The sequence below is a fragment of the Catharus ustulatus genome, chromosome 4, assembly GCF_009819885.2.
Source record: "Catharus ustulatus isolate bCatUst1 chromosome 4, bCatUst1.pri.v2, whole genome shotgun sequence".
In the NCBI taxonomy this organism is placed as follows: Eukaryota; Metazoa; Chordata; class Aves; order Passeriformes; family Turdidae; genus Catharus; species Catharus ustulatus.
Window position 1 is genome coordinate 65,060,109 of NC_046224.1, and position 144,179 is coordinate 65,204,287.

Consider the following 144,179-nt stretch of genomic DNA (forward strand, 5'->3'; position numbering starts at 1 on the left):
AATAAAAATATGGAGAGGGAGAGGAGAATCCAAAAAAGGAAAGGAAGAGGGGGGAAAAACCCAATGAAATAGGATAAGGTGAAAGCAAAAAAAAAGGGAGCTCATTACAGAAGAGATAGCACATTCTTAGCCACAGAAGGAATAAAAGATCTTTCATCAAATAAAAGATTTTTCATCAGACCAATGTTTTGGAGACTTGGTGGGTGTACTTTATGTCTCTGTCTTGGAGCAGCAATTTCCAGGCAGCCTCACACCTCCCACTCTCACCACAGGCAGCAGGAACAAAGGCACTTGGAGAGCAGAAGTGATGTGGGAAGGACTCTGGCATTTCTTGCTGCATCAGAGCAGAGAGCCCTGCTCTGGAGAGACCAGAGGGGAGCTGGAGAAAAGGCATCCTCCTGATCCTCTGCAGGGAGCCTGGGAGCCCTGGCTGGCAGCACAGGAGCTGAGGGTGCAGAGGCAGATGGGGCGTGCTCTTTCTGCAGGCAGGTTGGAAACTTCAGCCAAACTCGGGACCCTGCAATGTAAATCACATTCTGGCCTTCTCCCTTTCCCCAGGGAAAACTGCATTCCTTATCCCATGGCTAGGCACGTGCTGGCCTATCTGGAGAGGCTCTGACTGCTCCATCCAAACCATGCTCACTCCAGCCTTGGCCGAGAGAGAACAATTAACTGCTGCTTTTGAAAGTGTCTGACTGCAAGCCCTCGGAGTGAGCATCCCTGGGAGACCTGATACCTTTTGAAGAGCCAGCAAAAATTCCAGCTTAGGGAATAGAAGGATTTTCTTTTGTTGTTTCTTTCAGAGGCAATGCCTTTTCTACAAATCAAAATAATTATGTTTAATTAGTTACCATAGAATCAGAGAATATCCTGAGCTGGAAGAGACCCACAGAGGGCCCCTGGCCCTGCACAGGACACTTCATGGGCCTGAGAGTGTTTCCAACACTCCTTAAGCTCTGTATGTTAAATGTTCTAAGAAATCAAAAGGGAAGAGGCAGCCAATGGACCAAACTCAAATCTTGCTATAGAAAACAGATGAGAAGACACAATATCAAGACAATAGATCTGCCCACAGTAGAAAAAATTGCAGAATGCTGTTATTTGCAGTTTGTTTTTTAAATTATATTAAGGAACACACTTACTTTGGTTCCACTGAATTTCAACAGCCTTGTCTCACATTGCTACTTAGAATCACCTCAGAATAATTTTGAAGCCTCCCAAAGGAAGTTACTCTGCTGTCCTTAGCATCATTTGCTTATTTTGAGATCACTGTGCAAAAAGTAGATGAGTGCAGGTTTTCCGCTGCGTTAATATTTTCCCTGTTCTTGTGAGTGCTATCATCACAATTCACAAGCACAAAAACCACGGCCAGCCACCACCAGCTCTGTTTGTGATTTAGCCAATGGCAAAAGCAACTGATGCTTTGCTTAACCTCTGGGAAAGCACATCCAAGATGATGAAAGCACCCCGGTGGTGGGTTCCTTGTCCAGCTGCATTAGTGACCTCACTTGTGTCCAGAGAAAGACTTGAGAGATGAGTTGTCAAGCTCAGATGGGTGAGAAAAAGGCAATGGGGGCATGGCATGAACACCTCCATCCCTGCCCAGCACGTGAATACAAACTGAAATACTATTTTCCTGTACAATGTGGCTTACCACCACCACAGAATATAGAAAAGTCATGTGTCAGCATCCCTGTGAAATAGTAAATGCAAACTGCTGAAAGTCCAAGAGGGTTGCTATGGGCTAGTGCTCACAGGAACATCCCTCAGAGCCCACACTCATTTTCTGCCACAGCTGGCACCTGCTATTTTTGGCATCAATAACATCCTCCTGAACAGACCCAGACCACAAACACTCATTTGAAAAGTAAAGGTAGCAGGATCACACTGACCTTAAAGCTCACTCAGTTCCAACCCCTGATACCTTCCACTATCCCAGGTTGCTCCAAGCCCCATCCAGCCTAGCCTTGGACACTTCCAGGGATGGGGCAGCCACAGATTCTCATGGCAGGCTCTTCTATGCTTGGTGCTAATAATGACCAAGGAAGTCTGGTTTGACTGTATGTATATGATGAATTTGTTTACAGAAGTTGTATCATATAATTCTCTTGGCAATCAGGCATCATGGCATATTTTGGAGTATTTCCTATCTGACCTTCTTTATTCCCTCATATCTTCACAAACAAACTGAAACATGATGTTATTTCTTTTCTGTTCTGTAATAAAAAATATACAGTATTTTGATGTCAAGAAAATACATTAAACATTCATTTATTTGTGAGATTTTCATTGTATTATTACATATGCCTTGGTTTGATGCATAGGAAATATACAGTTTAATATGCTAACAACAGACAGGAGATAAAGTCTGAGTTTCCCATCTATTGCTGAGTACTGGTGAGATTGGAATTTAAACAATATGCTGCGTTCCTGTAACAGAATAATTTCAATGAGAGGTACTTGTTTGATTAGAATCAAACAATCTTACAAATCAAATAATAAGTACCAAAGAAAAAAAAAGTATTTTTTAAATATGTGCAATAACTTGTTAGTCTCTAAGTATTTCTGATTCCTTTTGCACTTCCTCTGGCAGCTGCAGCTGAATGTCACTTAAATATCCAGGCTGAACTTTTCAGGAATGATTAGCAATTATGGGGGCCTATTCAGAGGGCCCAAACCTAACTATTTATCATTCTCTGACAATCCTCTTCTAGACAGTTAATTTGAGGTGAAATTATTAATCCTTATCTAACTTCTTCCATCCAAAGACACCATATACTCATGCCAATGAGCTCTGATGTCTATTTTGTTCTATGGCCTGTCGCTCAGGTTATCTGGCTAAGGAGTAATAGTTGAAATCTGTCCAAACATCCAGAAAAGTTTTAAATTTCACCAGGCAGCTGAGGAGTTTTACACACTATATTTATACAAACAACTACATCAGGCTCATTTAATTTGCTCCTCCCCTATGTCTAATCAACATAATAGTTTGTTATTTGTCTTCAACTATATACCAAATATTTTAAAAATTAAACAAAAAAACCCCAAAGAACCCTATTGGGTTTTAAAAACAAGTATATGACAAAAGCTTGTGGTAATGTTTCAGGCTGGAGCACTTGTTTTGGGTGTCCCTCAGAACCAGTACTCAGACACGAAGATGTGGACATTGACGATGTTGCGGTGGGACACCACTCCGCCCATGACGTAGTTCATCTCCAGTTTCAGGATGGCATGGAAAGGTCCAATTATGGGCCTCACCTGGCGAACTACACCTGTTGGGACAGAAACAGGTTGCTGAGATTAGCAGGGGAAGTCTGGGGGGAGCCAAACCACCCTTGGTATTTGGTACAGCCCAGGGAAAGGTATTTTATCTGTTGGGTCTATAAACAGTTTGCAAAAGAAGGATAAAATACAGCTTTTGAGTCAAAATACCATTAAGATCTATAATGAGCACTCAAGTGTTGCAAATGGCAAATCCCTCCTATATATTCTGAAATCACTAATTTTTTTTACCTTTTATTTGGAGAAAAATTCAATAAACATGCTGTGGCACCAATTTACATAGAGCAGGAGGAGATTTCCCTGGGTAACCCAGAATACACATTGCTTAGAAGAGCACATGAGCACACCTGGGAACACCATGTAATTCCTCATATTGTGTTGAAAGCCCCATTTCATTCAGAACAGTAAAAATTATCTGTATTGCATCAAACCTTCCCCCGTGAATATCAGATGATAGCAATCTGTAAATAATTAGTGTGCTGAGTCATGGGCGGACAATCCCACTGGACACAATGAGAATAAAGTCTAACAAGGAAAGGGAGCTATCTCTGCATCTGTACCTATATCATCCTCATGTGAATGGGATTCCTTCTCCAGCACTGGGGTTTGGGTAAGAAAGGAAGCAGTAAGGGAGAAGTTGTGTCTTCCAGGGCTCCAGGGCTGTGGCTGGACCACCACCAGGCACAGCAGTATAAGATTCAGAGGGTGGTGGGACAGGGCTTGTCCCACTCCCCAGCCAGGCAGCAGACCAGGGGCAGCCAGAGACCCACATCCTGGCCTGGCTCATGGATGATGCTAGGCCAAAGTCAAAATGAGGAGGTAACATGCAGGGCGGGGTCCAGAACAAGCAAATCCTCAGCTGTGCTACAGCCAGAGACCAGCTCTCTTCCAGCACTGCTTGGCAGGGACTGACGCTGACATTGGTGTTCAGGGCTCAGGCAGGGTGTGGGAGAGGACCCTGGGGAGGCACATCTGTGTCACAAGCAGTTGTCTGTGCCTTGACGCAGTGTGGCTACAGAGGACAGTGGTACAGTTCCAGACCTACAAAACAAAGTCAACTCAAGCTTTACCACTGACTCCAAAGGTTCCAGATCAGGTCCTAAACTCACTTCTTGTTTATTTTCTAGCCCCGGTGTTAAAGAGCAGGCAGCTAATACAACAGACCTCTCATTAGGGGTAGAAGTTAGCCAAGACACAGAATCTCATTCAACAACATGAAAAGAATTCCAGCTTATTCTTCTTTACAGCTTTGCCATCCTGACTCTAACTACAGCAAGCTCCTGTTACAGGATCCAACTGCTGGCTACAGGATCAGACTGCTGGCTATTTCCTGCTGGACTATGACTGCAAGTATTGGCTTGCAGACCACAGGCTTTCACCTAGCTTGACTCCAACAGCAGCTCTGTCTCCATCAGAGCCAGACTGACCTCACAGCAGATCCTTTATTGCAGCAACTCTCTTCCTTGTTTTGTTCTTCTTTGTGTCTCTCTGGATTGGGCCTCCTTCCTCCAAGCCAGCCTACCTCCTCCAGGTCCTCTTCCTCCAAGATTTCCCACTTCCACCCCCACCCCTTTTATCACACTTATCTTTATTAGTCACAGCTGCAACCCATTAAGGGCCAGGCTATTCCTCTTCTTTGGTAATTAGTACTGATTTATCAGGGGCCAGGTCACCTATACTCTCTTCTTCTACACCTGCAGGTGGCTACCTAACTGCTCTCATCTGAAAAGGATGTCCCCAAATGTCAAAATCACGTGAAGCCAAGGTCAGCTGGCAGGCACAGGGAGTCTGGCGGGGATGCCCCTCCCCAGACACCGCCTTCTGACAACAGATTGTTCTGCCTGGGTGTTTGATTCAGAAGGAAATGCACAGTTTAAGAAAGGATGGTTTGAGATGGGGATTATGTTTCACAAGCAGGCAGCACACCCGTACCATCATGGAGTCCCAGCCGAGCTGGAGCAGCCATTCCCTACAAACACAGTGGCCTGAGATCTGATGGGAGGCATAAACGTTCGCTTATTCAGGCTGTCAGCACCTCTTCCTAAGGCAGTGATGACATTATAGTTCTATCCTGTTCAAACACTAATATCTCCAGCATGCAGTGAAATTGCAAATTTCTCACCACATTCACTTTGCCTGCCGTATTTGATGAATACACTTTTAAAACATCCAGTCCCCTACAATTTATATGCATATACATATATATGCATTTAAATTGTAGGGGGCAGGATGCTTTAAAAGTGAATATATATATATATGTATACACAGAGTAATTTCACGACTATAAGGCGCACCAGATTATAAGGCGCACTTCTGGGTTTCAATCAAAATTTTAGTCAAAAGCATGCGCCTTATAGTCATGAAATTACTCTATATATATACACTTACATTTTTATTTTCTTTAGCTTTCTTGGCTATTCTCCTGTATCTTATAAAAATGGGCTTGGCAAATGATGTATTGAAACAGAAAAGCCCTGCTAAAATTGTCCACCCTTTAGGGTAGCATTTAAAGTGTTTTGCTAACAACACATCCCATTATTGCAGGCACCACTCTGAGAACCACGGAAATGCACAGCATTGAAATCACTCAGTGCTGGCAATCTTTAACCAACCCCGTGAGCAGCTCCTGCAGTCATCACCAAGCTCTAGAAAGCAGAGGCTGCTGGTTTCATTTAGCAAGCCTGTTATAGCATTCTACACTTCCTGGGCTACTCCAACATTCTACACTTCCTGGGCTATTCTACTAGTTTGCTCTACTCTAGACATGGGATTGCAAATGGTATTTTCTCTGTATGTTTTCACAGTATGGCAAACATTCACACATCACTGATGCAGCACTCAAAGCCATTAGAAATGTCACTCCTGTTGAGATGCACCCTGCTAACAGGCAGGAGAGAAATGGTGCAAAGGGCGAACACTGCAGTCCATGTAGCAGTGTCTTTTCATACGGTTCTCTTTCTGCAGTTTTAAAATCCAGCCTATAAAATTGAGAAGTGAATGCCATGCATGCTGACAGCGGTATTGAAGAAAGAAATTGAGGGAATGTAGAAAGAAACAATGCTCTGACAATAATTACTTCTACAGTTTGTTATGCCAATGTTCTAGATGGTCCGGAAATCACCACCACTGCAGGAACTACTTTTCTTCTCTCCCATTAAATGAATAAAGATAATACAGGATGATACAGGCAGGTGGCTTTGTGCTACAGCATATGTATAAGATGTATTCACTCTGAATGGGTAGAATGGGGAAAAAAAAAATAGAGAGAAAAAAAGAGTTAGGAGAAACCCTTAAAATGTTCTTCTGGAGAAAACTGTGTGAGAGATTTGCTGCTCTTGGCAGATTCACTCCTTGAGAGCCTTTTTTGAATTTTTGTTTTGTGACAAGTGCTAAAATGGAAAACCTGAGTATTTTTCTCCACCAAACTCAAGGACAAATGCAGGTGGAAACCATGAAAGATGCTTTCGGTATCTGATTCTCTCCTGTGTCTAACCTTTCACATCATCTACAAGGGAGGCATAGTTCTGCTAGACCCAAACAAGGCCAGCAGTGCCTTGGGCTGACTCACACAAAACACTAAAGAAAATTCTTGAGATCTAGGCCTGGCCCATATACTTCACATACGTGGCTCAACAAATCAGTCAGTATCTCAAAAGCATTTAGCCCAGGACATATTTGAAGAAGCCACATGTAAAATATTTCTGGGTGTTTTTAAGTTACAGGGATTTGTGAGGCACTGTAACATTTACATAAACATGGCAAACTAATGGGTCCAGATTTGTGGTCTGGCAGCTGTCAGCATTTATAGCTGAACACCAAGTACAAAAACATACCTTATAGTAACAAGGTTACGATTTTTAAATGTAACTTCCTGAGAAGTCAGGAAATGTAAAAAATTACAGCTGCTTTTTGATCTCTTTTTTTACCCATCTAAATCCAAAGTAGCTGGATGGAGCCACTCATATTTGCCGTGGGGATAATTGCAGACTGGGACTCAGTCCTGGAGCACTGTAGCAGTGCCCACTGTTCTGAGTCACTGCCTGCAGGATGCCATGAGCACCAGTGGGGCTGCTCAGGAAATGACTTGAAAACAGAGGGCTCTCAAATACCACCATTTGTTCTTCTCAGGGACCAAAGCTACAGGCTCTACAGTTGGCAAAGAAGATGAGTTCATTTAAACAAGTTCACCTCAATTTTTTTCCAACGATATTAGACATCAGCTAGGTTAGAAGGAGGAGAAGGAGAAGGAGAAGGAGAAGGAGAAGGAGAAGGAGAAGGAGAAGGAGAAGGAGAAGGAGAAGGAGAAGGAGAAGGAGAAGGAGAAGGAGAAGGAGAAGGAGAAGGAGAAGGAGAAGGAGAAGGAGAAGGAGAAGGAGAAGGAGAAGGAGGAGATTCCCCCTGCTGCTGAATCCAATGTGTGAGGCAACCTCAAGCATCTCTGTTGTCTTGTCTGCAGGCGCATCTACCAGTGTTGGTACCCTCCAGCATGATGAGCTGCTGGTGCTGTTCATTCTCTTTGGTCCATCATCTGTGACCTGAACACAGACTCAGCCTGGAGAAAATGCCATGTGTCATGGGCCAGGCAGAATGCCTTCCATGAGCTCACCAGTTCTTGGATTTGCTGTTTTGTTAACCAAGCATAGATGTCATTACATGTCCCAAATATGTTTGTGTATCTTTATGATTTGTTGTCCTCCTTTTAAAAAACAGCGATAAGATTTCTCTCTCTTGCACACTTTACCCTTCTTGTAAACAGAATCTATGGCAATTCTTTCCACCTGCTGATCTGTGAAAGCAAACAACCTCAGAGTGAGAGGCAGCAAGATTTTGGATGTCACAGTAAGTCTGACCATGGCCCAGCTCCTAAAGCACTATAATTAAGACACTGAGCTACTGTCCTCTCCTGTTTCTTATTTCATGTTTTGTATTTTAATCTTTTCTAAAGTAGAGCACGCCATCATGTGTAGTGAGGACAATAACCTAAATAATATATAATACATACTTTCAAGTGAGAGCAATGACAATACCAATAATCTCAGTAACTGTCACTGACCTACCGAAGCTTTGCTTATCGGAGAAGATGGGATAAATAAGACAGTAGGGATAGTATTGTTAATATTCCTAAGCCTTTCAGCAGCATTTCTAGTATTTTAATCAGAAAGAATCATAGAATTGTTTTGAATAGAAAAGGCCTCTAAGATCAAGTCCAGCCATTAATTCAGCACTGCCAAGGCCACCACTAAGCAATGTCTCCTAGTGCCACATCCACCCAGTGGTTAAATCCCTCCAGGGTTGGTGCCTCAACCACTTCCCTGAACAGCAGCCTGTTCAAATGCTTGACAATCCTTTTAGTGAAGGAATTTTCACTAATATCCAATCTAAACCTCCTCTGGCACTACTTGAGGCTGTTTGCCTTTGTCCTGTCTCTTGTTCCCTGGGAACAGAGCCTGACCCTCATCTGGCTACACCCTCCTGTCAGGGAGTTGTAGAGAGTGAGAAGTTTCCCCCTTGTCCTGGTTCAATTCAGCATCATAAAGTCACCCCTGAATCTCCTTTTCTTCAGGCTCAGCTCCCCCAGCTCCCTCAGCTGCTTATAAGACATGTTCTGTAGATGCCACAGGTATTCCTTGGCTCGTCTATACCTCTTTAAGGTATCATTACACTTCTCTGCTTTGAAATATGAGACCCTCAGGCAATTCACCTCTGTGTCTGGGTTCTGCATTAGGCAGCTGATTTGCTGCGAAGCACCATTTTCAGCTGAGGAGAAGAGCTGCTGTTTTGTTACCACATTAACCCCTTCTGTCATGCACTCACATCTTGCCTCCAGACTCCTAATTCTGATTTATAAGCTCCTTACAATACTCCTGTTTAAAAGAACCTTTCTTCCTCTTTTTTCACTGTTAGCCATGAAATCTGCTGTAATTACAATCCCAAGGGATCTGGGTTGTGGTGTTCTTCACACTGCATTTGCACTTCCTCTAAAGGAAGTTCCTCTAAGAGGGATCACCATAGTGTGCAAAAAGCAAAGCAGACCAAGCAGCTTATTTTCATACTGCCATAAGAAACGACTGGTTTGGGTTGGTAGAGAGGTTGCACTATGTTGCATTTTATGGTTCAGAGGTGAAGCTCATAGGATTTTCCACAGGGATTGATTCTTGAGTCTACATCCATATCATCATTAGGAGCACAGAACAGACATAAATTGCACTCATTCCTCAAAAAGAGAGCTTCAGAGAACCTAAATTTTTAAGGATCCCCAAAAACTCAAGCAGAGAAATGTTAGTGGAGCAGGCAAGAAATCAGAGGCTGTCAGTGGGGCTGTATCTGGTGACTGCTGGAAGAGGGGATGTGCTGCAGTAAACTCCTTTTGCCTTGCCTGTATATGCAGGCGCATGTATTTGTATATATATAAACAATCCCAGCTACTGCCAAATCAAAAGTTATTCTTCCAAATAACCTGTGGGCTATGCTGAGGGAAATACAACACAGTTATCAAAATTAGGATCAATTCCCTCAACCACATTTCAAGTTTTGTGTTAAGTAACAAGCATGAGAGCTCTTGCTCCTCTTGTCCCCTTCCCATTGCTTCTCCCATGGGGTTACAGCTATATTGTTTCTTTTCTTGTCACTGCATACCAAAGGACAGCTAGAAACCACCTTCTTTCCTTTTGTACTCACAGCAAGCACACAGTGTCCTTTCTGTATAACTCTTCTCGGGAGGCAAGTTAACAGAGAGATGTGTGGCTGGTTACTACTGGGTGGATCCAGCAGTATCACCCCATTTTTCACTAATGCAACACCTCAACCTTGACCTTATTACAGGCAAGTAATAATTTAGCAACTTTTTCTGGGAACTAACAAACTATTTAGGATAATTTGCTATTTTTTTAAAATCATTGTTTAGTTGTATGATCTGTGGTCAGCTGAAGACTGACCATGAACTGAATAAATGTGGGATGTGTGGGAAGGAATTACTGAGAAAACATGAAGTGATGAGAAGAAGAAAATCAATTTTTTCTGAATCATTAATCTATAGTTAACTTATTCATGAGATCCTAAATAGAACAAGATACATATTTTTGTTAATTCTAAGATCTATTTTAAATTAAACACTCTGTAAAAACTATGTAAAATAATATTAATGGGATATATACTTGAAATACCAGAGGCAGTCAAACAAATGCCATGGTTTCGTGGTGAATGTGGAGGTGGTGCTGGGTTGATGGTTGGACTTTATGAGTTTAAAGGTCTTTTCCAAATTTAAGTATTATGTGATGCTACAAAGTCTGACCATAGCTCATCATTTGCTTTTCCTTCAAAATAAGCACACACTGCTATTCAGGCTATTTTGGGGTTTGCAGTGGCCATTCACTATTAAAATTAACTTCCATGAATTGGAAACTAACATTGGTGGCAACATATGGATGCCTAGTCCTCATTAGATAAATAAAATTCTGTGTGAGATGCGGCATGTCTGGTTTTCCCCCTTAATTTCCTAACCTTGGGCTATGACAGGCCTGGCTGTAAGTGAAAGCTTAAGTCCTTCATGAAACAGAATCACAGAACCATAGAGTGGGCTGGATTGGAAAGGATCTTAAATCCTATTGAGTTCCTTCTCATTCCACTATCCCAGGCTGCTCCAATCCCCATCCAACCTGGCCTTGGACACTTCCAGGGATGGAGCAGCCACAGCTTCTCTGGGCAACCTGTGCCAGGGCCTCATCACCCTCACAGGGAAGAATTTCTTCTGTATATCCAGCCTAAATTTTCTCTCTTTCACTTTTATACCATTGTGAACCCATTGAAAATTTCCCCCATTGAAAAGCAGTGCTGTCTGTTTTCAGATTGAACTTTTGGGATGAGCTGCTTGTGACGCCTACATGAGAGATTTCAATGACACAAAAAAATCCACCCTTATAATTTTTCCTCCAGTTATTTTCCATGTGCTTTAAATGGATACTTGGAACATTAAATGATCAACTGGGAAAAATTCAAGTATAAGAAAATGTGACAAGAGCTGTGGAGATGGAACCTAAACTCGGCTGAAACTCAAATAATTTATTTGTGTTTATATGAAATTCCAAATAATCTCAGCCTATGTTCTGAAGTCCTACATTTGGCTGTTCCTGGGTCTCTGTTTCTCCACAAAAAACACTCTGGTCCTTTTTAAAGCCTTGTCAGAAATGAAAAGTCCTAACTATCACAACACAATAGTAACTACCCCCTTTTAAGTGATGGATCTTCGGGAATCACAAAGGAGGTCGTTCTTCCTGAAATCTACAGCCATTGTGTTGCTGTTAAAGATAAGCAGCCCAAAACTCTAGCACACTGGTGGTAATGTGTGGTGAACAACTTTTTGAAGGGGAAAAGCTTGTTTATGAGTTTCACTTGAGCAATACAAGACCAATCTACTGATGTTAATGTGAGATCCTGAGCTATAATTTCTAGTTTTCTTTTCTCCTGAAGGCTTTTTTGCTTTATACTGCAGGCCAAGATTTACAGAATTGAGAGTAAACATCTCTACTGCATCAGCGTTACTTAGGAGTATTGTCATAGTTTCAGAAGAGATGTTCAAGCAATTAGGAAATTTAGGACGAGGGAAATGATCTTGGCAGAGATTATTATAAAAGGTAAATTGATAGCATCATTCCAGAAATGGGCAAGAAGAAAACAAACCCAGTAATGAATTAATGCTTCTTTGGATCAAATCATAGGAGCTGCAGGTTAGGCTTGAATACCAAGCTCTCTCAGTCTACAACATGTAAATACATATCTATAGTGTGAAGCTAAAATTACATAGCGAATTTTTGGTTTTTCAGATCTTAGAAGAAGTCATGGTCAAGTTTGTAATTTCTTATTCAGTATTCATTACAAATATCAGTAGGGTTGGAAAATGATTATTCACAATCCTGGTCACAAACAGAAAATATATATTTTAGGGTATTTTAGCAATTTTTTTGTTCTGTAAAAAGCTTTGCATTAAAATTTAATTAATTTTTTTCCTGAAGGCTTTCATTTATTACACAAAAGGTCGTGCCAGAGTAATGATTTACAGTGCATAATTTGCTTTGCCAACATAATTACTGGAGTATTTACTGACCTATACTATGCCAAGAAAGTGAATTGACTTCTAACTGCCTAACGTGTCCTACCATTAAAAACGCAATGCTCAAACGTGGCACATCAGGAAATTTGTACTGCACCTAGAAGAGTGAGAGCTGCCTTTGCTGGGCTTCCCGAGGCTCCTGTCAGCCTGTTCCTTCAGCCTGTCAAGATCCCTCTGTCTGGCAGCACAACTCTGGTTCATCACCCCTGCCCAGGTGCCCTCTAGCCCATTGGCCAGGCCTCTGATGAAGAAAGTGGCCCCAAAATCGACCCCTTGCATGCACCACTGGTGACTGGCAGTGAGCTGTGCTGCTGATCTCTACCCTGTGAGCCTGGAGTTCAGCCTTTTTCCAGTCTACCTCACTGTCCACTTATCTAACCTACATTTCCTTGAGTGGCCTGTGAGAGTATTAAGGGAGATGGTGTTGAAAACATTACTAAAGTCAAGATCAGCAGCATCAACTCTTCTTCTCATTAATCCAGCCATCTTTTTGTAGAAGGATGAGGTCAGGCATAATTTCCCTTTCATAAAATCTTACTGACTGCTTCCAGTGACCTCTTTGTCCTTATGATGTTGGGAAATGGTTTCCAGGTAGATTTGCTCCATCACCTTCACAGGTGAGGCTGACTAGCCTGTACTTCCCTAGATCCTTTCTGGCCTTCCTGAAGATTACAGTGACATTTGCCTTTTTCCATGGGAACTCTTGATCACCACAATCTTTTAAAGATAGTTGAGAGTGCCTTACAATGACATTGGCCAGTTCCTCCAGCACTTGTGGCTCAGTACCCCACCAGCACCCATGGACTTTGCCATGCCCAGTTTGTTCAAATGTTCCCAAACCTGAACCTCCTCCACTGTGGGTGAGTATTCATGCTCCAGAGCTTCCTCTTGCTCTGAGAGCCCCAGGACTCCTGAAGGCCAGTTTCATCAGTAAAGAATGAGGAAAGAAAGCATCGAATACTTTGGCTTTCTCCATGTCTTTTGTCACCAGTTCTCCTGCCCTATTCCTGGCACCATAGCCAGCCTCACAGGCATTATTTTCCTTCACTCCTCTCCAGTTCATGACTGCCGAACAATCTAGCTGTCAAACTGCAGGCATTTCCCAAACCACCAGATATGTGTCTGCTGGCTTCAGAAAGTTAATGTATACTTGAGATTCCTCCATCTCTTGAAAGCTGAATAGTCTTTTTCATTTTTATTTTTTTCTGTGTGTGCAAAAGCTATCTATATTTCTCTCAATTATCTGTCACAATAACAATGTGGCTCCTGCTATGTGGTACTCTATAGTTTCTGATATAATCTGTTTTATTAATAAGTGGCTGCTCTTTGTAAAATGAAATATTTCTTGGTAATCATCACTTCAGGCATCAAATCATATACAGAAAAATAGCTCTGAAGATATCATTAATCCTGAAGATGCCACACCTGACAAACATAACTACAGTGAAAAGATTCAGAAAACTCATTAATCAAAATACAAGTACCAAAATAGATTTCCTCTTGCTTTGAAGTATATTGCCCTCATAACATTGTGAATTAGACCTTCATTCAAGTTTGATGGTGAACACTTCACAAAAGAAAAGTCTTGGCGAATAAAGTTAGAGTTTGATGTTAACAAGGTTTCCATGCCGATGGAGAACTGCTTCACAGGAATGTGGCTGGCTATACATTTCTTTGCTGAAGTACCTGGGGACAAGATTTTCAAAAACATACTTTTCAAACATGAACATCCCAGGTCTTTATTTAGGAAAAAGGCCTAAAAAAAGTTTTTCAGCTGTTGAGAAACCAAATGCTTTTAAAATACTTCAGAATAAAATTCACTTTTATAAGTTACATGACACTCAATGTAATTTCACTGTTGGTTTAAGGTGATCAAAAGTAATGGTCCTGTTATATCCTCCACCCCTTTCCTTGGATAAACACCTGAAAGAACCAAAACCATATCTTGCCACACAAGCACTCATCTGACCACAGAGTGTCAGAGGTGGATAGAAGGGGATTTCTCTTTGGAGCACCAACACAGCTCCATGACACTGAGCACCACCTCCTGTCCCTCCTGTTTGGAATAGAAAGGTAGCAGGGATTTGGGTACTGCCACAGTGAGTACTGCACAGTGGCATGAACAGGGCTCCTAATGACCCAGGCCCGCTGCTGCAGTGCTGACTGCCACAGTACATTACCCTGGGATATAAAAATAATGTGTGTGTGTGTGTGTGTCCCTGGAGCAGATCAAAAGCCATTATCCAACAGTGCAGCTTAAGGCAGTATTGGATGTTTCTCTGGGAAGTGTCCAAGAGGACAGGGGCATGTCAAGACACCCCTCAGAAAAAGAGTGTAACCAGGCAGGCCATGCCTAGAACCACAACCACCACCTCTGCTCACATCTCTGCCACACACAGAAGATCTGTGGCCACCAGAATAATTTATAAGCCATGTAAAGGCAAAGCTCTCTTTTAAAGACTGCTTGAACAATTGCCTAAAACTCTCCAGAAACTCACAGCCTTTGAAGTTTCCACCCAGGGTATGAGTGTTAGTTTAAGTTTAGCTAAAACTGAATATTCTTTTCTGTTCCCTTTTGAAATTACAGTACAGGAATTGCATTTCAGCATGGAAAAAGGATATTTCTGGATTAGTCAACAGAGCAGAAATTTGGGCATCAATTTATTATAAATTCAACGACTCCATGAAGTTTAATTTCATGAACACTTGGGCTTCTCTAGAAAGCTTTGATTGCTGAAATGCATCAGATAAAGAGGCCATAAAGAGGTGTCATCACATTAATGCATTTTTTGGCCAATAATAAATGCTGAATATTTTCAAAGCTATTATCTGTCATGTTGGATCATATGGAGACTCGGTATTATGAAAGGATTTTTATAATCTTTGATTTTACTGAGGTTTGGCTAGTTTACAAATACTATGGTCTTTATTAAGGATACTAAATAACTTCGGAGAGATGTGCTCTTATCTTGGTTTGGCAAACTTGAAGAGCTTTTAGATGTATGGTTTGCCTTCCAGCCAAACCTTGCAATGGGTTTCAGTGTTGACAATGCTGTGAAATTACTCATGCCTAAAATGCAGTAACTGTACTTGAAGTAGCCTCATTAAAAAATAGTTTCCATAATATATTTTTTAATCTTTCCTGTTCCACCTTTAAGAATGTGAGATGTTCTATGCATTGGAAGAGCCTTACATATGACAAAAACAGGTGGACAAACTTCAGCAATGGATGTCCAAAATGTGCAAAATCATGTATATCAGCCTCCTGCTACTTTATTCCCAATATCCTATTTACAGGGGGCTTCATGTAAGAGTGGCTATGTTTACCCTGCCTGTCTCACAATTGCATTATTCTGATTCAGCCACACTTAGGTCCACAACACCAGGGTAATTAATTATTGCAACCCTTGAGATAAAAGCATTTCTTGGCAAAGAGCCACAGTTATGGCACACAGCATGATATGGCTCTGTGATTAGATTTAGCATGGAAGAAAGAGTACCTGATCCTGAGGCTTTGACAGAAGCCCCTATAGAGTGCTCAGTCATCACCTTGAGGAAACAGCTCTACTGTATCTGTTTGCAGAGTTCTGACAAGGAGGCTTCCTGAGCTTTAATGTGTGTCAATTCGTGACCAGTTCTGAATATAAGGGTTCACTTCACCACATTTGGCCCCTTTAAAAACAAAAGTTAAGGCAGGGTTGCTTTTAAGTGAGCCAGGCATCTGCGTATCATACTGGCAAAGATTTACAATATGCCTTGGGTCTTCTCTTCCTTTTCCATTTTCATAGTTGTGTAGGTGTTGCTGCAAGAATAAGATGGTTGCTACCAACACACAAATTCAGATACAGCAGCAGAAGCACCTGAATCATAGAATTATCAGGACTGTAAAATATTTTCAAGACCATTGAATCCAACCTCTGACCAAACACCATCTCAACTAAACCAGAGCACTGAGTATCACGTCCAATCATTAATTAATTGCACATATATTTCACACTTGGAGATCATCAAAAAAGCAGGTCTTTGACTACTTTGAACTAGGGCAGAACACCTCAGAAAGCTGGATTCACACAGACATCTCTCAGAGGAATTGCTATAGTATGTTTCTTGGTGTACTGGATTTCAAATCTGGCTTTATTTGCTAATTTATGCAGTATCTTGGCCTGCTGTTTAACATGAATACCAGAAAATGCATGCTATGCAATCTGAATCAAGGACTTTGGTGCCCTTTGCTGTCCCTAACTCAATTTCTTTCCCAATTTGTCAGGTTTTATGCTTCATACCACAGTTCACAAAACGTCATCAGACCTGCAGTATAATTTGTCTGCCTGCTGAGCCTTATGGAAGCTGTAACCAAAGGTGGCCTGTATGAATGGTTTTATAATACCTTGTACTACCAGAGAGGTGATATGAGCACAGATCAAGGAGGAGAGTTGGATTAACCAGACACTTGTAATGTGCTAGAGTGAAATTTGGCATTAGGAAGGTTGTTCCACTTGAGATCATTCTCACCAGAAAAGCACCTTCAGCATTTCTCAGATATGAAATGAGAATTTGCCTCCTGATCAAGGTGCTCCTTTGCCCCCAGAAGAGCTCTCCATCCTCATTTTTTTCTGGAGGGGAGGGAGGGTGTTGAGCGATTTGACTGCTGAGCAGTGCAGTCAGCAGCATCCTGAAAGGGCAGGTTGAGGCAGTAAATCTAGGATCCCATTTACCAAATGGCTTCTGGGCACCCTCATCTCAAATACACAGCTACTAATTTCAACTGGGCAACCTGGCACAGAGAAAAACTCACAAAATATTCTTTTCTTGTGAGAGTGGAAAGCCTAGGTATGAAACCAGAACAAAGATACTGAAAGGGACCGTGTATTTTTAATTGTACAGCTGTAAAAAGACTTTGCCACACTGTGAATGGCCAAACTATTTATGAGATACAGAACTACTACCCCTGTGCTAAGGACAGGGCTCACAAAAGTCAAATGAGCCTCCAGTCTCCTTCTCTTGCCCCACCTAATATGGGATCTCACAAACACAATTGCTCAGGGTAGCTGGTTTTGTTTATCTTCTTGATGATTTTTGGCAAGTCTCTCCTCAGACTCTGGAACATACTAAACAATCATGATACCACAGTAGAAATTAGACTAGTGATAAACCCAGCATGGTGCTATCAGTAGTTGAGACACTTTAATGGTTCAAAGGTAACATGATGAACTTTTATGTGTCACCCACGTAAAAGAGGCTGGAAATTCGGGACAGAGACAGCAATGTAAGCCTTGCAAATAACAATGGAGAGCAGTAGTACATATCAGTGTAGATATAAGTGCATTCAAGCACAACCAGCACAATCCCCCACTGAAACTCTGTAGTGACTTTTTATAGTTGTATTGGCTCTGGATGTTTTCCAGAAGAATAGCACCATTCTGCTTTATAGGCAACAATATAGGCTTTGGTTATTACCAAATGCAAGATGGAAGATTTCAGCCTATCAAAACTACTTTTACCTGTATTATGAAATTTTAAAACCCTCCTGAAGTTTACCAGACTACAAGGTGGGATTACTGTTTTAAAAAATGAATGCATAGCTGAAGGGGAAAGTGTTTTATAGCAACTGATAATACCTTAGGCACTGATAGGACATTTTTGCACAGGTTGAAAATGCATTCTTCATTTTTCACTGACAGCTAGTTAAAGGAGGAATGCAGTGAAAAGTCTATAAAACTTAAAAAAACTCCCAAACCTGGATAGGTCTGTACTTCTGTTTTTCTCCCACCCATGCTAGTATGTGATGTTAGGTTGCTAACTATCATTTAGACTCATTGCCACCTTGGCCTGTAACCACACTGGGAAACAAGGAGTCTTCATCACTTCCTGAACTGGGGAAGATTGGAGATTTGCATCTCCTTTTAATATAACAGGGTAAAAATATTGGAAGCAACTTTTTATACAGTTTTTTTCATCATATTTCATTAAGTCTATACACTGCCTTTCCACAAGTCTACCTTTCATTCCTCCTCTTCCGCTGGAAGATACTTTCTGTGGGTCAGCAGACCTACTTTTGGAGTTTGTTCTTAGTTATTTTGGCTCCTCCCTGTCTGATAGTGCTGACCATTGATTCCTGTTCGATATGTTTTCTTTCCTTGATTTTGCAATACTGTCCTTGCCTCTTTCTTCCCCTGCTTTTGGGCCTGTTTCTTCTACATGTCTTTTGGGGGACTGTGTTCTTTCTTTTTGTAACATTCCCTGGGGCAGCGCTTTCTTCTGCTCCTATTTTCTTCTTTCTCCCTCACAGCCTACTCCTTCACACTCATCTCCTCCAACGACTTCAGCTGCAATATCTCCATCAACAAAGCACAAACCAGCCTGATCAGCCATTCTCCATCCCATCTCACACATAATTCAGCTTCCCTAACATCTCCCTGAAGTCTCAGTGTCAGCTTAGAGGGATAATGGCTGAAAGTGGTAACCTGAAACCTTTCAGCCCAAAATTCTGTGTTTAAACCCCCACTTCTCTTCTGTAACTTCATCTTTAAGACCTCCTCTCACTCTTTAAACCTTTCCCCAAAGAACTGTGCCTTTTCGCTTTTTTTTCCCCCAGCTGAAGTTTTGAGAGCATCTTTTGCATTCACACAAGCACAGGTAACATCCAGGTCCTTCTTAAGGCATCATCTCTGTCCTTGTTAGTGACAGCCTAGCTAAAACTGTGTTACTAATGAGGGTCTTCCTGCAAGTGCATCTTCACTGGCCTGTCCTTTCTCCCCCTCTTTTCCCAGTGAATCCCTTCACTGAATACCTTCACTGGCGTCCTCTAGTCTTATATTGAGTCAAGTTTTATTACACTGAGGTGTTTCAGTAATTCTAGTAATTATTTTCCTGCTTTTTTTCCATCTACTCTTATGCATTTCATCATGCTCTGAGCTAGTGTCTTTAAGAGGAAAAAAAAACCAAAACAACCAACACAAACCTTAGTGAAGAAATTTTCAATCTTTTCTCTTGTAGAGAAAATTACATAGTTATGTAAAAAAAAGAAAATATATTTGGTGATCTAATTTCCATTAGCAGACAAAACAGCTTTGATATTCTGGTCATTTCTCCTGAAACAGTACAATAGAATGAAGCATGCTTCTTGTTTCTTTTACCAGTGCATTTATAATTTATTATCCAAATAAATTTATTCTTTCCTATATAGGCAGAAAAAAGACATTAAAAAGTATGTATTAAAAAAAATTTAAAACGTGCTACAAAGATCCCAGTGGCATATGTGGTCATCCAGCATGATGGTCCTGGTATGCTCTCCCAGAAGCACATGAACTGCTTTTTGCAACAAGTTGGAACATTGTAATTGCAGAAAGATTCCTGAAAACCCTTCTGTTACTGGCCTAGTTGGGCATTGCTCCACTAGAGTTGCTATATTCCTCACAGCTCTGGTGTTCCTGTAACTTAGTGGGATAACCACTAAAGCTTTCTGATACTGTCTATGCCCTTTGGGGTTTTCCTCCCTTATACAAAGCCTTCTCTTTCTTTACAAGAGGGACTTTGTGAATTCTCATGGACTAGGATCCCATCTGATTTGTGTTGAAAACTTCCCAGCACTTTTTAAATAAACACCTAACATTCTGATTACTACTACTAATAAAAATTATATTATGATGAGAGCAGCAGAACTGCTGCAGGCAGAATTATTTGCAATCCTAATATCACACAGACAATGTGCTGTCCTGAACCTCTGCCCCTCCAGGTAATATCAGCTGGGGGGTTATTTTGATTTTCCTTTTCCAATTCAGCTGCAGGCAGTTTTCTTTGCAGCTTCCATCCATTAATCTCAAAGTACTTTTACATAGAGGAATTAATTAAGAGTCTTACATATAAGAATTAATTAAGACAGTAGTAGGCATGTTTTATCATCTCCATGTTGCACAGGGGGAACTGAGGTGAAGAGTTGCCCAATTCTTTCACAGAGCTGGGAATATCATGCCTTCTCAACTCAGTGTATAAGAATATCCTTCCTCTCATTACAATGTGAGGCAAATAATCCAGTTTACCGAGTAAAATACCACTTACACACAGTCCTGTTCTTCAAAATGAAAACCCTTCCCTCAGGCAAATACCTTGGCCAGTTGAATTTCCAAACACATCCTTCTTTCTTATTTCAGACAGAAAGAAGCACATGGCACGAAAAGCAAACTACTGTAACTCCAGTGGGATCTGATAACATTTATACTCTGCTAAAGAAATGCCCCAATAACTGAAATCTGTAATCTTATCATCCTTTTTAGCAGACTCTCCCTTTTTCTCAGCATTCACATATATTCCTCTGTTTGATCAAGAAAGAAATAGAAACCTAATGACTTAGGATTTTTATCTACAGTTCATAAAACCTTTGCAGAGCTGACGGTGTGCTATCCTGCTTCTGAAATGCACCAGTGCCACCTTCAGACCACGTGAAATAAGGCTTTTTCACAACCCTTCATGTGAAAGCTGCAGTGATTTTTCTTTACCTCCAGACAAGTCCTGCTGAAGCACATGTATGAACCTGATCAGAATCTGCACGTTCACATACCAAAGCACAAGAGTTCACTGGGAACAGTAGTCCTTTATTTTCATAAATAAACATTCATAAAGAGCAATCAAATACTACTTTTTAATACTTTTTAATACTACTACTTTAATACTTCTTATACTGCTACTACCTGGCATGAAAATTCCGGTGTATTCCCCTGCTACTGCCCAAGCAGCTCCCATTGGGCTGTAACACATCAGCTGAGACCTGCTCCTGCCCTCCACCTTAACATCATTTCCCAACTGCTCCTACTTACATTAGGTCCCTCATCAATTTAAAATTAAGCCATTTGCACTTTTAGTAGAGTCAGTTCTGAAAAAAACAGTTTAAATACTTCTTAAATTAAAGAATATTGAAATATATCTCTGGTATTTTGAATAAAAAATTATCAGGCATATTAGTTAAAATTACACATATTAGACTGAAGAATATGAAATCAACACTGGTTTGAAAATCAAGATAGGAATTAATTATTTGAAGTAATTTCTTTGACCTTGTCCTACAGTATAGTTGAAAGAAGAAAGTAGGCATAAAGCACTACTCACCCACTGTCATACCATCCATGTAACGCTTGATGATATCAAATGAATCTCTTAAATTTCCTTCTGTAATGTCAAATATGATATCTGCCTGGTTGGCCGGATATGTAGGTGTAATGGCACGAAGAAAAATAATCTCTGCAAGTAAAGAGTATCACAGAATGCACTGACAAGTATTTGAAAACAACACTGAAGCATCCAACAGAGTTGGATCCAAAATGACTTGTCCTCAAAGTGGTGGAAGACATTCCCCTCCCTTACCACTCCCAGTTTGTCCTTTAAAATGGAAAGGCAGAAGATCTAAACGAAGCAAGGATTTAGATAGATTTGTTTTCTCCTCCTATTTCCACCATCCAAGGGCCCTGAAGCCAAAACATTCCTACTTTTAAAATCCAAAAAGATTGTTCTCAAGAAGCCAATTGGATTTCCAGCATGTACCCAAAGAGGACAAGACCAAGGATCCACAGGCTGGGCTGAAGAAGGGACCAAACAGATAAACCTCTCCACTCTGATTCCCCTAGGCAGTTACAAAAAGTATTGCTATTACAAATTAAAGAGTCCTTTGGAGTGCTGGTGTTCAGGTTTAAAAACAAAAGTGAGACTATTTTCAAGTCCCTTGTGAGGGATGGAGATATTATTATTCTCATTATTATCCTCACTCTACAGATGATGAAACTAGACTTGGAGCTGTAAGAATTCACCTGAGGCCATGCACTGAATTACAGTTATGTCTTCTGGCCTTCAGTAGTAATCTAAGATCACTAGGTCTCATCTCTTCTTATTAAAACACAAGGATGGACTAATGAGGTTTGGGAAGCATCCTGGGCCAAATCCTTAGCTCTGCTGCCAGTACATCTGGTGAAGCTGATGGGGTGTGTATGGGAGCAGAAGTGGCCATGGGGCATTCCTCCATTCCCTGTGAAGCAGGGCCAGCCAAAGCCTGAAACAGGCCTGACAGAACCTACGGGAGCTCTACATAAGTGGTTAAGTTGTTCCTGTCTGGGCAAAGACTGGGATGTCTTTTTCCCCACTCCTGCCTGGTGCAGATGGGAAGAATCAGCTTTGGCTTTCATTTAGGACAACTTTCTGAAACAGCAAGGCTGAGACTTTGGGTATATCAGAAATGGGAATTTAGAGCCCTTGGAAACCCCTCTGAAACAACCTTTCTTACCTCCATACCCTTCTCTCTATGTCTGTGACACTCAGTAAGGTGCTGAGAGCAGCAGGGCTGCAGGCAGTCATCCCACTGATGGATGCATTGTCAGAATATCCATACAAATGGCAAGGAGCAAAAACTGGCTCTTGATCTGTAAGTTTTTAGTTTTTATGTGAACTAAGAAAGTGAGTGAAAAGTGAGTATGAAACTCCAGGACTTAAAAACTTGTAGGTACTGCAGAGGACAGCCACTCAGGTGTTTTTTGAAATTCTTGTCTTAAAAACTTTCTGCCCAGTCCTTGGAATTTCCTTTCCTTTAATCTATAACAAACAACACTTTGTTCATAGGTCAAAAACCAGCCAGTCATCATATACTCAATATAATTGATTTTGTGATTAATGTCTGTCTGCATGTAAGGTTTTTATTCTTGGAACAAGTCACCTCTCATAGACAGATGAGAGAAATATATTTAGTACCTTGTTCTTGAAGCAAAACCTGCAAACAAGGAAGAAAAAATGTCATGGGGCATATGGCTATTGTGTGAATAAATATGGTACATGAGAATTCAGAGTCAATATTTCCTTAGACTGGGAAGCAGTATGAGTTAGAGCTCAAAATGGCTTTCTTTCCTCCATAAAATTAAAACTCCTGGATATTGAAGGTTTTAATTAAATGAACAGTAAACTATAATTTGGAGCTGTGCAAACATTTACTGCCCCGGTAGCGAGTCTGGCTTTAGGCAAGGATTTCCGGTGGAGGTTTTTATGCTGTAGTATATTAAACAGAATAAGGAACAAACCACTTACCTTCAGGTCTTGTAAATTCTCTGAACGTGGGCAGTGAAATGACAGTGTGGGAAATTGTGTGGACTGGATCCAGCAGACAGCTGACATCATTTGGTCGACAAGACTTAATGCAACGGATGGTATCTGTCTTTTCTAGTCTGACTCTAAGAGAAACCAAAAAGAGATTCGTATATAGATTGAGTATTAAATACTCTGTGTTTTGCAATCTAGAGAGCTAGAAATTGTGGTCAATATAAGTCTTGATTCTTAACCTCAAAAACTTAAGACAAATGCAGATCATGAGGACATTAGGACCCCTGAAGAACCTGGTTTGGCTCAGAGTTGCAGTTAAAACCCCGTCTCAGTTCTTCAAGCCAGGCACAGGAAAACAAGGAGAATTGTAGTGACCAAGATGCCATGTAATGTCCCTTTCCAAGGACAAACAGGACCAAACAAGGAGACCCACACCCTCATCTGGCCTGGTCTCAGCAATTTCAGTGGAGCTGCTTTTACTTGCACCAGCCTTTTTTACTCAGTCATATAAAGCAGACAGAATTGTTTCTATTTGAGAAACCTGGCATTAATTGTAAAGGGCCAACTTTCATGATTTTCAGTGTAGCAAGGGCCAGAGGAGCCTCTTTTAAGTCTTTTTTTCACACCCTCCCTTTCCATCTGATAGAACTGGGAAAACAGAGAGGCATGGAAGCTAGGGGAGGAAAAAAATTAACCACATTATTTGAAACCTCAAAAGTTGAATTCTGAGTTTAGGGAAATGGTAAGGGTCATTTCATATTCCATCTCAACCAGCTGCTCATTTGGCCTTGAAAGTCTATTAAAAGTTAAATGACTTCTCACCCTTGTCCACTAGAGTGAATTTAAAGTCACTTACAGTTCAAGAACTTCACACAATGCCCACTCTGTGTTCATGAGAGATGAAAGGGCTGTGCTGGGACTTAAAATATGACTAAGCCCCACAAATGATCTCAACTTTGACCTGCCCATTTCTACATATTTCTAAGCGGAAAAAGAAAATACTGCAGTGTCAGAGGGGGATGGGAATTAAAAGATTAAAAGTGAGAAAAATTTACCAAGTTAAAGGGAAACAAAAAAGAGGAAGATTTAGTTTGTTAGATACCTCTAAAACAAATGATTCTTTCTCTTTTCAAAATGTGTTATCCCAATCCACACCTACAAAGTAACTTTTTAAATATGTTCAAAGGGACTTTATGGCTCTATTTATAATCAATATATCAGTGACTTCTTATTGCATCTTCCCACCTCTGCTCATCAAAGAAAATTAAGCCAAACACACTGATACTGTATGAAATTAAATAAGGGAAAAACACTAATCAACATCAAGGAACTCCTACTTCAACAGATGTGAACTGGCGCAGTCCACAGGGAGGCAACAGAGCTGAGTTAATAAATACCAGCTGAGCCTGGTATTCACACCCCGTACTTGATACTTTGAGACTGGCCAGGAGATACAAGCCAGAAGAGACCTTACACTTCCCACCATTATCTGTGTACAAAATCTTGTCCTGTCCTAGACGCCTCACTGTAAACAGTAGCTTGCATAATTTCTTTTGGGACAATAATACTGATGAAGTGCTGTTAAAATACATAGAATATCCTAAACTACCACAGCTGTATTTAGATAACAGAATTTGTATGCAAAAAACATTGTGGTGGGAGTGTCTCAGGCATTCAGTAGTAGTCTCCTTTTGCCTTTTCCTGGGAATAAAAGGGAGCTTTACTCTTGACTTCAGCTGGAACAAAAGACAAATACAAATATTTCTGAAATACTTTGCCAGTGAAGCCATAATTCAGTGTAAGATGAAGTCCTAAGTAAGACTTGCATTCATGATTCTCACCTGTGGAATAAAGCCTTCTGACATGACTGGTACAGATCAGGGGATCTCGATGGTCACAAGTGATTTGTGTTAGCTCTCATCTAAACTGAGTTTCTAGGATCCATCCAGCTCATAACCGCAAGTGTGACATATAAGTGTGACATTTGTCTGTGTCAAATCTATTTCTTTGTGCCTTTTGTCTCCCTTCTTACAAATCCCACTAACTTGTTTTGGTCTTTTTGTTTTGCATGCTCTGTCCACGCTGCTAAACTGAAATTTGTTCTTTCATTATGCTCACTCTCTGATTTCCTTTCTTTTGCTGTCCCTGCTAATTGCCTCGTGCCAGCATATCTAGAGTGCAGTTGACAACACTTTGATCTCTCATTGCTTCATCTTTTGGACATCTCCAAACTGTAGAACTTGACAAGTAACATCTATTTCAAATCCTGATATTTGCTACAAATTATATGGTCTGTTCTCATAATACTTTATAATTTTATCCTTACACATCATCTTTGCATTTAATCTGATTAGATGATACTTTCTGTTTTGCTTATGCTTTCCTACAGTGGAGACTGTGACTGGCAAAAGTTTCTTCCTCAGTGCTGAGAAATGTATTTCTACCTTTCCTACAAGTTTTCAGCTTTGGAGATCATCTTCCCTCTAGACATTTTCATTTAAAGACAAGAAAGTTAAGAAACAGCTCAGCTGCTCTGAGTATTTCCTGAGTATACTTTTTTCGTTCTTGTAGGGTCCTGGTATGATTATTTTTTGCATTGTCTGTTAGATTCAGCCAGTAAATTCTTTGAACCAGAAGCTGGGATTTCATTTTCATTTGGAAAATCTAAATAACACTATGTAACTACATACATGCTCCTGAAAGTCCCAGTGGCACTGCAGTATTACGGCATCTAACACAGGGGAGCGTGAGCTTTGTGCTCTTGAACTCCTTGCTAAATACAATTAATGTGGCAGCATTTTATCATACAGAGTTCGCGAACTCCCTTCTTTTCCTGCCAAAAAATACATAATAATGTTTGCAAAGTTAAGTTGATTTTTGAATATCTATCCTACTTCATTATGGGCTCATAAGGACCTGGTGGCCAGAGGGCATTGACATATGAGGATCTTTGGTGACAGTAATAAACCCCATAAGCTCAAGCAGCACGGGCTTGCGCTCTCAGTATTTGAACCTTGGGACTCCATCCCCACTGACAACTTCTGGCAGCTTTATAAGGATGTGTCAACAGGCTTATTAAACACTGGCATTCCTTATGAGACTTGAACTCCTGTCAGCCAGCTGGGATAAACTTTGCCTTGGGGAACATGTAATACTCTGGCAGAGTGCTGCGATCATGCCCCGATCCAGGCATTGGCTGATGATGAGCCTGAGAGACTGCAGCTTCCAGCTAATGGAATAATTCCTTGGGCTCAGGTGATTGAGGGTTATGATCTTGGTTTAGAAGGTTCCCAGTTTCTACCCTTGTACCCTGGCTGTGCTGTCAGCACTTACATAGTGAGTTTTTTTTCTACAGGTGCATTCGTATGGATTAATCCCTGTTCTTCTACGGAATGACTGTTCTGCCTGTGTAATGAGCAGCAGAGATAACTGAGGGTAATGTAGAGCTTTAATTTTTGGATCCTATCTCTGGGACTGACCTGCTAATGTTTATCTACACAAGGACTATGTGTTATAAATAAATCTACTTCCAGCTCAGAAAACAAAAGAATTCCAAAGAAATTCCAGTTGTATTGTAAACATTGTTCTTGAAAGTCAAAGTAAAGGAAGAAATATTTGGATATTGGAATTCTGACTGATTTTTCGGACACTTATGGTTTGGTGTGATGGTGGTTGTGGATAAAGTCTTTACAGGTCAAAATTTATCAGCTTTAATATAGAAGCTGGAGAGATAAAAGTGTTATGAGACAAATCAAGTATCTTTTTCAAATGTTCCTGTGGATGGGAATGTTTCAGGTTATAGCTTGTGAAACAGAAAGGAGCTCTGTGCTATTAGCCAAATGCTATTATGAAGTTGATTGCTGTTCTGCTGTTATTAGTTGCTCCATTCAGCAAAAATTCCACAGAAAGAAAGATGAAATATTTCTCAAATAAATATTCTTCAGAGGAGATTAGCTTTTGTACCATCCTTAGAAGCTAGAACTGGGATCTGTACCTGGTGGAAATCAGCATTAGCTCACAGGATACAACAGAGCAACAATAAATAGGACAGCTTGAGAATCTGGCTGCATGCTTTTATACTGACCCATGTGCTGGGGCACCTCAAGGGTCCTAAAGGTCCAAATTCTGCGCTTGTAAGAGATTTTAAGAAAATGCACACTATTTGCTGCATAAATAATGAAATTTTCAAGAGATACCTCAGTTGAGACAGTTCAAAATATGTACCTATTTCCTTTGGAAAATTTAGACTTAAACATATGAAACTGCGCATGATCAGATGACTCCCCTGTGGTGTGAAGTAAGTTAATAGCTTTCAGTCCTCAGTATGTTCAAGTAATAAACTCTTGGACACCAACTTCTGCTTTGTATTACAATGCAGAGTTCACAGAAGAAGCTCCACGAATTCAGATGTTCAGTTATAGGGGAAAGTGGAAAACTGTAATGATGATGCCAAATAAAATGCAAGTGCAGCATGCAACAGATGAACTAAAACTTTATTAAAATTGGGGGGAAAAGCTACTCTTTGAAGAGGAAGAGTAGCCAATGATGACTGTAAGTTAGGGATCAAAGCTGTGCAGAGACAAAGATAAAAAGTTTGGCAATAAAAGTGTTGACAGTTCCATGGCGGGAAAGTCGCATTTGAATTGTCAGAAGAAGGTCTCTGGGCTCTGTGATTTGACGCTGCATGACCACAAGGCCACTGTGGTTGTTCACTTTTTTTGTGGTGAAAAACCCCTCCTGGTTCCCGCTGATGATGGACAGCTGAATTTTATCCCCAGGGACAGCATTGGAAGGGCCCATGCGGAAAATGTCGGTGGGTACTTGAATGTTGGTAGGAAAAGAGAGGTGATAGTAGGTTATTCTCAGAGGCAGGCTCTGGCACTCCTTATTTTCATTACAAGGCAAGCGCTCACAGCGACTGCAAGAAAAGTGAGAACACAAGACAAGAGGAATTAGCGCACATTTAGTGAGTGGGAGGCAGAGCAAGGGCAGTGGGGGTGGGAAAACACAGGCTGACTTGCATCCTGTATCCATTCTTCAGCCTGGCACCTCACTCATATTGCAAAGGGGTATGAATTCAATAAGGATGAACTTGCCTGCAGTTGGAGCATTAGGAGAAGCGCTGCCATTGTCAGAAGTGTTGCCCTTGCTCTGCACGCACAGATGGATCAAGTCTGGCACCTCAGCAGGGGTGAGAGTGTATTTTCATTTATGTCAGCCAAGCTCTCCTAGGGAGAACACTGGCACTTTTTTCCCAAGTTTTATTCTTTTGATGGTTGGACATATGTTCAGTAAAGGAAGAGATTCTAAGTGGTTAGGGAGTGGTCTGTGTCCTACTTGGGATGTCTGGCTGTATTTTAAGACTGAGTGAAGTGTTCTGAAAACCATGAATGTCCAAGGAGTTGGTCTCTGAAGATGAACCTTTTCCTGCACAGTATTTCTCTGTACAATCAGAACCAACCAGAGCCAGTCTAACACCCACCTAGGCAAGCACTGAAAACAAGACCCAATGGCCTGATGTCTCCAGCATGTGTTCTACACATTTGGTCCCCTCCTACATATCCCTAAGTCATGGGAATGAGTCTGGTGAGAGAGGAATTTGCCCTCTGGTCTTTCCCTTTGCACTATGTCAGTGAAAAATCCAGAGCACTAGTAAGAGATCACACATACAGGCTGGCAGGAACAACAAACCTCTACATAAGCAGTCACAATCTTCGTGTATTCTGTTCCAGAGAGAAGTGACCTTTGTCCAGAAAATATGGTAGACAGCTATAGGCATCCAAGTCACTGCTGTTTAAGAGTGTCATAGTTTACTAGCACATTAATGAAAAGCTGACATGTCGTGGTACCTGGTGGGTTTGAGAAGTGTGTAAAGGACTGCATACTGGGTAATTTCGTGTGCATTTCAGATTAGAGATATGCCCAAATCACCACATAGGTATCCAAACATCCTTTCAGGTAGGTGTGTGGAAGCAAATAACGATCTCAGCTGGATGATGACTTTGTAAAATTTCATCATGATCAGATTGAGCATTTAACTTCAAACTTGCCTCATGCAAAACTATTAATCAATCAAATTATGCACAAGAGTCTCTCCACTCCAAGCAGTATTTGGTCCACAGGTTGAAGTTTTGGAACCCAAACAATTTCTTTCTTTACCAAGAAATGTTCCAGCAAAAGCATGGTTTGTTTCTTATCACCTCAAGTGAATATGAGTGTCCATTTCATTGCTTTACTTTAATATGACTTTGAGCTCCTATCAGCAGTATCTGCTACCAACAGAACTGTGGTTCATAAGCAAACCCCACTTCATTGCCAATACGCAGTGATCTGAATTCCAGGAACTTCTCATTATATGCAAAATGAGCACTTTCAAGAAGACTAATTAAAAGTACCCGCAGTTCTTCAATTAATGTGTTGCATGTTTTCTTTTAATACTACTTGCAAACAAAAGTGGTTCTTTGAAGCAATTCTTTGAAGATTTGAATGCATTCATAATTTTATTCATGTGTTTAAAGATCACGCACAAGTCCTCACAGGATGGCCAGCTAATTGGGTGTGGATATTCTTGAAGTATTTTCATGTATGGAGAGCTCTGCATTCTTTTCTGAAACGTCATTAATAACTCCACTAAGGAGAATGACTTGTTGCTGTTGGAATCATGAGGCTACTTGGTTTTGCTGAAATCATGCAGCAAGTTGAGACAGTTAATTTTTTAGCTGGAAATGTTTTCTTCAAGTATGATTTCTTGAAAGCATGTACATGACTTTATGACCAGTTACACTCTCATTAAGATGCTCTCCCTTATTATTTTTTTAAAAGTAAAATACATTTTTAAATTATGGCAGAATTTTTTAAGAGAACAAAAAAACCAAACCTTCCAGCTTTCGAAGACTTGAAAAAGGATGTTCTGTTGATTCAGAGAACTATTTGTGAAGATAGATGGGTCTGCAGCTAGGAGCTGTAATTGTTCAAAATTCATCATCTTTTAGCTCATGCTTTGCTGGTACACACTGCACACTGCATTGCAGGTTCAGTTAATATGCAGTAATTCTTCCATCAAACAACCACAAAGGAGAGATAGCAAATATTATTGCTTGCAAGAACCAGAGTTCATTCTGGAGTCACACACCATGAAGGCAAGAAGCAAAGAGCATTTCAACCCCAGTGCACTCTCTAGACCTTCAGGGGCAGCAAGAAGTCCCGTGGTGGGGGAATGCAACAAGCTGCTGCTAATGAGGGAGCAGCCCAAGGCCTGGGTGCCACCCAGCTCTGTGGCTCCTTGGGACAGGTGAGCTGCCTGTAGAGCTCCTGTGTCCTGCCACCATGCTGTGAGCCACGGGGCAGAGCCGAGGGGCCCAGCAGGAGAGGAGAGTGCTGAGCAGGCAGAAAGCGCTACCAGAGAAAACCAGCCCAGAGCCCAGAGGAAGTTGTAGGTGTCTTTGCAAAACTCTGAAATCAGATGCATGGGCTACAAAAGTAAGTGTATACTGCTGCTAAATGCTTATTCCTGCATTTGAACCCAGTTATTTTAGCTCACTTTCGACTCTGTTCTCTTATGTTTGTTTATGTGACTGAAATAATGGTTTCAAAGAATTGCTCCCAGTTTGAATTTAATGTGCCAAACACTGATAAAAGAAAACTACCTAAACTAGAGGGATTCCATTTGTAGATTATAAATACAACATTTTGTAAGAGAAAAACGAGGAGAAAAATATTTTGTGTCTTCCCTCACTTTAACTTCTGGTCAGGTTTTCACTTAATTGTGCTCAAAGGAGCTGAGCGGTATGGAACAATTCCTCATTGAATGAGGATTGAAGAAAAATGAATTTTTTTAGCAAGATTTATTTCCTACAGGGAAACCAACTCAACATGCTGTACCCACATTATACATTCTATGCTGTAGATTTCCAGACCTGTAACAGTCCTCTAGGCCTCCTAGAATATATTCCACTGCAAAGGTTCTTGCCCATTCTATCATCGGTGCAACCTTCTTTTCAGCAGGTTGCACCACACCATGAGGTCCAAGGGAGCCATAGCCACGTCATGGACATTGATGCTAATGATCAGCTGTGCAGGGAAGGTGGTTTTTGTCTTAGACCAGAACTTTCAGGGAATGAAACCAGCTGGTGGTTGGTCTTCACTGACAACTCTTAACCAGAGGAGAATTTGGAGCCTCGCTTCAGGAAGGAAAACGGGATACAGCAGAGTAGTTATGAGGATGGACAAGCACACTGTCTGGAGATGGAAAGTCTCTAGAACATTTCAAAGTGTAGAGGATACAGAACTCTTTGCCCTCAGCACTGATCCTTTATGTCCTATCCTTGTCTCCTTCATCTGTCTTTCCTAATCTAGTTTCTTCTTCCTGTCCCCTTTCCTAGCCTATGGCCCTTGCTGCTCAGTCAAATATTTGGTATCAGGACTGTCTGTCTACTCAGCCAGTGCCAAACCTCCTCTTTGTTGGGGAGGATGAAACAGGAAAACCTTATAAAGATGATTGCCTTGCAAAAGATTTTGAGAATATGGAAACTATAAGCGAGATTGAAATGAAAGCCATCTTTGAGATACCAAACCTTAGTTACTAAATAACTAGAAAACAATAAAATGGCTGGCTGAAAGTAATCCTCTCTTGACTGAACAATTCCCTCTGCTTGCAGACAGTCCAAAGGTCAGAGAAGACCCTGGTAGCTTGGCAGAAGGGGTCCAAAGAGCAGTTTTTGGGGTTTAAAGTGTAACACAGTATGGTAATGTAATGATCCTTATAGGCTGTATGTAATTGCTATAGGATTTGTATCTTGTATTAGATTGGTTAGTGGAAATTGGAATATTCAACACAGAAGAAGATTTATTGTATTGTAACAGGAACCTCGCTCTCTGAACTCTTTCTCTTACCACTCTCTTAGCTCTTTCTCTTACTTCTTGCTCCCTTACTGCCCTGCTCCAAGCTGCAGCTAGCAGCTTCAAGCAGGTTCCTTTCACCCACACCCTTTGCAAAAAAGGACAAGTTCCAAGATCTGGCTTTAGAGATCTCTCTGTCTGTCCCGACCGTCCTGCCCACTACACTCCTCTCGCTCCATTCTCTTCTGGCTGACACTTAGTCCTCTCAGTTTCCACCTCACAGCCCTAGGCCCAAAGCACAGATCCTTATCCTTTCCCTCAGGATCTTTGTGTGGCCATCTCAAATTATTACTTCCTTGATGGTCCTTATCCAAATCGGGAATAGGATCATTAAGGATGGAAAATACCTCCAAGACCACCGTGTCCAGCCAAGTCCCACCTTGTCACCCAGACCAGAACACTGAGTGCCACGTCGAGGCGTGCCTTGGATATCTCCAGGAATGGGAACTCCACCACCTCCCTGGGAAGCCCCTTCCAATGCCTGAGCAGTGAAGAAATTATTCCTGATGTCCCCTTGTCCTGTCACTAGTTCCCTAGAATCAATCACCCTAGACCATAAGGTCCTGACCCCTGTGGTTGCCACCTTTCTAGTTTTACCCCATTTTACTTGCTACCCCAGGCTCATTCTCCTCACCTTGGCACACCTTCAGATCCTTTCCTCCCTACATTCAACCTCCTTTTCTCAAAGTATGCATTTTCTTCTTAGTGAGTTGGCTCCTCTCTCACCCATGCTAGAAACTGCTGGCTTATCCGCAGAGTTGGGGTTGTCCAGGCAGGCAGTACCTGGCCCAGGACAGACAGACAGACAGACAGACTGGACTCCTCTCCTGTGGCTTTATGTGGGAGCAGGCTCAGACAGTCTTTGGAGTTGGACCTGCATGTCTCAGACTGCTTTGAAGAGCAATAAGAAGCTCAGGACCCCTAAATCAGAAGTGAACTCTTGGTTGCTGGGTGAAAAAGACCTCTCTGCTGATAGGAAGAATTAAATTGCAGTAAGGCAGACAGCCAAACACAGATTGCTGCAGAGGCTATGAAATCTTTATAATTCAAGGACTTGAAGCAAAAGTTGAATAAGGAATTCTCAGAAAGATTCCAGGTACATCTGAGCCTATTTTGGCATAGAGGAGTGGACTAAGTTTTTAGAACCCATCAAGGTCCTAATTTCCTAAAGTTTTTGGGTAAAAAAAAAAAAAAAGACTGGATGGCTGGATGCAATTTTACAAAGTTTATAATTTCAAATGTTTCAGAGGATTTTGGTAAGAATGACAAAAAAGCGCAAAAGCAATTTCCTAGCAAATTTCAGATTTCTGCTCCATAACATGGCAGCAAACTGTTAAAATATTTTTTTAAAAAAATCACCCAAATGTCTTTAAAACACACAAACCAGCATGTTCCTCTCTGCACTTGTTCTTGGAAATGGGTGAACTGCTCTGGCTGAAATTTGCCAAAGCTTGACCCTGAGTCAGGCACCTGGCATGTAAAATTTCAGCTACTGGTTACATTTTGGCAAAATTTTAAGGAGTTAAAAACATGTTCTAATGATAAGCACCAGGCAACCTTAATAACATAAAGACATGTCTAGAAAATACAAATAGCTCCCCATTTGGCTCAATACAGCATATGTCTGACATGTTGCCATAAACGCTTCTTTATCTTTTCTACTATTTTTCTTGGCTTAAATATTGCAAATGTTAGACTTCAATGCCATATAAAGAGAAGTTAATTGTTATGCAATTTGAAAACAAAAACTGTTTGGCAAGGCAGCGCAGCAAGTTAAGTTCTCTTATGAGGAGCAGCAGATCTTATCTATCCTGGGAAAAGTACCAAGCCTATAGACTGATCAATGGAAAACAAAAAGCAGAATTTAAGTAGAAGAGATAAGGCATTCAATAAAATTGTTACCATTTAGATCAGGCCAGGCATTTTGCTGTCTTTGGGGAAGATAACACAGACTATTTCCTCCTGGAGCTCAGAGTATCTAAACAGTATCCCAAGGTTTTAGCCCATAGCCTGGGATGATGCTGCAATTGCTTTGCCTGATGGCAATCGCCACTGCAACAGCCACTATGCCAAAACCTCTGCTTTACAGGTATTGGGTAAAGGAGTTTCTGGATCACTGAGTGCTGTTGCCTGCACATAAAGATTTTAAGGAAAAATAAGAATAAAGAAACTTGGATTTACAGGACTGAGGCCTATTAAATTATAGTTATTCCAAAGAAAATAATGGGGAACAGGGTAAAAAATTTTCCTGAGGTGCCAGCTTGATGGGAATGCAAAAATATGCTGTCTTTCTTATGATATGCCAAGTTGCTGAAACTGGAATGTGTTTTGAATAAAAAGGAGAGAAAAAATGGTATCTGTACTTGATGTGATAAGAAGCCAACTACTTTGATTCTAGAGCCTGGGTTAATGCAATTTCATTATCGTTATCATGCGGAATGTAACAAAGATATGCTGGCTATCAGCCCTGCTGGGGTATACATGCAAAATTGATTCAGTCAAGGAGATATAAAGTAGTTTGGATGTAAAAAGGATGCTAAAGAGCTGTTCTTATAAAATTGCTCCCCACTGAGCACCAGTAATCCCAGCCCTAAACCCTGATTCCAGCACACTGAATATCTGTAACCAGGCTAAGTATGAGAGCACCTGCGGAACCCACTGCACTTTGTCAGTGATTGCAATGAACTCACATTCTCTTTGCTTTATGCAAACATGTCCTCAGCAATACATTTATTAACTATCTGTAGCTGTTGAAAGGGGAAAACCTAATAAATCCAACAAGATAATAACTCAAGGAATTAAAATAATTAGAATTTCACTAAGCAGCTGCAGGATTTGTGTCTGACTCAGCCTAATTATAGCCTGAGCACATCAGAAGGATCTCTCCCTGTGAGTAGGTCTGAGTTAGGCAGAGAAAGCCATTACAGAGCCCAACAACCTAGACACAGAAAAACAATTCAGCCATTCTGGTGCTTTCCCAAAAGATCCCATGAAGCTCAAACAGCTAATTAAGTCAAATACGGATAAGAGAGAAAATAAATGGAATGTGTGTACGACAACACAGGAATGTCCCTAAGAGTAGAAATTTGCTGATTCTGCCTAGTGGCCCATTGCACAATGCACTTTTTTTTAAAATTAAGATATCAGTGAATCCACAGTCTTACAAATAAAGAGAATGTCTGCATCATGAGGTACTGTTTGGTCAGTGATATGACAAATATAATTTAAAATTTAATTCTTATTATCCTTCCCAGAACACAAGCATATTTTATGAATAGCTGGGTTTGCACCATGAACTTCCTCTCCAGCATTCTGATAAAATAAATCTGCCACTTTATATGACATTTCAAAGACTAAGACTTAAATGCAAACTAACTAATTCCCACAAAATCCCTGAGATGAAGATCAGTGCTGGCTTCATTCTACAGCAGAGGCACAAGAGTACTCAGGTCTGTCTGACAGGTGGTGGCCATACCAACACTGACTGGGAAAAGCAATAGTGGGCTGATAACAAATGTGATCTGTCAGCTTTCCTCCCTGGCTGGTGGAGCACACACTTACCTGAGTACAAGGTACATGAGGGGACCATGAAGCAGTCTTTGGCAGAATTGCTGGAGCACAGGGCAGGAGGTAAAGCATCACCTTCACTAGCCATAAACTCCAGCTACAGAACTGAAAGTTTGCAACAACTACTTCTCTCTGCTGGCACTATTTGATGGGTATAAAAGAGCTGCTAGCTGCCTCTCCTCCCACAGCTGTCTCCTATTTTCTACACCAGAATGCACAGACTATCTTGAGCTAGTTTAGAGACACAATTATGAGCTGCAGCTAACATACCACTCTTGCTAGGATTCCCAGGTTTTCTAATACAAGTGAAAACTGGATACAGATTGAAAGAAGGGAGATTTATGTAAGATATTAGGAAGAAATGTTTTATTGTGACAGTGGTGAGACACTGGAACAGGTTGGCCAGTGAGGTGGATGGCCCAACACTGGCAGTGCTCAAGGCCAGGTTGGATATGGCCTTGAGCAAACTGGTCTAGTGGGACATGACCCTCATGCACATGGCAGAGAGGGTTGGGACTAGATGATTTTTAAGGTACATTCTAACCCCTTAATATTCTATGATTCAATTAAATGGCACCAAAAATAAGACATTCTTGCAGTGCTTTGCAACAGTACAGGTGAGAATTCAGAGAGGGAGATAAAAAGAACCCTTTAGCTGAAGTGTGAAAGTAAAGAAACACTGTGTGTGATTCTGAAATTAAAGCCAATGATTTCAAAGCCAAATCTAGCCTTTTTGTCATGCTGCCTGCAAGGGAGCCAGACATCTGCTTATGGCTCTGGGGATCATTATGGTGCAAACCACTGACACATGGCGTTTTTTAAGGGAGTATCTTTTTCTTAGAAGGAGAAGCATGAGAAAGAAACCAGGCCTGCCAACACAATACATATTTGCTAGAAACTGCTCTGTGTTCAGTCAGCAGAGGCATGACATTAAGGAGATCATGCCACCAAAGAGCTGTCTGACCTTGGAAAAGAAGGTACTTACGTATCTCCTGACTTGCGGTAATTCTCAGGACATTCCAGAGACAGGCAGCGAAAGCCGCCCTGGATGTTAAAGCAGGTCTCATTGAAAGAGCAGTTGTGGCTTTCTGCAACACACTCATCGATATCTGCCAAATGGAAACAGGGGAGTGGATTAAACACATGCTTTTTCCACTCCTTGCAGGTGCCAGACAATGGCAGTATCCTATTAGATAATACAGAACATGGAGTGCAATTAAACATTACTGCAGGGTTGCAAGGGGAGGGCAGAAGAACAAAAAAGTACACTAACCCAACCAAGCAGCAAGAAGAAGAAAAGGAAGAGCAGCAGTGCCACTAAGTGGACAAGACCTAAATATTTGCTGACATATTTACAGCAGTATATTTCCTTTAAATGTCTAAATTAACTCATAGCACTTCACCAATGGAATCTTTATCATAGGAATTTTTAATAATTATTTAATAATGTTTTTAAAAGCAGTCTCTACTGAATTACTTTGTAACTGAAACTTCCTGCATATTTATTATAGAAGACCGATTTCTTCAGATGTCTAGCTGATGGGTACTGCATTACCTATAATGTTAAAGGAAAGGCATTTTTCAGATACAAAACCTGCTAGAAATTGTCAGAATTCCACAGTCCAGTGAGGTTTCCCTGCACTTATTGAACCCACCTTGGCAGTTGCGTGCATTGGGTGCCAGCCTGTACCCAGTAGAGGGACAAGTACATTGAAAGCTCCCAGGAGTATTAATGCATCGAAAGGAACAGATGTGTCCTCCAGTGGGCAAAGCACATTCATCAATATCTGCAAGAAAAAAACCACCCCTAATTTACTATGTGTTCATGACATTCAACCCAGTGCGCATGTACAGTCCTCCTGCTAAGAGCTTCAAACATAATTTGATGATTCTAATTTCTGGGCAAGGAAGATCATCAGATAAGTGTGGCTCTAGCCAACAACATTTAAATAGCAAAGATTTTCAGGAATAAATGGAACTCTGAAGAAAATTAAAAGCTATACGAAAGCCCAAGAGACTAATGGGCGAGAGCGAGCACTTTACAGTGACATGTATTGTAGTGCTTTATAAAAGGAAGGGAGAAGAATAGTTTTATCCTTGTTTTTACAAAAAATGGAAATCAAAACTAGATGTTCTGGCCAAGGCCTCACTGTTTAAGACTTGGAGACCTAAGTCTAAGTTCAGGATCTTGTCCATGAGATCACACCCACATCCTCCTTGTATTCAGAACCAGCCCTGAAAAGAGGATATATAAAATGCTGCCTAGTAATATCATATATTGCATATGTAACATATAAATATGCTTTTATCTCCACTTGCTGAAGACTAGAAGTTCTGGTAGCTCCTCAGGAAAAAGACAAATTTCTGTCAAGTTGCAAAATTGTGCCAAGCTACAATTCAGTGTAAACAGCAAAAATGACACCACACATGCAAAGAGATGCTTCTAGAGAAGGACATGGGTGGGCAACCTTCATTAAATACAGTTTCACAAGAAATACCAGAGAGACTTGAAAAAATCACATGGAATTGCTCGTGTTTGTTATGGCAGCAATAAGAAATGGCCACCCAACCCTGTCCCTGCAGCACCACAGAGCTCACCTTCACACGAAATGCCATCGATGTCACTGAGCTGGAACCCACGGCGGCAATAGCACTGGTAGGAGCCGTACACATTGGCACACTCTTGGCTACAGGGGTTGCTCTCACACTCATTCAAATCTGAAATGCAAAGTTATACACCTGAATCTCAAATTTCTTGCAATATTCATCACTCCTGATACTGGAATAAGACAAAATTTTGGAAGGTAATTTTTTTTTTTTAATTAAAAAAAGGATAGCACACATCACTGAGTAACCTGGAAACAAGGAGGCTCTGAGTGTGTTACTCTTAACAGGCAGTACAGGTTCATTTTCATTGTGCTATAATATTCTACCGTACTTCAAGGTCTGAGACTGGGAGGGAATCTTTAGGCCAACACTTACATTTTTGTGTCTGGATATCAGTAAGGCTGGTTTTAAAGGTTTTGAACCTGATTGAATTGAATCACCCTTCAAAGTACAGCAAATCCAGACCTGTACACCTCTGCATCACAGGATCACAGAAACATTCAGCTTGGAAAATACCTCCAAGACCACTGAGACCTGTAACCAAGCCCCACCTTGTCACCCAGACCAGAGCACTGAGTGCCATGTCCAGATGTTCCTTGGATACCTTCAGGAAAGGAATTCCACCACCTCCCTGGGAAGCCCTTTCCAATGCCTGAGCACCATTTCAGTGAAGAAATTCTTCCTGATGTCCTTCCCTGGTGCACCTTGAGGCTGTGTCATCTTGTCCTGCCAAATGATCCAGTCTAAGGGGGATATATTCAAGCTGTGGGCTATAGTGGCCTCAACTAAGCACAGCAGCATTCATTTAATCAAAGAGACTGCACTGTGATAATTTCTCATGTCATTCCAGTGCAGTCTTCCAAGCTAAAATAAAATAAAAAAAATAGCTGAAAGAGCAATGAGCTGTTTCTCACACTCCATAACCAAAGCACTGACAGCCGTACCTTCACAGGATCTACCATCAGCTGAAAGTTTGAAGCCCATGGTACAAGTGCAGTAGTAGGAGCCAGGAGTATTCTCACACTTGTGAGCACAGAGGCGGCCTGGATAGCGTCTGCATTCATTGATATCTGTAATGACAAACACACACAGAGGTCTGTGGATTGGCTGCCTCGCTGCTGTACCTGTCTGGACAAGAATGTGGTTATAAAAGTTTGATTGTTATTTTCCAGATTTAAATTTCATATTAAAGAGAGAAGTCCTCAAAATGTTCATTTGGAAGCACCCCAGAGTATAATTGGATTAGATCTATACAGAAGAAAGTTGCTTTGATCTTCCAAAGGAATCTTTTGCTGTAGGTGCTTATATAAAATATCACAGAAAACAATTACACACACTTTCACAACCTTACCTTTTAATAGGATAGCAGATAACATGTTGACAATACTAATGCACCTTCCTTTGAAGTATCAGTTCTTTAATATGGTTTTAAAGTCAACCAAATAATATAGCAGTCAGTTTTGCATTCTGATGACAGGGGGTATGCAGAGAGCAGCAAGACTCTTCACACAGGATCATTTTGTAAGTGCATGGCTGCACGGATTTAGGTTGATGGTGTCACTTACCAATACATGTCCTGCTGATGACATCAAAAGTATAGCCAGCTTTGCACTCACAGCGGTAATTGCCTGGGGCATTGATACAAATGTGTCCTTCTCCACAGGGCTGGTTAGAGGATGAGCACTCATCCACATCTAAAACAAAAAGCAATTTTAGTCAGAGTACGCTTCTGATTATGCAAGTTGAGAGAAGAGTAACATGTTAACATATTTTTTGTCCCCTGATGGTTATAAAGTGTTTTGAAACAGAAAACAAGATGTTATCATACTCTCAGCTTTTACAAGACCAGTGTTGCAAATCCAAACTATTTGTACCAAAGCGGGTTAGCTCTAAGATGTCCTTAATGATGGACTTGAGAGGAAAGTGATGAAGTAATCAGGCAGTCTTTGGAGGAATTCAGGTGCAAAATTGTTTTATTATGCATACTCAGTATTTGTGTATCAGACCTTCATCGAATCTAAGATGTCTGAGGTCCAGAGTCATCACGAGTGCTTTGATAAGCCACTCACAGAAACAGAAAACAGACAAAAAGGCCTCTTTTTGCAAAAACCACCTCAGTTAGCCAGCTAAAGGCATCTATTGCTTTCAATGTTACTTGAATGGCTTCCGTGGCACATTAAGTTAACCTTGTGCTCTCTCTCTGTATAAGAAGATTTGGGACCACAAAGCATTGTTCCATTAACAGTCACAGCCACTGCCATTGATGGGTGCTGATAATCATTACTCCTCAAAACATTGGGTTTCATGAGTTATATGAAGGAGAGAGGGTGGATGCTTGTCACTCTTCACTTGTTGGGACTGCCATGAGGGAAAGAACAAGGTCAAGAACTGACTGCAAGAATGATAAAAACCTGGGCAAAGTGCAATAAACTAGTAAACATAAATTACGTATGTGAGTTCTTTTCTTAGAGCTGCTTTTTCTTCCCGTCACTCACCTACACATCTTGTTCCATCTTCATTGAGATGGTAACCTCGGCCACAGCTGGGTGAGATTCGCTGGCAGGTAAAGGAGCCATCAGTGTTAATACAGATCTGTCCAGCTGGGCACGGCATGTTGGTACTCAGACACTCATTGATATCTACAAGAGCACAAGTCAGTGTAACTCTTTCTGGTCTCAAGAGGTTTAAGGTAAGATGCTCTCATTATGTAACCCTTCAGAGAAAAGTTCTGCCTGTGGGAGGAGACAACCATTCATGACATTTGGCTTCACTGATACAGTGCCTCCAGAGTGAAGAGTGGGGAGGTATAAAAGCCATAGATACCACTGAAAAGCAGTGGAAATTTGATATAGAACTTGTATTTGTTTCAAAGCCTTTAGAAGTCTCTCCTAAACATACAAAGAGCCAGTCAACAGTTCAGCTCACCACCTTAACCAGTTCTGCTTCAGCCTGTATGTTCGGGTTGAGCTCTTAGCTTCTACAGGATGATCAGAGTCACAAATCCAACAACAAAATTCCCTCAGCTCCATACAGAGCAGTATTTGATTCCCACCATGTAAAGTTAGGCTGTGAAACTACCTAAATATTTTGAGCTAATGCATTTTACGGGCCATAACTATTGCTGCTTTGATGTGGCTTTACTGATGTCCATGACAGCAAGTTAATCAGAAGCTGCCATTGACCTGGCACTACTTGTGGCAAGCGTGTGCCTTCAGAGGACTTGCTGTGCACAGGCACCGGTCCCCCTCATTTTAAAGGTTGCGGTTTTGTTTTCAGTCTGTTTCCAGTGTCAGATTTCAATACTGCAGGAGAGCAAGGGGCTGATAATGAGTGCAACTTGGCAGCTGCTGCTGCTCGGCCAGTTCCACAAGTCCAAGACTTGCTATGCCAATGGGGGAATTAAAAGTTGAGTTCAGACTTGAAAATGATACTCAAGGGAATAACTGATAGATTTGTAGGTAACTTTAGACAAATCCATATAGAGTCTTCTGGAAACCAGTAATTTTAATGCACTTATATGAAGGTTATAATTCTGTTTTTGGAGAGTCTTGGAAACAAGGCATTGGCCTGACAAGATTGTAATCACTCTTTAAAGAAAAACTCCTCTCCACAGTATGTTTCCTCCTGCGCAGTAAATTCTTGATGGGTTGTAATGTGGGACAGGTCTGGAAAGACCTACATGCCTGTAAAACCAAGCAGACTAATATCAAAGGGTGTTGCAGAGGATGTCACATTTACAGCTTTCTACACAAAGCTTTGGCTAAAACCTTTTGGACAGAGGTAGATAAAATACATCACAATTTTTTTACAAATTTTGTTTCAGATAAAACATCCAAAGACTTGAGAAAGTTAAGGAAAGAGAAATGCATACAAAGATGAAGAATAGTTTGAGTAGCTCAGAACCCACCCAGTGAAACTACGACTTTTCTGCCAGACAACACAGGAGTATTCCCTAAGATAAGAACATGCCTTACCAATACAGTTGCCTAGTGCATCTTGTATAAACCCACTCATGCACTGTAGCTTGGGGCGGCAACGGAAAGATCCTGGAGTATTCTGACAGATAAAATCGGGGGGGCAGTTATGAGTACCAGTCTCACATTCGTCAATATCTGGTACATCACAAAAAAAAATTGTTAGCAGGAATTCGACAGGTTTTTTTCAACACATTTAAAACATAAGACATAGTTAAAAATCATCACATAGATTAATCTTTGGCATACCTTCCCAGAATTCTGTGATCCAGGATCAATCTGACTTACTACCTCAAAAAAGATCTCTACCCCAAAAAAGATTCCCAGAATTCTGTGATCCAGGATCAATCTGACTTACTACCTCAAAAAATACCTCAGTAAAACCAGGTAGGTTAAGATTTTTTTACTATTTTATTATTAACATTATATATAGGGGTATGTCTGTGCATATTATGCTCCGCAAGTTTAGTTCTCACAACTAAATGATTCAAAACTATTATACAGTACCTAAAGCATCATATTCAGCATTGCTCAGCCTTGATTCAGCAGTGTGCTTAGCTTTGAAGTAAGGAAGATTTAATTACTAAAGTGCAATTTTAATTTTAACTTTAGATGCAATGCAGATATTGTTAATTTCTTTCATAAGTGAATTAATTTGCCTTGATTCCCATCCATATTAAGGCTTGCAATATCCCTGCATTATCAAGCTTTAAAATGTACATAAATATGACTTCTGCTTATTTTAATATTCTACTCCAGGTCAGAATAGACAATAAATATTTATGAATAAATCATTGCTCATGTAAAGCAGTTAAAGGAGAAAATGGCAAATGGGGTTTCACTCACGAATATAGCCCTGTTCACGTAAAGCAACTGAAATTTAATGTTTGCCACCTGGCAATGGGATAAAATCTCCTAAAGCTATCAAAATACAGAAACTCTCCAGCAACAGGATACCTCATCTTTCTCATCCATGCAGTTGATACAACAGTAGCCCTAGAGCTTTGTGATACTTAAAAAATGAGTATGGAGACCATTTGAAGTTTAGGTTGGGTTAATACCGAATTAGGTTTAGCAGGGTTCTACATGTAGCACAACTCAGCCATGTTATTTGGCATTTAAAAACCATACATGAAGATTATTATTTTTTTATTTTTATCACTATTAACAGAACATTAATAATTAACATTAGTAACATATCTTACACAGATAAGAACTTTCTAACATTTGTGGCAGGTGTAATTTACTATCTGTACTCCTTTTTTTCCAACAGATACTTATGTTAATACCTGCCAGTAAGCCATTGGGTGGCCTAAATCTGATGTTATTCAAATCAATGGAAGTGTTACTTCAAAGGGATCACAGTTACACCACGATACTTTCAAAAACATTGCCTGATGTTCTGAAGGTTTTGCATTGGAGTTTGTTCATCAGCTTTTTTACTCAATCTATTATTCATCACTGATCAGTTCCTACAGTAAAACCTTACCTAAAACTTTGGTTAATTTACTCAATGCAATGAGATTAGTTTATTTATAAACCGTTCTAAGCTTAGGGGGAACAGACCTTTTCATAGTGAAAACCAATTCCACATCAGCTGGAGCTGGCTGCTAATTTATATTTCTGAAAAGGCAGCACGGCAGGTGAAGTTACAGATGCACATAACACCATTCTTTAAGCTAAATGGAACTTGAAATAAGTAACTTTTTTATAAGAAGGACTGTCACCTTTCTTTACAAACACAGCCAGTCAAGAGCAGTGGCTTTAGCCCCTTAATGTTTTTAAATCCCTAGGAATGCTGTGCTTAAGAAATTAATCCCTTTGTAACCTCCTAAGGGTAAAAGCTTACTTTCTTTTTCTACCTTCATATTTTCAAACTGAATCACCTGGCTGCTCCACTTGCCATATTTTGCTTCACACTCCAGAATGTGCAAAATTGATTGATTCAGGTGCATCTAAACCATTAGGTATGCTCCAAGAGCAGGACTTAGGCACTCCACTCATAAATGAGCAATCAATTCCACAGAGCAGACTGGAGCTAGCCAGAAATTATCTCCAGGGTATTGTTTATAGTGTGAGTTCTGAGCCCTCGTAATCATCTGTTTTAGCCCCGAGAGCAGCTCCTAACATGCAAAAAAACTGCCAGTGTGAAGTACAGTTATCTCCCCTGAAATCCTTTGCAGCAGCCCCCAGCTGCATGATCTAGTTATTTGCAAGGTGACAGGTGGGAAAGCTGCTGTCCTTGAAGTGTGTGTGTCTCAGTTACTCATGTATTTACCAAAAGCCAAAGAGCATGACATGATGTGTTCAGTTTTTAACTTAAGCCCAGAAGATTCCAGTTTCTCTGCACAGGACATACCTTTGCAACGACTGTCATCTGTTAGTTCGTAACCAGTTCCGCAGCTGGTGTCCCGCTGACAGCGAAAGGATCCTAATGTATTGACACAGGTTTGTCCAATCCCACAGTTGTGCGTCCCAGTGATACATTCGTTAATATCTACAATATGCAAAATTATTCAACAATAAGTAAGAGAGAGAGTAGATAAGAAACATGTTGCTGGGAAGAGATGAGGTCGAAGGCTAGCTGTGGGCACACTTCCAACGAGGCATTCCTCTAAGCATCAGAATACAAAGGTGTGGATTTGGCCTCACACTCACATGTCACTACACAGCTGTTGCCAGCTGTGAGCCAGCAAAGACATTTGGACCCTGTTGGTACCATGACTTGCTGACTCACTGCACTTAAGAAGAGGAAGATTAAGTGAGTGAGAGCAAAGAGCCAACATAATCTGATTGAGTCTAGCAGTAGATGATGTCACTGGACATGTCTAAGGTTGTGGGTAGACATTCTCTGCTGGTGGAGTTTGCAATATTTGGTTTATGTTGGACTCAATGATCCTAAGGGTCTTTTCCAACCTTAGTGATTTAATGGTTGGATTATAGTTGACTATATGAATGAGGCAAATTTTCAGAAATCATCACCTTACTCTGCATTCCACCAACAGATAGTTGACAGGCTCTTTGAGCCAAGTTGTGACTTTCTACTTTACAGCTACTGATAGACATTTCCTTTGTGAATTTTTTTCATTTTAACTTGGAATGCATAAGAAAATCTGACATCCATATGTATTAAATGCAAAAACTCTTCCTTTTTATATGTCCAGCTAGGTTAGTGTTAATCTGACAAATCATCAATATTTATTTTATATTCTTACATTTGTATCTGAGCTACTTAAGACTCCATTTCCAGTCACTGACAGAAAAAGGCACTCTTCATCTGAAGCACTTGTCACCCTTGAATAGCTATGCAGGATGGGCAAGGTGAACAGTGCTCTGGAAGGGCTCATATCCCTCAGCAACAAGAAACCTGGGCTCACCAGCCCAGAACCAAATGTCTCACTGCACATGCCTGAAGTCAAATGCAACCTCTATCGCAGCCCGTTTCATTTGATGTCACAGATTAGAAAATGCTGAGTTGGAAGGCACCCACAAGGATTATCAAGTCCAGCTCCTGGCCTTGCACAGACACCCCAACAATCCCACCCTGTGCGTCCCTGAGAGTGTTGTCCAAACACTCATGGAGCTCTGGCAGCCTTGGGGCTCTGACTATTCCTTGGGGAACCTGACCACACTCAGAGGGAAGGGAAGAACCAATTCTTCTTCTGGGAGAAACTAACAATCCTTCCTTGACAATTTCCATGCCACTCATGGAACATGAGAACATTAATCCTTGCTGTTAGTTGAGTCCTTAACAAGTTAAAGAATCCTACTCTATTTATTTTGTCTGCCTTATTAAAAACAATCCATTTTTACAAGAGAGAATAGGTATTCTATTTTGGTTTCATTCACAATAACAAATTCAAAATCTATTTCTTCTCAATTCTAAATTCTCTACCTTTTCCACTAACCCTCTCAATCTTCCCACAGTTCTCAGTTCAACACTCCATTCAAATCAACTTTTTATGACTTCACCTCTTTCCCCAGCTGACATAAGCATACTCTGGTCTCTTCTCTCTGGGTATTTTTGTATCTATTCTTGATATTTTAAAACAAGAATGTTTATAATTGAAACAATGGCTTTATTTCTTTTACCTTCACAGGTGATACCATCTGGTTGAAGCTGATAGCCAACAAAGCAGGAGCAGACATAACTGGATCCTGTGTCTCTGCACTGCTGAGAGCAGGGACCACCACCTAATGGATATGTTAAAAGATCTCATGTAATTAAGAGGCTCTTAATAGGAACTGAAACAAACCATTAGTTTACAGGATACTGGATTTATTTAGAAAAAAAGTTAATACACATATACAAAATAAAGGGCTAGGCACTAAAAGCTCTAAAAATTAATACAGGAAGGGTTATTCTGACAAACAGAAAGAGAACAGATAATTTACACAAAAATTGGCTCATCATTAAGAAAACTTTTTTTCTGACCTTGTTAAAATAGAAATTAATATTAAAAATTTTTCAAATTCTAAAAATAGGGGAAAGGTTATATACTTCTAACAACAAGTATTTGTTGTAAGGTTGCAGATATTCTTAGTACAAACAGAACCCATGTCCTGTTTTTTAGAATGGCTGGATAGGCATTAAGCAAAAGGTGTGAGACACAATCCACGTGAGCAATTGCAGATGTAATATGTTAGAAATAATTTTCTAAGTGCAACGATTTCTAATGAGGACAGGGCCATTAAGGCATTACTAAAAATTAGACGGAACCACAGTTTTGTGATTGAGATCAACAGCCCCTGCTCTCTGAATCTCTGCTAATACTGTGAGCTCCACCCTGACACAGTAAAACCTCTAGTGGAAGTGTTAGAAGAACAGAATCTATTTCCCCATGTAACACAAAGGTGCTCCAAAACAAATTGCTGGAAGTTCCATTGCCTAGGAAATTTAAGTTTCCCCTGTTCAAGTTCAGAAAAATTACAAATACGTTTGGCATGCCAAGTTCATCAGAAAATATACTGTAGACAGAACCACCAATTGGCAATTAGCAATACCAATCCATCTCCTGCAGGCAGCTGATTAACTGAGAAATACCATAACTGATAACATGAAGACATAATGCTAGGAAAATATGTAACACATATTTCTGTGTCATCTCCTGTAATTAGCAACTGGAGACAAGGAGGAGAGGCACTGTTGACTCCGGTTCACTAATGACTTGGTAGATATTCCCATTCTCTCCAGAGTGTAACAGCTGTAGTAAATTATTTTTCAATTGGAAATAATAATAAGCCTATTAAATTGATTTAATCCTAAATACATTTCTGAGTTCTGAAATGCTGGCAGAAAACAATGAATCACTGCTGGTTTAGGTTTATAGACATGTAAATCACATGTGACAGGCAATAAATCAGAATACTTAGCAGAGCAATATTCCAAATGCACATTTCCAAGGAAACAGAGGAGTGTGAGTAATCAGGACAATAGCCACTTTTGTCTTCCATTTTTTCAGGTGATACATCTCAAACAGAAACAAGTTTAATTTCATATTCAAACACCAAGAGAAGAATAAAAGATGCACATATTTAATATGGGATCACCATATTCTGAAGAATCCAAAGTACTCCACAGGTTCAAGGGTGACAGCTTCTGAGATATTACCCACTAGAATTTAAGTAGAAATTAAATGCATTGTCTTAGCTTCAGTTGGATAAAATGGACTCCACTGTGAGAGACAATGCCTCCCTTGTATTTAGGAACAAATTAGCTATCACATAATGGCCAATTACTCTTTGGAAAGGATCTTCCTCATGTTTTTTTACCCATAACTATCCTAGGCAAAGGGCCTTGGCTAATCTCTAGATCTAATTTGGCTTCACTTTATTGAAAGCAATCACAAAAGAGCTGGCTAGCAGGACTAGTCACCTGACTCACCTCTGCAGCCATCATGCAGATAAGGATCTTCTTGGTCTAGTTCCTCTTTTGAAATTTCAACTAAAAAGAGGAGAGATAGGCATTAGAGGAGAAAGCACTTTTCTTCTCAAGGTTAAACACTGTGCTTGGGATGATACTCACACCAGGGTTTTGGACAAACCAGAACAAAATTAAAAAGCACCATTTACATATTTTACAGCTATTTCTGACTTAAATTTGACATTCAAATGCTCATGGCCATGGGGCATTTTCCATGTGGTTGATTCAATATGAAAGTCACACTGTGATCACAGATTGCATGTGGACTGAGATTTTCAAATGCAGGTTCTTAATGTCAGACTTTTAACCAGAGCTTAACCTCATTTTCATCAAGCATGTTGTTGAGGCATGCTTGCACTGACTTTATAGTAGCTTGGGGTACTCAGAGACTTAATGAAAATAAGATTAACCTCAATTATTTATTTAGACTTCATTTCAAAAGGAACTCCACACCTAAGATTTTGGGCACATACTTATGGCATTCTTTCAAATATAATTATATACATTGGAGAGTTTTGATCTGTGATACTCCTGCCACATGTATGCATCCCAAGGGTCCGATCTCCCCATAAAAGGACATACAAGGGCCAAACACGTCCTGAACCCACTGTTTCCCCAAAGAACCAGCTAATGGGCTTTCTCCATTCCTGCCACTTTGAACACAGGGGCAAAGGTAGGTTGGTAGTGTGCAAAAACATGATCCCAAAATACTCTGTTTGTTGACTAGGATACTTGGGCTTGTTTCAGTGACTGTCCATGAGCCCATTCCACCAGCAGTCACAAGCAACTGATGCATAGAAGATGTGAAAGCAATGTTTCTGCAATGTCATGAGGCTGGGCTGGTTCACGAATCCTCAAGCCACAGGGGCACATTTCAGTTATACAGAGCTGATGAAATCAGTTTGCCCAAGTCTGGTTGGGTTTTGTACAGGCCTCTGGGGACACAACACCATAGATCACAAAATTAATTAGGTCAGAAAAGACTTTCAAGACCATCAAGTCCAATCTGTGGACAACACTATATGTGACTTGGAGAGCCAGCTTGCCTTACCCCTGCAGCAGAATGCCCTTCAGGCACTGCTATGGCACAACAAACACAAGGTTCTAGTCCAAAAATATGTCTTGCCAAATGGAACCTCATCTTCCCTTCACAACGAACCAAAGTGTCCATTTGTGTTGTTTGCTCTGTCTTTCTACGGGTGTTTTTTATTGTTAGGGGTTATTTGATGTATGTTCAAACACCTGCTTGTTTCTTAGTTGAATGATGAGAACGATGAGCTGATGTCCCTGCTCCTGGACACAGCCCCAGCTTTGCCATGCATAATGGCTCTTCTGTGTGCCACAATAACCATACTAATGATTGTTGTGTGTCCCCACAAAGGCAAGCAGGGAAATACTCTATGCCATGCTTGCAGTTCCCATAAGTGACATATTTCTCATACCATACAGGTACACTGAGTATGCAAATTTCTTTTATTAGCAGAGATGTCTGATCTACTAGTCCAGTCACCTCAGCCAGTGCTAATGGACAGGGGCAATTCCCCTCCTGAGACAGCAGCACACACAAACTGCCCGAAAGGGCATTTCCAGATGTTGCCTGATAAGGGAGACACTGAGACAAGCCAGGCTTGAAAGACTTGGAACAAGTCTGATAACATTCTGGCTCAAGCCAGTGAAAGCTTTTGTAATGGGATTTGTATCTAGATGATTGATTAGGATGACGTTCCCCCAAATCTGTTGCTTGTGATCTGTCAGACAATACATTTTCAGTGCTTCAGTGTCGTCCGTGAGAGGGGCAACACAACACAGCATGACTTGTCTGCAGCTTCAGGTCTGTCTGCTAGGTGAAAAAAGGGGAAAAAACCCAAACAAATGAAGGACTATAAGGGTCAGTCTCTACACATTCAATCCTCTTCAGCTCTGTGGACTAGGTATGGATAAGGATATTAGGATCTGCTACCATCTAGGTACCCCTCTTTTTTGGCAGTATCAAAAGAAACAGGTTCCACACTTCCTGGAGATCTTCAGTTGTCCCAGGCAGTCCAGGCATTTCAAATACCCCTGGTTTGTGGGCATTTGCCTCTCACATAATAGGAACATTTGCATTCTGCTGAACTGGCAATGGCCCTCTAGCTTTTCAACACAGTTCAAAGAATTGTTTGTTGATCTTAATTTTAATTAAACATTTATCAGTGGGCAAAATGCCATTAAAATTAATAGCTTATATTCAGCTTCCAAGATAAGATCATGAGTTGCCAAAATAAGCTCCTGTACATTTAAGTTCTGACACCAGAAACTAAGTGACCTCTTTCTGCCTCTTATTTTCAACAATAGCCTTTCAGCAATCACTAGCCAAAAAAATGAGCTCCAAAACATGCATCATTAAATTACACAGATGAGATATCAAATTAGAAGAATTCCAACAGAAATAATTTAAAGTGAAAGAACTCCTTGTACCCTGGATCATTTTGTGTCACTCTTTTAAGCATGCAATAAAATACCTGGCTCTTTCTTAGGAGCATAATCATGGATGGACAGATCAATGCCTTCTTGACCTTTCCCACAGCAGGCTCTGAAGACAATTCCACACTGATATCCCATCTTCGGATTGGGTTCACAACTCTGTCCATGAACTTGGGCAGCCTTTCCCAGCAAACAACAGTGACAACATGTCTGTTAAAAAGAAAATGAAAATATTAACGAAGTCAAAGCAATGTGAGCCTTGACAATGATGTCATTAGTATCTCACCTTGGCAAATTTCTTGCAAATTCTTTAAAACTCCCAGTATACTTGGGCTCAAATTTGTTAACCCGGGGAGTTCAATGAGCTCTGTGTCTGGCCAAGCACACGGTCCAGTTCCCAGAAAAACTGCGTATGTGTGAAGGTGTGAGCAAGCTGATGTTGAGGACCAAAACACTCCCCACATGTATATGGGATTTCATTACCCCCTGCCTGCACAGCCTGGATTCAAACACAAGCTGAAAGTTGGAATTCTTCACACCCCTCCTTCCCATTGTGTCCAGTTTAATCTGAATGGGATACATTCCATGAAGCGCAAGGCTTAGTTAGACTGGAGCTGCTTACTCAATTTCCTCCTTGAATGAACAAATGCCTCGTCCAAGGTTTGTGTCAGTAGGTCATAAAGAGGAGCTATTCTGCTTTGACAAGCATAGTCAGACATTATTTAAAAGCATCACTGTCCTGACATGGCTTCCAGGAGTAACACACGATCTGCCTCTTCATGACCTGCTGAACTGCAGCCCTGAAATACATCACAGAAGCAAGGACAGAACAAGTTGATCCTGTGGAGGCTTCCTTTATTTTAAATTGAGTAGATGATGCTGATTTATTCAGTTTTCTGCCTTGCTGTCAGAAAGCAGCAAAAGTGTTTGGTTCTGTGGAACTGGTGTCTGCCAATTACTACTGTCACATGAAAGTAGATTTAAGCTTTTTTTAATTCCTTTTTTAGTCTTCCAGACTCTGTTTTGCTTGAATTACTACTGCTACATGAAAGTAGATTTCAGCTTTTTTTAATTCATTTTTTAGTCTTCCAGAGTCTATTTTGCTTGAAGAAAATTGCCTGCACCATTAAACAGAACAGATGGAATAACTAAACTTTCAACTACACTGCTTTAAGCACCACACCTGCTGAAAAGGCAGCAACTATGAAATGCTTTTGATTACTTTGAGATGTCTATCCCTGCCTATATTCTAACTTCTCCCTTGTAAAGAATGATGTGTTTCTTTCCCTGTACTGAACTGAAAGGCACTTTTAAAACTTAGAGTAGCATGAAGGAAAGACACAATAGCATCCTGAAGTATGTAAGCATTCTGTTTTGTGTGGTGTCATTAAACACACAACAGAAACTTTTCCGTGCTGCAGACTGCTGTAGGGTTGGAACTCCTCTCTCCTGGCCTCATCTCCTGAGGTGTTGTTTTCATGCCCTCCCAATCTCTAGGATACATGTTTTCCCTTATTTACTCTTGCTTGGTGAGATAGCTCCTACTATCCACTTTTTTTTATTAGTTTCTCCAACTACTTCCATTCAGTGGCAGATGCTGATCGTCCTATTATGTCTGGGATGATTCCATCTTTTCTGGCTTTTTTTTGATGACTTTAGAAATAAACCCTTGATGATTGCAACATTTCTCAATATTTATTCTGACATATCAAGCAATTCCCTGAGGCATTCTTCTCAAAGTTCTTAAATGTGCCAATAATTTTGTTAATTTTCAGTTTTCCCAACCATAAATTAGAAAACAAAAACTGAAAGAGAGCTAAAGATTCATTACTTGACTTAAACCTGCATATTTTTGATATTATTGAATAGGCTGATGCCTTGACAAATTTTGACATTATATAATTCTGGTATCCTCATTGGCTTCTGCTGGGAGACTCAGTCTGCTTCTTTATCCTGTCACAGGACATTCATACTGGGAGTTACAGGGTTTCTCTAGATTTTTTTTTTAAAGAGTGATCATTCATTTTTCCCTTTTTGAAGTGTTTAATAGCCTTATGTTCCTTACTTCTTTCAGGTTGAGTCACCACTTGAAAAACCTCTATCTCCAGCTCATGCCCAACTTTAAGTACAGAACTTGCTAAATCTTGCAATATCTGTGAAACACTGTATCTGCAATTAACATAACTGTGTGCCCTGAACCATTTTTTCTAACCTGTATTTATTCTACCTGTGTATGATGCATCTTTATTTAACATATTGATAATGAGAACAGTTTATGTTTTTATATCTCAGCCAAAATGATGCAGAGAAAGAAAGTGTCAAGTGCTTTCTTAACGGTTGTGTTGGCTCTGCATGGCCTGGCTTTTGGTAACAGGAGGGCCACAGGGGTGGCTTCTGTGAGAAGCTGCTGGGAGCTTCCACCATGTCTGGCAGAGCCAATCCCTGATGGCTCTGAAGATGGACATGCTGCTGGCCAAGGCTGGGCCAATTAGAGATAGTGGTAACGCCTCTGTGATAACAGATTTTAAACGAAAATCAAAACAAAGGATAGAGGGGCAGTTTTAACTCCAGATAGAGAAGAGGAGGAGGTGAGAACATGTGAGGGAAACAACATGGGGACACCAAGGTCAGTGCAGAGGAGGGGCAGGAGGTGCCAGAGCTGAGATTCCTCTACAGGCTGTGGTGAGACCATGGTGAGGCAGCTGTGCCCCTCAGCCCATGGGGATCCATGGGGGATTCAGATATCCACCCACAGCCTGTGGGGATCCATTGGGATGCAGAGATCCATGCACAGCCCATGGGGATCCATGGGGATGCAGAGATCCACCCACAGCCCATGGGGATCCATGGGGATGCAGATATCCACCCACAGCCCATGAGGATCCAGGGGGATGCAGAGATCCACCCACAGCCCATGGGGATCCATGGGGATGCAGAGATCCACCCACAGCCCATGGGATCCATGGGGATGCAGATATCCACCCACAGCCCATGGGGATCCATGGGGATCACAGAGATCCACCCACAGCCCATGGGAATCCATGGGGATGTAGAGATCCACCCACAGCCCATGGGATCCATGGGGATGCAGAGATCCACCCACAGCCCATGGGGATCCATGGGGATGCAGAGATCCACCCACAGCCCATGGGATCCATGGGGATCACAGAGATCCACCCACAGCCCATGGGATCCATGGGGATGTAGAGATCCACCCATAGCCCATGGGGATCCATGGGGATGCAGAGATCCACCCACAGCCCATGGGGATCACAGAGATCCACCCACAGCCCATGGGGATGCAGAGATCCACCCACAGCCCATGGGGATCCATGGGGGATGCAGAGATCCACCCACAGCCCATGGGGATCCATGGGGGATGCAGAGATCCACCCACAGCCCATGGGGATCCATGGGGATGCAGAGATCCACCCACAGCCCATGGGATCCATGGGGATCACAGAGATCCACCCACAGCCCATGGGAATCCATGGGGATGTAGAGATCCACCCACAGCCCATGGGATCCATGGGGATGCAGAGATCCACCCACAGCCCATGGGGATCCATGGGGATGCAGAGATCCACCCACAGCCCATGGGATCCATGGGGATCACAGAGATCCACCCACAGCCCATGGGATCCATGGGGATGTAGAGATCCACCCATAGCCCATGGGGATCCATGGGGATGCAGAGATCCACCCACAGCCCATGGGGATCACAGAGATCCACCCACAGCCCATGGGGATGCAGAGATCCACCCACAGCCCATGGGGATGCAGAGATCCACCCACAGCCCATGGGGATCCATGGGGGATGCAGAGATCCACCCACAGCCCATGGGGATGCAGAGATCCACCCACAGCCCATGGGGATCCATGGGGATGCAGAGATCCACCCAGAGCCCATGGGGATCCATGGGGGATGCAGAGATCCACCCACAGCCCCTGGGGATGCAGAGATCCACCCACAGCCTGTGGAGGAGGTGCCCACACTGGAGTGGGTGGATGCCTGGAGGAGGCTGTGATCCAGTGGGAGACCCAGCAGAGAGAGGGGCTCTGCTTCCAGGCTGGAGCAGCCTGTCCTTGGAGTTCTGCACCCCACAGGAAGAGACACCCACCCTGCAGCAGTTTTGGGAGGATTGCTGCTGGAGAAGTTCACAGAGAACTGTCTCCTGTGGGAAGGGACTCCACAGTCTCACAGGGGAAGGACTCCTCTCCCTGAGCAGTGCAAGAAAATCTTGGGTGACAAACTGATAAAAGCCCCCATACCCTGTCTCCCTGCACTGTCAGTGGGAAGGAGAGAGGGCCTGGAGGGAAAAAGGTGTTTTAAGGGCTTATTTTACTTCTCATTATCCTCCTCTGATTCTGTTAGTAATAAACTCACTTTGTACCTCTAAACCAAGCCAGTTTTTCCCTTGGAGTGTTTTCTCCAGGTCCTTAACTCATGAAACATTCATTAAATTTTTCTCTCCTCTGCTCAGCTGTGGCAGGGGAGAGTGAGTGAGCAACTTACGTGGGTGCCTGGTGTTTTGCCAGAGTCTAACCACAACAACTGGTGTTTTTCATAACTGAGTTTTCCTACTGACCTTCACAGCTTCTACACTGGCAATCTCAAAAGCCAAAATTTCATGACTGACTCACGAAAGAAGATGGAGAAGCTGATGAGGAGCATACTCAGGACTGTAGACCTGGACATGGTTCCACATATTTCACCTGTGAACTTGGAAAATCACCTTTACTTTCAGTTCTCCCACTGTAGAAAAGGAGCAATCCTAGCAGTGATGAGGAGACTTTAACTCATGTTCATGGTGCACTCTGGAATTCCAAGACACAAAGTAGCATGGAACTACCACTAGCATGATAATTTAATTGCAATGTTTCCTTTTTCACACCAACTTTCCTGGCATTTGGCCTGTTCTGAAAGCCTTTGATCCTTTAATCAGGAGTGCAGTCTGAACTTCATATTAGTTCCATTCTTGAGGTGTTTGCAGCCATTTTCCAAGGGCTGCCAGTTGCCTGGAAGCAAGTTGTGATGACCACTTATTTATTTGCTAGAACCATAACTGATTTAATGGATGGTACAACCTATCACTTGTTATTATACCCTTTCACTGCCTGTAAGCCTCTGCTCCTTAAGTCATCCCAATAATAATATCAAACTTTTTTCCCCTGGTATTAGCCAAATCCCATGCAGCTTCAAAGCCATGCCTTGCTCCTCATGTGTGGATAGACAGTAGACAGCTGTGCCCTACCTGTAGTCCCATATTCCCTTGCATGTCTTCTCACAGAGAGGAATAAAGTTACATGTGAGAAATCTGAAGATTTATTTTTGGTGTGATTAGGAAGCACCTGAAGTGCCTTAGATGAATAAAGTCCATTGATTATGTAAAGTTTACAGTAGTTTTACGATATTTCTTATTATTTATGTTCGGATTTAGGTGGCCAGTCTTGGTGTGAATCCTGTAGTAACATTGCTTTTGGTATCTGTCCACAAGAGGTCTCTCCCTCTCTGAAATCCATTAGATGCTAACCAAAAACTCACTAATAACTCAGAAGAATTTTCCAGAACTATTAAAAAGCTAAACAAAAATTTAAAATATTTTCAATATTCCAAAGCAATAAAATTTTTGTGCTCACCTATTGCACACAACCAAATTATTAATGACAAAACTTTTGAGATAAGGATGTATCTCAACCCTTGAAAAGTACATACAACAAATTTTGGGGGAAATGTCCAAGCACCTTAAAAGTGGTTAAATTTCTAGAAGCTGCACTTCTTTCTGGAGGGCTGTTGTGGTGCAGACTTCCAAAAAATAATTTCTACATCTCATGTACCAGCATCACATCTGGAAATTGATTGCTTTCTTCTGATGAAGATTTTAAAGATCAATCATTCATTTTGCTTTTTTTTTTTCCCAAGGCTAGAAAAACAATGCTTCCAAACAACCAGAGGAGAAAATTCTGCCCATCATTTCCTATGCCTATTGCCTTTATGTATAAAAGCTAAGTTTTCAAAATATGGTCTTTTTATCTTCTTTCCAATCCCAAGTTTTGGATTCAAAAGAAGGATTAGCTGCCTCATTTACTGCAAAGGGCTGCAATTAAGCCTACTAATCATTCTTTCTACTTTCTTGAAGGAGATAAAGAAGAACCAAAAGGCATGACCTAAGCTAAAAAAATGGACCAACTTAGGCAAAATGAGATTCAAGTTTGTTTACCACAGCAAGGCACATTCCAGATACTGTATGTCTCAAGGTTATCAAATTCAAAATTTATTCAACAGAAAAAATGACGAATTGTTCACTGATATTAGATCATAAGTCATCTATGTCCACCATGGATAAGAGATTACCTTCAAAGATAACCATAGCATGTGGTTAAAACAGCACTGCTGCTAAAATCCTGTCTTTGGTAACAAGCACTAGGATCTGCAGAGTCCTCACCATCAGTCGTTGTTCATCTGCTCAGAGTCCTTCAAAGTATTGACACCGAGGGTGAAACATAATTTTGTGCCACATTCAGATTAAGGAGGATGTGCTTCCCAGCAGTAAAGGCTGCCCACAGGAATTCCTGTGCCAAGACCAGGGCATTCCCTGGACATCATCAACAAGTGATGCATGGCCCCTCTGGGAGACACAGCCCACCATGGGACAAGGTAATACGGCACGTGCGCACAGATTCAGGAGAACCCTACCATGTCAGCCTCATCAGCATGTGTCATCTCTCTTCTCCTCCCAGTGAGAACCTGGATTACTTCCCAGCCCTGGACTCAGTGACATCCCACTGACAGGAGCAGATCAAGCCAGCATTTTCTAGAATATGAAACTTGTCAGTCAGGCATTGTCTCCCATACTCCGCACAGTGGATTTTTAAATTCTAACCGAATCAACTGCTTGGTGTCTCAAAGCAGTGGGAAGAACTAAAATCACTCTCATCTGTTCTCATCACCATGGAAAAAAATCCATAACAGGATCAAAGCTGTTCACAAGTGGTTCATGGTCAAGGTCATGATCTTACTGGTGGAACTTTCTTCCAAAAATACCTGAAGAAAAGTGTGACTATGCTCCATTCCTGGCAGTGAGAGACAAAGACAGTAATAAAGGTGGAGGGCAGGGCACAGATTAATTTTAGATGCCAACAACAGGCATTTTTATTCTGATATCGAATTCTGTCATGACAGATCTCTCCATCCAGCTGTAAATCAAAGTCATATTAACTTAGAACACTTACACAAGCTAGAATTTTAAGTACCCTGAGAGGATTAACTTCAGTCCTACCCTTTTGAACCACCAATACTGAAAACCAGTGAGTCTGATCTTAGGCCGTGGTGCTTTGGTGAAATCTGAAGTCTGAAATGCGTCTGAGTTTCTCACCCATCTGTCACTACAGCACTGATGGCCTCTTTTCATGCAAAAGTAGTTTTCTGGCAAATTACCCATTAAAGATTTTCTACCTTATTACATTCTCCCCTCTGCCTCAGCTAAAATGCAATGCGACAGTCAGCTTTGCTGAACCGGGCTCCATTTCTCAAAGAGAAGGACAAAGGAAAAAAAACCTTAACAGAGACATGAGGTGCAGGCAGGAAAAAAAATGTACATGTGCAGCAAACCAAGTCTAATGACCTCCAGGGTCAACCCTAAATAACCTCAGTTCCACTTGTTAGAGACAAAAAGAGTACCTCTGATGTCTCACCTTGAAGTATTCGGCTTCACAGGTGGAATTTTTGTCGATGTGCGAGTCACACTCCTCACGCACGTTGGCAAATTCAACCCCATCGGAACAGGACTGCTTCTCCAGCTGGCTGCGGCAGCACTGCGCCTGGGTCATGCTGCCAACAGCAAGGAAGGAAGGGGAGAACAGTGTCACATGTGGGTCAAGAACAGATGATGCAAGATTTGACAATTAGTACTCATACTAGTTATATGGAAAGGGATATCGCTTTGGGAACACTGTTACAACATAGTGTTCTCTGGCAGGAGGCAGATTGTCTGTGTGACATTTAAACAGAGTTTCATTGCTGATTTACCTTACAGTCTGTCCTAACAACCTTTTTTAACAAATCTGTAATTTCAACCATACCTGCCTCAGGGCTCAGAGTTTTCACGGCTGCATTCTGGCATGTTTTGTGACAGCTGGTGGCTAAGGAGACTGATGGTAGGGAAAAGGCCCTGGATCTCGTGAGAGCCTGCAATCCCACTCTACCCTCACACCTGCAGCCCCAAATCAACAGGTATGACATGTGGAAGGAAGATCAGAGCATTGTTCTGTGGGACACAGGAGATAATGAAGAGAAATGAAGATACCGGGGGAGGTCACAGTGAGAAACAGAAGAGTGTATTGCAAGCAAGGGGAAAAGAAAGAAAAGGGAGGGAAAAGTATTACAGGGCAGGGAGATGTGGAGAGAAGACAGGATATAATTGTGCAGGAAACTTAGTCCAGTTACACTGCTTATTAAATCATTCTATTTTATCTCAACATTAATGAGAAAACTGGGGAAAAATCCGCATGAGGAGGTTTTAAACTCCTCCAGTCCAGATGCTACTGTCACACAAATACAAATCCCAGTGAAGACTTTTCTCCACTCTACTTTTATGTGTAACTCTGCTTTGCTGGGTAGTTTTGTGGGTAAAGCTCTTCCACCACTACCTTCAGTTACAGACACTGGGAAACTGAGAAAAAGTATCCTGTACTCCTAAAAATCCTCTATTCCACTGTTGAAAATTTTGATAAGATCAGGGAGTGGGTTAGTGGAACTACTGAACTACAGGCTTCTCCCACCATCACCTGAGATAAGTTGTTTAGCATGCATCCCCTCTGGAGGAGCTTCCTTGCTCTCCAGGACAATAAGATGACCTTTCAGCTGCCAGGCAGTATGAAGGACTCCCTCAGCTCTAAAGTCAGGCAACTAAAAGCAGGTGACATGTGGCTACTGGGCTCAGATTATGCATCTCTACGCATGTGGGTGAGGCCAGGTTGTCAAGATACATTCCTGAAGATTCCAATTACTGTTTACAAGATTTTACATGGGTCAATTCCAACCCAAACCACTCTAGAATTCTGCAGTTCTGTGATTAGTAATGGTCTGACTGTGCAGTTCTCACTTGGATATAAACAGCCATGATATTTCAATGCATAGGAACAAAATCCAGGATAAATTCATTAACAAATTATTCAAAAATAGACTCTAAAATCATAGCAAGAAGTTAAGCCCAGGACAGTAACTTTATTTGGCAGGATATTTGAAGTTTTAGATATCTGATTCAGTTCCAGTTTGGAAGAATATGTAGCTTTTTTGTTGCTGAAATTCCCTCTGAAGCAGAATTTCCATTCCCTGCCCAGCTCTGGGGTGGTCTGACTTTCAGGGCTTTGGAAGCCTCTAAAAACTCAGCTCCAAGCCCAAGAGTGTGGGAGCTGAGACTTTCCAGCCTTTTTACCCCTTCAGATTCTCTTGAGGAGCTAGATATGTTAGCCACAGACAAGCAAACAAATAAACAAACAACAGCAGTCTTTCAGTAGATCTGTTTGATTCCTGGTGTTTCCTTGTTATTTCAAACACAAGCCAACTCTTTGAAATCTCTGAAAAACAAGCAAATTCAACCAAAAGAAGAAAGTTTCTTAAAAGGTTTCCCACAGCTGTATTCATAAGTCATGTGGTCCACCCCAACTGTAATAAGGAATTAAACATCAATTGGATACTAGATTAAAATACCATTTGTTCATTCTGAGAACAACAATAAAATCACACTTCATTGCCCAAATCCTACAGCCAAGTTGCAGTGGTAGCAAATATTGCTTGAGAATTCTAAGCAGTAGAGTGGCACTAAGAGAGGCAGAAGTCCTTGGAAGATGGCAGAGAAAAGTGCTAGAAATACCAGTCTTGGTCTTCTTTTTCCCTCTGCACTCACCACAACCAGCTTGGCAGGCTCCAGGGAGTCTGAGATGAGCAGTGTCTCTCCTTGTCTTTCCTAAGTCACAGGGCTTGTAGCCTCGGCTAATGCATGCTCACTTTCCACTCCCCAGCAAGGTGAAAGCTGTATTCCCTGGCTAACAGGACATTTAGATTTGTCTCTTGGTGTAAAACCTTCCAGGTGTACCATTAACAGTCTGTGGACCATTACAGTATTGGTCTCTAAAAACAGAGAAAGTAAAGTAGTACCTTTCTATAAGCCTGTTTGTTCCTTTTTCAATTAGAAGTAATACTTCAAAAAGCCAAAAGCTGCTTTTTCTTTATCTGCCTTATTCTGACTTTCAATTAAAAGAAAGCAATAGAATTTTTCTGAAAATAAACAAGTATTCACAATGTGGCAGATATTGTGCAACACTAAATATTGAATCTTTAAGACTATGAGGCCTCATAACTGATATTCATTCAGGATATTTCAGGTAAAATAATGCATTTCTGAAGGATGAGTTTTATTCATGGCTCACAAGTGAACAAAAATCACCAAGACATTTAAAAAATTCTTATTCATTGTTTCAGATGTTGATCTAAATGTTATTTCTCTACTAGATAATTTGATTATAAATCAAGTTAAGAAATCCTGTTTTATATTCTCACTTTTCCTTTCGGTTAAAATTTAACCAATGTGGCTGATTTTCATTAATTGAATGAACTAATTGAATTAATTTCTGAATGAAAATCTACACACCCACTTACATCCACAATATTTTCACATTTGTTATTCTCCTGTCTAGACGATGCACAGATTTCATAATCACCTATTTTTTATTTCTTTTCATAAAAGCATTAAAATTTATCTTTTTGCTGAAAACAATTCTTGTCGATCTACTTTTAATACCCTTAGTCTCTCTCATTCTACTTCCTTCAAGCTATGCTAGTGCTATTCATGTGTACAGTGGAAGGTCTTGGACAAAACATCAAAATTAAAAAGAATGATTTTGCAAAAACAAGCTAGGTCTTCCAGCCTTAGATTCTTCAGTCTGCATTCTTGCAACACTAATGAATAATGTTATTCTTGATGTAATTCCAAAAAGGCTACACATTGTTAAAGGCATGCAAATACCGTATGGAGATAGAGTGTTTCTGGCATGGGAATTAAGTTCACTTGCTAAGAGCTCTGTGCAGGGGAAACTCTCCACTTAGAAAGGAAGACTTATTGGACAGGTTGAGTTCCAAAATTAAATGGCAGGTCTTTCCAGCTGTTGAGAGTTTAACCACACCACAAGATAATGAATGAATGGGAAAAGACCCACTGTGATGACAGTCAGAGATATTACTCATTAAAATTCTACACTTGTATTTACTGAGCCACAAAGACACAGAGATAAACACTGACATTGTCCAGAGAGATAATGCAATGAGATAAAATCATGTGTGGGGCAAGAAACCACAGGAGAGATTGCAGACATTGGGCCCAGAGCCTTGTTTCAGCTTAAACACAATGGAATTAAGAGAAGCCAGAGGGACTTTTGGAGCTTGTTAACTTCACACAGGGTCTGGATCACCTTATGAAGGACAAAAAAGTAAGTATGCTTGTAGTTTGAACCACATCACACTCAGTAAGTGACACTGAGACTGATGGCAAATCCCTCAGGAACCACAAGGGACTTCAGGAGAAGAATACTACAAATATGCTGGAACCCAGAACTGTCACCTTTTTTCTGTGATGCATGGCAGATATGAGAATGACAGGGCTGGAAACCTATTCTTTCTTTACTATGGAAGAAATTTTCCCTCTGAGGGTGTTGAGATAGTGTCAGAGGCTGCCCAGAGCTGCTGTGGCTGTCCCATACCTGGAAGTGTCCAAGGTCAGGCTGGATGGAGCTTGGAGAAAAATGGGAGAGTGGAAGATGTCCCTGCCCATGGTAGGAGGGTGGAAAACTGCATGACCTGTAAGGTCCTTTCCAATCCAACCCATTCCAGGATTCTATGATTACTATAGATGTATTTTAAAGGGTTGGGAAACAGCTAAAGGGATGCAATTTTAACTCAATAAGGCAGTTGGTTCTTCACACAAACAACAGACTCTAGCGATGGGCTTCCTTTGAAGAAGGGGCTGAATCTCAGACACCAATAAGTTATTACTATTCTAAACACATAATTCAAAACCAGCATGGAAATTCTTGTAAAATGTACTGGGGAAAGCACTCACATCCGTTCTCTTCTGTGTTGCACAGTCTTTGCACTGTAACTGCAAAAAATCCCCATTACTTCAGGAACTTTATCAAACCTGTTCACTTCAGAATGTTTTCCCCTTATATTCATCTGCTAATCTTGCAAAATGAAGCTGAAATACACAGGGTGAACAACTCCCCCTGGCATCAAGGGATATGGCTTTCTACCCCTCCACTTTTCTAGACCACTCAAGTCAGATGGACAACACTGCATTGCACTAGATGGTCAGGGGATCCCAGCTGGGGTTTAAACAACCACAGGAATGCTGACATGCGGCCCCCAGTAACTCCCACTTCATGCAGGAGTCTAAGTAGGAGTCAAGTTATTTTGAAAATCTGCGACCAATAAGGCATTCTATTTTTCAATCCTCTAGTCTCATTTGCCTAGACCTCAGCAAGGGCAATGAATTCAGGTCTGTTCCCATCTTTGTGCAGCAGGAATAAATGTAGAATATCAGCGTCATTACCCTTACGTGTCTGCAAAAAGAATCATGCTCCCTCATTGCTCCTTCTGGCTCCAGTTACAACAGCAGTTAGGAGTTGAATTTGGCCCTGACCTTTGTGTCTGAAACGGCATCCTAAAGTGATTGATTTTTTTTTTGTACCTCTTACAGATGTGCCAGTTTGCAATCATAACTGGAATAAAATAATATTGATGGTTAAAAAAGTGCTCCAAGGTGCCAATTTTACTGAGTCACTTTTAGAGTGAAACCAAGATTCAGGATGAGCCTGCAGTCATGAATAAACTGAACTGAGTAGTTCAACCAAGGGTTTTGTCAAGAAGTGCTCATACCTCTCACAGAATACGTGCCTTTTATTTTACTAGAATAAATTTCTTAACTAGACCTCAGTTATGCGTAAAAGCTGGATGAATCATTAGTGAGCTCTTTTTTCCAGTTCCTATAAAGTCCTAATGAGTCTCTAAAATTAAAATCTTTTGAAGAATAAATTATTTACAGCAGAATTTCAACTCGCATTAAATCAAATAATGATTAAATCATCAAGATACTCAATAAATCTGATTTCCTGTTTTTCTTGCCTCTGTTTTGTCTGTAATTCTTATGACTCTTCAAGTATTTCCTAAATTGGCATTTATTTTCTATCTGTCAAGTCTTCTGTGCAAGAGACTGCTTTTGATGCCAGTATAAATGCAAAAGTCAGAAAACATGGATAAACTTCCCTGGAAGACACATTTTTTCTGTAATAAAGATCAACCCACCACTTCTACAATTACCAAGGTTAAATCGCTTTGCAATCCATTTGATTAGAGGGGAGCAAAGTAACGTGTTTAAAATGCAAATTTCTCTATGAAGCTGCCTCTCAAACTGCCAATTGTTAGCTCCACTAATTAAATGTAACAAGTGCATGTAGCAGCACAAATAATTCAAACTATCGTTGACATAAAAAGTACAAATGCCACAATAACATAAGAGATACAGTAGAATCAAAATCTTAATTAAACATCTGCCTTCATTATTTCACTTAGTAGATTACCAAACAGAAATATCCTATCAATTCTTCATAGGATTAAGAAATCTGTATACTAACTGAAGGGTTCTATTTTCTACAGTCAAATACATTTCATAGAAACACAGAGTGGTGTGGGTTGGAGGAGACCTTAAAGCTCATCTCATCTACCCATCCTTCCATGGGCAGGGACACCTTCCCAGGTTGCTCCAAGCCCCATCCAGCCTGGCCTTGGACACTTCCAGGGATCCAGGAGCAGCCACAACTTCTCTGGGCAACCTGTGCCAGTGCCTCATCAGCCTCACAGGGAAAAATTTCTTCATAACATCTACAGTAATTTCACGATTATAAGCCGCACGTCCGGGTGTCGGCAACTGCCTTGGGTTACAATACAGAGTGTGATAAAAGGTATCTATTCTATCACCATCTGTTGAGGGTGGGGGCAGTGATCCTTATCTCCACAGGAGATATTCTGCTAATGGGCCATCCATTGAAACCAGGCAGGGCAGTGTTCTTTATCTTTTCACAACCCATCCTTCCTCCAGCCAGTCATTTTCTGCTAATGGCCATTGAGTCCCACTGTGGGACTGATAAAATTACTGTATCCCATTGGAAGTTGCTCCAGCCAGGGGAAGAGCCCAACATTTCTTACCAAGATAAAAACAGAGGTTTTGGGACACTAAGGGAGCCCCTTTCTCCACTGGACTCCAGAGGAAAACTGGATTTCTCCACATCACCCCTGGAGCTCCGGAGGGAAACTGCACCTTGTACAGGAGCACTGCTCCAACTGAGCCACATCTGTCACTGCAGGAGGATGCAGCCACCATTTAATGGGACTGCTACCAACACCCTGCCTGACAGGGTGTCAGGTTGTACTCTGACTGTGTCAGGGTTTGGAGTTTGTTTCTTTGTAGTACTGTATTTCTATTTTAATTTCCCTAGTAAAGAACTGTTATTCCTAATTCTGATATCTTTGCCTGAGAGCCCCTTGATTTCAAAATTATAATAATTTGGAGGGAGGGGGTTTACATTCTCCATTTCAAAGAGAAGGTCCTGTCTTTCTCAGTAGACACCTGTCCTCCAAACTAAAACAGCAACTTTTCATTCTTTGTCCATATATATGCCACACCTGATTACAAGCTGCACTTTTGAGTTCAGACCAAAATTTTAGTCAAAATGGTGTGGCTTATAATCTAAACCTACTCTCTGTCAGCATGAAGTCCTTGTGAATAGTCTCTCTCCATCTTTCTTGTAGGTTCCTTTCCTAAGCTGGACTAACTAGGAATCTCCTCGAATCGCTCTTGAGGGAACTGAAAGTTTGAGTCAACCAAGGACCGCAGGACAATTACCTGTGTAGCAGCACAGAAGACCGCCTCATGTACATACACACACATGTACTTAGTCAAATCATTGATTAGTCATGTGCAGGGTCTGCTGGGTTTCTTTATAAAAGTTTGCCCAGAAATGTGCCCAGATTCACAACCAGCTTGGTGACAGCGCAGCCACACTGAGATGTCCTGACTGCAGGGAGAGCCCAAGCCCTGCGAGCAGAGCACAGTGGGAAAATCTCTGAGTAAGAGACAGTATGTGCCACATGGGTTAGGGCTGGGTGAACCTACACTAGACTGACAGCAAAAATTAAAAGAACTTATGGATGAAAAGAAGGCACTCAGAAGGTACTCTCCCCAGGGCTACACATGGAATTCAAAAGCTGGGATATAAGAGCTGGGTGCTTCATCTTGTAAGTTGGCTTTAATACCTGCCATTCCTATGGTTTCACATCAGAGTATAAACTGTGTGTTAATAGATAATATGTAACTATGTACCTGCATTCTCTAGACTCGGATATTAACGGCAGAGAAGCACATAGTCTGTTTTTATTTGCCCATTCAACACCCTTGTCACAGCATTCTTCCACTGACAGATCTGCAGAAATGAGGAAAAAGAGAAAAACACAATATATTTAATACAACCTTAATAAATGGTATTGCATCTGCCAGTTAAAAAAGCCCAATCAAACACAAGCAAATCAGATTTTCCCTCCATGACTCACACACAGAACAGGGCACCCATACAAAAAGCAGCAATGGACAAACAAAGCACCTGTCAGGACCTTGCAATAAAGCCCAGTGCTGGAGGTTTTCCTTCTTGGTGAAGCAAACGGCATTTTCTCCTAACCTTCCAAAAGACAAAGACACAGTCTAGGGACTGATACACTGGCAGAAACCAGTTCAAATATTCCTGCCAAATAAAAGGATCTTTGGGATTGCACTCCTTTGTTATCAAAAGCAGCAGTAGCAATAAACAACCTTTTAAAATCCTGAAGAATACAGGAAAAAAATCAAATACCTGATATGAAAAACAGATGAATTTCATTACAAGAATTTTTGCAGAACTATTTTTTCCTGAGATTATTATCCAGTTAATCTGTTTTCAATTTTTTATTCAGAAGTATGTCTGTAAATGCAAGAGTAGAGAGGAACAAAAAGGTACACGGTATTTTGATCACTTAACATACAAAAAAAAATTAATCCTGTTAACAACTTATATCAACACTGAAATTAAGGTGAAAACTACTCTGAAGACAATTATTTGTGTAGAGTATATTTTTGCAAGCTTCTAATTTAATAAAACTGAATAAAGTTAATGAACTGAAAAGCACTAGAGGTTTGCTTCATATTCCAAGTGCAAAAGTTCACTGCACAGCAGGTGTATCAGAACTTGGAATAAAACATGAGTCACATTTTTCTATTAATTATCTTGTAGTCTGAGCACTGAACAGCTCCTTGTGTAACAAATATGCAAACTATGTAAAAACCCTATCAGGTTATCCAGAGGCTCAGGTTTCTAATGATTTCCTAAGTTTTTTGACTGATGGCCCTTACAAGTTTCACCCATGAGTGCTGAGGGAGTTGGATGATGATACTGACAGGCTACATACATAATCTTGGAATGCATGGTGAATAAGAGGAGTTCCTGAAGGATGAAAGAGAATAAGTGTCTCCCTGACTTCAAGAAGGACAACAGAGAAGATCTGGGAAACTACAAGCTGGTCAACCTCTTATAGAATCATGGAATCACTCAGGTTGGAAAAGACCTCTGAGATAAAGTCCAGCCTGTGGCCGATCCTCACCATGTCACCCAGACCAGAGTACTGAGTGCCATATCCAGTCACTCCTTGGACACCTCCAGGGATGAGGACTCCACCTCCACCACCACAGTGGGCCATCCTTGCCAATGTCTGAGCAACTTTTCAATGAAGAAATTCCTCCTGATGTCCAACCTGCACAACCCCTGGAACAACTTGAAGACATTCAGCCTTGTCCTGTCCCTTGCTCCTTGGGAGCAGAGCCCAAACCCCACCTGGCTGCGCCCTCCGGTCAGGGAGCTGTAGAAAGTGAGAAGGTTCCCCTTGAGTGTCCTTTTCTTCTGGCTGAGCCTTTGCAGCTCCCTCAGCTGCTCCTGATACTCTAGAACCTTCCCCAGCTGCATTCCCTTCTCTGGTCATGCTCCAACCCCTCAATGTCTTTCTTGTAGTGATGGGCCCAGAAGTGGACACAGAACTTAAGGTGTGGCCTTCTCCAGTGGGAAAAATCACTGCTTTGGCCCTGTTGGTCAAACTATTTTTGATACAGATCAGGAGGCCATTGGCTTTTTGCCCATTTGGCACACTATTCTCATTCTCTGGGAAGGTGGTGGAGTAAATCCTTCTGGAAACAATGTCCAAACACATGAAGGACAAGAACGTGGCTGGCAGAAGTCAGCCTGGATTTATGAAGAGTATATCATGCATTAAGCATGATGATTAAGTACATGATTAGTTAATTATCTCACAGTCTTTGACAAGGAGGTGGCTGGTTTAGGAGATGAGGGAGCTGATGCTGTTTCCCACGACACGAGGCTTTCGGCACCATCTCCTATAACATCATTACACACAAGCTGACAATGGACACTTTAGGTAAGCAGACAGTGAGGTGGCCATGGGGAAGCAGTGCACCCTCCACCAGCTCAAGTCTGGCAGGAGTGGCTGATGTACCAGAGGGTCATGCTGCCATCCAGAGGAACCTCAATAGGCTGGAGAAATGGACCAACAGGAACCTCAGGAAGCTCTCCAAAGGGAAATGCAAACTCCTGCTTCTGGGGAATAAGGCTTATGCAGCAGTGCACACTGAGGCTCTGCCAGCTGTAAAACAGCTCTGCAAAAAAGGACCTTGGTGTCCTGATGGACTCCAAGCTAACTGTAAGACAGCAATGCACTTTCCCAGCAACAGAGGCCCACCCATCCTAGACTTCATTAGACAGAACATTGGCAGCACACGGAGAGATGTGATCCTTCCCCTCTGCAGAGCACTGATGAAACCACATCTAAAGGTCTGTGTCCAGTCCTGGGCTCCCCATTTCAAGAAAGACATGGACTTGATGTACTGAGTCCAGTGCAGGGCCTCCAAGACAATTTATGCACTGGAGTGTATTTCATATGAGAAGAGGCAAGAAGAGCTGGGACTGTTCAGTCCAGAGAACAGAAAGCTTAGATGAGGATCTGATGGTTTTTTATAAATATGTGAGAGGAAGGGATGAAGTGGGAGCCAGACTCCTCTTCATAGTGTTCACTGACAAGAGACACTAGACACAAGTTATACCATACGAAGGTCCATCTGAACACAAGACAACATCCCCTTACTGTGAGAGTGCCTAAACTCTGAAGGATTTCAAGAAGTCCCTTTTAACCTAAATGATCCTGTGAGTGATTACTTAATGAAAAATAAGTAAGATCCTTCCATCTGTTTGTTGCACAGAGGAAGGCAAATCTCATGTACTTGCATTTTATGGAGAAGATAAAGTACAGAAGGATGAAATGACTTGCCCAAATTACATATCAAGCTGGTGGCAGAACAGGAAGCACGTATGATTGTCTCATCTTTAGTTTTGGCCCAAGCACTTCTGAAATGAACACATTTCAACAGGCAGCCACATTATAGACAAGACTACATCTTCACAAATTACTTTCTGCAGAGTTTGGTAAGGACAAGTATCTGTCTCCTCTGGTTACAGCAGTTACAAAGCAATCATTCTCAGGTGCTCCTGAGGTAGGAGCCTTCCATTTATCTACATAGCCACCACCTAACTTGTTGCCGTTATTAAAATAAGTTGAAATACTTAAAACTCTTCATGATCAATCTGACACACATCAGATAGAGTTTGTATCTGCTCAGCTGGCAGATATTCACATGTGGGGAAGGCAAAAGCAGCTAAAAGCACATAGAGAAGGTAATTGCCTCCAGTAATTCAAGGTTTTTTTGCAGGGAACAACTTATATTGCCAACCAGTGATTAAAATTCAAAGCAAAAATGAAAGCGTTAAGCAAGATTTTAGGATGCATCAGTCATTTTGAGGTAGGTACTCTTCAGGCAGTTATCAATTCTACAGTGCAAAGCTCTGTAGTATTGCACAGAATTCTGACTTTCCCTGCTTAGGAAAGATTACATCAAAATGAAAAATGTGTAAATAAAGATTAGGAAGATGACCAGGTGGATCAAAGTCCTGCTAAATTACGAGGAAGTGGGAGAAACAGACCATTTTAAGCATAGATAAGGAAAACCTGTGAAAGGACATAGTTCCTGTCAACAAATATTGCAGTATTATAGTATTATTACAGTAAACAACAAACAGAATTATGGGATCAAGTAAACCAAACATGTTTTAGTAAGAAAATCATTATACTTACAAGCAGAATTACATTTAAGTGTTAGTTTATAACAGTGCTCTGTATTCTATGACCCAGGTCATTCTTCTAGTCTTACCAAAAATAATGAGAAAAATACTGTCATTACTGTGTCAAGGTAGTATTTCTCTTGAATTTCTCAGTGTGTCCAGAATTCATGCCAGTGACTGAAAGCTAAGTGCAATTTATAATACTTCAGATTAAACCAGTCTAGTAAATAACTCCCTGCATGAAATCCATGCATTTGTGTCTAAGCTCTTCTTTGGGAATAGGGACCCTGTCTGGGGCCCTCTGGCTGACAAACATCATATGCATCAAATTTCATACAAAGGATTACAAATAGCCTTATTTTTAGTGCTGCTGTCTGCAATCAATCTTAAGTGTGTTGAAAAATGATACACATTTAACTGAAATGCAGAGCTGGCTACAGGTTTTTGCAGGGCTTTGTACACATGAGTCTTTAGCCAAGTTCCTCCCCAGAAGGACAATCCCTGGCTCAGGACACCAGCGCTTCCCTCCAAGCCCTGGCAACACACCTCTACTCCAACCAAATAACCCAAGAATTCAAAGCAGGCCAAGCTAAGCAAACTTGTCTGAAGGAATGCATCCACACAACGAAGGATCACGGAGAGTTTGTTGAAGGAGAACTGTGGTCCAGACCCATTGTTTTGGTGACATCACAATTCATATCCTCTAAAGATCCTGCCAAATATCTCCTGAGAATAGAGTGAAGTGAAAAACAACAGTAAAAAAAGCACTCCACCCTCAAGGCCATTCTTCTAAAACACAACAATCAAACAGTGAAAAACATTTTCTCTTGGCTTTGTTTTAAAAAAGGTAATTCACATGCAAATCCTTACTCTTTCAAAATCTCAGTGTGTGCCTCACATATTGGGTGTCAACTTCTGCTTGCACTAGAAGTGATTCTATTTGGGCATTAAGAGTTGCTAATGAGTGTTTAGAAACAGGACAGTTTTCCCAGCTGCAGTTTTGTTGCAGATTCAACTATACACATGTGCACATTCATGTGGCTCTCAGTTGGAAATCCTTGAGTAAAAAGTTCATACTGAGGCCATTTGTGCCTTCTTACACCCTCTTCAGGGGACTAACAGCACAGAGGGGCTGTGGCCTCTTTGGAGCCTCTCCTAAGTATGAGCTGGTACTGCAGGGTGGGCAAAGAATCAGGCAGTGGGAGCAGAAGGTAGAAACTACTCCGATTATGACATCTCAAGGAATTTCACTGAAAAGAACAGGTTTTATTTTCCCTTGACTGTAACCATATGTCTCTTACTTCAGCTGGTGGGTTCCTGGCACACCTCAGAGCTGCAGTGCCAATAATGATCAAATAGGAATAACAGTACTACTCCACTGAACCTGGTGCTCCTCCAACAATTTTGCCAAGTGTACAATGTTTCATGCAAGTCAGCCAGAGAAATCTCAGGCATCCTAAAGACAAAGCCCTTATGGGAAATGCTGATGACATCATCTGTGTTCAGATTAAAAGTGCCCTTTTATTTGTGGGGAGAAACCCTACCGGAAAGTTGCAACATACAAGAATACAGCGTCAGATCCATTTTGTAAAATTGAGAAATGCTGGTATCACAAGACAGAAAAATATGAGGATAAACCAGAGCTCTGTTAATAGGGGAGCATGTTAACTCCATTTTCATCAGATACAGTAATTTTGCATGCTAACTGATTCGTTCAGAAAATCCCAGGTTTATTTTGGATAAAATCCAATGCAGCTTTATCACTTCTTTGCTCCTGTACAAAAGTTCATGCAGCAGGGCATCCAAAAGAACTTGAGCTCTGTTAGTATGGTAACAGCAAGGAAGCCTATGCTAATGGATACCTGGTGTTTGATGGATTTTAAGAGAGATTTCAGGAATATTGGGAAGGAGACAGTAAAAACACAGCTGGAGCTAAATTCTCAGATTTTACAAAAGATGTCATGAAGAAAATCTATCAGATAGGGCATGATTAAGGTCCAAAATATTCAAACATTATGTGTGCATGATGCATTCATGTGCTAGTTCTGAACTATATTTACACAGACAGCATGTATACAAGCAAAGGTTGTTTTTTAAAAAAAGGTAGTTTGCTAATTTTAACAGGATTGCCATAACTTGTGAGAGTTCAAAGCAAGAAATGAAGTTAATATCTGCATAACCTTAGACTTCTATGATGCAACAATTGCTTATCAGCTGCTGCAGTGAATATTTTCTGCAACAGAAAAATAAACTGAAGAACATTACCCAAAAGCATGATTCCTGGAATGAGAAACCCTGAATTGTTTCTTGTGCAAATAAGCAGAAATAATGAGAACTGGATACATTTCATAGCAGTAGCATTCCAGCTAGATCAAAAAGGGATTTTTTTTTTTAGGTAACAATCTACAGCAGTAGCTATTCTGCACAGCTGCCTCTAATGGAAAGGCTTATCTACAGTCCAGGACTGGATAGCTGCTCATTACTCACCACTGATATATGGAACATTTATCAACCTGATGGTGAAACCAAACCAAAGGGACACCTGAGCCTAGGTGGACCCACCAAGCCAGTGCCAGTTAGGATTGCCTGTTCTTCAGGGTCAATGATGTGACCCTCAAACTCCTCGATTTGTCAGCCCATATAACCAGTTGTAGTTGGGTATGGATTTGGAAGCGAGTTCCCGTGAGTGAAGTCAAGGGGTCAAAATCACACCTTCTTATTAAGATGTTTATAATCCTTTAAGCATGTGAATTGATTATGTTTGCGAGATTCGGTGCAGATCTTTCTCTTCACTCAATTTACTCTGTAACAGAGGCTCAGCACTGTGGAATGTGAGAAAACAAAACATGATAATCACTTATCAGCATATGAGGATACAGGCAACTGATAGACTCTGTGAGAGCTCAGCACTAATCCAACATGTTTCAGTAACAGTACGTCAGCAGAATTTTTGGAACTCGTGATTACAACTGGTTTAGATTTCCAGTAAGAAAACCACTTTCAACAGTAACTGAGTACCTTTCTGAAAAAACCTCTCTTCCTAGTGATGCTCATCCATCTAAATGCCAGCTGGAAAAAAATTTCAAATCTACTTACAGAATTTGATCCTTAGAATGACAGACTGGCCAGACATAATACTCAGAGTCGCATTCTTTGTCTTCCAATCTCCCTTTACATCTGCATTCTCACAAAACTACAGCAACTGCATATTCCTTTAACTAAGGCTCCCCTCTGCTCAAGGCAAACAAAGTGTGCTTGGCCTGATCTGCTATACCATTAATTCCTCCTGAACAATGACACCTGGCTGCTATCAGGTGGCCAAAGTCAGCTGCTTTTGTAGCAGGGACAGCAGTTAAGTGTTGGCAGCTGGGATTTGTACTCTTCATTTTTTAACTCTTCTTACAACAAACTGTGGAAACGCTGTCTCTGGCAATGCAAACACACTCTGGCTGGCCACTTAAGGTATTGAATAGACCTAGAGAAATGTTTAGACAAGAGGGAAGCCAGCTGACTTCAAAGGTCCAACTGGTAATAGACTAACATGACAAATACAGCTTTGCTGCAACTTCATATTGTGTGTAAAACTAGGGATTAGGCACACAGAGTAAGGGAAAGGGTGGAGGAGACCTGAAACCATGAAAGGGAAATATGTACAACAGAAAATCTGGCCTGAAACAAATAGTTTGAACTGGAAGTAAGGGAGGAATGCAGGAGAGCATTCTTCATCTGAGACAATGTATGTGATGGATCTCTTCAGGATGGAGTTGTAATGAAGATGCCCCTCTTCCATTTTGTATGAAAAGAAAGATGCAAAGTGAAAAGAAGCTCTTTTTTTTCTGCAGAGAAGTGCTGTTTCTCCTCCAGATTGTTCATCAAATATACCAATACACTGATGGGGTACAGTGAACAGACACTGTGGCACAAGTCATCTTTGGACAGTAAGATATTGTTAGTTGTTCCACTCAGTTGTTCTTACAGGCTCCCTTAAAGACTATGACAGCCTGAACCTCATAATAAAAGCATAAAACATGGAGCCAGGACACCCTTTCTCCTAACACCCATAGCAGCAGGGGCCAGGAGGAATTCCCCAATGCATATGTAGTAGGATGTAAGGCTGTGTTCCTCACCAGCTGTCCCTTTCCTGTCCTGCTCTAGTCCCTGAAAGAGGATCTACAACTTTGGGCTTCTCTCCTCCAAGTGTGAGGAGTCATACTGGAGCTTTATGGGGTGATAGACAATCGCAATTCACATGCAACTAAAAAATATAACATCCTCTCTAAACATGTTTAAAGAGTTTGAACCTTTACTTTCAGATGGATTCTCAGCTGAGGGTGATTATTTCAGGACAGCTGAAATCACTGAAGAAACCCCCTTAGCACAGTAACTAAAGCAGCAGCACCCTAAAGGAAATGCCTGGTATGTTAGTGTGTTTTGTGGTTGGTTTGAAAACGGCCAAGATTTTACTGGAAATTTTTTTAGGTCTGGAGAACACTCATTTATGGGGAATGTGACTCTGGTAGCACCAGTAACGGCCATCACACAACTAGGGGATTTTTCAAATGCAGCCAAACCTCATTTTATAAGATATCTGTGTGCAGTTTATAAAACAAGTTCTTAAAACCTTCCAAGACAATAGCTGGCGATGAGGACAGGCCTGATGGAGGCAATGCTATGCTGCAACATCCATTATGTCCCTAGTGGGGAAAGCACATGCTTTACTGCAGCATTTTTATTATGTCTCAGGTCTAAAAAAAAAAAAAAATCTTTTGGGAAAGTAGGCAATTGGTACTAAAAATTATAAAAGACAACTCCATCTATTGCAGGAATGAGGCATCTTAAATGTACATATATATATGTGTGCATGTGTAAATGTATATGTATATATCTCAGAAAAGATGAAGATATAGAAGGCCTTGGGAGTTATCTTGTCTTACTCAGTACTTTCAGTCAGTTGTGGGCAGAGGTCTATGTAGTTGCTCAAAATCAATACCAAGTGAGGCTGATTCCCAACTTGTCTAGGCAATGTGCTGTTATGCTCCAAGATCTCATACATTCAGCAACAACAGAAATTTTTTAATGATATATTATTTCACTGTTCACTCCAAAAGCTTATTTCAATTCATTCTTTTGTTGTTACCTCTTATATACCCAACCTTCTGTGTATCTGAACACTGCTGCTCCCTGAGGATGCTTTTTCTGGGAAGAAATTAACTTAATTTTTTTCATCTTTCTGGACAGGTTATTTTCTGGGCTTCCATGAGGAGGCTGAAGATCATAAGACATTAAGACTAGAAGAATAAAGACTGTTCTGAAAATTTCTAGAAGATATGGAAGTATTGAGAGAAACTTGGAGTCAACTGAATCAGCATTGTACAAACAACTTAGTACACGTAGTTTCTGTCCCAAGCTTTACATACTCACAACAACATGAAAAAAGATGGTCCATTCACAGCTCTGATGGACATAGGTGGACTAAAGAACCCAGACTCACCAAGATGACATGGAAGGACGCACAAAAAAAGACTCATAATTGGAAGAACTGCAACTGCTCTGCCTGACAAATGCATGCTAAATGTTGCCCTCCACTCTTCCCCCATGAGAAAATCATGCAAATAATAAAATAACTTCACAGGATGTTGACAGGAAAAGTGCCACATAAGACTTTTTCATTTAAGAGCAAATTTTAATCTTCTCTTGATTTCTCATTTCAAATAATGAAAAACTGTGTGATTAGGAAGTTTTATTTAGGATATGAAAATTAACCTATTGCTCATTCTGTTCATTTGTATAAAGGCCATGACCCAAAATGTACTGCAGTAAATAACAGTCTTTAGGTAGACCTTTAAGAGCTTTGAATTGAGTCCAGGTATATGTATATATCCAAAATAAAGCTACTTAAATAAGAGGGGTGTGAGAATGTGACAGAGCAGCACATCTCAGAATATTGAACATGCTTGCTCAAGCATTTCTATTGCCGTAAAATGATTTTGATTTCTATTCCAGTAAAATGATTACAGGAAAAATATTTTCACACTGGGATTTCTGTATTTCATCTGACTGGAAAATTAACAATAATAACTATGTTATTATATACTGTTAAAATAAAATGTATCTACTCTGTAGGCAACATGTTTACTGGTGAATATAAAAAAAACTATGGACAATGAGGAAAGATTCTGATATTCTAGTATTGTCATATTTAAGAACAGTCAGGAAACACTAAGCAGATGGGGTAAAATTTATAGCACAATGGGTCAAGGTTCAAGTATGGAAGGAATCACAGACTTTACAGAACAGGAAGAAAATACAGATCCATTTTTTGCATATATATAGCAATGTTTAAGGAAAGGTTTCATTTTAGGGGAAAATATTACTAGAACTCTTACATGAGACTTTCCTCATTTTGAAATTATCTATTCCAAGGCACAAATCAGTGTCTTGCTCTCCCAGATTCTCTGACTAAGCATTTATATTAAAAGTACTCAGTACCTGAAATTTAGCCAGTGACAAGAGCAAAGCTGGAAGGTGGCAGTATCAATGGATCTACTGCGAGTAGCATTTGCACATTGTATCCTTCCAAAGCTCCATAAATCCTTGGAAACACCCGAAAAAGCTGGAATGTATCATACAAAGTATTTCTACATCTGTACACTTCAGCACTGAAAAGAAATATATATTTTCTGGTATTGCTTTCTTTATTACTAAAATTAAAGTCTCAATCCAGATTTTGACTAGACTCAAAATAAACCATTTGTTGGGAAACATACTGTGCTTTTGTGCAGCATTGCTCATTTGTGGTGCTACCATAACCCAGAAAACAATGTACTTCCTGTATCTATGTACTCAGTACCCAAAACTACATCAGCTTTCTTTGAATGAAAATGTAACAGTAATTTCATTAACTGAAAAGAGTATGAATGAAAATCCCTGAGAATCTTGAAATTTATTTTCTTCCAAAGATACAGCAGCACATACTCAAATCCAAAAGGCAATTTCTCAAAACTTTTAAGTCTGAGATGGATTATAACAGCTACAAATTAGAGACAAAATACTCCTAAGTGCTGGGGGAAAGTAGAAATGTTGCTTGCTTTAAAACATGAACAGAAGAAACTTCCTGATCTGCCTTAGTCAAAGATTTGTTGGTATATTGAGAAGAGTACAAGCAGGGGAGATGCTTAAGGCATGCTGCATCCTGTTGATCAGAGAAGACTTTCAACGCAACTTATTCTGGACTATCCTGTGTCTTACCAGAGGACAAGGTAACCTTGCCAAGACTGATAAACGTGCAGGCGACTGTCACAATTTTCCCTCACTGTCAACATAAATCACCCAGTATATCATAGCAGGTCCTTGTCTACTCCGTCTCCACTTACTTGACTTTATTCTGAGCCTTTCTAAGCTAATTTTTATTCACAAAATATTATGGCCAGTAATTCTGGCCATTTTTCTGGAACTCCTCACTCATCTGCACTGACTTTTTCTCTACTTTTTAGACTTTCTTGTTGTTGCAGCTTCTTCCTACGTTTTCTCTTTTTCTCCTGACAACTCCTTCATTGGATTTCTTTGCAGACAAATTTTCTATTCTTTCTTACCCTGCAATCTTCTCAACCCTCTGCTTCCACTTCTACATCTTATCTTGGAGCAATGCTATCCAACCTCCCAATTTAATTCTGTGATGACTTTAATAAAATCTCACCCCTGGCCTATCTCCTTCCATTGAATCTACACAAAAACATGAGTGCCTAACATTTCCAGAGTGTTTACAAAATCTTCTGCCTATTTTGGCTAAAATTACCTGCTTACTTTGTTATTTCTTAACTTTACTAGTTTTCTTTGCTTCCTGTAACAGTCAATCACCACTTTCTGCTACATTTTCACAAAAGCTTATGTTCATTTATCTCTTTCCTACTAACCCACTCTATGTTACTATTAAAATTCTTGCCTGTGCCCTGAAGTTGTTTTATTTGGATTTCAGCTCTCTCTTTCTTGACCTTCTCTGTTTCATCCCCTTTTATTCTCTACAGATATTTTACTATATCAGGTAAACCCAGCTTCTCAGCTCACTGAATTCATTTTACCACCTACTTCTTTAGAAGTATCTATAACTCAAAAAACCAAAAGCAAAATCTTTCATGGTCCCAGTTAACTATTTCAGTCAAGTCCCAGAGGGCTAAAGTCCATCTTTGATTTCAGAAAATAGTAAGAGAGGTATTGTAAAACAAGTTGGTCTTAACACAACTATTTATTGAAAACACATGTAAAGTTGATATGAAACTTGCAGAATGGGCTAAAGTAGGACGACAAATAAATAACTTTTGAAAATGCATTGACTTATTCTCAGATAATGCCTGAAACCTAACAGAACAATATAAATACACTGCAGTAACTTGATAAACTGGTTTATGGGGGTTTCTCTTGGATTTCACTAACACGTCTGCTTTCAATTACACAGATGAAAAACAAAGAGCTTTAACATCTTGCTCTTCTCCTGATTGCAATAAAATGTCATTTTTGTAAATGGCCTTTTAAAATGAAACTCAACTAAAAGCTAATTTAGAGGTAGCACTCATGTTTTAGAACTGGTAGTGTGTGATTTTTTGGGGGCAGATTTTATCTATGATACCATGCAAGAAAGTACAGATTTAGCCTTTTATGTGTCCTACCTCCACCCATATACTTCTTACAAATGTACTGTTATAAAGGCACATGTAAAAATCATAATCTTAAAATAAAACTCATTCCACAAAGTCAGTGGAACTTTTTTTTATTACAACTGTAAGCTTCCCCTGAATAGACGTGTTTCCAGATGTTTAGTGAGTTAAAATTGTGCCTGTAGTACCAAGATGTGCCAAAGAGAGAGCTACAGGATGAACTATTAATACACTGACTGGCCATGGTGATGTAATTCATCTCTTCAGTTTGTGGTAGTTGATGCATGTTAAATAATGCAATGTTTACAGTAAAATAAAGTTGTATCATTGAATGTTTTAAGTTCCTTATTCTTGCAAGGAATGATGTACATACCTATATTCATGTGAACTGGGCAGTTCCCCTGAAGGCAGTCCCTTTAGTTTCTTCAGAATGAAGACTTTAAGAGCTACTGATGATTTGATGATTCATTAGTAAGGAAAAGCAATTAAGAAAACTGATGGTAAAAAGTTTAGAAGAAAGCTGTATTTCATAAATATGCTGTCCTACTAACTTGGCAGTTGTATCACTAAAGCATCTATGAACTCCTCTTTGCTCCAAGGCCCCTTATTCCAGACCTGCAGGGGAGCACAGGCTCAAAGACTTCAACATGACCTCACCATGTAATTACTTCATTTACCTCCAAAACACAGATTATTACTCTATACATTTAATATTATTCAATAATTATTTCACCCAAGCAAAGCCTACTCTTTAAATGCTGATCTCCTAAGCAAGGATCCTCACCTGCTTTCAGACATTTATATCTAATTTTATCCAGTGTACTTTTCAGTTTAAAGAAACAGAAATTCTCAGTCAAGTTAGAGTATGGATTCCAATTTGGGAATAAAAACCTGATATACATTTTACTGCCAATTTTAATGTTTAAAAAAACTTTAAAAAACTGAATTAATAGATCTAATGACTTCCAAGTTTTCTAAAAAGCCATCCACTAACTAAGATCAAATGTACAGAGGTTATTACAAAGTGAAATTTTTCATATTCTACAATAATGTTAAACACTTAAAATTACTATGTCTGCTCACTGTGACACATCAAAACCACAGTTTTGCTGATGTACTCTGTTGTCTAAGACAAAGTAGGAGTTATTTTGATTCTGGAGGTGAATGCTGCTCTTCTGACCATCTTACTCCATCCTTCTTTTTAGAGCACTACAGCAGCTTTATCAAAAGCAAGTATTTTGATGGATATCTGTAGCAAGTGCTCTGCTACACGAAAATCCAAGACTCAAGACACTGTGATAGTAACAATTTAGTTCACTGGCTTTTGTCTGCCTAGGCCAGAGACCATGTGTTTCCAAGTACTTGCCTGGAGTGTAATGAAACCTCAATAGACCCCTTGGGGTTACACTAATGGAAAAGTCACTTACCTGTTAGCTGTGATAAATTCATTATCACCATAGGACAAAGATTTTCATTGTCATTTCGTACAAATTAAGATTTGCATGAGATTGCTACAATGAATTAAATCAAGTTCACATCCTCTCTTCAGACAGCACTAAGAGATCAGGAAAAAAGTGTACAACAGGGAAAAGGAGTCATGGCCTGGATCCAGATCCCTGCTTTCAAAGCAACCACATCACACGGTATCATTCGTAAATGCTCAACATTTTGTCTCCAAAAACCCCGCACCTTTTCCTTTGCTCTTCTCCCGCTCCTCTGGCATCTCAATTAGTAGTTTCCCATGTTTTCCGGGTGTAGCTGTGTCTCCGGCAGGTCAGAGCTGACACCTCTGCTGCCCGCCAGTTTTGCACCCATCACCTCGCTGGGGACGAGGGGCACCGTGCCGCCCCGACATGTCGCGATTCCTGCGATACCGGCGAGCTGCGCTGGATCCCGGGCGGGGTGTCCGTCGGGCGAACCGACTCCCCCTCTCCCATGGCACAGCTCGCCCGGCAGAGCCCCGTATGGACCCTGCCCGGGGGTAACAGGACCGGCGGGGGCAGCGGCGGGGCCGATGCACACCACGCCTTTCTGCTCACTTGGACGTGGCAGCGGCGCTTTAAAGCCTGGCCGGGACGTCCAGGCACACGGGGAAGAAGGGGGCCCCACTCCCGGCACGGCAGCGCGGGGAGCACGGTGCGGAGCCCCGCGGTGCCACGCCAGGAGCCCGCATCCCGCAGCGGATCCCGGCGGGGCACAGCCCGGCGGCTCGGGGCGCTGGAGCCGCTCCTGCCCTTACCTTGTCCCCGGAGCGGAGGCAGCAGCGCCAGGAGCAGGAGCAGCCGCAGGGGCCGGGCCCCGCCGAGGGTGTCCATCAGCGGGGAGCGCTGTTCCGAGCGGGTCTCGGCTCTCCTGCGGCGTCCAGTGGGCTCCCCCTTTTCGCTCGCTGTTGCTGCTGCTGTTATCCCAGCCGCCTGAGACCGGTTGGAAAAGAGCTTGCAGGAACCCCCCACTCGGTGGGCTTTACAAAGATTTAATTCAGTGCCTGCCCGCTTAATTACACAGCCTGCAAGTGCTCGGCAGAACAGAGCCGTCACCGCAGCTCGGAGGCACGAACCCTGTTGCTTCAGATACCCCACCGCCCCCACACGCTCTAAAAGTGACTCCCTTGAGCTCGGAAAACTGCAGATCCTCAGCGTGAACCTCGGGCCGGCGTGACTGATTCTGTGAAGGAGAAGTGCAGCGACTTCTCTCGGTTCCAAGTAAGAGAAAGCCACAAAGGCAAGGCAAATCAAAACAAAACAAAAGAAACCACCTAGCAGAGGTTTAACCTTTAAAGGGGAGATACTCAACCCCCCTTCTAGGTCTTTCCGTGGATTTTACCCCAATACAGCTTTTGTCAATAAAATAAGATTTTAAAAAGGAGAGGCATTCTAGAACCTTTCAATGAAATTCAGTGGGGAAAATAAAAATCCCTTTTTCCCTCCCCCTCCTCTTAAGAAGTCACGATGAAAATTTCAATCCAAATGAGACAGCTCTGCTCTTTCTCTCCTCCCTTCTTTCTCTCTCTCTCTCTCCCTCTCTGTCTCTTTTTTTTTTTTTTTAAAACCTCCTTATCTTATTTAAACAGGAACAGAAACACTGATAGTGGTCAAAGGACCCAGCTGGCAATGCTGTTGCTGAGATAGCTGAGATCTTTAAGATAATGAGAGAGATAATATTTGCAGACAAATGGGGATGGAAACACACTGAGAGTTCAACATCCCTGTATACTTTGCCCTCAATTTTACACAAACAAATAGCTGGAAGTCATTGTGTGTTTACTTGGAGGTTGTGCCACGTGGACTCTGATTGGGCTATTCTTCCTGTAACTACTCAATAATGCAACTTTTAAGTATCTCTCCTTGACATGTCCAAATGGAAAACGTATTTAAGGCAGTAGGAGTTGAATGTGTATTTTTTTCCGCACCAAGATATTTGTACTTTTCTAACACAAGAACATAAATACAGCCATAAGGCCAAGAGTCCAACAGCCTGTCCTCAGCCACAGTCATGAAATGGTGGAAGAGCATGAATAAGAAAACAAACATGATTACTTTCCCAACTACTCTCCAGCCTTCAGCTCCTGTGTGTTTGGGCATTTCCTCAGTGATATGTGGTCTAAGTGTACTTATTAGCTCTCAGTGAATTTCTGTTCCAGTTATTTCCCATGTCTCCCCATGAGTCCTTGTAAAACTTTATCATCCAAAATACCCTTTAGCAACCAGTTTCATGGATTTACCAGTGACTGTGTGAAGGGCCATTTCCTTTTGTTCCTTTTGAAGCTGGTTCCAAATGCCCTTCTGGTGCTTTCTCCCACATGTACTGCAGAGTTATTCAAGAACTGACCTCCATCTTCCATCCACTCTCAAAATGCCCACATCATCTTCCTTTACCTGCTGTTTCTTTTTTGGTTTTTTGGTTGGTTTTCTGCTCTCTATTTTATTGGGAAAGGGAACTGGAAAAGGGGAAAAAGGACGGATGGCTGATTTTATTTGGAGGGGACTTTAATAGTGGGATTTTCTACATAAACATGTATATTTCTCTCTTCTTTAAATGCCCTAACTCAGTTTAAAAGGATTTTTTTACATCAGTTACAGTGTTTCATTCCAACCTCCAAGCTACCATTTTTCATCTATCAGACAGCTGGGAGAAACACCTAACAAAGATTACACCTTGTCTAAAATTCATAGAAGTATTCTGAACCAGAGGAATGTCCTTTATAGAAAGGCTGGGTTCAGTTCAATATTGCCTATTTCACTCTACATTAAAACCTCCCCTAATTGATTAAAGGTGGATAGAAAGAACTTCATCCAGCATGCCTAAAACAGTGCAAAGTCATACTGAATATACTGTCCACACATGGAGCTACCCTGATTAACACCATGTGTGAACATTTTTACTACAGAGTAAGAATTCCTTGTTCCTGTTTTGTTTGCCTCCACAAACTATACCAGAAATGAGGCAAATTTAAATAAAAGCTTAAGAAGTATTTCTAGAAAACATCATGGCTATGGTCATCTGCAGATCTGACAATAAGTTTTTCCTTGGTTTGGGGTGGGAGTTTTTTTGCTTGATACACATTTCTACTATGAATTGGCACTCTCACCTACAGACAGATTGAGAGGCCTCGAGTACATGTGATTCCAATTACTGACCCCAAGCTTTGTAATGAACTGAGCCAGGCACCTCAGGCTCAATCCAGAGGTCCTGGGAGTCAATGGAAAGCAAGGGCTTATGAGAGGGAACATTTTGCATAACCACATTTTTTTTTCGTATATCTTTTGTAAAGGTTCTGTAATCTTTTGTGTAGCTCTAAAACAAACAAATTCTTTAATGAGGATTTTGTTTCTGCTTCAGAAGAATAAAAATCTTTTGCAGAAGCTCAGAATAATGAGTAATGACAGCATAACAAATCACTGTGCAAGTCATTTCCAAGGGTCCTGTTAAGAGTAGATGCACGCAAGTAGATCAACAAAGACTTTAGAATTACTTTATCACATCCAGCCATCTATGGCAGCAGGTTCACAGCTCCCATTTGGCTACTTAGGAATCCTTGAGATGGCCTGATTAAGTCTCTGTAAGGGCATCAACCTCTGTCAAGTGAACAAAGCTGACCCGAGTCCCAGCTGTTGTGCTTCTCAGCTCATTTCTTTTACTGCAGTTCCTAAAGCCTGTATTTTTGACCACTCCACCTATCTGTCCCAGAAGTTCAGCAAAAGAGAGGGAAATGAAATTGCACTGTCCTTCCTGTTTTCAGGAAGAATGGTGCAAGGAAGTTAATAGACTCACCTAGAAATTAAATCAAACTGTAGATTTCTAACTCTAAAGAGAAATTCCTTGGGCCTTTTGGCAAAAAATGAAGCTACATATTGGTTCTTGTTATATGCCACATTAAAGATGCATAAAAAGGCCTCTTTGCCTACTGAATAGGAAGAATACATCACTGATTGGTGATTAAGAGGTTTCATGTGGATCTTACCATCTCCCACTGTAAATGTAAGACCTCAAACTCTACGGTAGGTAAGTCCATGGCTATTGAAGTACAAATGACCACTCAGCTTATGAGTGGTCTATGCTATGAGCATGGTACAACTGACACTCACTTTCTTTCCTGCCTGGAGAAGGAAAAAAAAAAAAGAAACTTAGCTGAGTTTTCAGAGATGGATGCACAGTAATCCTTTTTGAAATGTCTACTGCCATTACAGATAACAATCGCTAGCTTATTTTGAGTCTAAATCAATGTTGTTTAGTTTTTTAATAGCTCTCCAGGCTTGTATTCTTGTTGAAGTTATCACTTTGTGCACCACTGATCACCAAAGCCCCTTAGTGTAGTATCACTTGGGGATACCTTATATGCACTTTCCATGTCCTTGTCAATGATTGATTTGGAATAAATCGGTATGCAGGCACATCCCCATCCTCAAATCCCAAACTACAGAACACCCATACCAAATGGCTCCCAGCCTAGGTAAACAAAAGGAAATGGGAGGACTGTGAGCCTTCCCTGTTGCCCTATGAGTCCAAAACTACACCTCCAAGAACCACCCAGGCACTATCACCAGGCTTGTTATAGCATCTTACAGCTACAGATAGAGCTGGAATTCCTTCTAGAATAATTACTATGTAATTCATAACAATCCTAAATTCAGACTGTTTTTATATAGATTGTATTACACATAAATAGAAATACATAAATAAGTCATATTATATATATGTGTATATGCATAATTACACTGATGCCAGCCCAAGCCACTATGCCATTTACTCATACAAGAAATACAGATGCTTGTATCCAAACAAGGGAATCTACCTGGGCTCTATGCCTAAAAACTTTCAGAAGAGGCTTTGCTTATTCTTAAGAGTTTCCTTGTCAAAGACAAAACCTCTTTTCCCTCTTTCCAGTTAAATATTCTGGGCTGGGATGAATAACCCTGAGTCCTTTTCAACAACATTTCTTCTAAGCATGTTGAGGTTTTCCCTGTTTTGGAGTTTGTGTCCAGTTTTTACATGTTGCCTACATTTCCTTTTCTCTCCTGTCTGATTTAGGGAAATAGATATAGCTATCCTGGACATTCAGAATACACCGGCTGTCCATTCATATGTATGGGGACTGCTTCTAAGACAAGAAGGGAGTTTACCTGGGAATAAAGGAATGCTTTGATGATCCATGTAATTTCCCTTGTGGCATTATTTGTAGAATTCAGGAATAACTCAATCTGACATTCATGGGGCATTTCCTGTCTCTCCTTCTAGAGATGCATCCGTCCAGTCGCTCAGATCTCTCACTTCCCATAGATTTCCTTTCCCCTTCTAAACTTTTTCATGTCCCCCCACACTGAACTAGCCGATGTGTGGATCTGCAAAGTATTTTCCATGACCCGAGCCCTAGGAATACTGGGGTCCTTTGGATAAGCTGGAGAAGAGTGTGAGTCATGCACACACAGGTAGGAGGGGCCAGTAGCTTTAGACTCTGCTTGGAGCCTCCACAAATCCAACAACAGCAGGGATCAGTTGCTATTTTAGCTGCAGTCTAAATAATATCTCATTATAAAGGGTGGGGGAAATCCAACAAAAAAGTAAATGGCTATTCTGGTAAAGGCCATTTCCTCTCTTGATAACCCTGGTAAATCTGAAATCCATCCCTTGTCAAAGAGAAATAATATCCAAGTACGTGACCCAGTGACCTTTGGGCACCAGAAAATATACAAGTGAATATAAGACATTTCAGCCTTAAAAAAATGAAATCCCAGAGTCAATTGTACCTACTAGCTTCAAACCAGGAGTAGTTTTCTATGTTTCCTCATGGTCACTGAAGACCTGTATCATTCAACACTGTGTTTCTTCATTGTTTAATGAATTTTCTGTATTATTTACAAGTCTTTTTGCATATTTTAATAAACAAGAACCCATCCTACCCATCTGCAAACAGTCCTAGCCTGCCAGAAAACCTTTATCTTAACAGTAGAAACCGCAATTTAAAACAGTATAATGTATGCAGGCAGTCAGTGGAAAGAGTATGAACACTGACAAAATTCTGCAACTAATTCATGTACGTATACTCATTTTCTCCTTCTCCCCCAGTTTCACAGATAGCCTTTTTTTTTCACTTCAGTCTCAGTTTTCTTATCAGACGTTCTCAAACTTTATTTATTCATGTACCACATCTCTTAGACTTCACAGCCCTGAGCTTAATATCTTTGTCCCAGGAATCTGAGGTCATTCTTGGTGGCCTGATTCTACATGCATGTCAATAAAACTATTTACAGGGAGTGTGGCTTGCGTTTACAAAATGCTGACAAAATTCTGAGCAGTGACTATGAGAGGGTACCTTAAAAACATGAATTTAAAAGTTGTTGTAGTGTAGCAAACTGTTTAGAATAAAAATATTACAAACTTACCATGTTTTCTGGCACAATTCCACAGAAACTGGTTGATACCCGGTATGTGTGAAATACACACTGGGTTTTAATTGGAAGGGTAAATGGATCAGAAGATCTATGTACAGCTGCAAAGTACAAATATTGAATTAACTTCATGTTCCATGTTGTGTGTGCCCTGTGGTTCTCAGGCAGCCAGTTTCATTTGTAGGTGCTCCATCATTAGCCACAGGCTATGAGAAGGCTGGCTCAGAGTCTTTGGAGAGCTATAGTACACTCTAAGTTTTGGATAACATTGAGCTTTCCTGTCCGTCAGGGACTAACTTGTCATTCCTTTCTTAACTCCTAGGTGAGCTCTGGAAGCAAAGGAAGAAACAAAGTTTAGGTTCCAACTAAGAGAACTTGAAAGAACTAACCATTTCTTTTCCAGACTACCCTTTCCTCACACTCTTTACTTCTTTTGACTTTGATCTCACAACTGTTCTTTCACATGGTCATAGAGTTTGGGATTAGGTCAATGAGATATTCCTGCAAGAGAGGAGAACAGCCCCCAAGCGAATGTGTGAAAATAGGAGAGGGCATACAGACAGACAGCAGCAATTCAAAAGCAGGTGGAAAAACCATCCAGGCTGCTCACAAAAACGACCCCTCCCCATACCCTGAAAACCCAAAATATTTAGGAATTAATTATCCAGGAGAAATGTGGCCTGCTAAACAGCAAGTACGAGCAGACTTCAACAGAAATCCTGTTTCTACCTCATTTTCTCTGGTTTCTGACATATGTTTTGGCCAAATACTGGACCTCTTGGTAGCTCATGTTGTCTATAGGGATAACCTGGTTTGTAAAATGTTTTGAGCTCCATAAAATTAAACAAGGTGCATAAGAATTTGTTGTTAGAAACTAGCCACTTTAAGCCATTAGCTTCCCAAGATTGTGGTATGAAGTAATTTGGGCCAACTTTAACTTCTATTTCCCGTTTCAAAGCAGCATCCTATATAGTAGTCAATATTACAGTAACATTAGCATTCAAAATACCTCTCATATTTTCTCCAAACTTAGAAATCTACAGACAGGCACATTTCCAGCCAAATAGCAGATATAGACCTTTTTGGACAGTTATTCCATAATTTATACTCCTGAACTATTTCGCTAATGTACAGGCTGTCATTATGAAGATCTAACTTGTGCATGTCACTAAGAGTGACATGACTACAAGTCAGAAAACAAGGTTCTTTCAAATAGGTGTATTTGGGGGCTATATAAATGATGTCTTAACTCTCCTGCAGAAGATAGGTTGGATGAAAGGATAGGTTGCAGAATCATTTAATTAATCCAGAAAAATAAGTGTCTTTATTCATCTCAGTTTATGCAATATACTGTATTTAATAGTTCTGCTAAAGACAAGTGAAAGCTTGGCTCTCATGGCAAATTTCCCAATGACTTCAGTGGGGCCAATACTGCTATTAACTCTTCCCTACAAGGAAAATCCAGATTGCCTAAGAAGCTGGCCTGACTCTGCTAAGACCTCAATCCAGACTGGTTACAAGTTGAACTGGCTTTGTACAATTACATAAGCTGTTATTCTTGAGAATTTGCCAAATCCTCAAAAACTAGCGTAATAAATTATCCCCAAACTTTTACCCTGGAGTAAAACAAATCTTCTCATTTTATAAATGAAAACACCTATGTTGACTTTCATATTCCACTGGTTTCACTCACAGTTTTACAGAAAAATTATTATTGTTATTATTATTTTTTAATTATTATTATTTTTATTATTATTATTATCTAAATGAATTGGGATTGTTCAGCCTGGAAGAGAGAAGGCTCTGGGGTAACATAATTGCCCCTTCCAGTACCTGAAAGGAGCCTAGAAGAAAGATGGAGAGAGACTATTTACAAGGGCCTGGAGTGACAGGACAAAGGGAAATGGTTTCAATCTGATATAGAGCAGGTTTAGATTGGCTATTAGGAAGAAATTCTCTGCTGTGAGGGTGGGGAGGCCCTGGCATATGGTCCCCAGAGAAGCTGTGGCTGCCCCATCCCTTAAAGTGCTCAAGACCAAGTTGGACAGCACTTGGAGCAACCTGGGATAGTGGAAGGTGTCTCTGCCCATGGCAGGGGGTGAAATGGGATGGGCTTAAGCTCCCTTCCAACACAGACCATTCTAGGATTCAAATATATGTCTATTCCAGACCATTTACTACATTAAACCATTCCGTTTCCTTGTTCCATCAAAATACAACGATGACTTTGTGAATAGGAAAAAATCACAAGGAAGTGAATTTAATGTGGAACAGAAAATTCAGCAACATTGTGGTAGTGCAACAAACCCCTAAAAATCCAACTGTGGAGAGTTCTCTCTATAAGTTACATTGAGGATGGTCCATATTTAGAGTCCTCTGCTAAACACAGAGAATACAGATCCATGTTAGTGGTAAATTGACTAACTCTCTGTGTTCCCTTGCAAAGTCTTTCTAGCTGCTTTTTTTTTTGAACTCTGTAAAGTTTCACAGTAGATGTTCAAGTACTGTTGTTCTCATCGTAGCTGGAAGAAATTGGACTGTTTTCTGTGAAGCAGCAAAGCTAAGAATAGCTTTGACTTTGCAAGGAACTGCCACTGAAGAAACTGGTAATATTTCTGTTGGAGTGCTGTAGGACTTGTTCCCAAGGGATGGTATGTAGCCTGATTTCAATACAGCCAAACACCTCATCATTATTTAACAGGCTTATTAACTTCACTGGGATTACTCACACATATTAATTTATATATCCCCTTAAATTCTTTATTGAACTAGGTTATATAAAATGTCCTTAAAAAACATTCACTCATGTTTTTCATTTTCCAAAATGTATGTTGAGAACTGCATGTTATGATTTCTGAAGCCAGCACTTGCCAGACTCCATCATGGGTCTTTTTCATACACAGGCTGTTCATGTCTCCTTCTGTATTTTCTGACAGCTCACAGAATCTGAGGTCCTTCTCACTTCTCTGCCTGTCACAGTGAGCTGTTTCCTTTCTTAGTAAAGCCAGCCTTACTAGAAATGTCTGTAAATTCTCTTCTGGTTTGCTGTTCTGTTTCTAGTAAAAAAAAATCATGCTGGAGTTTTAACTGCCTGATTTCTCTTCAGCTTAATATTGAGGAATATGAGGCAATGTCTGCATTGCCTTCATATGAGAATTATATGCAGATTTTCAAAAGAAAATTTCCCCCTTATATTCTGAGTTTATTTATTCTGTGAAGGAGACAATGGCTGTTCTTTTTAAAGAACTAGTGGTCTTGGCATTCAACTTTTCTTCAGAACTTGTTTTCATGGAGAACACACAAAAGAGTGTCTCTCAGGCAAGTGTATCCCATATTCATTTTCTCCATGAGTGAAGACACAGCAGTAGGGACTTTCAGGAGAATACATACAAACACATTAACATATTGTCACAACCCCCAGATGGTTCATTATGTTTTAGCTGAAAGTCATGTCTTCCACGTATGGTTCTACATAGAGGAATCACTCCTTTATTTGCTTACATGGACATTAGCTGGTCATTCCTAGATGATCTAGTACTGTGGAGTGACATTTGTAAAACCAGACCTCTAGATAGTGCCTTCATATAAACAGCAACTAGCAGTAGTAATGGTCTATGAAATATTAATAAAAGCCTAAAGAATTCATCTATTCTCTCTTCCTACGTTCCCTGGGTCCTCCTCATACAATATATTTAATAATTACCTCAGACACCAAAAAAATACTGGAGCTTTAAGTTGTCTGAGTTGCTAATAGCTTCTCATCAGATTGATGGCTTTTGAGATGAAAGATTAACTAGAGATCTTTCCTGCTAGAAGGACAAGTTTGTTCTTAAGAGTACTGCCAGGATAGAAATGAGACTTAATGTTTTCTGGGACAACACAACCACCTTCTCTTTTGACCCTAATGCCTATGAAAAGCACCTATAATTAAATACTAGTGAAACACAAAAGTGCCAAGTTTGAGCATGTATTTCTTTCCTTTTTTGTTTATTTATGTATCTATGCATACATTGCTATGCTGGTCTGCTTCTTGCTTCAACATATCCCAAATTTCAGCTGCAAAGCTCAGGAGGTTAATGTTCAGTGTCTCTCAAAATGAAAAATTCTTGTTTAAAAGACCTTTTGTACACTTCAGCAAGTTACATGGTTTTGCCTTCAGACTCCTCCATTCCAATCATAATTTCAGGGAAAGACTGAACAGATACAGAGTCTAAAATCTCATCCATGGCACAAAAGTGAAATCATAACCAAAAATGCAATGGAAGCACAAATATCTACTTGTTAAGGCTCTCTATCTCATGGCTCATGTAAATCCTCATGGCTCCACTCTTCATCAAAATGGTGACAATTTGCAACAGAAGAGGATTGCCAACTCCTGGGGGGAAAAAAAAAGGAGGTGCAGCATCCCCCAAATTTCTGTATGTAAGGGAGGAAGTTTTTTAGTGTGTTCTCAAAGGTATTGTAGTTAATATATATTTTTTTTTTTTTTTTAAAGCCTCTAAAATTTGAAACTTAGACTTGGAATAACACCAATCACTGTAAAGTCAGACCTTTAACACTTCATGGTATAATGTACAACATTAACATGTAATGCTTAAAAATATCTGATACTGCTTGTAAAATCATATGTAGGACTTGGATTTAAAATTCTTTCTGTTACTACATTTCCCATCTCCTGTTTTCATGCTTTTTTTTTTTTCAGAGTAAAAACTTCCTGCTTCAAATACAAGAAAATCTGGTCCCAGATGTCACTAATTAGGACCAGGTTAGCAGAGATATTTACACAGAGGTGCCTGAAGTTACAATTCATCATGTGGGATCTGACAACAGCCTGTTTCATTTCATTGTATGATAATAAGCTTTAACGGGTACCATGCAAAGCACAGAGGACACATTTAAGCAGGGAAATTACATTAATATAGGTCTTTCTAAAAGCTCTTAGTGTTTGCAACATACCAAGTACCATGTAAATATACCCCTTCTAGCCAGGGATTCAGCATAAGTAGAAATTGAAAAGAGAAGTACATTAATTAGTGTCTTTTGTTTTTTAACATCTGACATTATAAAACTAAATTTAAGGAGTTAAATGTCTTTCAGCAGATCATCAATTAAAGATCATTTCAAAATTAATTTTCTCACAATATTTGGAGAGGGAAGGAGGAGTAAAGGGAATTGCAGTTAGTTATTATGTAGATTGGCTTTTGTTGCTGGAATCAGCAGGAATGAATTTCAAGGGCAGAAAGATTAAGCTAACTACATTACAGTTGCACTAAATGAATAAACAGAAATACTTCCTGCTCACAGGGTTAAAACACTGTGTTAAAACACAAATAATTTGAAATCTAGTCCTTAAAAAATGAAATTATCTAATTACAAATACTCGAGACAGGTCTGCACATTTACATGCAAATTTAGTCCAGAGACCACTGAAGTCAACTAAAAATCCTCAATGCAATTCAACTGGTTGAAACTGCCAGATAGCACTCACTATTGACCAATTATTTAACTAAGATATTGACACTTGTGCTGCATTAGAAATATTTACTTCAAATTTATAAGGCTTTTTCCCTACAATACAATGAAACAATGTAATTGCACATACAGATTCAGTCATGCTCCAAATGACAGTATTTTGTGAGCCTTGTTATCCATTTCCCTGCATTTCATGCAAATCATTAGCCCTGGTGCTAATTATGAGTAAGACAGAAAAGTGTGGGGGTTTTCTTTCATTTTCTTTGCATTGTCTCAAATTACTATATAAGAATTTGGGTCCATTGAAATCTATTGTAAAATTCTCCTTACCTCATAGGAAATAGGATCTAATCCAAGTTATGGAAACATTTTCTGTTGTGGAGATTACTTTAGACATACTCCGCCCTTCAAATAAAATTAAAACTAGCAGGCAGTTAATAGGTATGCATGTACTAAATAACCATATGATTATTATTTTAATATGTAATTTATTAACGTGTAAGTTCTCTTTACTCCTAATTTCACGGTCTTAAGATCCACGTTTGAATCATGCAGCTGAAATACGTTGGTTTTGAAAAGAAAGGTTTTAAACAGTGAGATCCCATTTTATTTTTCAAGATCACTTTTTGTCACTAGATCCACAGCTTGTGAAAATTGTTCTGACAGGTAACACCAAAGACTCTGACTCCCTTTCCTGTTAAAGAGGTCTTTGGCATGCTGCAGTGTATTGTGGAAGCCAGACAGCCACTAGTCTTTATAGAAGGTATATCCCTTTGGAAGCATCAGCTCAGAATAAGGGGAGATGGCATTTAAAATTAATTTTCACCAAAAAAATCGAGTTTTTCACTTAAAAGAAAATAAATGTAAATTTTTCACTTAGTGCAATCAGAAGCAGCACCTGAATTTTAACATGGAGTCACCTTCATGTTGTTTTAAAACTATTCTGTAATTTTTCTGTTAATTTAATCCCTGGTTTCTGTATTGGGTTCATATAAAGTCTCCAAACAGAAACGCTCAGAAGTCTTAACAACATATGTGAAATGGAGAAAAGCAAACTGCAATCTTCTAGGAACAATTGCACAGAACATACAAGTAAGGATACTAAGTTTTTACCAAGCTTTCTTCGAGGATATTTCAGGGTGTCAAAGGAAGTGCCCCAACTACCCTCTCAAGCTCAGAAGATCTACCTCTTCAATATTTAGGGAGAAGTACTAAGTCTGGCTTTGCAGCATCCAGAATGCTCAAAGCATTACTAGTAGTTATGATTAGTTATGAGTTGTAAGTTGAATTCTTTATGGGAATTGACACTGAGATTACAGTAAGAATGAAAATTACCATCACATTCTTCCTATTCTCTCAAACTTCCTGAACTACAAAACGAAGAAGGAACAGACAAAAACATCTCAAAAGAAATGGTTTTGTTTGTATCAATTGTGTCTCCTTCTAAACAGCCAGTTTGGCTTCCCAGTGAGGGACAGGGAAAATAAATCTGCTATGCTGATCAGAAATATAATTCTCAGACTACATTCAGTTCATATTAAAAGACATCCACACAGGCACAGGTCTCCAATCTCTCCTGTGGGGCAAAGAAAACAAGGGAATGCAATTTCTTCTCTCGACTAAAATCTTCATTGCTCCTAAACCAGCCGTTTACAGTCCCCTTAGAATCTAAATTTCAAACAGATTTGCCTATCCCCTCTGATGTATTCAGGGCAACTTTTAAACAGAACAAGAAAGGTAATATACTGGAGCCCCTTTGGCAATTTGCCTGAATCCAAACACATATCATCTGTTGGAAAGACAGAAATGGTTTGCTTATGTCAAAAGCGGCATATGTTACTTCAGGAAACAGATCTCCTCTGCAGCAAGAATTTAAACACAAGTGCAGCTCCAAAGCATCTGAATAGTGCTCTAAACTGAACAAGAAAACTTGTTTGAATGAATGAATGAATGAATGCATACCCAATACACAGGAAGTGATGCAATCTGTCTGAGGATTCAACTAATACGCTAGAATACCAAAGAAATCTGAATGCCATCCTGCAAAATAGCTACTAACATTGTTTATTACAGCTAAAGCATGAGAAAAAATTAAAATAACAGATTTACGATCTATGCTACTTGTAATTTAGATTGAGTCTTAGATGCATGGATGTTGGAAGCAAAATTCTTAGTGAATATTCCCTCCTTCACTTCAAGCTTCACAAGTACTCTTATTCCAAGTTAAAAATTTTGAGTTCTTGCACTATATTATTTACTAGATAGGCAACTAAGAAATAGGCTGTTGCATACAATGTGATATTATTTCATTACACGTTTGCCTGACATTAAGAACTAAATGCTTTGCTAACTTTACCAAGCATTATTATTATTATTATTATTATTATTATTCAGTCAATATATGCTGCAAACAACAAATAACATAAGCAAAATCTTAGTGTAGTAAGTAAAATTCCTAATTTTGTCAGAAATGCTGTACTATTTTGCTAGATATAACATATACTTGAACATATATAAAAATACATTAATTCCATAGCCAGTCAGCAGGAGTCTAGGTGAATTCAACATCCTAGGGTGCCAGCTAGAAGCCTCATTTCATTGTGAATCAAGCATGTATGTTAATGATGGACAGAGTGCTAGCATCTGGATAGACAAGGAATTTTCATTGAATATAAAGTGAAGAGTGATTTCCCTATTTATCCCTTCATTAGTACCTTTATGCTAATATAAGAATATTATTTTCAAACGTCTAAACTTGCATAAATCTCATGAAGTTAAACAAAAAAGAGGATTAACTGCTGTTAATAGAGCTAAGCTGAAGTTAATACTGTAAAATATACTTTTCTTAAATCCCTGGAATCGATTAAAGAAAACTGCATTGTGGCTGTGGGGGACTGAATGTTAATGTAACACATATGCCCATTCATACATAAATTCTCAGATGAAATATTTGAAAGCATTATTATAATCTTGTACAGCAATATTCTTCTAGATCTTAAACGGGGTAGTTTTAAGAAACATATGCCTTAAGGAACCACATAATTTTTTGTTGAGTTTTAGCTGAAACAAAAAACCCCAATTGCTGTTTGGTTCTTCAGAAATAACCCCTCTGAAGGGTTTCCCATTATGGAGTGTTACAGCAGCCTCAATGACTCAGCACATGAAAAAAGCACTTGAATGAAAACATCATACATTTATGGAACAGTCATGTTACCTGGAAAATCAACCAGTTTTGAACTCCTTTTTCTCATGCCAGGCTTTTAAAACAGAAACATGAGTTTCTACTCACACTATATTGAAAATATGTATGGCAGATCAATAACCTTAAAAAATAACAGATTACATAAATCTCTAATTAAAGTGCCAAAGTCAATGTGATTTTTCACTGTGATCAGTACTCTCCGATATTTTCTGTAAAATTTTTCATGCTCCTGTTTTCAAGGACAACAAATACAATGAAGTGTCTAAACCAGACTGCAATTTGGTCAGATTTGGAAGCCATTAAGTTCCTTTAAGTAATTTTGGAAGTCATTTAGTCCCTTGGTAGTTTACGAAAATATCTCTTAAAAATATCTCTAAATCCTTGCTTGGATATTTAAATAGTCTAATAATACAGTGTACCACATGCCCCAAACAGGTGATTTAGGTTTTAAATTGTGTAATTTTGGTCTTCATTGTTTTTAAGAAAGATACACTATTTGCACTTCTTAGGAACAGGAATTCAAGCCAGGGGGTCATTTAAACTGATATATTTTTTTTCTAGCAGCAGCGGTAAGCGGATGCTCAGTGAAGAGCAACAGAGAAAAACCAGACTTTTCCTTCAGAAGTCACTCAGTTTCCAATTATATGCAGGTCACATGATTTCCTAAGCTTATTGGATTTTTTTCTCTTTAGCAATCTTAAGTGGATTCCTCTTCTAAGTGCTTGTCCACTTCCCTCTAAAATCCACATAAATATGAGCATCTGCAATGCCTCCTGGTGAGCAGTTCCATGGGGCTGCTACTCTCTGCATTAAGAATTGCCATACTGTATTTGTTCTGAAGTCAGCTTCATCTGATAGCCTTTAGTTTTTCTATGAAAAGAGACACCGAACAGCTGACCTACATCAACTATCCCTGTGAAAGCCAGGATCCTGTGGATTTCTTATCAGCCCTCTAAATCACCCTTTCCTGAGTTAAAAATGGCTAGCCTAGTAATCCATCCCTTCTAGAGGAACTCCATATGTTTTTTACCTTTTCTGCCTTCTCTGAATATTTTCAAGTTTTAATACATTCCTTTTTGAGATCAAGAGATCAGAATTTGCTCAATATACAAAAAGCCATTATTGAACTGTAAAGGTACATGGTGGCATAATGGTGTTCTCTGTTTTTCAGTCCTGAAAATGCCTAACAGTTGATTCAGTTTTATGACTGTCACTGAGCAATGAATCAATGTTTTATGAAACTAAAGATCATACCCTCAGAATCTTGCTTTTGAGTGGGAACAGCTGGTTCAGTTTTATGTGACTCTAGAGTTGTTTTTGCCATGTGTTTGATTTCACATTTATTTACTTTGAATTTCAGCTGCCATTTTATTGCCTGGTCATAAAGTTACATATATATAGAACTTACATAGTTCTATATATATATAAAAGAACTAATAGAACTATAAGTTCTATTAGTTCTTATATAGAAGAGTTCATCTTCTCTTCTTCTCTCTATCCTGAATAACTTAGTATCTTCCAAACTTTTAATCTAAATGTTCACATCTGCCTCTAGGTTATTTATGAGTACATTGAAGAGAGTAGATCCTAGCACAGACCACTCCCGAAATTTGCAAATGATTGCTCATTGTAAAAATGATATTTTAGATTTATCCTCCTTAGTCAGTATTTTAGGTGAATGTTAGCTAAGCAAGGACCTTCTTTTTCGGCCTGTGCTGATTAATTTTCTTAAAAGCTCTCAGTGATGGACCTCTTTAAATGCACTGCATATCTGCACGGACTATGACTTGAAATAACAACATGGTCCACAACTGTACTGATCCTCTGAAAGATCACCCTGAAATCCATAAGGCAAGAGTCTCTTGATTTTCTTACGTAGATCATATTGAGTTAGATTTCTCCATTTTAATTTTCATTATGGATTTATAACTGAATTCTGCATGGAACAGATCACATAAACAGGAAAAATTAGTATTTCCAAACCCAAATAGTACTGTTTTACAAAAGTGGGGCAATACAGCAAATAAAGAAAGGCAGTTGCTCAGGGAGGTTGTGGCTGCCCCATCCCTGGAAGCGTTCAAACCCAGTCTGGATAAAGCCTTTAGCAACCTGGTCTAGTGGGAGGTGTCCTTGCACATGGTAGGGGAGGTTGGGACTATATGATCTTTAAGGTGCATTCCAATCCCTTAACATTCTACAATTCCATGATTGTATGAAGCTGCCTTGATTTGGACTTGATGATCTTGGAGACCTTTTCCAACATTAATGATTCTATTTAGATCAGTGGTAAATTGGATTGCTTGGCTTTTACTTTCACTGGAATGTACCAAAATCACAGGTTTTACCAAAAATGTAAAGTCAAATGATTCATTCTTTTTCTTTAATTCATAGAAGAAAAAGGACTAATTAATTCATTAGGAAAATCTAAAAATGTGGAAAATAAAGTTGTCTAGGAAGAAAACACACATCATTATTTGAACCCTTTCTAGCCAGATAAAAAAAGTACTTGCAAAAAACTTCAGGGAAAAACAGAGATTTAACTGTGAATATTTTCCTTCCCTATGAAAGAATTTGATTTTAAAATAACTGCATTCATTACAGTTACCTTTTCAAAGTGATACCCACAGCCACAAAACTGGCTCATAGTCACCTGAAAGCAGGACCCAAACATATATGCCTTTTCTACTATCAAGTCTTCTAGGCCCACCCATGAAAGCTCCCTATGGTGCAAAACCAATGAATAAAAAAATACTGTCTGGATCATGATATTCCAAATATATTGGATAAATTTCTAATTATTATTTATATTGCGTTGCTGTATTTATAAAGGTGTTTAATTCTTTCTGCATTCAACATGAATTAGCACCTAAATATATTTAAAACTCCACCATGTAGGACAAAATGGGAAACACAATTCCTTTTAGAGGCCATAAAAGTATAAAGTATATAAAAGTATACATGGGCCAAAATACTCCTGATTAAAATTTAGGACAGAAAACTACAGTGAGAGGTAAACACACAAATGAAACACAGGCTAACAAAAAGACGGCAGTATTCACAGAAATAAGTTATCTTGTTTGTAATAACAGCTGTGCCACTTACCCTATCTTAGTATCTTCAGTTTTTCATTTATCAATATCAACCCTAAGTCATTCAATGGAACTGTAAAGTAAATTCAAGGGGTGTAAAAGGACAAACAGTGCTGGTAGAGAAGATGCAGGTCATTGTCCTGTGTGTGGGCAGCAGTTTTACATGTACAGAACACATGATTTCAACTTCTCCTCTTCTAATGAAGAGTAGTTCAGTGCACTTTTTTTTTGCAAAAGGGAACTGATGCAAGACACAAGGAATAAAGAACGTGAGTTTCTGATGCTGTGCTGTTCATGTCTGTTGTTGACAGCCAGGCTTTGGCCAGCACTGAAGTTGGAAACCATATGGTATATGTCACAAACACTTGGAAAACACTGCTTTGAAAACTGCTCAAGACAGTGAGGAGCATGTTCCAATTACAGCATCCATACTGTAAATCCAGTCAGCACGGATGCAAGGCAGGACAAAAAGCACCAGGATGAAAATCAGAATATTTTAGGGGCAATTGCTGGGCTTTGTCAATAAAAGCTGTGCACGAGTGAAAAACTTTTTGGCCTTTAGTAGTTAAAATAATAACACAATTGAGCACCAGGGCATAGAAAAAAATTAGGTGTGTTTGCTTTTTACTTTACTGTTTCATACTCAGATGTAAGAACTGATTTACTGTTTCATACTCAGATGTAAGAACTGAGTATGGAAAAAGAACCCTTTGTTTTAAGATCCCTGTGAGCAAAAGCCTAAACCTCAATTCTGCACCAATTAGCTTCTACTTAACTGCTGCATTAAGAACATTTAGCGGTCTCTCATAATAGAGGTTTATTTCCCTCCAATGCACGTTTGAAATTCAGTTTACCCGGCTCTTCAGTGCACCATACAATGCAGGATGAAAGGATTTTCCAAAAGACAAGATTCTTCCTAAGAAGAAACTTCTGTAAGTGAAGAACCCCATTAGAAATCCCTCCTTTCTCTACGCAAATACTGTAACTCCAAGTACAAATGCCTCTCCCCATCATCAGATAACGACTGTTCTCTGCACGATAGAAAACCCGACCCGCCTTAGCAAAGAATAGCAATTGCTTCCCACAGTGATGCTCCTGCATTCTGTTCCATCCCGTGGAGTCAGTGTAAAGGAAATGTGTCAGACATTGCTCTGTTTAGGTGACTCTGCTTGGTCACATTTGCAAACCAGTTTTTACTTTGGCATGTCAAAACTACCCATTCCTGCTCCATGTTACTCCAACTGCATTACTGCAACTTTCTTTTACATTTAACTCTGCTGAGCAATTTCTAGTCAAACTGGTATAAATCTTTGTAGATCAAAAGTCTTCTTCAAGGGCAAACATTAAAAGCTAAAAAAAAAAAAAAAGAAACAGAGACAAAAAGGAAGCTACGTTGTCTAAAATATTTTTTAAATGAAATAAAATTCTGCTGGTGCTCTCTCTCTCTCTCATACATTATTTTCTGATCTCAGGTCACTACTTAACTAGATGACAGAGAATTATTATACCACAGGGAGCCGGTGAGAGAAAGAATAACCTTGGGCAAAACCAAGACTCCAAATTTGGGATCTAAATACACATGAAACAAGCATCACTGCCTGTTATTTTGCACTTTTTCCAAAAAATATTAGTGCTAAATTAGGAAATGGCATAGCAAACTCCAAAATTATCATACACAATTGCCTCAGATTCTCAGAAACAGAAGATTCAGATTTATATGAGGAAGACTGCATTACAGATGATAAAAAGATCATGCTCTAGGAAAGTTTATTATTTCCTAATCACTCGGAAGAGTCTGTGGACTGGAATGTGACATGGCCAAATTGACATTTTTGTGTAAGAGGCCTATTATAACAACCGAAATTAAGCAACTAGATCTTGGAGTCTGTCACTGAAGACAAAAGCACAAGTTGAAAAGATGGAGGAATATAGACTGTTTTTCTTCTCACACTTTGAAACAGCAAGTTGTGCAGAATCTACACATCTTCATGGCTGCCTCAAATTCTAAGTTCCCATAGTCTCAAGAAGATGGAGATCCAGAGGATTATAGATTTGCTCTTCATATTCTAAAATAATTTGGAATATTCTTCCTCAGCTGGGAAGAACAATATCTTACAGCAGGAGAGGACATAAAAAACCACCTTCTGTCTCCCAAGCACTGGTACCTCTTCTTCTCTGTCTCATAGGACTGTTTCAATTGCAGTCTGTTGGTACTATTTATGCATCGTGGAGGGCTTGTCTTGGGTTACAAGGTGTGCATTCTACCACCACCTACATTACCTTCTGATGAGCTGTTACTAGTCGGTCATTGTAACAGCTGCCCAATGCACACTCAGCCTAAAGGGGAGCCATCTCTGCTAACAGGCCAAGGATTCCCAGAATGACTCAGAATTACATTATCCTATTGTGAAATGCTCCGTTGTGGGAGTGGTACCAAAGGCTCCTGTACATACTTGTATATAATCTGGGGCTTGGGACACCACAATACAACCACTGGGTGCACAGAGGACAAAACCTCTCAGCAACCACCACCGGGCCTCCAGAGAAGGACCAGACCTTTCTACAGGATCACCACCTCAACAGGACCACATCCATTACTCCAGTTGGACTGCTCCCACCACCCTGACCAACAGGGTGCCAGGCTGTATTCTGACATTGTCAGTTTAAGCCAGTGTTTCTGTACTGTTGCCTTTATTGCAATTTTTGCTATTAAACTGTAGTTCTCACTTGGAATCTCTCACAATATATTTGTGTGGAGTTAATCCTCCTCCTGGTTTGCCTTCAAAACAGCACAGTGCTTTCTCCTATGTAAAAGATAGAAATATATTGGTTCTGCTCCCCTGAAACTAAGAATGTACAGTAATTTCATGACTATAAGGTGCACTGGATTATAAGGCGCACTTCTGGGTTGGCAAATTTCCGAATTTTGTCCATATATAAGGCGCACCGGACTATAAGGTGCACTTCCGAGATCAGACCAAAATTTTAGTCAAAAGGGTACACCTTATACACATGAAATTACTGTAATTTCTGAGAATTTCTTCGGAGAACCTACACTTTGTATAGTGTAAATGTTTAGAAAAAAATAAATGTTTAGAAAGTAAATGTTTAGAATAATAAATAAATGTTTAGAAAAAAAACACAGAAAAGCTAAAACTGAAAATTCGTGTTGGCAGTCAAGTAAATCATCACAAGAATACATTGTTCATTTTACTTTGTATCTATTTGTGTATTACCTATTATTTAGGGATAATACTCTCAACCCAAAGTTTCAGTCTGTGTATTTTCTGTCACATGAAGATAACTCTACATGTTCACTCAATACCATCATATCCTTTGATTAAATTGTAAGCACTTGATAAGAAAACAGAGAATACCAAAAGTACTGAGATCCCACTGCTGACTTGAATATTTTTGGATATGGACATAAACCACTTTGAATCAAAACTCACAATGTCTCTTCAATGTAAATCTCCTTCAAGATTCCAGAAAAAAAAAAGACATCAGTAAATTTGTATATTGATGCAGCATGATGGCAATTATATGTATTATACATATATTTTCTCTAGACATTTAAAAAATACAGTTAATACTGATAAAGACAACTATTCTTTCCAGAGAAAGTAAGAGTGAAAAAAAATTTCTATTATATTTAGTCTGTGCACAGATTAGTCAGGGCCTGGGGCCTCAGCATAGTCCTAATTCAGGTCACAGGATGACAGTGTTTTTAGGCAGATGAACAGAAATTGATTATTATTTGCATCTAGGACCTCACATTTTAGCATATTAAAACTATTAACATGGCTCCATTCTAAAGATAAACAATAGTTTCTAGACACAACAACATCTTTTGTTTGCGTAAATGCTTTTTACTGAATCTGAGTAGCATTTGAAAACCATACATTCTTTGTTTAATATTCCTTGCCAAGAATGAGAACACCATTTGGACTACAAGCTCAGTGACATCATTGCTGAAGAATGAAATTATTTTCCTGGCTACTTAAAAAACCTGGACACCATATAACATTTTTAAAAGTGTCTGTTCCTAGGATACACATGTCTAGTAATTGACATTTCCCAGTGGGAACAAATCTTCTGTTTTCAGAGAGGTCAAACAGACCAGCAGAAGATAGGGCTGATAATTTCTTTTTCCTCAATGCGCTACAGAGAAAGGAAAGCAAAACATTGAGAAATTGCTCTTCACAGGAAACTATAAGAACATGATCAACCTATTGCATCAGACCAGTTGTCCATCTATCATAATATCCTGCCTTTGACAGGAACTTATGCATGAGGGAAGTAAGAGAAAGGCCTCATAGACACCTTCCAAAGAACTTGCCCATAGCTGAACTTCTACCACTGAACTATGAGCTTCTGAGCCAGTGGAGCACTGAAGTATACTTTATCTTTGAGTACAAACAGTTCCATTGCCTTTAATGAAATCATGCTTTTTCCTAACTTGCTGTAGTAGTTTATCACACAGTGGTCCTTAATAGTTTAAGCCCTGAACATTTTACTGTTTACACCCTAGTTTTCACAACATGCCCAAAGTGGTTCAACAGATTCTCAATAAGCATAAAAGGAAATTGCTCTATTTTATTACACCCTCTCAAAGATTCTATTTCCTTAATTATTTGTTGCTTTCAAACATTTCCTTCTACAGTGGTAAGCGTATTGACGTTCATTTTCATAGTCTTCCCTTACCAGAGACTAAGACAGCACATTCACTATGTTCTCAGTTGTAATATTTGTGCAAAGCTCAGGTGGCTGGAGACACCTGAGCTAACCCAAACTAGACTTAATTTGGATTGCAACTCTGCACAACCTCTACTCAAGGTTGGCTGCATTTCAGGAGCAGTTGCTCTTATCATGTGGCACAGAAGGCCGTTAAAAAAAAGTCACTTAAAACCTGAGGATGCCCATGAGAGCTACAAAACTAGTCAGTAAAAATAATATGAGATGTGTAATGGCTGTAATGGCATATGTGGGTATTTGTTGAGATATTCAGGCCCACCAGCTGCCCAGTAAAACTTGATGTCTATTTTACCTATCAGTTTGTCTTACGTATTTTTATGTCTCTGTCTAGTGACATAAAATCTTTGGCATATTTATTGTTTTTTGTTCTAATTGGTTCTTCTGCTTTATCTGTCTCTATAATTTAATGCCATTACTTAACTTTATCATTTGACTGTAGTGCAGTGAAATAGTTGCTTCAAATTCAAAGTGAGCATAGAAAATAGATTGAATCTATATATTTGTTTATACTATTTTCTATTGAATTATTCTCATTTTGCAGACTAGAAATTAAACTAAAGAAAGCTTAGAATCCTCCTGCTCAGACATGATATGTTGCAGACCAAGGATATGCAATCATGGTCTCCAGTCTTCTGAGCTATTGCACAAACTGATTCTTTCTGATTCTTTTTTCTTTCTCATCTCCAAAATGTCCCCTTTCTTCAGAATTTTTTGGAAGAGAACAACCACAGCCAAGCATAAGGTATTGGATCATGTTATCATGTTATGTCATTCCTTAATCAGTCTGGGGTTTGGGGCTGTGACAAACTGGCTATAAACTTTCCCTCACCAGTCTGTACTTGTCTTAGCTCTTTTTCTTCAGTGGCTACAGTTTCTGTTTAGTAGGTGTCATTATTATTTTTAGCAGCCATTGTCTTCCACTAAGTTTAAGGTATTATCATGCTGTTTACTGGTTTTATCAGCGAAGTGTTCTATGTTGTGCTGTTATAAAAAGGCACTTCCTAACGTGTCTTGTATTTTCAGAGACCTGGGCTAGGGAAGGTTTCATATTTGCACTTTGTCCACAGATCCCTGTGACCTGGTTTTTTTCCTATGGTTATAGGATGTGCACAGTGAGAGAACCCATCTGTCCTGTCTTGCATTTCTGCTTTCCATTCACACATTGAATCCCTTACCAATTTCAAACCAAATAAAAGAAGGTGAAGTTTTCAAATAGAAATTTCTATTAATTTCACAGGTTGAGCTTGGAGAAGGTAGAAAGAACAAAGGTGATTGACCTGTTTAGGGAAAGGACACAGCAGTTCAATACTTCCATTCCATGTGGCTTTGAGCTTGTCAGGCAGCACAGCTGCAGGTCTGAACAAAGCAGTTTGTGGTCAGGTGACACAGGAGGGAGACAGAGAATTTTACCGCAAAATGGCATCACTGACTATAAGTTAAAATACCACTACGTCATTTATGAATTAAGGATTTTCTATAAATGCATCATAAAATCAGAATACAGTAAGTCTCATGTGCTAGAGACCTACTGTACAAAGTGATTTTCTTTAGTAGAGATGCTGGCATTACTCAAGTACTTTCTCTTGACATTTACTTTTACGGGAACATCAACAATCCAATCCTAGAGCAGCTAGTTACAAATGACAAAATTTTCCAGTAAACTGAAACATAAATTAATACACACAACAGAACTGAATAAACATTTAAATTCATAGTAAGACAGGTCTGTAGGCCCTGGGACAATGTTATACACGTATCTCTTGAATAAATAGAAGTAATTTGCTGTGCTGGCCAAACTTGTTATACTCATTTATTGCTCGTTAACTTTTTCTAGTAAGGTGTCCTTTTGTACTGAAATATGACAGTAAAACAGATTTCTAGCACTTAGAAAGGCCCTGAAGGAAGAGATTGAAGCCGTTCGTTTTTCCCAAGCCTTTGGTATGTTGAGCTATAATTGGTAACTTCAGGGCACATTGGTTTTATCTGACAGAAAATAAGAATGTACTTCCTTTAGCACAAGTCACATTTCCAGAAGAGAAAAATATGTACTATTTCTTTAAAATCTTTTCAGTCTTACTTATGTCTAACAGAAGGCTTTTTTCTGCTCCATCCTGATACATTTCCTCAGAAACTGTATTATGTCACAGTTCTGCAGTTTATTTATATACAAGTCAAATTGAAAACTGATGCTATATTCCAGATTTAATACAGCCAGGGCTTTCATCTTCAGTGAGGATGCAAAATCATCTTCTTCTTTGATGCATACAATTAACAATTTGAGTTTTAGAAGGAAGGAAAGAAAATCCCAAGCTAGGAGAACACTGCAGTGAGAGACTCCTTTTTTCTAAAATATTCCCTTTTTATGCTTCACTTTTTCAGCATGGAATGTAACTGGAAATACATACCCATCTGGTAGCCTGACATTCTTCCATCTCTATGCAACATACACCTTGATTAAAATCATGCAGGAAGAAACTCAAACTTTTCTGTTCCATGTTTCAAAAAGGTACCAGACTATAACAGGACTAAGTGTCCCAAGTGTCCTTCTGCATTAATGAAGTCTGTGCAGAACGTGCAATTTCTTGTCAAACTACAAAACAACTAAATCAGAAATCTGCAAGGAAAAGATTGTAACAGGTATGTGGCAAACCATGGCCTCCTTGCAGAATACTAATGCATCAACACACATTGTAAACTATAGAAGGGCAGACTTACTTCAGAGTGGAAGAGGCGTTACAGAAACTGTCACATAGCTGTACACACCTGAACTTTCAAATCATGGCCGCAGCCAACAGTGTCCATAATCCTGACCAGTGCGCCTTATATATGGACAAAGTACAGAAAATTGCCGACACCCAGAAGTGCACCTCATACTCCACTGCGCATATACTTGTGAAATTACTGTATTTTTCTACTTTTTTTTTTGGCTTGTTTCTCCATTCTGTTTCTTGCTTAGCTATCTGAAAACACAGAGGATTCACTTAACCAGCATGAAACCTACTTTCCCTTGGCTAAAACAAAACTTGCCACTAACCTTTGTATCAGTGAAATTCTTTCTTATCACCTTGCAGAAAAACCTTTAGCTCTATTCCTCATGGGATGCCAACAGTAGCTTACCAAACCAAAAATCAACAGGAAGAGATAGGGGATGAAATTTTGGATCCATTCAGGGGTTGTATTTACACAGGTTGTGTACCTTTTAAGCATACAAAGCTACACACCCACCAGAGCTCACTTGTTTGTGCCATACATGACTCATGCTCTCACCTCTGAAAGAACTGTTAACACATCCTACTAAGGTCTCAAAAATAGAAAAGCGAAGAGCCTGTGGACCATGTTTTAATGCAGTTCATCAAAGCATTAAGCTATTTCCCAGCTCTACACCAGCTGGATAACACTTGGCTAGCCTTGGCAGAACCTCTCATTCTTCAGTCCTTTAAGCTTTTAGGGAAAAACATTTTCTTTATAGAAATAAGCTTATGATCTCTGTTGGAATGAAATCTGGTCCTGGCCATCCTTCCAAAAAACTACTATTTTATCTTTTTTTTTTTTTCTAAGCCAGCAGGAGCTGAACAGATGGCTTTGAAAATTGCACTTTCATTTCTGTGTATGTGCATGCATCTATACTTGCATGTTACATGTTCATGTCTATTGTGGAGGCTAAAAACACTGATCCACTGCAATTTCAGTTATCTTGAGTCTAGGCTTAGTACTTGGATCACTGACCTGAACTTAGGTAACTACAGGTACAAGCAGACCCGCATCTCCCAAGAATTCACAACTGAAAATTGTCATTGTTTCACACTGGCTGTTATTCCAGTAGAAGCATGAACCCAGGGAATGACTGTGGATCCTTCTGCATGTGAAAATACAAACAATATTTTGCAGTTAGAAGGTTTGCTTGAGACTGGCTATTTTACCCATTTTACTACTCAGCAAGCCCCAGTTATTGTATGTCCTTTTAACTAAGTTTTCTCATATACCATACTGTTAAACTGTTGAGCAGTTGTACTGTTTTTTCATATATCTTTTCACTAATTTCTCCACTCATCCTGATTTTAGAGCATTGTCATTGGTTTTCAAGACATTCATGTTTAAATATCTCATCACTTAATTACCAGTGACAGCATTAAACTAGCAACTATTATCTTAATATTACCAATGAAATATTGTTTTTTAAAACAATAACATCTTTATGTAGTTGGCTGTTTCTTGTTGTTAACTTTTCCTGTATATGCTCTATTTTTCAATCCTCACTTCCTTCCTAGCATTTTCAAACAAGAAACCTGAATTAACTCCCAGATTGTATTGATGGATAGTTCACTGAAAGCCTAATAAAGCTCAAAGGTAAATAATTTTCCTTTTTATATGCTGCATCAAACACTGACAGTATTTACAGTACTCTGTTCTTTAGCGCATTTCAATCACCACTGCAATAGCAAATATTCTATTAGAAAAGCCATAGCACATACTGGAGCACTGTTTTGTTCAAGTTGGTACGACAGTGATGCACCTGGATCCTCATTAATTCCACTCTCTTGTATTATTGAAAAATGGCATTGCTCAGTTAGACCCTATATTATTCTTTTTTTAATTACCCTTATCCCTATTTTCTAAGGAACTCAGCATGAGTAATTTTTGCCGTGTGAACAGCAATTGTGCAATTTCTACTATGACATCTAGAGGCTGCTGCTTATTTTCTGTGGTTTCTTCTATGGACAAGATTTTTGTGGTTTCTTCTGTGAAAAATCAGGATTGTTAATGTAAAGCCACAAGAATTAGATTTCTCAGTGTGAGAGTTCATTACAATTCTCCTAAGCAGCACTGTATTTCTGGGTTAGAGCATCAACAGCAAGAAACATTCTAATAGCAATGTCCTCAGTTCATAACTCTTGTAATATATCTAGAAAAGGACAGTATATTTGGAAAAGTATTTAAACCAACAGAAAGTATGCTGAAGTCTAAAAAGGTATTTAAAAATTCATGCAAAAATGGACGCAGATATATATACACACACACACAGACATACCTGTGGCAAGAGTAATGATAATCAATTTAATAAAATTAACTAAAATCAGTAAGCTAAGTGCAATCTTTGGACCGACTCTTACAGCTAAGTCAAACTTATTTTAAAATGATATTTAAATAAAACTCTGTCTTCAAAAAGCATTATCTATTCTGATTAAATGATCACCTGAAGTATTCCTCATACTCCCAATGTATCATCAGCCTTTAACTGAGTAGAATGTCTACTAGATATCCAACTTTCCCTGGTTCCACATGCTGTCATCTAAAAAGCATTTAACTTCATTAATAATTGCAACAAGGTATGACAGAAATGACACATAAAATTCACTGGAACAGAATTAACATTAATTTCTTCCCTAATTAATTCAGAATATTTCTGTGCTTTGAGAATTTGAAGTACAGTTGTTTCTTATTACAGGGCTGGGAACACATACAGTATCCTCAGGAAATAAATGTGGAAAAGTATGGGAAGCAAACAACAAAAAATAATTACAGTAGGAAACCCAGGACTGACCTAGCTTTCTTCATTGTGTGCTTTTATTTGTTTTATAGCATTACTGTACTAGATAGGTTGAAAATACCAGTAATATTTCAGTAATAGCTGCAATAAAACCTAACTTTGCCCTTGCAGAAAACCCAGGAAATTAGTGAAATGTAGTTTATTAATTCAGAAACTGATTTTTTCCCCATTCAGAAACTCTTTTTTCCTGATTTTGAAATCTATATGCCCATTTGTCCACGAATAGTTTGCCTTGTTAATTTGTAAATTACATTATATATGTTATATTATGTAACATATCTGCCCCATTGACTAGTTTTGAGGTTAATATTGTCTGAATTGCATTTGATACAAAACAGCATCTTCGGTTTAAAATGAGGAACTAAAAACTGGTTTGGAGACAATGTTCTAAAAAGAATTGACTTGAAAAGAGAAATGTCAGGATCCTCCCAGAGATAAGAAACAGAATAAAAAAAGGAAATTAGCACTTTTTCTGATTCTGTAATCAGATTTCAGTATTTGTAATGGCTATTTTCAACCCGAGTCTCCACTACTTGCTTGTGCAACTTGCCAACTTAATAGCAGCAATTTACTTGGTGAAATCCTTCAAAACCATTAGTTATAACAACTTTACACATACACATTTTTACTCTTTCAGTAGATATTTTTATTTGCATAGAAGTTAATGACTACAAATGGAATGTCATCTGCCCAACCAAACATAAAATTCAGTAATATAATAGGTTTAATTCTTATCATTCCAATTCAGACACTTATTTTGCTTATGTAAACAGATGAAAAGAAGTAGTGAAGGGTCAATCCTGAGCTAGAATAACATCAAGAAACTATTTTATAAGGTCTGATCACTCCTTTTTGATTTATGATGTTCCACTGGTTTATTTATTTTTAACTGAAAACTTCCTTTGTTTCTCAGTGTGTTAAGTTGAAAAAACACTTAAAACATCTTTCTTGTACCACGCAAACAACATAATTGTAGTAGCAATATTAAATTTTACTACAAGCCTTTCTTTCATTAGTTATTGTGAAGTTAATTGCAGTGTTTTCTGGGGTTTTAGCAGAAAAGAGCTGAACTTGTGCCTGCTCATTTCTAATTCAAAGTGCACTAACATCTGCAAGACTCTTACCAGGCCTTTCTGAGCTTTAGAAGTAAAAGACGGCATTAGATTATCACAACTTAGAAACAGTCATCTCTTCTTGTAAAATAGCAAAGTAAACAGCAGACTTACTATTCTTTAAACTTTTAATTAAGTGATAAAACTGAAGAATTCGTACTTTTTCAGAAGAAAATAAACTGCTTACTGTCATGAGGGTAAGAGGGAACTGATTTTTCCTTTCCTTCATTTGCCTTTCTCACCCATAAAGCAAAGTAAAACCTCGAAAAATATTTTAACATAGTGATTTTTTAAATTCATTGGCCAGAAAAGTGTGAAAATTCCTAGCTAAGTAAAAAACTACTGAAAAAAATAAAAGTAAGCAAAATTAAACATTATCTAAACCTTAGAGAGAAAATCTTCCCCAAGTATCATTAGGTAGCAGAGTAAACCTTTTAAAGGAAGCTGTCAACTCCTCCAAAGGTCCATGCCAGAAGTAGAGAGGAAATCAAATTGTGGCTGTTGGATGTAAAAGAGCATAGACCAAAAATAAAGTTTAAGGATCTCTAAAGTAAAGGTATAAAATTTACATTCCTTTCTGAATACCTCATAAGCAGGTGACCTTAAAAAGAAGCCTGTAGGAGACAAAATTTCTTAAAGCAGCAGAAAAAATAAGGTCATTGCAAACAGTTGAAGAAATTTTTCTGTAGTCACAGTGGAGAGTAGGGATGTTTCCAAATGAGAGCACTGTATTATGTGGAACTTATTGGTAGGGTTTCAAGCCATTGTATTGATTACAGACATTTCAGGACGGTGTAACAAAACAGACAGTAACAGATTGCACAGAATGAAAATTCCCTTTGCAACTTCCCTTTGGAGGGAATTTCTAAGTCCCACAAGGCCTGGGTAAAATACTATTCAACATCTTAAAAAAGGAAGAAAATGTTGTGATCATATACATTCCTGATCCTCTTAACCTACCTGTGAAGCAAAAGGATGAGGAGATAAAATTAGGTAAAGCTTGATACAGGAAAACCCAAAAGTGACAGAAGAAAAAAATATATTTGAGATATTTTGAGATACTACAGAGTTCTATGAAAATGCCTCTCAGAGGTAAACAATGACCAAAATGCCCAGTGTTAGGATTCTACAGAAATAAATATACTTGCATTGTGGAAAATATGGAATAAACCAGAAAATACCCTTATTACCCAACCTTCTGACCCCCTCATCTCAAGAAGGTTACATAGGGAAACAAATGGAAGAAAGGGAACAATACCCAGAATTTCAAACTCATTTGCTCACACTAATTACTAGCATTTCCAAGACTTAACTATTACATCATAATCAATGAAAGACACAAAAAACCACATCTTATTTTCATATATAATTAGTTAGTTCACATGTCAATAAACAAAAAAAATCACAATCAAATTTCTACAATATTAAAAAATGCTAATTGTCATGAAAATGTTGTACACTAATAAAGGATTTCCTTGGGTCAGACTTTTGCTCCAGAGTAAGAAAAAAGTGAAATATTATAAATATTAGAGTAAATAGTCCCAACAGAAAGTAGAATACTGGACTGACTTACTGTAACTTCTTTTTTAAACTTTAAATACCTACTCTTTTCTCAAACTGTTGATCCAAAGAACTGTGGAAAACTCTGTGAATATAAACCACAAATTTAAAGATGATAAGTACTGATCATCATTTTCCTCTCTGAAATCATGTCCTAGCACACACATCTTACCCTAATTACTTCAGTGAAACTCCATGAAGGCCATTTAATCTAATTAATTATTCTTATTTTGAAGGACTATTGTAAGAACTGGTAAGTGTCAGAAACTTCTTATGCCATACTCACAGTTTTAAAAAGTCTTTCTTAAGAAGTGGAAAATATATATAAGTTTTTTTAGGAAGAGATGGTTGCTATCCCTCTACATAGCAGCTGTGATTTGTACTCATTCCAGTTAGCTGATCATATCATCACACAGAAGACACTGTCTTTTTCACTGCTGTGAAATATCTACAAATGTCACAAAAAATACATTACCTCAGCAATGGAAACCAACATTTTCAAACAGCACCTACAACCAGCTAATGCTCTTTTTATCTGCTCTACTTACTTCAAAACTCATCAGTAAAGTTAAGAGAGTGATTATTTCAAAAGGTGAAGATACCACTCACAGCTAATTTGTTACAAAGCCATACAGGCTTGAGTAGTTCCTGCACTTAAATTCTTTATCAGCACCTGCTCGGGTGATAACACCTACTGAAAACATGGCTTGTTTCAGTGCAAGATAAGTTAGTATAAAATATCAGTAACAGTGAATCATACCTTTCCCCCTTTACATTAATGTTATCTACAACTTGACTTCATTTTTAACACCCAAAATAAATTTCAGTTTTTATATTCTGAAGCGACAGGTAGAATGGAATGTGGCTGTTTTTGCAAATAAGATTGATGATGCTGAAAGTTTTCTAGGAAACACAGTGATATCTAATCCTAACCAATTATTGACCTGTCAGTCTTACTTGAGTTTTTACCTAAAGGCTTATTCAGAGTACAACTGAGAAACCTATCATTCTCTGACTTTATATAAAATGTTTCTAAACAAACAAATAGATAATGCAAAAAGGCTTTAAACACATAGTCCTTCCTGAAGAAATCTCAACCATCATCTGACGAGGTTCAGCATCATATAGTTAAGCTGTAGAGCTGTTGTAAAGTCTGCAAGCATCTAGTCACAGAAGTCAGACAAATGAAGACAACTTCATGAACTTTTCAGCACATGCTTTATTAATTTATTCTGTCAGGTAACTAAAATTCTAGGTAAAAAAGAGAAAGTCAGAGTCTGAGATATTCAACACAGATCAAACACAACTTTAGTGATGTGAGAACTACTAGAGATGGCATATTAATCCACCCATTTGATGGCCTGTCTATTCCAAGACACATACCTGCACTTCTGAGGTTGTCAATTTAATACAGTATTAGGTAATACTCCAGAGATCCAGCTCTATGTCTGACAAATTGATCTCCAAATGGTATCCCACTGGAATCTCTTTAATATCTTTCCTTCTTACTTCGTTGTAGACCAGCTCATTATTACCAGCGCAAGTGTGATCTCCTTTCAACTTCATTTTCCAGCTTTTCTCAGTTCTTATACTTCAGCCACATTGCTTTTCTACTTAGCTTCTATCTGTACTACAATTAATTCCAATTGTATCAGTGTACTAAAATTGGGACGTATCTTTTTGCTCAAGATAATCATGTTGAAAGGCACTTCTTTAACCTTTTGAATGTTCTTGATTTTCTTTCACCTCTCTATCTAAAGGCATTAACGTGATGGCTCTTTTCCAAATTCCTCTTTAATCAGCATTTTGAATCGGGTAGCAAGATTTTATCAGTCTGATCCCAGAGGGCACTACTTCAGCTGAGCAAACAGACCTGTTTGAACAGTCGCCTTTCAAGAAATGCTTCCCTCAAACATCTTAAAATCCTCCTACATATCTCAAGAGCCATGCATTCTTCATTATTTTCACAGAGGTAAGAACAACACATTTGAGTTTACCTCAGCCCTTGGGTTTTTTTAAGCATCTTTCCTCCTTTGTTTGGAGGAGGCATCTTCAACCTGTTTCATCACAAAGTTCATTCAACACTACCATTATTGCTAAGACAAAGAACAATCCATGGACTCCAAGTCAACACCATCAGGATGGTTTTTAGCTCAGATTTTATGTTCCATATGTTGGCAAGTTACAGTTTTTATTAAAGGTTCACAATATTAGCAGTCTTGGCTTCTTAGCTGAATCTCTCATCTGATTCATTTTTTCTTCTCTTTAAGATCTTCTGATTCCTAGGGTTAGTCTTCTAACCCTTTTTGCAGTCCTTTCCATGTCAGCTCTCTCTCTTCTGGATTTCATTTCCTTGTTAGCTCCACCATCCATTTCCCTTATGCACTTAGTTTCCTACACTGCTTCTCTGTATTTTCTTCCTCTGTGTTGTGCTTGCCCATGTTTTGAATGTCAGTGACTGGCACTTTAATTGCTAAGCCAATATTGTCACCATGAAGACAGGAAGTACACGGGTTCCCTGAATTACTCTGCACAAGCTGAGATTTTTTCCTTGACTTTGTTTGGTGCACACTTGCTTTTTCACCCCTCTTCCCTAATACCTGTGAATTGTCCCCACTCTCCTTCAGCTGCACATTATCTGAAACCTCCTCCGTTATTTCCAAAGTGTGGGGGTGTATGTAGGAATACTTTCCCCCCCTGCTTTTCCAGACTAACTCTAACACACATTTTGTTAAGTGCCATGCCTCAGTGCACTAAACACCTTGATGACTATTGAACTCTTATCTCCCTACTCCCACTGTTCACAAAATAAAAGCAATGTTTCTGACTAACTTGATTACTTCTTCCTTTTTTCTTGTCTTAGTGTCTGGCTGGGTTTTTTTGCTTTAAGAAAATCCAAAACAAAAAACCCAAAAACAAACCACAAACAAAGCAACCCAAAATTTTCTGTCTAGGCCACCTTTCTTCCCTCCCAGAGAAGTGCATCACTAAGTGAGGCAGCATTCCCCTCTGGCCAAGTTGCATAAAGTAGCGCTGCAGTTAAAATTCACATTTCTTTGCAGAAATTGATTCCTATAGGAATGAATAATGTAAATATTACAGCTAAGCCTGAGACACAAGAGTCAAACAACCTACTACTTAATCTACTAGCTCTTTCAGAACAACAATCATGTTTAAAAATCATTACAACTGTTTTTCTTTTCTTAGAACAGATCTGGCCTACCAGACCATCCTTTAGTTTGAGTGCAGTGTTTAAACATGGCAGGGAACAGATAAAAACAATAAAATGTGGAATTGCTCAACTGAAAATTTTAATGTGTCTACATACTTCTGTATAATTCAGGTTGATTAATCCAGATTGTCACCGGGTGGTGGTATTAAACTGTGCATAAAACTCATCTGTTGGAATATTTGAATATTCTTCCTCTTTAAGATAAATGTTCCTAGAAATAAATAAAATTTTTAGAAAGCCATTAGTGTTTTCTTGCTATTATTCAGAAGCAGCCTGAGAAACCTAAAAAAGATGTAATGCATTAACACCCATAAATGTTCATAAATTATTAGAAATGGAACTTAATATAACTAGAACTTGTTCTGCAAAATACATGCCACAGCTCAATATAACAAACTTAGGTTTTTTCTTCCTGAAATATCCCTCAAAAAGTCTCAACAGTACAAAAGCCTGAATTAAAACAATTCCAAACTTTTGTTTTCATAAGAAGAAGAAGGTATCATGTATTGGAAATTCATTTGAAGATGGTGTGTATGAACGAATATTGCAAACGTCACAGGTTTAATCCCCTTATGGGTCATTCATTTAAGAGTCAAACTTGAGGCCCTTCCAACTCTGCCTATTCTGTGATTCTGTATTCATGTCCCTCACCCTCATAAAAAAAAAAAAAAAAAAAAAAGGAAAAAAAAGGAACTGGAAAAATAGAACACCAAACCATTACATTTGTTTTTCTTTTCCTGCTTGTATTATCTTTCTCCTTTCCCATAACAGCAGACACAAGAACTGCCCATCAAGACACATCCAGTGGTTATTAAAGAATCAGCTAGTTCATAACAGAAATGCTGTTTGTGTTCCTAGCTTAACCCTGAACTACCAGAAACTGGCAGCTCTACTGGCAGTTCATCTTTTTTTGCTTCAGAAAACTAAGATAAATTAAAGAAACATGCACTGTTTTTCACCTGACAATATAATTTTCTGCATAGCTAATTACATTTATACATTATTTTGCCATCCATATAAACGGTCTGTTATCAGTGGAATGCTTTTAAGAATTCCAGATCCTAATTCATTAATGTCAGTCAGTAACACTCAAGACCTACTCTTTGGTGACTGATTAAACAATACTGGAAAACTCACTTCAGGTTAATTGTTGTTTTTTTTAAAAAGCATGAACTTGTAACAAATGCATTAAAAAAGTTACAAACAGAACAAGTAAAAAAAGCTCTTTGAAAGCCAAGCTATTGGGTTAATAATGATAAGGAGGTGTTTTTATTTGAACAATGCTGGTTTGGTACTTACCTTGCTTTTTGCTCCTGAGAGAGCGCTGCGTTCAAGACATCTAAACCTCTGCGCTGCTCCTGATTCTGCCGCTGCTGGTGCCGCTCCCAAAGCAATTGGGCTCTTGCAGCCTGTAGACGCTGCCTGTCCCATTCAGCATCTCTTTGGCGTTCCTGCTCTCTTACTCTCTACAGGAGTGAGAAAAAGGCTTCATTTTCTCTCTTTCAAAGATGGAACTGTACATAAAGTCTCATGGGTAAGTTCATCCAAACAAACTTGCTTGCCTTTATTGAACACTAGGGGTAGCATTTGAAATGGGGAGAAGGGAGCAAGGATTTCTAAACCAGGCAGATGCAAGATATGGCCAATGAAAGAGCTATTCTTTTCTCTCTGTAAAAACCCCGAGCAGCAAGACAGATTTTTTAAATTATTCCTCTTGTTAGCAAGAGTTGAAACTTCTTAAGGCAAGAAGTGCATAGACATCAGTATGGATTATAATATGGCTAATTCAGTAAAACAGGGGAACCACAAACACCATGTGAGTAGAAACTGGTTTTTTCCTCTGCCTCACTTCTTGTCTGACATCCCATTGAACAGAATTAAAAAAACATCAGGCCTGCAAAAAAACTTACTTTTTTGGTTGTATTCATTTTCAGCCAGCCTAATGACTTGAATGAGTTCATTTCAGAGTAATAGGAGAGGCAGGAAAATGACAATTCTACCTTCAGCTTAATAACAGTAAGATATAGTATAGCCTATGGTAATGTAAGGACTAAAAGATAAACTCAAATACTATTCTTCAGCTGTCATGCCACGTCATTTAGCTGTGCAGCCTCTGCACTGAAAGAGGCAAGCCCCTTCCTACTTCACAATATCTAAACCTGGACACTCTTGACTCATAGCAGACTAGATGTCTTCATTTTGACTGCCTGCTTCTATATACCTCCAGAGCAGCAACTATTACCACTAAAATTCTAATTCACAGCATGGCTCACAGTTGTGTGGGATGGTAGAAATGAAAGTCCATTACATTCTTTAATGAACTTTTAGGCCTCTCAAATATGCATGAGCAAGGTCACTGGACCTGCTCTATTTGCCTTGCTTGGGTATCCTTGAGCATGAGAATACTGCTTTGGCTTGCCCTGCGTTCCCCTTTAGCTCCTGGATCTTCTTCTCCTATGGAGCAGCCCACTCCTTGCAGACAGCTTGTGCTCTCTCAGGTCCTGAATGGCACCATGAAGCCTGGGTCTTGGGCTGGGCAGGACTTTGCTGTTCAGCTGGACCATCATGGACCATGGCCTAAGATCCCCTTGGTCCTGGGCTCCTCGGCAACCTTCCTCCCAGTCCAAGTCCAGGGCTCCAGCCTACTCCACAGCATCTCCCAGGTGCTTTCAGATGTACTAAGTTCAGTTAGACCAATTAAAGTTTGGGTGAAATGCAGATCAATGGAAAACCCAGTCTCACATTGGCATGTCCACAGCAGAGAATGGTATTCTTCTACAAACATTGTCCATAGTATTATTACAACCAAGAAAACAGAAAATGCATGAAAACGCATGTGAGCTTAAATACCAGATTCTCCAGAGCTTGCTCCTTTTGAAATTCACGAATTGCCAACCGCTGCTCCCGAGTCATTCCCTTCCATCGATCCACAAGCACATTATGTTTACCCCAGGGACCGATTGCTTGGTCAGGGTTTTCAGAAAGGAAGTCTCCTCGAAGGAGGCAGGTAATTTCATTCATGTCATCTTTTATTTTTTGAGCCTTTTCCAATTCATTTTTATGATCTAGTTCAGCAGCCTAAATTTAATGGAAAGAGAGAGGCGATGTTTTTTCCAATGGATGAAAAAATGTTGACACATCATAACAGATGTCTTTCCAACCTGCACACAGCTGTCAAAAGCATCATATACAAATACTGTGATCATTGTCTTATTGGCCAAGATCAAAAGCCTAATATCAAACAATTCTTTAATGTTGTCATTCACATATAGCAAGTAAACTGGGGGAAAAAACCTCTTTGTTTCATAAGAAAACACAGAATTAAGTTTAAAAAATTCCACATTTATCCCCAAGTAAATAACCAGTATATATTTGGCAGACAGACACAATATGGATGAAATTTACAATAAAAATTTACAATCTGGAATCACTAGCCTTGATTTATATGTTACATACTGAATCTAGGTGAAGAGCATGGGTAAGCCCTCAAAACAGACAGACAAGAGATGTCCAATTAAAGTCTAAAGATGCAGCGTTGATTCTATTTGCTGATACAAAATGCAAACTTGAATCATATTACGTGAATGTATCTGAAATACTGGATATCAGAGTATGCATTTTCTATGGAAATCACTGTTCCTAAAGTTCACTACAAGGCATAGTCTCCTATTCAAAGGAAATTTTCCCCTTACAATACTCCGAAACAAAATATAATGGTCTTAGTGAACATAATTCTTTCAAAGAAGAATTAGACTAAGTAAAGTAATTCGAAGTAGAATGATAATGCTATGCATCTTCCATTTCTAATACTGTCTCATCCTTCTGTAATGCATAAACTAATCTATCTGGAACAATGCCTGGTTCCAACTTCCAGTGGACAGAGGACAGAAAACCTCCTGCTTACTAGGGCACACAGAGCATAGGCTGCCAGACCTGTCTCTCTTTACACATCTATTCTGACTTCAACAGATCAGTAGGTAATTGTCTCCACTTTGACCAAGATGTGCTATTAAAAATAATCACTGCCTTGAGCATATTCACTTAAGTAGAACAGCTCGTACTTTCTTTGCTGATCAGTAGTTCATTGGCAATACACATTGGCAAAATAGATCAGGACAAATGAAAATGGAAAGGTTTTCCATTAAGAAAGAGCAGGTGAAGTCTTCTGTGCATATAAGGTAAAGTAGAACATAAGTAAGCAGAGGAACTAAAAGATAAAAAAAACTGAGAATGACAGGACTGCAGACACGTGTGAGAACTTGTTAACTGAGCAAGCAGGGTGGTCTGTGCTACCAGAGGAGACTGCTAAACTGGAATTATCTCTACATTTGTAGTTACAGACTTTGAGTTTGGATAACAGTGGTTGTCCCTAACATCAGGCCAGAAGACTGCCAGTGACTGACTTGTGTTTGCAAACATGGAAAACCACCTGTCAGTGACGGGGCAGAAGAAACAGCAACTAAGTACCATATCCTAGATTAATAAATTCCTTGGCTAAAAACAACCTTGTGGTTTCCATAAAATAACAGAAGCATTTGATGTGCAAAGAAAGCAATAAAAGATTAATTAATTTTTAAAAATGATACATTAGCTAAGCCACAATTCAACTTGAACGATGCTAAAAACCTCTATTTAGAATCGTCTAGACCCAACAGGAGCATCAACTATAGAGCAAAAAAATAAATGCCTTTTACACAAATGTAAAACCCCAGGCAAATCAAGATTCATGTGACAAACACCAACTTCAGATCTAGGAATCATCATCAATATGGAATAATACAGCAGGAATGAAAGGCCATTTTCCATCTCGGATGTTAGTGAGCAGAACTTTTACCAGAAGGTTAAAGAAATGTTTTAAATTCAAAATGTATTTTCCTGAATTGGTGGTTTTTTTCCTCAAGAAGAGTCAATAAGTACCTGAAAGAAACTATGACATGACAATTTTTAAGACCAAATGCCCAAAGATATTCAATCATCTAGTATTTCTGGAACACTGAATCAGAACATCTGGCTATGTACTTTTCTCTTATTAATACTATGAATCGAGCAATTATTTGTAGTTTGGAAAAAGCTCCAGAGTACATCACATTTTACAGAAAATAATTTTGAATAGATCTCACATAATTGCTGGCCTTAAAGCTCAAAATGAGCAATTATTATTTAGATCACTTTCTTAATGTCACTCCGCTGTGAATCTAGCAACAGATCAAGGCACTTTGACACTGTAACTCGGACTTCTCTTTTGAGAGGGAGAGCATAAAATTTCCAAGCTGCCTGAGAATCTTACTGGAGGAAACTCCCAGCTCAATGCATAGCCGTGCATGTCACACTACTATACCACGATTAACGACAAGAAAGATTTTAAACTCAGCTAAAAACATCAGATTTATCTTGTCCAGTCAAAGTCTTGCTGGTTTCACTACTTCTGATGCAGGCCAGGTGCCACTGGTCTCTTGCCTACCTGGGCATAGCTGGCTCATGTTCAGCCATTATGACCAGCACCCCAGGGCCTTTCCTGTCAGGCACTTTCCAGCCACTGTCTCCCTCTCAGAGCTGTAGGGGGTTGTTGTGACCCAAGTGCAAAATTCAGAACTTGGCCTCGTTGAAACTCAGACCACTGGCCTAGGCCCATTATTCCAGCCTGTCCAGATCCCTCTGCAGAGCCTTCCTACCTTCCAGAAGACTTGGTACCATATACACAGTGCTTCGATCCCCTGGTCCAGGTCATTGTTGAAGATGCTAAAAAGCTGACTCCCAGTTCAGCTTTTTTTTTTATTTTTTTTTTTTTTTTCAGTGAGCCTTGGGTACACCACTGGTGCCTGGCCCCAGCTCCATTCCCCTCCACTCTCTGGCCCCAGACATCCAGCCAGTCTTTTACCCAGTGAACAGTGTGCATCCCTGTCCAAGCCATGAGGAAAATGCTGTGGAAAAGTGTCAAAGGCTTTCCTAAAGTCCAGGCAGGCATATCCACTGAGGGGGTCGCTCTGTCCTAGGAGACCAGGTGGGTCAAGCAGGGCCTGCCTGTCACAAACCCTGGCTGGATGGGCTGATGCCCTGGCTGTCCAGCATGTGGTAATTCTAATGTGGTTTATTTTGATACAACTACATACATTTAAAGCAAATTTACAATAAATCCATTGTTTACTTGGCAAACTGCATAAAATTTATCTTGTTACAAGCTGAAACAACCTTCAAAGTCAGCTGCTAAGAAACTCCTGTGACAATATCACTGTTCATTGTGATTTTGTGCATCTTATTTTCCTTCTCTGTCTCCACGCTTTCTAAAAGAACGACAAACCAACTTATTATTAATTTACCTGGATTCTATTGAAATTTTTAGTAGCTGTACAAACTGCACGCCTGCTTTCCTCTTCTTTTTTTTGTTCCTCCATAATCTTTCGGTCAAGTTCAACCCTGAACTTGTCATAAAGATCATCTAAATTAGATTAAAATGAAATTTAGTCAATATTCATGAACACGATATGCCATATGAGTTCACCTGGGGAAGAGGCAGAGGGGAGCTACAGATACAATAGGCTAAATAACTATTTCCAAACTTTACCATCAAAGCTGTCCATCTTGGGATTTCAGAAGACTCATTAATCTATTACCTATCTTACCTACCTGTTTAATATGCTACCTGTCTAAACAGTTAGTGTTAAAATGAAAGAAGTACGTTAAGTACTGCACAAAATAATGTTTCACGACAAGCTGGGAAAGAAAAATCAGTATTATTTTTTCTGCTCTAGGACAATACAGATTGGACAGTTTGGCCTGATGAAGTAAGCATGCCAACTGGAGGCATAAACCAGAAATGAAACCTGGGTGATATCACAATCACATGTTATGAAATAGAGATTTCCAAAGAGAAATAGTGAATACATTAGAGCTGATAAATAAAAACCACTCTAATATTTCTAGAAGTTAAATATACAATAGGGTATACCATATTTTCATCAGCTACATCAGAACTTCAGAAAAAGAAGATTAAAACTACATTCTCTTTTTTGTTACCTGCCAATTTTTGGTCAGCTAATGCATTTTTCCAGTCTTTCTGTTGCTGAAGAGACCACTCCCTTAACTGCTCCTTCTGAAACTTCATCCTCTGATCATAGTTTAAGTCTTCACCCATAAACTTCTGCATGCCAGATATAGAACACCGAGGATCATCGTCTGAAACTCGAGCAGGTCTGTCTTTCTTTAGGGCTTGTGGATCATTCAGGTCAAATTCACGTCTTGTTTCTGGTTTCTGAAAATTCTTCTGAAATTCAACGAGAGCCCTATTCAAGTCTTTGATTTCATTTTTCTGTCGTTCTTCCAACAGACACATGAGCTTGTCGTTTTTCTTCATATCATGAGCTAGACAAAAATGAACACAATGAAACCACAACTCTTAGAGGTGCAAGAGTCATTGGAGTGCACATATAAGGTGAAAATAAAATTTTTCAGGATGAATAAACAGAGTCTAAATCTTCAAACTGTTATGCCTTGAGTATTTGATCCGTAAGTACCAGCCCAGCAAACACTCTAATATTAGTAATATTTACTTATTAAATATTTTCAGCTTTTTAGGTATAAATCATTTTATTAATATTACGATGAAATACATGCATATGAAACACATACAATAATAAGTACTAGAACTATAATCTGTAGTTTGGTGAAAACCTGCAGGAACACAAGAAATGTACAGTAAACCAATTGTTCCTATTTACTATTAGTTTACAACTACAGCTTTTTTCTACTCATAGCACTAAAATCATTGGCTGGCATTAAGTTTTGAACAGCTAAAGAGCTCCTGCCCATTTAATTGAACCTAAATAAATTACAGCATTTTTAAGAAAAAACAAACAACAAAACTCTCACCCAACCAGCTGTTTTAGTTATTTTAAATAATTTGCTAGAAAAGAGAATTTCCTCTTTTGCCAGATTCCACACTGCTGCTGGTAGCTTTCCAAGAGTCAGACCCTGACAGGTGTATTTTCCAGCCAGGAAAATCACAAGCAGCTGTAATAGAAGCACAGCATGGAAACTGGCTCCATTTTAGCTCCTCCTGAGGCACACAGAGAGCTCATGCTCATGTGGGATCTTTTCACCTGATAGCACAGGAAAGCATGCCAAGTGTAGAATACCACAAAGGGTTTGAGGTCAGGGCATGGCATGAAATATTTTTGTGGCTGTGAGTTCTGATCAGCAATGGCTCCTCTTATCACCTTACATGACTCATGCTTCCAGCAATAACAATCTAGAGAGGATTCTACAGAATCTATATGTTCTATGGAAGAATGGCTAGACAGAAGATAAGCTCACTCTACAAGAAAGCAAGTAAAACAGATCAGCCACTACTACACTGAAAAGGACAGTGGTAAATAATATTTTTTTCAATCCTGCTCCATATTCAGATTTTTAAATTATGCTATTCATCAATACCTTTTAAAAGAAAACACTAAAAATTCTGGCCTATTAGTATCCCAGTTTAATCCCGTGAATATAAATCTTAAGATAGCAATGCAATGTAGATATATGAACATAAATAGGACATAAACTGGAGGACTGAATTTAGGGAATATATGATGGGACAAAAGAAAGCAGGAAGTGGTTTAAAACATTTAACTATTCACAGAAATATCACAGTATCTAGGAATATACCAAATCTTTCATGTTCTGCTTTTTCAGTTGCTTCTTGAATTTTCCTCTCCTTGACCTGTGCATCCAATGCATCTTTATCAATCTATTAAAATGAAAAAAAAAAAAAACCCTTTAGGAAATACTGTGTTTGAAAAATTAAAACAGGTATTGTCAAGCTACACTGACTCACAGTTGCACACAATAGATATAACCCCACTAGCAACAGAATATATACACATTACTAATGTAGGTGAAACAAAACAACATTCTTGTTTGTTTGCTTTGTTTTAAATAATGATAGATATGCTCTTGCACCTAATCAGATGAAAACACCACATTTACATGATACATAGAGCTATAAATATAAATATGCACTGCACATAATATGTTTTCTCCATAACAGCTGGCAATTTTATTTTATTGTTCTGCTTTCATTTATAAAGCAGCCAAGTATTTTAACAGTAGAAATGGCAGGAATTTGCAATAATTCAAATTGGAAAAAATACAAAGGGCTCACCATAAGAATGGAATGGAAATGTCTTATCAGAGAGAGTCACATGGTTGCCAAAATGCACTACAGGGTACATGATCTGTGATGAGCTGACAGATATGGTACAGAACAACCACATCCATGGTGAGTGGGACTTCAGCAAAGGACAATATAGACCACATCATCAAATGGGATGACCTCCATTTTAGGCAAAAGAATGTGGCCCCACATTTGGTGGCAAATTAATAGGCAGAAGCAGGGATTTTATATCTTTATGGGTCTTTTACTATCAAGCTGCTTAAAAAATTTTGTCAAAAAATACAGTGACAAATCTTCAAGAATCAGGTAAACAATTTTAATAGTCTTTGTCTAAAACCTAGTCCAATGAAAACAGAAACAGATCATGGCTAAAAATACACATGGTTAGTGCTGTGATGGACAACTGACAGTAGCAATCAGGCAAAGAGGTAAGTTTGTAAACAAGGGTGAAACCATCAAGAATTCTATCCTCCAAAAACAATAGTGTTGTGGGCACTAAATATCAACTCTTTCAGAGGTCTCATTGGGAAAGCCAAGCTGACAAGATAACTACAGGAAATTCTGTTAAGAGAAATTCAATACAAGTTCTTAGTGTTCTGGCAATAATAGAGGTAGGTCAGTGAATAGACTTGTGTTACACTATTGGCAGTCCTCTTCAAAACACTTTCACTCAACACAAAAACATTCCAAAACCAGACATTCCCAGTCACATAAAACTACCAGCTTCACTTTGCAGTGTTTAAATAAGAAATTTACGAACAGTTTGAGGCAGCTGATTTCTAAACTGGTTCTATTTATCTGTAAAGTTTACGTGCAAAATGAAAGTAGTATTTCATTTGCATTACTCATCTGAACTCTTTAGAAAAATCATTGATTTACCGAGGATAAATTCTTCAATCTGTAACTGAAGAGGACATTATCTTACATTTTTATTACTCATATGACAAAACAGATACAGAAGTCAAAGCAATAATAAAACTAGAAATAATCAAGGAAAAAAATAATCTGCGTTCCCATTCTGCTTTCCAGTATATTACCTCCATGTTTTTAAAATATTCACACCCTGCTTTAGGATTTCTGGTTTCTAAGTCAAATACTGTCTTGATTTTTAAATTTTCTCAGCGACTGCAACTCAGGTAAACTGGTCAGAAAACAAAAGCAAAGAATCTTAAAACCACACAGAAATACTGATATAGAATATCTCTGTATGAATTTCCTGGCTCTTTACAGTTCAGACCTGGCCTAACTTCAAAGCATAAGAAAAGTCCCTTCTGTCAGCATAATTGTTCAGGTACATCGAATGATGTTAAATCAATATGAACTGTTAATCAAAATTCTCCAGATGAGCTCTGCTTCATTTTAGATGTTAGTCTAATGTAAGTAAATCTGTTAAAACCTGCCTGAGTCAGTTTTACAAAACAAGTCAATTCTACAAAAGTATTTGGGTAAAACCTTCGGATGGTGTACTCCAGTATGGTTCAATAAAACCCACCAGGATATATTAGTTGTCTGCTATTTAATTAACTGAGAATTTATTGCACTTCATTTTTAAGGCTCTAGAAAAACCCATTTATGAAAAAAAAAAAATATGTTTTCTGATGAAGAAATTTCAAGTAGCCTAACCTATCACACAACTGCTAAAAAATGTTACTAGCTCCTTCCACTTAAGTATGTTGTTGGGCACTTCAGTGTATTGTTGGTATGTGTCAGGATGCTGTACCAGGTGAACACACTTGCCACGTTCAGTGACTGGGAACAGCTAATTGCTTTGCACCTACAATGACTCTTGCGTAAGAGTGACAAGAAAAAATTCAAGGCCTTGTCAGAGATAAGGTGAAGATATTTTTCCACTGACTTGAGACATATTTCTGTATCTAAGAAAAGAGGTTCCAATTGACACCTGTTGCAATTCTACCAGTTCAATGAAATCACCTCACAGCACTCTTCCCTCTGTGCAGACCCATAAAATCCTAATGTGGGCATTTGAAAATGTCACAGGGAGAGTCAATATACTATTGCATCCAAAGTCAAATAGATCACATTATTCCCTGACATTCAGGATGCAGACTGCAGAGTAAACTCTAGAGAAAATCCCCTAGCCAGAAGAGTGTTTACATTACATTTACACATCCACACCAAGAAAAATCTGACACAATTCTGGGATTAGGTCCAATGTAAATACAGATGACCACATCTTAAGAGAAAACCCTTGCAATAGTGGTGAGTAAAAAACCACCCCCAGAATCTTCCAGTTCTAGCACGCTGATAATTACCAGAAAGTTCTCTGCTTCCCTTATTATCATTGGCTCCTTTTTGCTGCAATAATTTTGATATTCCTAATCGCCTTCCCTATTGGACCTTCTCCCTCAACTCCACCCTAATTCCGCCCCTCCTCCAAGTTTATAAATACTCCTGACATGCGCCATTAACACCTGCTTTTTGCCATTGTCCTTGTGCATGGACCGAGCCTCCCTGTACCATCTTTCCTGGTTCATTCATTACAAACAGTTTGACTTGCTGTTTGTTATTTTCTAATATTAAAGTTTTTTAGTACCCAAAAAATCGTGTCAGATTTTCTTTCTGCATAAAATTGCCAAGTTAAGTGAAGACTCGAGCCCTAATAGCTGAGCTAGGAAGGCTCAGAGGCTACACACAAACAAGGATGGATCTGTCCTGTTTTGTCTGATGCAAAATGCGGACTAATTGCAGGACACTTACAGCAGCAAACCTCTCACAGCATCAATTCTAGAAAGATCCAAGCAGATAAGGGCAGTATCACAGAGCAGAGAGCTAAAAAACAATTACTTGTTTCAGCCACATTACATGAGGTGACTGGAAGCTCTTGGCTTTCCTCAAAATACTCCCACACAGAGATACAACACAGGCCTTGATTTCTCTGTGCTCTCAGGGGACAATGACACCTTGCCCTTGAATCCAGAGCAGTGGGGCACAGGTACACACGAGAAGCAATGGCTATAAAGTAAACCACTCTAAGTTCTGCCTCAGCAGGAGGAAGAGCCTCTTTCCACCGAGAGTGGCAGAGCACCGAACAGCTGCCCAGGGAGGTCACGGAGTCTTTTCCCCCTGAACTCCAAAACCACCTGGTCATTTTCCTGTGTCACCTGCTCTGGGGCCACCCTGCCTTCGGGGGAGTGGATGATCTTCAGAGGTCCCTTCCAACCCTAAATATTCTGTGATTTCTTCCATCAGTAACCTTAAGCGCGACTCTGAAAGTTGCCTCTATACCCTCCCTTCCTGCTCGCCCCCCTTCACGCACACACCTGAGGAGGGGTCACTGCGGTACCACTCCTGGCCCGCCCGGTCTGGCTCAGCCGCCCCGTCCCTCCCTGCCCCGCTCTGGGTTCGCCCCCACGTTAAGCCGGTCTCCTCAGAACTCCTGGGAGGGCGGGAGGCACGGCGCCTTCCCTCCCTTCCTGCCCGCCCTCACCCCTATGGTGCGGATCCGTGCGTTGAAGATGCGGCCCCGCCGCAGCAGCTCCCGCCGCCGCCGGCGCTCCAGGGCAGCGGCCTCTTCCAGCTCCCGCTGCGGCCCCAGCCCGCTCATGGCGCCGGCAGCCAACAGCGGGACCGGAGTGAGAGCGGTGGCCGGGAGCTACGGCGGCGTTGAGCCGGGGCACAGCACGGCCCGTCGCGATGGGAACGGGAGCGGCAGTGGCCAGTCACAAACCGCGACCCGTGGCGATGGGAACGGGAGCGACAGCGGCCAGCCACAGGCAGCGGCTCGTCGCGATGGGAACGGGAGCGGCAGTGGCCGCAAACCGCGGCCCGTGGCGATGGGAACGGGAGCGGCAGTGACCAGCCGGCACACCCCGGCCCGTGGCGATGGGACGGGAGCGGCAGTGACCAGCCGCACACCCCGGCCCGTGGCGATGGGAACGGGAGCGGCAGTGACCAGCCGCACACCCCGGCCCGTGGCGATGGGACGGGAGCGGCAGTGACCAGCCCGTGGCGATGGGAACGGGAGCGGCAGTGACCAGCCGCCCACCCCGGCCCGTCGCGATGCACGGCGGGGCGGCGGGGCGGGGCCGCCGCACGAGGCGCGCAGGCTGTGAGGGCGGGGCGGCAGTGCCCGTCGCTTCGAGGCTGTGCGGGTGTCCAAGAGGGCTGCTGGGTGGCGGTGTCTTTCTGCCAGTAGATGAACTGGTGAAACACCCTCGTGGACTTTTTAAGGGAGTTGAGGAGCTCGTGCCCCCGGCTCCCCGCGGGGATGGGTTACCTGAAGCTCCTGGTGGTGAAGGACTTTAAGTCTTGGAGGGGGCAGGTGGTTATCGGCCCCTTCATGAGGTTCAACTGCATCATCGGGCCCAATGGATCAGGTAATGTGGGTGGGGGGCAGCTGTTCCATGAGCTGTCGACATTAAGGGCTCCGTTTGGTGGGATTTAGCGTCACGGACCTGCTGAAAATCTCCTCGTGTGCACCTGAAGGAGTGGCAGTACTAATGAAGCATTGGAGGCACCTGCTCTGTAATTCTTAGCTGCAAGCGTAGATTTTTCCAGCATAGAAGGGCAAGAACAGGTGGGAGAGAGGGCCTTGATGGAATTTTAATTTCGAGTTGACTTGGTGCTTTCCAGCTTAAGCAGAAAGCCTAGTTTGCAAACAGCATACCTTGCCTTAGCCACCCCAGCTTGCAGAGACCGCATAAAGACGGCTTTATTTTAATGCTCTGGGCTGTACCAGTGAAAACTTGCTTCTTGATGGAGTCGGTGGGTTTTGCTTCCCTTCCTTCGGGAAGGGAGAGCGGCTCTGCGAAATGGCGGCTGTCGGGAGGTCGGGTTCGCACAGCCGGGCTTTGTGGGTGCGGCGCCTTGTGATGAAGGTGCTGGGAATTGTTAAAGTTTGATTTCCGCTCCAGAAAGCTCTATTCAACAAAGGGGGTTTTGTGTCTGTTTGTCAAAGTGATAGGAGGTGAGGGCTGTTCTTAACAGAGCAACAGGGATGGGCTTAACACTCGCTTTAGTTTCCCCAGTCTGTTAGTGATTTAATTTATAATTCAGATTTCTAGACCCTGTAGTTTCCTCGCTTACCTGATTGAAGTAAGATCTATGAATGTAAGTTGAGTATGTTTAGCGTTGTTATCACACTTTGTTGTCCTATCCCCACTGTTCTGTATTGTAATTATGATACTTTTTCCAGGTGCCGCCATCTCATCACCCTCACAACTAAGAATTTCTTGCTAAAATAATAAAAAAATACATAATTAGCATTTTAAAATAATTTGGCAATTCTTCAGGTCTTTTAATTTTTAATAAAGTGCTACCATTTATGTCATGTCAAAAATTAATTTTTTTTTTTTTACTTTTTAAGGAAAATCTAACATAATGGATGCTGTTAGCTTCGCGATGTGTGAAAAGATAGCAAATTTGCGAGTTAAAAGTGTTCGAGAACTTATTCATGGAGCACATGTTGGAAAACCTGTTTCTTCTACAGCTAGTGTGAAGATAGTATATTGTGAGGAAGATGGGGAAGAAAAAACATTTTCAAGAGTTATCCGTGGTAGGTAGTAGTTCCCAATTTGAAATTTCAGATGCCCAATATTCATAGTTGGGCAGATTAGTATAGTCTTTGTTTAGCATTTTAGTAGTGGTGTAAATGAAAAAAAACCAACAAATGGGGGGTTAATCAGTTAAAAAATTAAACAAGTTATTGCAAGTTCTTTGCTCAGTATGTCTCTAGATACGTCCTTGGGGTCTGTAGGTGATGATTTTCTCTAGGAAGTGGGGTCTGACACCTTTCTGCCGGTGTAAGCACAGTAACTGTCAGTTCCTTTAGAAGGTACTAAAGTTAGAGTTTTCAAACAGAAAAAATAAATTACTGAAAGGATTAAATGAGTAATTCAAATCTGTGTTCTTTGAGAAAATTGCTCAGTTAAATTATTCTACTAGTTTAATTATTTTCCATCAATTTTTTGTTGTAGCCATTTTCAGCACTAATTTTTTCCCCATTCCTCCTTTAGGTAGTTGTTCTGAGTTTCTTTTCAATGACAAGTCTGTCAGCCGGTCTGCATACATATCTGAACTTGAAAAAATAGGCATTCTTGTCAAGGCCAGGAATTGCCTTGTTTTTCAGGTGAGCATTTAAGGGACTTTCAAAAGAAAACAAAAGGTTCTTAAGTTATTTTGTAGAATACACAGTTGAGTACTGTCTACAAATGAGAGCACTGTTAGCCAGCTAAGAGGCAACTTATTTTTTCTTGACCTTGCCAAGAGCTACAGGACTACAAACTATACTCAACGAGGTTTGTATGTACATTCCTGTGCTGGTGAGAAAGCTAATCTGGAAGAAGATGAGTGCTTCTGTTATTCACAATATAGAGAAAAGTATGGGTCTGTACAAATGCTTAGTGTATTTAATTGTAGGAGTGCTAGGAAAAAGTAATTTAATCTTAAAACACTCCTGTTAGTAAAGACACATGAAAGTGTAAGGATTTTTTGTAAAGATTGAGGTGTTGAAAATTCTATTCAGCTACTAGTTTCCAAGAATTTAGTGACATAGGCCTTAAGCTTTTGTTGAATAATACATTTCACAAAACCATCTTCCTTAGAGTTGCTGACAAAAATTCCTAAGGAAGAATGGAATTTTCCCTCTTACAGAAACATTTATAGAAACCCAGGTGGCTAGGTGATCGTCATTTTGGCACTAAATTTTTCCTTGAGTTTGAATCTAGATTAATTTCCACCAACTGTGCTTACTGTCCATATATACAGAGGTCAATCTCCAGTATATGCTCTTAAATTCATAGGGCATCAGAATGATCTACAGTGCTGCATAATTTAATTATTTTCAATTTTGCTTTAGGGAACAGTAGAATCAATTGCAATGAAGAAGCCGAAGGAGAGAACTCAACTTTTTGAACAAATTAGTAATTCATGGGAATATGCTGAAGAGTATGAACAAAAGAAGAAGAAAATGCAGCAGGCAGAAGAGGATGCACAGTTTAATTATAACAGGAAAAAAGGTGTGGCAGCAGAACGCAAACAAGCAAAGATAGAAAAAGAGGAGGTAACTTCAAGTTAGTCCATTTTTTTCATGCTAAGTTGCCAGATTTTGCATCTCTTGTGAACTTCAGTAGTGTTTAAAAAAGCACAAGGCGACAAAGCAAACCCACAAATTTCTCTTGGTTTTAGTGTAGTAGTTTTTTCAGTATACTATATAATAATTTATTTTGTTTGAAAAGGTGGAGAAATACTTGTAATCTAAATCAAAGAAAGTATAGGCTGGCCAGTATAATTAACCTAACCTAGGTATTGACTTAAATATGTACATTTTATGATTAGTGACCATTACTGGAATTGCAGCTACTTGTACGTCATCTTACATCACTTTGGCCTTGAAATTAGACAGCTAATGATGGAAAATAGATTTTATAAATTAAATTTTGATGTTGGTAGGCAGAGCATTACCAGATGCTGATCAAGGAACTGGATGAAGAAAGGATACAGCTGCAGCTTTTTCAGCTTTATCACAATGAAAAACAAATTGACTTTCTGAAAAGCAATTTGGATGAAAAGAATATGGAGGCTTATATCAAGAAGGAGTCTCTTTCTACAGCAGAAGATTCTTTTAAAGTCAAGAAAAAAATGTTTGGGATACTAAACAGGGACCAGCAGCACATGGAAAAAGAAATGAAGTAGGTTTTCCAGTGAGAGTCCATGATAGTTGAATAAAGTATTATCTGCACTGGGAGTTGCTTGGCAGATGGTATGGCATTAGGCTTGGCATTTCCTGGTAGAAATTTGGGTGATAGCCCAGTGCTATGTAAGTCAGTTCCTAACAGTTCACTAAACTAAAATCCAGAAATGGTTTCTACCTCCTCTACTATGCCTAGATACATATTTCATTATATAAATACTTACTTACTATTAGGTTTTAGTTTCACTTCTTAAATTACTATTTTCACTGGATATTAAAAAAAAATCCTTTGTGGGCATACCCACAGTGTAGTCCTCAACCTTACAGTTTAAGACTTTGCATATGTGGTCAACAAAGGGAGAGGGTGTCTTTTCTGTCTTCCCTTTCCTTTTCCTGTGGCTTTGTTGTTTTGGCTGTTTCTTGTTGGTATTGGTTGTTTTGGGTTTGTTTCTGGTTTTGTTTTTTAGGACTCTGGAAGCATCGCTGGTTCAGCAGAGAGCCCTCTATATAAAAGCAAAGGAAAACACATCCTACCAAATAAAGAAAGTAGAAATGTCTAACAAGAGTCTAAGAGACAAGGAGAAGTTGTGTGGTAAGGAAAAACAGAACATAGAAGAACTAGAGACAGAATTGAATGACATTGAGAAGGCATGGAGATCATTTGAGGAGAAAATTGAAGAAGAGAGAAGGGAGAGAGCAGCAGAGATTGACCTGGGAGAAAGTCAGGTAAACCAGGAGGCCCCAAAGTACTGTTTACTAGAGAAGTCCAAAAATATTCCTGATTACATGGAAACTTATTTCACCAATAACCTGTGATTTTTAGTGATTTTTTGCCCTTGAACTCAAACAAAGCCAAAATACTGTGTTTTATTTAGATACATGGTACATTGTGGGAGGGTAGGACAGAAAACATTTGTCGGGGTCTCAGGGTGAGTGATTTTTAAGAACTGGATGTCATCTGAGGTATCAGTTAGGGAAAACCAATGAAGACAAAAAAGTGAACCAGACCTGGTAGTGTAAGTACATCTGCTGTGAGTCTCAGTCTGAAACTGGGGTAGCTCACTTGAGAACGAAAGGGCTCCATCTCTTAATAATAAATTCACTTCAGAAGAAGCTCTATTTGCAACCATATGGCCACGAATGTTTGTAAAACTACATGGTAGCTTTCTTTCTGCTGTCTGCTCCTTAGAATAATTTCTGGTCAATTAATGAAGAACCTTAGGTTGTGACTCTTTCTGCACTGCACTGTAGAGGCATTTGGTCAGTTAGTCATTACTTAGCAGATTTAAAATACTTATATATCATTTACTATATGAATTTTTTTAGTAACATGAGAATGCTGAAAATACTGTGCTAACTTTGGGCTATGCAAAAACTTAGTGTCAACCTTCACATTGAATGGAAAGTATTATAAGCTTCCTTGAACAATAAAAGTAATAAAAAAGGCTAAAAAATACTGTAGGTGAGAGCTATTGGGTGTAAGGTTTGGATTGAATCTTTCTGTAAAAAATTATAGCTTGTTATAAGGCAATAAGTAGCTAGAAGAGTCTTCTGGAGAATTAAGTAGTTTTCATAAAATTAAGGTAGGTAAAGTTACTTAAGGCTGTAATTACATGAGTCTTCTCAGTTTGCAAGGAGGGAGTGAATTTTTTTTTTTAATTTCTTTTTGTGCAGTTAGAGCGGTACAAAGAGCTAAAGGAAATTGCAAGAAAGAAAGTGGCTACACTAGCCCAGCAGCTGGAAAAACTTCGTTGGGAGGATAAAGGAGATCAAGAAAGGCTGAAACTTAATCGCAGGAAGAAAAATGAAATTGTGGTATCTATCAAACTAAAATTAGGTTTTTAGGCAAAAAAAGTCTCTGTCATTCTCTCTGGTTTAACTGTCTATATAAATGCGTTCAGTGCTTTGGTGTAATGAAGTCCTCATCAGAAGAGGTACTTTGCACGTGTTAACTCAGTTTCCATGTTGCAGCAGGTTTAGCAAAATGGCCTCTAAATTTGTTCAGAAATCATTTGCATGGGCCCACACCAAGGATTTGGCTTTGAAAGCTTTGGCTCTGATATTTTACAGTTACTCAGAACATTGGCTTAACTGTCACCAGTTTCTGGTTTTGTAAGTGTAGTCTTCCTGAGGTGTCCCGCTGCCGTTGTATATGTGTGTATGACACCCACACCCTGCATAGGTGTATTTTGATTGCAACTACCTTTTTGCTGAGGTGGTTTTAAGGTCAGTTGTGTGTAAGAGTGTGTTGTAGCTGGAAAACTTTAGTGTCCACTCTTCTCTTGCACTTCAGAGGCAGGTTTTTTGTGTGAATAGAGTTGCAGTAATTTTGATTCTGATTATCTTTTATCATTGCAGATTAAAACGTAACAATAAAACACATATATTTTTCACTCTGGCTTGGTTACCATGCCTGATGTTTGCTTCTGATAGAAGTAAAAAGGGCAGAAGCTCAGCTGATGATTTCTGTTTTGCTGGAAACCTTGTGCTGTTGGGTGTTGGGTTTCCTGGTTGTTTTTTTGTTTGGGTTTATTTTGGCCTCTGCTAACTTGCATTTTTGTCACCTACTAAGAAATTAGAGAGGCAGCATGCATTTCTTCAGCATTTAGTTAGAGTCAAGTTTGAGGGAGGCTGCTGTTCAGAAAGCTTAAAAATGTATCATCTGAGATTCTTATGAGCGATAAGCGTTCCAAATGTGTCAGTCTTGAACATATAAACTTGCTTCTATGGAGAAGTCTGTATTTTACTCCATGTTTATGAGGATATGAATTTATCCTTACCATAATAGCTGAGATAATACTCCTACATCCATTTTTTCTTCATAAAATAATATTTCTTTATTAACTACTAGTTACCAGGAAAATGTATTTAGTGTCTGGAAGTGAAATAAATTCTGTTGCCTGTGCTTCTTAAACTGAGCAAGTCCATTTTATTGTTGAGAAAGGAATAAGAAATACTTAAGAGTGCATGAAATGTGAATATACTGACATTGTAGTGGGTGCAAGAAGAGGTTAACTCTCCATCCCTAGAACTATTTAAAAGGTCACAAGGAGTTCAGGAGTTAAATTAAGGTTTAATAAACTGTGTAGGTAGCAGTATTATTTTTTCTTCTCCACTTGCCTCAGTTAATGTGTTTTTAATAAATTCGAGTGATTGAAAATTGTTGTTTTGCCATTGGTGGAGGTTTTTTACTACAATTTTTTGTGTCATTTTGGAAACTCTCTCAACTTCTTTGGAAAAAGCTGTTGATGTAGGGCCAAGAATAGCCTTTCTTCTCTTTCAAGACCTATAATTTCCTGGCTCTTTGTCTGAAGTTTTTTAAATTTGTTGGTGTCATGATTCTGTGTGCTGAAGAGGCTTTCCCTGAACTGAAGCTAAACATGGAAAATCTAATAATGGCCTTAGTAAGACAATTTCCCTATATGATTTGTTCAGGTGCACCTTGGCACCTACTGTTGCAAAAGAGATGCTGTTACTTCACCATGAAATAGCAATAGAAAAGAAAATATCTATCTCAGTTCTAATTCTGAGTGTAGAACTGTGTATCTTATAATTGTCACTTTACTCTGGTTTAATTTATTCTATTTGTGACTACATAGGAAACCATAAAGCAGACTGTGGAACAGATAGAAGAGCATGAAAAACGTGTAGAGAAGTTGGAAGAATATGTTAAAATATGCACGTATGTGTAAAAATTAAAAGTTAACTGGATTTCTTGGGTATTAATAATTTTCAAAGTATAGCAATTTTCTATTTCCTTCTAATTATTCTATTTCTTTCTCATTATTTTCTTTGAAACTTCAGTAAGAACTAGAATTTTTACTAATTTTACTTAATATTTCAATCACTTTAGCTGCCAAAATAGAATAGGAAGTATGATGACCAATCCATATTTTGTTTGAATCAGTTCTAGAATTCTGATTCCTCACAAGTTACCTTACTGTGGATGTCGGGCTATTATTGGACAAATTCTCAGCAAGAAAACAGGAGAGTTTTGTAGTTGTGCTGCTCTAGAAAGCATTAATATTTATGTTGTGTATTAGCACAGCTCGGTTCTTGCCTCCTGGGTCTTATCTTCTGCCTGATATTTATTCCTTGTGAAGTTAGGTGACCTCAGAATGACCTTAATTTATACGGAAAGTGTGTATAAATGAAATTGTGAGTTGCTTTTTATTTTTGCCCCTGTTTAAAGGGCATCGTTAACAGAAAAAAAACAGCAGGAGGAAGTGCTGGCTAAGGAAATTGAGAATGCAACAATACAAATGGCTGAAGTGAACAAGGACTTGAACAAAGTAGTTGATGAACTGCAGAATGCTAAAATTGATTACCATGAAGGAAGGCGTGAGCAGATGAGAGCAGAGATCCTGGAGAGTCTAAAAAGGCTATATCCGGATTCTGTGGTAATGGAATGGCGTCATTTATGTGCTTTATTTTAGAGTTAAGACTTAGAAGTTCTGCATTAGACTAAGTAAACATCTGGAATAAATTGGACAATCTGGAATATCCTTTTAAATTTTGTTCTTGCTTGAGTGTACTACTGGAAGAATGGGAGCATATACTGTCATTATTTTTTCACAAAGGGTTTTCTGCTCACATTAAATAGTAATTTTGTTCTCTTGTGTGATTTAGTGGTATTTAATTCATTTTTTCCTTATTTGGTTTTGTTGTGTCCTCCTTTTTGACTTTGTTATTTTGAACAAATTAATGAGGAGGTTAGCCATGAGACCATTTATTCTGGAATAAATATTGCTTCTGAAAGACAATTTTTATACTATCTTTGATTATAAGTTAGGATGTTTTACATATTTCCCTCAAATTACACTTCAGTATTACCATTAAGGATTTTGTCTATTGATTCTGAATTGTCAGTAGACAGTAACTGGTTTATGAAGTGTCTTTACATCTCTTTAGTGGCATCAAAATGATAGACTCCAACACTGAAAGCCATTTCAAATAAGAAATTTTTAATAAATACAGTCAATTAAATAGTTGGTCTGAGTATGACTTAGAGTAATTGGTCCCTTTTGATATACATAGTCATTTGAAATGTGCAAGTCTTTTTTTAATGTTTCCTCAGCTTTCAAGTGTTGCCTTTAGAATGTTAAAAGTAAAATGTTTTCAGTTTTTTGGTTTTTTTTTTCCTCCTAGTTAGCAAGATGGTGCAAAAAAAAAAAAAAAATCAAAGACTTGATTGGCTTATCGCTTTTTGCTCGCTTCTTGTTTTATATCAGTGTTGAAAAAGAACTGGATCAGATGGTGATGCCTTTTTGGCTTAGGGAAGGTTGATGTTGAGGAATAGTCTGTCATTTTCCTATAGGGACTGCAAATTTGAGAGTACTTAGTGATAGGATGGCTTCTAACAAAAATGAGAAGTCCAGTCCATAACATAAATTATCCTGTTACAGGAAGGCTTAGTGCTGCCTGCTTCAGTTATCCTTGCTCCTGCAGTAGTTTTCCCAACACCAGCATACTGAGGCAGCATAGTTGTTTCTGAGCTGCTTCTTAATGCTTGGGTGTACTACTTCCAGATGAGTGAACGCAACCTAAATTCCAGTTTTAGGATAGAAGGGTCAAGACGCTTTGTCTCCTGGTGTGCTGGCAGAACTGAAGGAAATCTTTGTGTTGGTCTTCTGGATTTCATGGGCAAAAATGGCGGACAGCTTCTAAATGTTTAGCTCCTGCATCTATCTTACAGCTTCTGTTCTGTTAAAACGTGCTTATAATGTACAACAAAGAACTAAATTTTCTCTCTTAATGTGTTACTTTGACACATGACAAGAGACTTCATTATTTGGACTATACATTACAAGAAAAATAATAGTTTTTACTCACTTCATACTTCTTTTTTGGGTTGAAACTGGAATGGTACCTCTTGCTACCATTTTGCAGGTAACAGGTTTATTTATCTAAGATGTTGTTGTCATTTTAAGATCTTACTTAGTGTTAGTTTCCTACTCTCCAGAAAGCAAGGTTAGCTCACTTTGTCATTCTGTCATTCTTCTAGAAGTGTAGGAGAGATTCTCGGAAAAACATTGTTATGTACCTGTAACCTTAGAGAAAAAAATTAGATCCTTTTAGATTCTGAAGGGATACTTTATAAGCTGGGTTGATGACTGCTATGATTTCTGGTTTTTCTGATGTACAGCTGTTGTGAGTGAGTGCAGCTGGTGATAAGTAATACTGAAGCAGTAAGAGGAAAAATATATCTCGTATTCAGAAACATTTTTGATATCTAAACTATTAATATCTCTCTGTGTTTTAATCTTCAGTTTGGAAGATTGCTTGACCTGTGTCATCCTATTCATAAAAAATACCAGCTTGCTGTTACCAAGGTATTCAGCAAATACATGACTGCTATTGTTGTTGCCACTGAAAAAACAGCAAAAGATTGCATTCGGTTTCTAAAACAAGAACGAGCTGAACCTGAAACTTTCCTTGCTTTGGATTACCTCGATGTAAGTATGTTTTTCTTTCTCCTGTCATCAGGAAGCTAATACACTTGTAAGTCTCAATACTGACTCAACTAAAATTGGATTAAATGCTAAGGCACAGGACTTGGGAAGTGAATTTCATGAGGCTCCTGTTGGCCCACTTTGCCAGCCAGCTGAGGTCCCTCTGGATGGCAGCGTGACCATCTGGCATATTAGCCATTCCTCCAGTTTTTTGTGATCAGCAAATGCTGAGGGTACATTCTTCCTCATCATCCAGATAATTAATTGAAGAGGTTAAACAGGATCAATCCCATTATTGGCATGGCTACCCACTGGCCTCTAACTGTGCTACCAGTTACCACCCTGTGGGCTTGTCTGTTCTGACAGTGTTCAGTGCACCTCACTGTTCATCCATACCCTGTTTCATCAACTTCTCCATGGTCTTATGGGAGGCAGTGTTAGAAGCCTCTCTGAAGTCTAAGTAGATAATATTCACTGTTCTCCCTTGGTCCACCAGGCCAGTAATTTCTGTTGTCAGACTGTTGATTATGCATGACTGATGTGGTGAATCCATGCTGACTACTTTGTCAAGATTTTGTGTTCATATGCCTGAAACTGGTTGGTAGGATAAGTTGCTCTATTTCCACAATCAACATGAGGTTGACTGTCCTGTGGTTCCTTGGATCAACCTCATTGCCCTTTCTTGAGCACAGGAGTGACCCTTGTTTTCCCCTAATCCTTAGGCTCCTCTTTTAGTTGCCATGATCGTTCAAAGTGCATTGAAAGTGACCCTGTAATGACATCCTTCAGCTCTGCTGGTTGCATCACACCAGGGCCTCCACATTTACATGCATCCAGTTTGCTTAAGTTTGCCTGACCTGATCCTCTCCTTGCAAGAATATGTATTCCTTGTTCTAGACTCCCCCTTGTGCTTCTGCCTAGATTCCCAGAGGCTAGTCTTGCAAGTTAAGAGGGAGGTGAAAAGAATTCAGTACCTCAGTCTGTTCTATATGCTGTGTCACCAAGGGCCCTGCCTCATTCAGTAGCAAGGTCGCATCTTCCTAAGTTTTACTTTGTCACTGTATATTTACAGTGCCAAAAGTGTATTTACAGATGCCGTTTCTTCAACATTCCTTGTCAGATTTGGTTTCAGCTGAGTTATGACTTTTTTTAACCTCATACTTGCATGCTTGGACAGTGCTTCTGGATTCCTTTGAGGCTACCTGTTCCTGCTTCCACCTTTTCTTTGTTTCCTTTTTGCATCTGAGTTTTGCCAGGAGCTCATTGTTTAACCTTGTGGCATTTTTGCCTGACTTCTTTCTTGCTTGTATGTTAACGCTTAAGACTGGAGGAGCTGATCCTTGAACACTGAACAGGATTCTTGGGCCTGTCTTCATTTAGGGGTCTTGTTCCATGAAGAGGCCCAAGTCCAGGGCTATGAACTTGCCTTTTGCCGTGGTGTCTATTCTCAGGATGCTGAACTCTTCTGTGTCATGCTTACTGTAGGCAGGGCTGCTTTTGGCTTTCCCATCCCCTACAAGCCTCTCCCTTTTGAGTATGAGGTCTAGCACACCTCATGTTTTCACCTTCTGGCATCTCTGTCTCTTGGGCAAGGAATTGGTGATCAGTGCTTCTCAGGAATGACACGGAATGTTTATGCCCTTTCTTGTTTTAGCTGTCTGTTGAAAGCCTCATCCGTTTGTCCTTCCTGATAAGGTAGCCTGTTAGCCCATTGCAGTGTCACCTTTACCAGGCCCCTCAGTCCTTACCTATGAGGTCCTAAATCTTCTTTCCCCAGGAAAACATCCATGCATTCCAGCTGTTCTCTCACATAAAGGGTAGCTTCGTCTCCTTGTCCTAACCCCACCTGTCCTTCCCAAAAAGCCTGTATCCCTCCATGGCACTACTCTAGCTATAGGAGCTATGTGACCATGTCACCTTGACCCCAAGAATCATAGAGTCACAGACTGGTTTTGTTTAGAATGGATCTTAAAGCTCATCCAGTTCCACCCCTGCTATGGGCAGGGATACCTTCCACTAAACCAGGTTGCTCCTATCCCCTGACCTTGAACACTTGCAGGGATGGGAAGCCAAAGCTTCTGTGGGCAAGGTGGTAACCTTGCAACTGCACACACATCTTGAACTCTCTTGTTTATTCTTCATGCACTGGTGTCCTTTGATGGGATGCATAGGTTATACAACAGTATCTTAATGCATCGTAAATAGTAATGCAATAGGTTACACAGATTTAAGGACATTGATGTCCAGAGAATGTAAACCCCAGTTCTGTTTCTAGTCTTGCAGTGATTGAGCTCCCTGTTGTATAGACCTGTACATCCTGTCCCCAGACTACTCAGATTTGGACATGCTTTGCTGTGACAACATGGATTCTAAACACTGCTTGTTTGCTTTACAGGTTAAACCAATTAACGAGAAGCTAAGGGAGATAAGAGGAGCTAAAATGATGGTGGATGTTGTACAAACGCAATTTCCTCCACTGAAGAAAGTGATTCAGTTTGTGAGTGGGAATGCCTTGATCTGTGAAACTGTTAAGGAGGCAAAACACTTTGCATTTGATGGACCAGTGAGGTTGAAAGTAAGAAGCCGAAGTTTGTCACATACACTTTTCATTGCAACAATATGTGTTTGATGCCATTAAATAATTCTTCTGTAAACATGCTGGAGTATTGCAGATAAACACAGAGTTGGTATTGTGCTGTCTAATCCCGCAGAAACAAAGCACTACATACTTCACTATGGCTATGATTTCCTCTAGTAGTAAATTGAAGCAGTGTTCCTGGGAAAAGGCAAATGAAAGGATAGTGTCCAAATACGGTTCTTGTTGTGGTCCTTGTGATAAAGACTAGGAGGGATGGATAATCCTGTATCTAAAACTGTCTGATTTAAAAATACACGATTTTCTTTGAAGAAATGATTTCAAAATTCTTTAAAATATCTGCCAGAATCTCTTGGTTGTAGATATAGATCGTGTTAAGGACTGGAAGTGTCTCTGTCACTTCCCATAGTTTTCTTCTTATTCCTGTCTGTATTGCGGCGCACAGTATTTTATTTCTAAAATAAACTAGTAATAAACTTTCTAAAATAAACTTCCTAAAATTTTGATTAAGACAGCTTTTAGTTGAAGGTGGGTATGAAGTCATTTTTACTTGAAATTCAGAACTTCTCTTTACTTCAAATGAAGCAGAAGAAAGTAAAACAGAATTTCTCTTTACTTCAGATGTCTCATGTTAGCAGGTTTGGAAGAGAAAAGAAAAATTTGAGTCCAACTCAAGTGTGCTTGTTGCTTGTTCAACTGCCATATCTTGGTTGCTAGTGCACGGGGTGTTGTGGCTGGGTTTTTTTCAGATTTATTTGGGTATACCTTATTTTCTTCCAGACAGTGGCTCTTGATGGAACTTTATTTTTGAAATCTGGAGTGATTTCTGGAGGATCAAGTGATTTAAGATTTAAAGCTAGACGTTGGGATGAGAAGGAAATAAGTAAAATGAAAGAAAGAAGAGAGAGCTTGATGAATGAGTTAAAGGTAGGTCTCTTAAAAGCACTTAACTGCAGAAGTCTTGCTGTGTCTAACACAGTTCTGGGAAGGTGATTTTCTAAAAATGTAATTTGCAAAGCTTCTAGAAGTTGAAGTTGAAGACAGGACATCTCCATTCTGAGCTGTGGTTCTCAGTTCACAGGCAGAAATATAGGACAACACTGTTGTCCTATCTCTCTCCAGAAAAAAGTTACTACCTGAAGACTTGTAGTGAACCAAAATTTGCCCGTGTAAAGTGGTTTGTCATACCTTTAGTGTTGGCTTTTTTTAAGAGGGATGGAGTTATGATGTAATGTGCAAGCAGCTACTTTCTTGGGAGAGATAAATCTGTTACAATACTAATATTAAATATGACCTGTACTATCAACCTTTACCTTGAATGAGGCCTACATCAGTGAGGCTAGCTTTAAAATTTGAAAAACAAATAATTTTGAAATTCATTTAACAAGCTTTTTCTGCCATCATAACACTTTCCCAGGACTTAATGAAGATCAGACGGAAGGAGGCTGACTTGAAGCAATTGCGTGCTCAGTGCCAAGGAACTCAGACACGACTGAAATATTCCCAGAGTGAATTAGATGTTATTAAAAAGAAACATCTTGCTAATCTCTTCATGGTATGGTATTAATTCTTTGTAATTTTCATGTTTAATAATTGCATTGTTGTAACAATTACTCATCAAGTCATGCTACTTCCTTGCATAGTTTTTAAAAATCAGTTGAAATTTCACATACAGCAGTTACAACAGAGGAATTAATAAAATATAAAAAACAGGATTGCAAAGTACAGTAATTTCACGTGTATAAGGCGCACCCTTTTGACTAAAATTTTGGTCCGAACCCAGAAGTGCACCTTATGATCTGGTGTGCCTTATACTAGTGAAATTATTATACTTTGCATGAGGCTTTTTCTATTGTGATTTTAAAACTTGGTTTTCTGGTAAGCTTGGTTTATCATTTAGTAACCTTCAGAAGTCTGTTGCTCAAAGTGCACCTTATGTGCTATTTTTAGTTTGCTTTTCCACTTGTTAAAACTGTAATTGTTCCATGCAGATTGACAATAAAAGTGGCTAAGTGCCATTTGAGAAGAAAATATTTGTAATGTTTTTAATCAGAAAAAACAGTTAACCTGGAACAGAGCTGTCTCAATTTCTAGAAAGTTGATCATCCTATTAAGAAAAATTGCCATCTTTTTATTTTCTATCTAGGAAAAATCAAAACTGGAAAGTGAACTGGTAAATATTGAGGCTCAGCATGATATGCTGAATGAAGGAGTTGCACAAAGAAAAGAAAAAATAGAAGAATTTCAGAAAAAAATTAACGAGGTAATGCCTTTTGTCAGAAATTTGAGAGCTCCTGCTGTTAGGCTACAGAAACTTAAACTTTCCTAATGTTTAGACCTGGACAACTTTTAGCTTTGAAAACCTCTTTGTCAGCAAGGTTTGTACATTATTCCAGCAATCTCCACATCCTCTACCTTTCTTACCAAGGCAGCTGTCAACAGAGAAGGTTAGTGTATATGAGTTGTAGCTTTGCAAAAGTTTCCTTAGAGTCAAAGTTCTGAGTGTCAAGTGCTAAACACAGATCCAACCAACCATATCCATCTATGTCTCAAACAGATGAAGCTTTGCTTAATATATACAGCTTTCTAGAGCTGAAAACAGTCCTCAGTGCTGTGAGAGGGCTTTGTTCTGAAGTCTCCAGATGACATATCTGGGGGATGGCCTGTCTGCTTGGAAAGTAGATGAAAAATAGCATAGTCTAAAGGTTCCTTTCTCTGGGGAAGTAGCTGGTATTTGTTCTTGATTTTTCTCTGTGCTCTCATTACCCTGGCAGAGTGGCTGAGGCGTGCATGATGATTGTCATCAAATTCCTATTTCACTTTTTTGAGGTGTTTGTTTGTAGAGGTTTTCTTTTTATTTTGTGATGTTTGGTTTTTTTCTTTGCTGAGTGGGAAGAAGGTTCTTTTTGCATGTTGTGCTTTTTGAACAAGTCTAAGCCATGGTCTGTATCGTGTGCACCAGCCAAACTATATTTAGCTGTTTTTTCTCCATATTTTGCAGCTTAGTTGCTTTTCTCTGAATTTCACTGTATTTTCCCATGCCTATTTTTTTGCATATTTCTTAATTTAGACCAATGTTTATAACAGGTGCACTAAATAAACCTTTTTAAGAGTTTTTTCTGCAACTTGTTAAGACCCTTCAAAGCTACTAAAGTATAAACTATGCTAAATTTTTAAAAAATAATGAAAAACAGCATACTGAGATTAAAAGACCTAAAACAAAGGTGGGTGGCAAAATTCTAAGCAGTAACCAATCATTTCACCTGAAGAGCACCAACAAAAAATACATAATTGCATAAACAGTAGTCTTTAAATGTATAATTAGGACTAAAAGTAAACAATAAATCACCTTCTGCATAATTGTCTGAATTTGTTATCCAGAAGTCCAGTTTCTCCCACATCTACCTGTGTCTTGAAGTTACCTTTGTTCCTACTCTTGTCAAACAAAGAAATCTGGTATAAGTTGTGGTAAAATAGTGCTGCAGTTTTATCTGGACAATTCACACCCCAGGACTTAGATGCTGGTGTAAATGTATATTGCTGGAGAAGGAGAGATTCTTCATCGCTGTCTGCAGTAACTCAGGCTGTACTGTACATCTGTAATATAGT

The 144,179-nt window shown here is 39.6% G+C and overlaps 3 protein-coding genes across 5 annotated transcripts in view; 1 reads left to right on the plus strand and 2 right to left on the minus strand.

Annotated features, from left to right (window-relative positions):
* Nucleotides 1–2,255: 2,255 nt before the first annotated feature.
* On the minus strand, nucleotides 2,256–81,822 carry FBLN1 (fibulin 1). 2 transcript variants are annotated; one of them, XM_033059024.2, is made up of 17 exons: nucleotides 81,098–81,816; nucleotides 66,322–66,421; nucleotides 58,586–58,721; nucleotides 50,929–51,100; nucleotides 48,389–48,448; nucleotides 46,597–46,698; nucleotides 44,864–45,001; nucleotides 42,505–42,642; nucleotides 41,026–41,169; nucleotides 40,096–40,224; nucleotides 39,475–39,600; nucleotides 38,522–38,641; nucleotides 37,579–37,710; nucleotides 36,909–37,032; nucleotides 23,447–23,589; nucleotides 21,491–21,622; nucleotides 2,256–3,272 (listed from the first exon to the last, which is right to left on the minus strand). In XM_033059024.2, exons 1-17 carry the CDS (start codon nucleotides 81,171–81,173, stop codon nucleotides 3,133–3,135), a joined length of 2,112 nt encoding a protein of 703 aa, XP_032914915.1. In that variant the 5' UTR covers nucleotides 81,174–81,816; the 3' UTR covers nucleotides 2,256–3,132. The 2 variants fall into 2 exon arrangements, with proteins under 2 accessions (XP_032914915.1, XP_032914916.1); XM_033059025.1 differs by lacking the exons at nucleotides 2,256–3,272; nucleotides 21,491–21,622; nucleotides 23,447–23,589 and adding an exon at nucleotides 27,924–28,376 and having other exon boundaries at nucleotides 81,098–81,822.
* Nucleotides 81,823–113,937: 32,115 nt separating this feature from the next.
* On the minus strand, nucleotides 113,938–127,553 carry RIBC2 (RIB43A domain with coiled-coils 2). 2 transcript variants are annotated; one of them, XM_033058584.2, is made up of 7 exons: nucleotides 127,320–127,553; nucleotides 123,364–123,445; nucleotides 121,729–122,073; nucleotides 121,032–121,150; nucleotides 117,565–117,792; nucleotides 116,014–116,180; nucleotides 113,938–114,925 (listed from the first exon to the last, which is right to left on the minus strand). In XM_033058584.2, the coding sequence occupies exons 1-7, from the start codon at nucleotides 127,434–127,436 to the stop codon at nucleotides 114,844–114,846; spliced, it is 1,140 nt and encodes a 379-aa protein (XP_032914475.1). In that variant the 5' UTR covers nucleotides 127,437–127,553; the 3' UTR covers nucleotides 113,938–114,843. The 2 variants fall into 2 exon arrangements, with proteins under 2 accessions (XP_032914475.1, XP_032914476.1); XM_033058585.1 differs by lacking the exon at nucleotides 123,364–123,445 and having other exon boundaries at nucleotides 127,320–127,393.
* A 403-nt stretch (nucleotides 127,554–127,956) lies between these two features.
* The window catches only part of SMC1B (structural maintenance of chromosomes 1B), a 28,194-nt gene continuing 11,971 nt past the window's right edge, over nucleotides 127,957–144,179 (plus strand). Inside the window, exons 1-14 of the mRNA XM_033058582.1 lie at nucleotides 127,957–128,208; nucleotides 129,198–129,386; nucleotides 129,847–129,959; nucleotides 130,689–130,892; nucleotides 131,282–131,520; nucleotides 131,990–132,248; nucleotides 133,197–133,337; nucleotides 135,122–135,204; nucleotides 135,715–135,922; nucleotides 137,792–137,977; nucleotides 140,370–140,549; nucleotides 141,351–141,497; nucleotides 141,988–142,125; nucleotides 142,717–142,833. Of these exons, the coding sequence (XP_032914473.1) occupies nucleotides 128,100–128,208; nucleotides 129,198–129,386; nucleotides 129,847–129,959; nucleotides 130,689–130,892; nucleotides 131,282–131,520; nucleotides 131,990–132,248; nucleotides 133,197–133,337; nucleotides 135,122–135,204; nucleotides 135,715–135,922; nucleotides 137,792–137,977; nucleotides 140,370–140,549; nucleotides 141,351–141,497; nucleotides 141,988–142,125; nucleotides 142,717–142,833 (2,313 nt within the window). The 5' untranslated portion in view covers nucleotides 127,957–128,099. The remainder of the gene's footprint in view (nucleotides 128,209–129,197; nucleotides 129,387–129,846; nucleotides 129,960–130,688; nucleotides 130,893–131,281; nucleotides 131,521–131,989; nucleotides 132,249–133,196; nucleotides 133,338–135,121; nucleotides 135,205–135,714; nucleotides 135,923–137,791; nucleotides 137,978–140,369; nucleotides 140,550–141,350; nucleotides 141,498–141,987; nucleotides 142,126–142,716; nucleotides 142,834–144,179) is intronic.

Bases quoted from the DNA above. Each gene is read 5' to 3' on its own strand.
- FBLN1 (XM_033059024.2), bottom strand. From the start codon at position 81,173: ATGGACACCCTCGGCGGGGCCCGGCCCCTGCGGCTGCTCCTGCTCCTG. The intron at 37,033-37,578 runs GTGGGTTCAATA...TCCATTTGGCAG, and splicing joins CAATGCACGCAACTGCCAAG to ATATCGATGAGTGTGTTGCA. The intron at 21,623-23,446 runs GTAAGTGGTTTG...CTTTACTTGCAG, and splicing joins AGAATTTACAAGACCTGAAG to AGATTATTTTTCTTCGTGCC.
- RIBC2 (XM_033058584.2), bottom strand. From the start codon at position 127,436: ATGAGCGGGCTGGGGCCGCAGCGGGAGCTGGAAGAGGCCGCTGCCCTG. The intron at 122,074-123,363 runs GTATATTCCTAG...ATTTTTGTCTAG, and splicing joins AGCAGAACATGAAAGATTTG to CTCATGATATGAAGAAAAAC. The intron at 121,151-121,728 runs GTAACAAAAAAG...AATCTAATTTAG, and splicing joins AGCTGACCAAAAATTGGCAG to ATGATCTTTATGACAAGTTC.